At 37.1% G+C, this 144,179-nt stretch overlaps 5 protein-coding genes and 1 long non-coding RNA gene across 26 annotated transcripts; 2 read left to right on the forward strand and 4 right to left on the reverse strand.

The window, feature by feature from the left end:
• The first annotated feature begins 206 nt into the window (after positions 1 to 206).
• On the forward strand, positions 207 to 7,100 carry Tmem126b (transmembrane protein 126B). The gene is made up of 5 exons (XM_026384731.2): positions 207 to 309; positions 3,487 to 3,608; positions 5,246 to 5,439; positions 6,403 to 6,514; positions 6,784 to 7,100. The coding sequence occupies exons 1-5, from the start codon at positions 229 to 231 to the stop codon at positions 6,953 to 6,955; spliced, it is 681 nt and encodes a 226-aa protein (XP_026240516.1). The 5' UTR covers positions 207 to 228; the 3' UTR covers positions 6,956 to 7,100.
• An 8,944-nt stretch (positions 7,101 to 16,044) lies between these two features.
• On the reverse strand, positions 16,045 to 18,889 carry LOC113179967 (uncharacterized). Of its 2 annotated transcripts, none has more exons than XR_003300405.2 (2): positions 18,202 to 18,889; positions 16,045 to 16,200 (listed from the first exon to the last, which is right to left on the reverse strand). It is a non-coding gene; the product is annotated as an uncharacterized LOC113179967 (long non-coding RNA). The 2 variants fall into 2 exon arrangements; XR_013343426.1 differs by having other exon boundaries at positions 16,045 to 16,355.
• Positions 18,890 to 18,968: 79 nt separating this feature from the next.
• Positions 18,969 to 25,675, forward strand: Tmem126a (transmembrane protein 126A). Of its 2 annotated transcripts, none has more exons than XM_026384752.2 (5): positions 18,969 to 19,023; positions 20,755 to 20,853; positions 23,556 to 23,749; positions 24,650 to 24,764; positions 25,418 to 25,675. In XM_026384752.2, the coding sequence occupies exons 2-5, from the start codon at positions 20,762 to 20,764 to the stop codon at positions 25,608 to 25,610; spliced, it is 594 nt and encodes a 197-aa protein (XP_026240537.2). In that variant the 5' UTR covers positions 18,969 to 19,023; positions 20,755 to 20,761; the 3' UTR covers positions 25,611 to 25,675. The 2 variants fall into 2 exon arrangements, with proteins under 2 accessions (XP_026240537.2, XP_026240536.2); XM_026384751.2 differs by having other exon boundaries at positions 18,984 to 19,088; positions 25,418 to 25,673.
• Positions 25,676 to 27,301: 1,626 nt separating this feature from the next.
• Crebzf (CREB/ATF bZIP transcription factor) lies at positions 27,302 to 34,182 on the reverse strand. 8 transcript variants are annotated; one of them, XR_003300401.2, is made up of 3 exons: positions 32,879 to 34,182; positions 32,590 to 32,667; positions 27,302 to 31,536 (listed from the first exon to the last, which is right to left on the reverse strand). XR_003300401.2 is itself a non-coding variant. In XM_077796880.1 (2 exons), exons 1-2 carry the CDS (start codon positions 33,937 to 33,939, stop codon positions 32,652 to 32,654), a joined length of 1,077 nt encoding a protein of 358 aa, XP_077653006.1. In that variant the 5' UTR covers positions 33,940 to 34,182; the 3' UTR covers positions 27,302 to 32,651. The 8 variants fall into 8 exon arrangements, 2 of the variants coding, with proteins under 2 accessions (XP_077653006.1, XP_026240491.2); XR_003300397.2 differs by having other exon boundaries at positions 27,302 to 32,364; XR_003300399.2 differs by having other exon boundaries at positions 32,250 to 32,667.
• Positions 34,183 to 50,002: 15,820 nt separating this feature from the next.
• On the reverse strand, positions 50,003 to 51,118 carry Ccdc89 (coiled-coil domain containing 89). The gene has a single exon (XM_026384650.1). It carries the CDS (start codon positions 51,113 to 51,115, stop codon positions 50,003 to 50,005), a length of 1,113 nt encoding a protein of 370 aa, XP_026240435.1. The 5' UTR covers positions 51,116 to 51,118.
• A 7,230-nt stretch (positions 51,119 to 58,348) lies between these two features.
• On the reverse strand, positions 58,349 to 118,648 carry Sytl2 (synaptotagmin like 2). 12 transcript variants are annotated; one of them, XM_077797659.1, is made up of 20 exons: positions 118,548 to 118,648; positions 109,636 to 109,787; positions 108,373 to 108,508; positions 96,972 to 97,053; positions 95,970 to 96,084; positions 93,236 to 94,039; positions 88,906 to 90,208; positions 86,333 to 88,836; positions 83,196 to 83,297; positions 80,966 to 81,019; positions 79,687 to 79,734; positions 76,463 to 76,557; positions 73,139 to 73,258; positions 71,743 to 71,912; positions 70,206 to 70,308; positions 67,801 to 67,971; positions 64,050 to 64,128; positions 61,911 to 62,010; positions 60,181 to 60,386; positions 58,349 to 59,336 (listed from the first exon to the last, which is right to left on the reverse strand). In XM_077797659.1, the coding sequence occupies exons 1-20, from the start codon at positions 118,646 to 118,648 to the stop codon at positions 59,191 to 59,193; spliced, it is 6,591 nt and encodes a 2,196-aa protein (XP_077653785.1). In that variant the 3' UTR covers positions 58,349 to 59,190. The 12 variants fall into 12 exon arrangements, with proteins under 12 accessions (XP_077653785.1, XP_077653784.1, XP_077653786.1 ...); XM_077797658.1 differs by having other exon boundaries at positions 86,333 to 88,833; positions 88,900 to 90,208; XM_077797660.1 differs by having other exon boundaries at positions 86,333 to 90,208; positions 108,373 to 108,427.
• Positions 118,649 to 144,179: the final 25,531 nt, after the last annotated feature.

Raw genomic sequence — 144,179 nt, forward strand, 5'->3', positions numbered from 1 at the left:
GCGGGCCCACGGGCGCCTGGACTTCCTTGAAGCCAATGAATGCCCGTAATTTCTGGACGCCGAGCCCAATCCCAGGCCGGATGGAGGGCGCGGCTTTTGACTGGGTGGGGGCGGGCCCGAGCTTCAGGCAAGGGGTGAGAGCAGTAAACCACCCCCACTTCCCGCCCCCACTCCCCGCCCCGGGCGTTCTGGGGCCCCGCCCACCCGCGAGTCACGTGGGCCTTCAACATGGCGGCGCACAGGCGACAGGCTGGTGCGGATCTGAAAGGTTCGGGTGCTACGCCGGTGGGAGATGGAGAAGCGCCCGAGGTAGGCAGAAATTCTTAGTGGTAAGGGCAGTGCTTTCCACCGCTTCTAAGTGTTGGCCGACTCTTCTGAGATGATGCACCTACAGGATTTGGACATTTCAAATGAACAGCTCCCAACGAGGCAGGGCATAATCAAGCCGCCAGTCGCTTTAGAAATAAGCGGAAAATAGAAGACCTAAAATTTAATCATGATTATCTGCAGCTTATTTTCTTTTGCTTCCGTACTTTGTATAGGCCCTTGTTTTAATTAGGAATATGTCCTTGGCTTCTGTCCCTCCCCACCCTCGCCAAATTCTCTTTTCAGATTTTCCCTTAAATGTTCCTTCCTCCAGGAAGCCTTCCCACATTTCCCCTATCTCAGTTGTTTGCTTTTTCTTATATTAAATGGTATCCACATTCTCCCTTTAAATTCACTGTTTTTATTCTGGCTTTTCGGTAGGTTTTAAGTTCCCAAGGACATTGACTATCCGAGGGCTCTATGAGTGAATGTTAATAAAATTCTTAAGGTCAAGTGAAATACACATAAGAACACAACAAACTAAAGCGCTTTGCAAACTATAACCCTACATTTACGCACTCTCCCCACCCCCCTTTGTTTTTTACCTAGGATTGAACTCAGGGGCACTCAACCACAGAGGCACACCCTCAGACCTTTTTTGTATTTTATTTAAAGACAGGGTCTGGCAGAGTTTCTTAGAGCCTCCCTAAATTACTGAGGCCGGCTTTGAACTTGCAATCCTCCTGCCTCACCCTACCGAGTTGCTGGGATTACAGGCGTGTGCGTATGCACTCTTACTGGTAAAAGTGTGATGATATGTTGAGTGATCTTTCCCTAGTTAATTTTTAGGTAAAATGTTGGCTGTAGCAAAATCTTTACATTTTAATACTTTTTTAAAAGGCTTTCTGGAGGCTAAGTGTATAGCTTAGTAGTAGAGCGCTGGTCTAGCATCCGACAGGCCCTAGGTTCAATCCCCAGCACCGCAAAAAATAAAGTCTTTCTGAAAGTTACTAGTTTGTTTATCTGCTTTAAGGATGAGAGTGTAATGAAAGTAATCACTTCTTTGACAGTGCCTTGCAAAGATTAAGCATTCAATAAATATTCGCTGTTTTCATTAGTTCAGTATTTATTTTCCAGTAATCATAATACTTAGGAGGGTTCTTCTTGTTGTTGTTATTTTGATTTTGTTTTTTCATGTACAGAGCTGAGAGTATAGACTGGGTAGGTGTTACAAGAAGACATTGCCTGAAAGTTTTCTTTTGGGGTGGAGGATTGGTAAGCTTCAGTGAATTGGATGACTGCAGAACAAAAAATTTATGTAAGGTTTCTGATTAATCATGTTGACAACCACCTTCATAGTACAGTAGATGGGTTAGGTATAGAATCTCCCTCCCATCTTTCTTTTTTCATTAGTGTGTCAGAAAACAAAAGATTAAGTCTATTCCCTGAAAAATTGTAATTTGTTAAATATTTTACCTTTTTGGTTTTTTCCTAAACTCAGAAAATTTGAAGAAAATTTTCTGGCTTGAATGCAGTTCTGCAATGATGCAGGGAAAGAAACTGATCCATTATTACTCATTGTATTATAACACCATAAGAAGGTTCAGAGGAGCCCAGGACTTCTGTGTTTATCCTATGGGGGATATGATCTTTCATTAGTAAGAGTTAGTATGGATACATATCACCCATTCAGCAAATGAGTATTACAGCAATGTTTAAGTCGTGTTCATAGACCACAGCCTTAGAAGTCCTTGTTGCTAATAAAATACAGATTTTAGGCCTCACCCTACTCCTGTTGAATCCAAATATTTAAGAAGAAAGCTCAAGAGAGCTCATTTCAGATAAATGTACTGTGTTATTCTTGTTCATGCTAGAGGCAGAAAACCACTGATTTATCATCTTCTGCATTCATTAATCAATCTATTTTTAATTCTCTTGCCTAGGATTCCTAAAATTTGAGATTAAGTAAATGCCCTTGACTATAAAAGTTTTTTAAAATGGAGATTGGTGTGATTTGTAAAGGGCTTTCTATTTTATCTGTTTATTGGTTAATCTGAAGAAGGTAAAATAAAAAGGTTGAACTTTGCATCAGTAGACCTTCCACTTACATAGTAAAGCCACAAATTTGGATTTGCCAGAAATGTCCCAATTTCCTTGTTTAAATGAAATTAAACAGAACTCTTAAACTCCATGCCAGAGTGGTGCAATATTTAACAAATGTTATTATTAAAACTTTTTACAAAGATACAAATACCCAGAGCAGAACATTCAGAGGATCCTTTCTGAGACTCCAGGGTTTTTTCCTCACTGATTTCTGTTAAGATACTACTAGCCAAACCCTTATGGTTCTTTGATGTTAGCAACTGTCTATTTATTACATTTGGGACATAGGACCCTTGGGATCAACCTCAGAGCCCAGTGCCATAAAGCCAGGCTCTGTGATGTATCATATAGCTACTTCTGACTAAGACCCTTCCTCCACCGCAAGTGCTACTGGAGAACTGAATGTGTAACATAAAAAATAAGGTAGCGGTGATCTTACTTCTGACTAAGACCCTTCCTCCACCCTAAGAGCTACTGAAGAACTGAATGTGTAACAAAAAATAAGGTAGCCATGATCTACTGCCTCTTCCCAGTTTGAAACAGTATCCCCCTCTCTCTGATTTTCTTTCCTTATTCTTGAAAGCAATCTCTGCTCTCTATTACCTCTGTAGGAAATTTAACATAATCTCTAAAATGAGCTCATGACAGACAGAGGAAAGAGACAGTAGTCACCAAACAGGGACTACTTCTGCTTTGCCACCTGAAGAGGTAGATCAGAGAGGGGGCACTGGCTACTTCCTTGGAATGACAGGGGGACATTGTACTGAAGACAAAAACTCAGTATCTCAGTCAATTATCCTATACTAAATCCTAAAGCAAATTAACATTTCTGAACCTCATCTATAAAAGTAGAGGTGATCATAATTCTGCCAGTTTCTTAAAGTATTGTGTGACTTTAAAAAGCCAGTGTCTAACAAATAATAAGAGCTCAATAAATGTTGATTGAATCATTCACTTAATATATGAAAGCAAATGAAAGTACTTTACTGAACTCTAAATGTTTTTTAGTCTGAATCTGTAGAATTTTATAAGGTTTTATCATTAGCTATTATGGTTCTGGAATTTTGTGTCTTCCAGGACATCAAGATGGCAATTTATATGCATGGTCAGCCCAGTCTTTCTCTAGGAGATGCAAAACTCAGAAGACCAATGGTCATCGACATCATAGAAAGAAAATTCGAGTACCTTAGAAAAGAAAAGTAAGAGACAGAACTGTACTGAAAGTTACTAACTTCATTGGCAGATCTTTTGTATTGCTGTTGTTTCTGAGGATTATCTAAGAAACTGTCACCTTTATTGAGTTGGTTATGAATAAAGCTTATTCAAAAATAAAACTAAAGGGAAACAGATAAAAATACTGAATTGTCAGAATATTGAGGTTATGCATAATTTCTTTCACTTCTTTTTTAAAAAATGCCCAGAATTAGGAGCTGGGGTTGTGGCTCAGCAGTAGAGCACTCGCCTAGCATGTGCGAGGCCCTGGGTTCGATCCTCAGCACCACATAAAAATAAAATAAAGGTATTGTATCCAACTACAACTAAAACAAAAAATTTTTTAAATGCCCAGAATTATTGTTAAAAACATTATTTGTATAGTAAATATTTTTTTAATTAAAAGTAATTAGGAGGGGCTGCAGTTGTAGTTCAGTGGCAGATGGCTTGCCTAGCATGTGTGAGGCACTGGGTTTGCTCCTTAGCACCACATAAAAATAAATAAAATAAAGGTATTGTGTTCATCTACAACTAAAAAAAAAATTAAGTAATTAGGAGAAAAATATTTGGCAGGTACTTATATTTCATTGATGAGCAGTTATGATTAAAATCAGTTTAGGATTGGTAATCTCAACCACAGTGCCAAGTACAGCAAAAAGGAATGTAGCTTCCATGATATACACAGTCTTATTTACCATTTGGCTTTTAGATTAATAGAACTCAAGAATAAAGTCACACTAATCAGAACAAATAAAAAAATAAAATTAAAAAAAAAGAATAAAGTCAAAGGACAACTAATACTTAACTTTAGAACTTTTTGGATTTTTTCATGAGTCCAAGTTAGTAAAACTGGATCTATCAGACCACTTTGGAAGAAGTTTTATTTTTTTTCCCACTATTTAGAGAATATTAGTTTCTGTGTGGAAGAAGTTTTATAAATCATAGACAAGTTATTTTGAAAGTATTTGGGCTAATTAAATAATTATTTTCTAGATAGCCTAAGCAATTTTTTTCCTAGATTACCTTAAGCAAATTAATTATTTTAATAGCAGAAAAGGTATTCTTAGAAATAAGTATGTCAGTAGCCATAACATTTAGCCATCTTGGAACATATTTATGTTTATTTGTGTCCAAGTTAATGGCCACAAAAGAGTTACATTTTGGAACCATCCTAAATCCTCTCTTTAGAATGCAAATTCCATGATGAATGGAATTTCTTTTCTTTTTTGGTTTGGTTTTGTTCACTACCCTATCCTTGACACTTCAGAAATACCTTTCACATAGTAAATGCTCAAGAAATATTTAATGCTGGCCAGGCACAGTGGTGCATGCCTATAATCCCAGCAATACCGGAGCTGAGGCAGGAGGATTGAAAGTTTGAGGCCAGCTTCAGCAACATAGTGAGGCTCTATGCAAAAATAAAAAATGAAAAAGGTCTGGGGAATATAGCTCAGAGGTAAAATGCCCTGAGTTCAATCCCTAGTACCAAAAAAGAAAAGAAAAGAAAAAAAAAAGGAAATATTTGATGCTGAATAAATATATAATAACAACTACTGAGCAAAGGATACATCTATTATGAGAATATTATGTTAAACTTAATCATTCCCTTTGTTTTCCCTATTAGGACCTTAAATGTACCTGGAATGGTATTCCTTGGGACAACAGCTAGTATCTTTGGAATATTTGCAAACTTCATTTTCAGATACTGCTTCAAGGTTAAATATGATGCTTTGAAGACATATGCACCATTGACTGCACTTCCATTTTTATCCACTATAGTTACTTATAAGTTCCTTGTAACTGATGCTTTGTATTCAGGTAAATTTAAATTCATGAATATATAATATAGTTATATCTAAATAAAGTTACTCATTAACATATACTAATAGAAATCCCTTACATTTGTATTTTGCTTTACCACTTACAAGGATATTCACATATAATTTCCTATTTGATCCATGCAACAATCCTGATCAGGCAGGTCAAGCATTATTGTTAATAAGTAACCAAAACTGATGCATGTTCAAGTCCTGAGAAACAATATGATATACTGAGAAAAGAGCAGGCATTGGCATACTATGCACATGATTTCAGATCCTAGTTCTCATCATCTCAGTTGTCTTATCCATGGATTAGAACTAATAGTAATTACCTCACAGGATTGTTGTGGGAATTAAAGGATGCTTTTTGTTAAATGCCTAACATAGTATCTGGCATGCTATGGGCTTATAATGTTATTTCCTGCTTCATTTTACCTTAAATTTTCCAGGTAGTAATTGATGGAGCCTCTAGTTGTAATTCATTCATTAGATCTTTGTTTAAAGATCCTTTCCCCAGAGAAACTTCCGATTCCCTCATGATAGGTTAGACTTCTAGATAAATTCTGAATACATTTTACTTCCAAAGCATTGAACACACATAATTTTTTTAATTATTTGTCTTTCTTCCCTGGTAGACTGGTCAGAGTGTCTCTAGCACCTAGCACATACCTGACACAGATAATATGTGTATTAACCTAGAATCCAGGTGTCTGTATGCTAGTTTAGTATTCTTTTATGAAGTTGCCTCTATTCAAAGCACATTCATAAAAGGTTATTCTCCACATAATAAAGTAAAAACCATTTCTAAAATGATATATTAAGTCTGCTATGTCAGCAACTTTCAATTTCTAATATCTTTTCTACTGTTTTGTGGTTGAACACAATACAAATAACTACTTTTTGAGGTAACAGTGCTTAACCTGAATTCTAAAGAGAGACTAAATTTACTTTTGTTCTCTAGGTAATATAAGCAAGGAAAATTGTGTTCTGAGAAGTTCACTGGTTGGCATAACATGTGGTATTTTATATCCCAGTGCATTAGCTTTTTCTAAAAATGGACGTCTGGCAGTCAAGTAAGTTTCTCTGTCCATTCCTTTTCTTCCTTTGTTGTTTTTCTTCCTTCTTTTTTTAGGTTAATAGACTCTTCTTATTCCTTAGATATCAATCATACATTCTAATGGAAACACAATAGTTTGATATTCCAAATAGCTAACATTTAATTTTTTTTACTATCTACATGATTAAACCTATAATGGAAATTATCAGTTTAGGGAAGATTGATGAACTTTTGTATTTTGTTATATTTTCCCAGGAGGTATTATTAACTATTTTTCATTTTTAGGTATCATACTGTTCCAATGCCACCAAAAGGAAGAGTTTTATTACATTGGTTACTACTTTGTCAAACAGAGATGAAAGTAATGGCAATCCCCCTAATCTTTCAGACAGCATTTGGAATACTTATTGGCCTACATCACTATGGAATGTTTGAGAAAACTGTACAAGAAGATTAATGAAAGAATGAGCTAACTCAGCAGAGTGAATTTTTTATGCATTGTTGAAAGAGTGAAAAGTAACTGTTTTTGTCCCATTTGCCTAGTATGTAACTGATACTCAGTAAATATTTAGTAATTCAATAAATGTAAATGTAAAATAAAAGTAAGTTTCATATTTCTTTCCTCATTGTATGTGGAAATGGGTTTGGGCCTCAGATCTATGCAGTTAGATATTCTTCACGAAATATTTATCAAGTCCCTGCTATGTCTCAGGCACTGTGTTACATGGAATAAGAAGTGGTCCTTAGGGCTGGGGTTAGAATGAGAGGGTTTGAGAGATACGTACATAATTTGAGAGCATTCAGGAGTAGGGTTGCTAACTACTTAAGCAGAAAGGGAAGTTATGGGGAAAAGTAATATGAGCAAATTCTAAAGGAGGAATTGGAAGGTTACAAGAAAGCAAGGTATGAAAATAACATCCTGCCCATTTCCTCTACTGTAAACTCTCATTCAGTATACTAACTAGTTTCTTGTTATTATAAAAATTATCTTCATTATGGAGTTTTGTTTTTAATTTTTTTTTTTTTGGTTGTAGATGGACACAATAACTTCACTTATTTATTTCTTTTATGAAGTGCTAAGCATTGAACTCAGTTCCTTACACATTAGGCAAGTGCTCTACCACTGAGCTAAAACCCCAGCCCTACTATGTAGTTTAAAGAACGTTTATTGCACATATATTTGCCATTCATTAAGAACCAAAGATGTAAAAATTCAGTTCTTGCCCTCAAGAAACTAAATGCTTCTTTAGATTTTAAAAACTACACATTTTTTCTTAGTTCACTAAATAAACACTGTTTGATGAGACCTTACAGAATAGAATCCCACAGCTCATTCTCCTTGTCTTAACCATATTCATCTTTATATTAAAGCCTTATAATCTGAAAAATATGACAAGGTTGACCTTTGTTTACCTCCTTTACCACCTGAAGTTGCAAAATACAAAATCAAGATACAAAAATCAGTAGCTTTTATGAACACCAGTAATTAACTTTCTCTAAGAGAAATCAAGATAGCAATCCCATTTAAAATAGCTTCAGAAACAGGCTGGGCTGGGGCTCAGTGGTAGAGTGCTTGTCTAGCATGTGCAAGGCACTGGGTTCAATTCTCAGCACCACATATAAATAAGTAAATAAAATGAAGGTCCATGAACAACTAATAAAAATAGTGTTTAAAAAAATAGCTTCATAAACAATGCCCAGAAATGCATTTAACCAAAGAATTGAAAGATGTTTAAAATGAGATTATAAAATAAAATTTTAAAAACTGAAGATGCCATTTAAAAAATTCATCCATGATTAGAAAAATTAATATTGATACCAATTCAAAGTGGTCTACAAACTCGTGTAATCCCCATCAAAATACTAATGACATTCTTCATAGAAATATTTTTAAAACCCTAAAATCTACATGGAACCACAAAAGACCCCGAATAATCAAAGTAACCTGACTAAAAACAAAGCTGGAGGCATCATACTACCTAACTTATAAACATTACAAAGTAGTGAAAATCAAAACAGCAGGATATTGTCATAAAACAGATGAACAGACCAATGGAACACAAAAGAGATCTCAGAAGTAAAGCTAAAAATCTATTGCCAACTACAGTTTGACAAAAGTAGCAAGAACAGAGAAAGGAGAGAGACTCTTCAATAACTGTTGCTGGGAAAACTAGATATCCACATACAGAAGAATGACACTAGACCTCTATCTCACCATATTCACATATCAACTCAAAATGAATTAAGGAATTTAAACCCTGAAACTATGAATCTAATAGAGGAAAACAAGAGAAACACTTCAGGCCATTGATACGGGCAAAGATCTTTTTTTTAATAAGACCTTAAAAGTATAAGCTACAGAGGCAAAAATTGACAAATGGGGTTATGTCAAACTTTAAAATACTTCTACACAGCAAAGGAAATGATACAGTGAAGAGACAACCTGCAAAATGGGAGAAATTATTACAAGCTATTCATCTGACAAAGGATTAATATCCAGAAGATAAGCAACAGCAAAAAGTGTTTTAATAATCTGTTTTAAAAATGGACATTGCTTAAACGTGGCTGTAAAACCAATGTGATACTGCAATCTGTACACGTGGAAAAAAAAGAATTCAAACCCCACTTGAATCAAATGTATGATATGTCAAGATCATTGTAATGTTTTAAGCAACTAATAAAATAAATAAACCAGAACAGATATGCTAATGAAATTGGCAAATAGCAAGATAGCTGAATATTCTGTCTCAACCCATTACTCCGTATGTCTTAGTATCGATCACTTTGTCTGCTTTGTGCCAGTTGGTCTTATTGATCCATATTGTAAAAAGGAGACTAATTATCTTCAACAGTAAGTTGTTAAAATATATGACTGGAAAGTTTTCAATATCAATTATGATCTTTAGTAATTCTTCTTTTTATATATTCACATTATCCTTCTCTTTAATTTCTGTAATAAATTTTGAGTTCATATTAAAAAAATAGATATTGCTGGTGGGACTACAAATTGGTGCAGCCAATTTGGAAAGCACTATGGAGATTCCTTGGAAAATTAGGAATGGAACCACCATTTGACCCAGCTATCCCACTGCTAGGTCTATACCCAAAGGATTTAAAAACAGCATACTACAGGGCCACATCCACAATAATGTTTATAGCAGCACAATTCACAATAGCTAAACTGTGGAACCAACCTAGATGCCCTTCAGTAGGTGAATGGATAAAGAAAATGTGGTATATATACACAACGAATACTATTTAGTATTGAAAGAGAATAAAATCATGGCATTTACAGGTAAATGGATGGAGTTGGAGAAGATAAAGCTTAGTGAAGTTAGCCAATCCCAGAAAAACAAATGATGAATTTTTTTCTGATATACGGATGCTGATTCATAATGGGGCTGGTTGGGGTTGGGGGCAAGGGATGATTAGACAAACTCTAGATAGACCAAAGGTGAGGGAGGGGAAGGGAGGGGGTATGAGGGTAGGAAGGTCAGTGGAATGAGATGGACATAATTATTCTTAATACATGTATGAAGACACAAATGGTGTAACTCTACTCTGTGTGCAACCATAGATAAGAAAAGTTGTGTTCTATATGTGTACTATGAATTGTAATGCATTCTGCTGTCATAATAACAAATTAGAATTTAAAAAATTTTAAAAATAAAATACTTGACCTTTCAAAAAATTAAAATTGATAAATGATTGGAATAGACATTTCTCAAAAGAAGGCATACAATGACCAGGAAATATATTTTTAAATGTTCAATATCACTAATTATCTGCAAAATATAAATCAAAACCACAATGATGTCATTTCACCCCAGGCAAAAATGGCTATTATCAGAGGCTGGGGTTATGGTTCAGTGGTAGAGTGCTCACCTAGCATGTGTGAGGCACTGGGTTCAATCCTCAGCACCACATGAAAAGTAAAATAAAGGTATTGTGTCCACCTACAACTGAAAAATATTAAAAAATTACTATTATCAAAAAGACAAAAAATAAATACTTGTGAGGATGTAGAGAAAGGAGAACTCTCACACTAATGGTGGGCATATAAATTAGTACAGCCATTATGGAAAAGTTTGGAGATTCCACCCAAGGGGTAGGGGACAGAAATAGAAATATCATAGGATCCAACAATTCTACCATTGTGTTTATATTTAAAGGAAATGAAAGTAGTATGTCTAAATGTTATCTGCACTCCCATTCCTACTATTTATTTTTTTAAAGATATTTTTTAGTCCTCAATGGATCTTTTATTTTATTTATTTATATGGGTGCTGAGGATTGAACCCAGGGCCTCACACATGCCAAGCAAGTGCTCTATCCCTGAGCCACAGCTCCAGCCCCGCATTCCTACTATTTATATCAAAAAGTGGAATTAACCTAAGTACCTATTACAGGATGAATGAATATGTTATTGGATGGTGGTAAAGCACCCCTGGGTTCGGTACCAAAAAAAAAAAGTGACTATTGAAAAATAATAATTATTTATTACCTGGCTTGTAACATTTGTAGAAGTAAATGTATGACAATAACACAGATGAGGAAGGAAGAAATGAAAGTATAAAGTAAGATTCTTACACTATATATAAAGTGGCATAATATTACTTGAAGGTAGGTTATGAGAAGCTAAAGATGTTGTTGTGGGTAGAATTGTGCTTCCTCAAATGTTTAGGTCATAATTCAAATACCTATGAATATGTCCTTATTTGGAAACAGGTCTTTGTAGGTATAATCAAGTTAAGATGAAGTAGATCAGATTACAATGGACCTTCATCTAATAATTGCTGTCCTATAAGAAAAGGGAAGTTTGGGCACACAGACACACACAAAGGGAAGATGGTCACATCAAAGACACAGGGAAATACTGTGAATACAGAAGCTGAGACTGAAATGATGCTTTTAACAAACCAAGAGACACCAGGGATTGCCAGCAATCTCTAGATGCTAGGAGAGAGGCAAAAAACAGATTCTCCTTCAAGGCCTTCCTTAGAAACCAATCTTGCCAATACAGTGATTTCAGACTTCTAGATTCCCAAATAGTGAGAAAAAATATTTGTTGTTTTCATACTTTCTTACAATAGCCTTAGGAAACTAACAGACACATGTTATACATGATAAAACAATCATTATAATTTTTAAAAGAATTACAGCTACTAACAGAGATAAAATGGAATTTAAAATTCAAATCATCAAAACATAAAGGCTGAATAAAGGAAAAAGGGAGCATAAAACAATAAGATGAATAGAAAATAAATACCAAGATGATAAACCTGAACCCTAGAATACAAAAAAAAAATCACATTATACATAAATGGTCTAAATTTTCCCTCATTAAATTCAGAAATTGTCAATTCTGATAAAAGCTAAAATCCAACTATACATTAACTATAAGAACGTGCATTAAATATGAAGATTCACATAGGCTTAAAAATGGAAAAGTTATATTATGCTAATACTAATCAAAAGAAAGTGATTGGAGTGGCTATATTAATATTGAACAAGATAGGTTTCAAAGAAAGAATAATATCAAGAAATAAAAAAGTTATTCAGGATGATACAAGGATCAATTGCCCTAAGTGTAATAATGGATCTTGCAAATGTGAAGCAAGAGCTCATAGAACTGAAAAGAGAAATAAAAAACTCCAGAATAGTTGGAGATTTCAATAACACTCTCTAAATAACTGGCTGAACAGTTGGTAGAAATTTAGAAAGAATAAAGAATGCTTAAACAACACTATCAGCCTGCCACAGTGGATTGTGCCTATAGTTCTAGCTGTGCAGCAGAATCTCTTGAGCCCAGGAGTTCAAGGTCAACACCAGCAACACAGTGAGACTTCATCTCTCTAAAGGAAAAGAAAAGAAAAACCCTAATTTGTGCTCATTGGTATTTTCAGAACTCCTGGGACAACAGCAGAATATACATTCTTTTCAAGCACACATATAACACCAAAATGGACCAGAATCAGCATTACAAATTTCAATAATATTTTGAAAGGATTCAAATCATCCCAAGTACATTCTTTGACCATAATAGAGTTAAATTAAAAATTAAAAAGTACAACAGCATGATGGTGATGCACACCTATAATCCCAGTGACTCAGGAGGCTGAAGCAGGAGGATCTCAAGTACAGAACCAGCCTCAGCAACTTAATGAGTCCCTAAGCAGCTTAGCAAGACCCTGTCTCAAAATAAAAAAAAAAAAAAAAGTATAAGGTAAGATTAGGGCTGGGGATGTGGCTCGGTGGTTAAGCACCCCTAATTTAAAAAAAAAAAAATCAATAGAGGAATAGTATCTAGTAAACTAAAAATATAGGAAACTTACACACTTTTAAATAATCCACATATCAAAGTAGAAACCAAAGAGAAATTAGAAAGTTTTTTTAATTGAATTAAAATAATTTGTGAAAATCTGTGGGATACAGTTAAAATGTACTTAAAGGAAATCTGTAATACTAAATGTTATAGGGAAAAATCAATCTCAAATCAATGACCCCATCTACAGAAACTTGACAAAAAAGTATTTTAATCTCAGGTAAAATTAAGAAAGGAAATAATACAGACTGGAGAACAAATCAAACACAGAAAATCCAACAGAAAACAAAAAAATCAATTAAACCAAGAAGCTGATTATTGAAGATTAAAAAAAAAAGATAAATCAGCCAGAAACATGATGCACACCTGTAAACCCAGCAACTCGGGAGGCTGAGGCAACAGGAAGGCAAGGACTGAGACCTTTTTACTTTATAGTAGTAGAGCACCTCTGGGTTCAATCCCCCTATCAGAGAAAAATAAATAAATAAAAAGATCAGCCATGAGCCAGACAGATCAAACATAAAAAAGAAAATTCAAATGACCAATACCAAAAGAGATGTTCCTTCACTATAGATTCCATAGATATTAAAATGATAATAAGGAAACACTTTTAATAATTTAATCCAATAAATCTGGGAACTTAGATGAAATGGACATTTCATTTTGTCTTGTGAGGGCTTATGAAGTTCACTGAAGATACACATAACCATAATAACCATGTATCTATTATAGTTATTAAATTTATACTTAAAATTCTCTCCACTAGAAAAACTCCAGGTCCAGAAGTCTTCACTGGTAAATTCTACCATCTGAGAAATAATACCAATATAAAACTCTCCAGAATAATTGAAGAGAAATTTGCCAACTCATTTCAAAAGCCCAGCACTACCCTGATATTAAACAGATATTGTAAGGAAAGAAACAACAGTCCCATACTCCCCATGAACATAGATGAAAAAAATTTAAATTTTAGCAAACCAATATATATAAGGTAGTATACCTTATGACAAAGTGAGGCTTATTCCAGAAATACAAAAGTGACTTAACATTGAAAAAATGCATTCATGCTTGCCTAGTAAAAACAAAGGCCCAGGTTTGATCATCAGCACTGCTAAAAAAAAAAAAAAAAAAAAAAAAGAAAAAGAAATTAATACATCCTCTTCTATATGTATGCTTTTGATTGATTTCTAATCTCTTTTAAAATCTTACTGCCCAGTTTTATAATTATTATTAATAAAATTATTTATCCAATATAAGCTACTCGGTCATTTCTAGAATCTGAAAGTCCCTCTTTGGTTTTTTGATTATCATCTTTGGAAAATGTGAAATTGCTCTGGATCAACTACTTTCAGTAGCAATGAAGTCAGAGCCACATTCCTGGAATTTTCTTTGCAACACAGAAAGGTATATATAGTCCAGGTGAAGGATGATAGATTAAGGTAGTAGTAATTAAAATAGTGGTAAGTGGTCAGATTCCATTTTCTTTGATTTGGATTGGCTATTTTAAGTACCAATATTTGTTGTTAGAAAGAGCTCAGACAGGCCATAATAAAATTATCTAGATATTCTTATTCAGAATTTCTCAAAGCTTTTTTGTAAATCAAAACAGCAACATTCATTTTTAGTAACAGAAAAAAAAATATGCTTTGACAAATTGTTCTTCGTTTCCTACTTTGAAAATAAGTACATTGGTCTAGTGCAAGCATCACAGGCATTGCAGATTTATAACTCCATTTCCATTTCCTTTCTTTCTATGTACAGCCCAAGTTCAGCTAAACTGTTGGGAATAAGAAATTTTCATAGATGCCATGCAAAAACTGGCTGCAAGGAGGACAAAAGTAGAATCTGTAAGATAAACAAATCACCTCCAGTGCCTAGGTGGGAGACAGTTATGAAGGATATTTAAGAGAAAAATAGAAGTTCATGATTGATTAGCCTGTAGGGAGTAATGTCATTGTACAGGAACTCAGGTTTCTGGCCTGTCCATCAAGATGGATGTTGTCATCAACCCCTGAGAGAGGAAACAATACAGGTCCAGATATAAGAGTGGGAAACACATTTGATTTTTGACTTTTTGAGTATGTCTTCAAATTTTTAATTTGGAAACACCTAATTAATCTTCATCTCTAGTATCACCGCCATTTTTTTCTGTACATATTAATTGTATCAAAGTGAAATTATGATTATGTCACTCCCATTTTTAACTACTATCTTCCTGTAAATACAGCAAATGAAAGGAAGCAAATTCTTAGACAGACATTTAAGACATTCCATACTCTTTGTTTCTATTTTACCTTCTAAACCTTATCTCCAATTATTCATTACCAGTTGGTAGTTTTACAGTTTCTACATAATGAAGAAACACAGTCTGATATTCAGAATTCCTATTGAATTCCATTCAGGCCAACTCAGTGAGCAAACTACTGTGATTTAGTGTTTGCTTCCAACCTTGAGATGGAAGGCAAGGCATTTGAAAGAAAGACTAGAAAATTTCCTTCTTTTACACTTTCATGAACATAAATCTTTATATCTCTGCAAGTTTAGAAACTACAGTTATACACTTCCTTTGCACCAGGAAATGAGCCTAAAAGTCAAGCAACCCTGATATGGATTGATAGTAAGGATAATGAAACACTTTATCAGTTGCTCAAAAATTTGAAGGATGAAAATTAAAATCTGAGATGTATTATGATCGCGTATTTGCTATATTTAACTGTGTACTTATTACAATAGTTTTTTACCTTCTAATAATTTAGATGTAGCTTCTAAATCAGCACTGTCCAGTAGAAATGTACTACAAACCACATACTATAAATATCACATTTTCCTAGTAGCTGTACCTAAACAATTTTATTTCATCTAATATATTTAAACTATTATCATTTCAATATATAATATAAAAAAATTATACTAAATCTTCAAAATCTTATGTTTTATACTTACAGCAAATCTCAATTTTGAAATTTTGACTAGTATATTTCCTGTGCTTAATACTCATGTGTGATAGCAACTACTGTACTAGAATATACAATTGTGAATCAAACATTGAACAATCAAACAATTCCTAAGCAGCAACATGATGCCAGCTGCTGAGTTGACTTGCCACACTTCCATTGACTTGGCTAGTAATGAGACAGTGAGTCCTACTAGATTAAGTAGACTGTAATGAGACAGTGAGTCCTACTAGATTAAGTAGACTGTAATGAGACAGTGAGTCCTACTAGATTAAGTAGACTTTATTAGTCATGGCACAGCAGGCGGCATGAGCTTTCACATTTTCATTGCTTTATCTGGCCACTTGAGTCCCACAAAAGTTATTTGGAGGTGAACCCAGGTGAATGTTTGTTAGTTAGCTTTCCATCGTTGTAACAAAATATCTGGAAAACAAAATTAAAGGAGGAGAGATTTATTTTGGATCAGTCTCAGAGGTTTCATTCCATTGTCAGCTGGCTCCATTGTTTCTGGGCTTGTGGTGAAGCAGTACAACTTGGTGGAAGGGCATGCAAGGGCAAAGCTGCTCATATCCTGGTAGCTAGAAATCAGAGAAAGAGGGAAGAAGAGAAAAAGAGAGGAGAGACAGGAAAGAGGGAGGAGGGGGCAAGAGGGAGAGAGACAGAAAGAGCAGGTAACAATATGTAGTTCCCAAGGGGACATCCTCAAGGATCCATTCCCTTCAGCTAGGTCCTACTCCTACATTTTCTACACCCTCCCAATAAGTTCATTCAGTAATGACTCCAACAATGGATTAATCCATTGATGAGATCATAGCCCCATGATCCAATCACTTCTACAAAGTCCAATACTGCTGAACATTGCTGCATTAGGAACCAAATCTTAAACATATGAGCCTTTGTGGTACACTACGGATTCAAACCATAACAGTTTTAGACACAAAGTGGATACATGTCATGGCAAAGGAATACCATTATTAGGTAATTCCTAATTTTACAAAGGAGCTACAAGCAAAGCTGTTCAAGCTTTGTTCATAAGGGAGACATATCTTTATATCTGTGTCAGAAAACAAATCTGCACTCTGACCCAGAAGGAAACACACTTTGAAATTTCAAAGTCTGCTATGCAAACATCTAAGTCACAAGATATAGCAGTGCCACTGAGAGAATCAGCTTTTTTTCTTAAAAGCCTTCTTAGATATTTCAGGCAGAGTTAGATGTTCCATAGTATCCTCTATGTATCTCAAAAATAGCACAGAACTCACAAATTGTTTTTGTACTTGTCCGTCTCTCTCACTATTCTATGAGCTCCTGAGAGCCAGTGAAAGAAACATCAGTTCTCAATAAATACTTGATGAAGAAATAAATGCTTTGAAAGAAAGAGGATAATGAGAAACTAATAGGAGGAATTTAGTTTAGACTGGTGGTCAAGAAAAGTCAAGGTTTGATTAATCCAAAGAATAAGAAGTCAGCCATGTAAAATCTAGGGAGGAAGAGTGGTTAAAGAGGAGCAACATGGCTAAAGAATCTACAGCATCAAAAAGCTTGGAGAGTTGAGGAACTGAAAAACCAAAGCATCTAGACAAACACAGCAAGTGAGAATTCAAATATTTTAACTTGGGAGAAGTGAGAATGGAGTCAAATTATGCAGGATTTTAAAGACCATATTAAGGACCTGGAGTTTATTCAAAGTCTATGGAAAACCATTAAATAATTTTTAGAAGGGCATATTATAATCTAATTTTCAAATGTAAATTAATGTAATCTCTAACAGGTGCCTTGTAAAATATGGACAGAAGTCACAAATTCTTTCATAGTAAATGGTAATTAATGATGTCTTGTTTTGCTGCTTCATCTTGAGACTTAAATTCATCTTTCTTCTCAGGAATTTGGTTCTCTGAGACTAAAAACTGAACACTTTCCTTTCTCTGCCTTAATATTAAATACTAACCAAGCTAACCTATTAGCCATTTCCTTAAATACCTTATACTTTCTGACATTCAAACCTCACTTGTAACACCTTCTTCTACTAAAATTTTATCATTCTTTAGTGTCTAGTTTACTGTTTTTATATTTTTAAAATTGTCAATATACTAAATTTCCATTATTAATCCATAATGGCATGCTACCAGTTCTACACAGCATGAACATTTACTAATTTGAAAATTGGTTTCAAACCTTTAAAAATAAGATTAGGTAAAGAGTATAAAATAGAATCAGAAAACAAAAAAGTATTCACATGCCAAAAAAAAAAAAATGTTAGTTTTCCCCAACTCTCTGCATTTATCTCACAAACTTTCCTACTGGGAAACGTTCCACCTAGGAATCTGAGAAATTGTTTTCTTTTCTGGTTCTCTGACTACAGATGATGTGATATTGCTAAATCCCTCTCACACAAGGAGTTTTGGAGCTCTTTATACTACTCACCTTGCCTATAAAGGTTCCCCTTTATCTTGAATACTATGTTCTCCTTACTTTGATAAAATTCAATGATTTTCAAAGCAACCTTGGTACGCATTTTTATTGGACCCTCACAACTTAACAAAATAATGAAGGCATATTTTCCCCTTTTGTTTTAAAGATGAAGAAAGAGGCTGAGGAGATGAGAACTAAGACAAACGTCTTCAGTCTTGGTCCAACACACTGATTTTCAATTTTCTTGATCGACGGAGACCCTAGGATGTTCTGGGAACAGTTTCTCTTTCACCCCATTCGTCCAACTCTGCTTTCAAATAAGCGGTATTTTGCAGGACACCAAAAATCCTCTGAAAACAAGTTCTTGCTCTTGCGTTGCTCAGGTTATGTTGGAATAACCCAACAGATCAAAACATGGAACGAAGCGCTTAAAGTCCAAGGGAGAGTAGAAAGTCGGTGGAGCAAAGAAATCTCAGCTCCTCTTCTCATTTTAACCAGAGTTCCCTTCACTTACTAACAGCTGTGTGGTTTTCATATACCCCATGCAAACTTCAAGAGATGGACTCTACTGATCAGGAAGTTGAGTAACATGCTCAAAGTTGGTTTCTGTAGAAGTCGGTTTAGGTTCACCCAATTTACATACCAGAATTAATTTCTGCAAGGCCTGTCCTGAGACGCCAGGGTGGGTGAAAGGCGCATCCTCGACAAGAGGCAAACCTCATAGCCGACCCGCCCAGCCTCTCCCTCGGCCGGAAGCCACTCAACAGGAAGCGGCTGCTACCTCCGAGTCACGTGTCTGCCGAAGATGGCTGCGCTGGGAGGAACGGAGTAAAGGTTGTATCTTAAGCCCCGGCGTGGTAGAACAGGGGAGGCACCGGCTGTTGGGAGGAGAGCAGCAGGTATTGGCACGCTAGGAAAGGGGTAAAGCAAATATCCTGGTGACCGGATAAGTACGATGTGGTGACATATTATCTATCCACCGGCAGCACCGGAACGAGACAATGGAGGAGGGGCTGCGACCTTACGGAATTGTCATTTCACTTTCCACCCTAGAAGTTGAGACCCTATATTTAAACTAAGTCAATAGGGGGAAGTTTAAAAAAAAAAAAGTTATGACATAATTTAGCCCCGGGATTACTGCCAGTTTACAGGGTGACCGTAGCCAAATCTAATTTTGTCTCTATTTTACCCATTGCCTTTCTATGGAAGCTCTCGAGGGTGATGTGAGATAGTGCAAAAAAAATACCTTTTGGAATGTTTGTCGTATTTAAAGGTGGCAGTGCCTTGAATAGATTTTTTTGTTGTTAATAATGGGGACACAGTGCTCATAGGGGGCTATCCAGTCAGGACTTTTACCCAATTAAGGGTGACTTGTGCTACAAACAACTGTTTCACAGAACTAAGAACCTCACCAATATGCAGAGAACAGAAAAGTAGTGGTAGCATTAGGCTGTAGATCCTAAGAAAATATTTTTTTACATATACATCACACTGAGTTTGATTACATAATTTCTTCCACCCCATAAAAAATCATCCAGTACTCCTGCATGGAAGAGATTTGTCTATCATATTATTGAAGCCAAGGCCCTCAAAAATTTGAGTCCTGGTAACCTAAATGAGTTTTACATTTAAACATATCCAGTAAATATTTGTTAGTGCTATAATCTTAAGTAAATGAATAGTGATAGTGAAACAAGACAATCTGATACATAAAACCATGTTGTCCCTAAATCTTTGCTTTTCTTAACTGTTAACTTGGAATCTGAAGCTTTATGCCAAAATTAATTCACCATTTCCCTACTCTGACATTGACCCTCTCTAGTAGAGATCAACAAACTACTGGAATGTAGGCCACATGCAGTCTAAAACTTGTTTCCATCCAGCCAAGAATGAATTTTTTACATTTTTAAAAATTCAATAAAGACTATAGGTTACCCGCAGTGCTTAAAATCTTTGTTTTTTGGCCCATTCGGGAAAAGTTTGCTGGCCCTTTCTCTAGGGTATACTAAAAAGCAAATTGTGGGGCATCTTCTTCCCAATACCAAATTATTTCCAAAGTGGTGGTACCTACTTTAGGTGTAATTTACACTTCCACCCACAACACACAAGTTTCAGCTCCACTAAATTCTTGCCAGTAATTGAAGTCATCAGATTTTAATTTTAGCTAAGTTATGGGTACCTATTGGTTTCTGTGGTCTTATTTTTCCCTAGTGATACTGAAGTTGTATATTGTTCACATTTATTGACTTTTGTCTTTTTGTGAAGTGCCTGTTCAAATCTTTTCTCAATTTTTCTATTGGGTTATTTGCCTTGTTTTGTAGTTCTGTTTATGCTATAAATACTAACCACTCCTTTAGTTACAAACATGTTCTCCTACACTACCTTATTTTCATGATATCTACTAAAGAAACAAGTTATTAAGTTTAATATTGGCTAGGGTTTTATAAGTCTTCTGTGTTTAGTGCTATTTGTGAATTGTTCAGGAAATATTGTTTAAGATTACAAAGATACACTGTATTTCTTAGAAGCTTTGGGTATTGCTTTTCATTTTCATGTTTTTTTAAGGGTCAAGATGGAAAATCATAAACCACATGATACTATCAAGGAAAAGTCAATTTTTGATATCATAGCCAGAAAAATTGAACTACTACCAGAAGCAGAAAGGTAGGATCCTTTAATTTAAAAATGTTTTTTCCAGGTGTGTTTTCATTGATTTGTTATCTCAAATTTACGTGGATTAAGTATGAACAACATAGACTATCAAAAGGAAAAACTAAACCCTTTTCTTGCTTTGATGAGAAAACTGAGGCCCCAAAGAGCTTAACCATTTTATTCAATATCAAAGCTAAACTGTGGAAGTTGAGGCTGGATTTCATGTCTTCAGACATATCCAGTTGTATCATGATTCATTTTTTAATTTTAGCTTGGAGTACAGCAGTATGTAAACAGTCATGGACTCATTTAAATAACGAAACTCTTTCTCAGTTCATTTCGATCAGTGTACTTACCTGTCTAAAAAATATGGCTGTATATATTTTTATGGGAATGGGATCTTGGCTAAAGGTTTTTAAGATATGATTAAAGAGAAAAATATAGGAAACATATGGTCTTTGAAGACAACGAAGATAACTACAGTACACTTCCAGAAAACACTCTTAGACTTCAACAATTAAAATCTTTCTAATGAAAATATATTTAAAATGAAAAGGAGCTAACCTGATTAAGAGAAACAGAATCTCAGGTAGAGGGAATAGGATATACCAAAGAGTTTGTCATATTTGAGGAACCAATGTTACTGAAATACAAGGGAAGTGGACATTGGAAACAGAACAGTTTTAAGGAGGAAAATGTGATCCAATTAAACTTCCTAATGAACATTTTTTAGAAAACAGATTTAAGGTAGGAAGGAAAAGAAATATTAGAAAAAGTGGCATAGTTATATTGGTGAGTACAGGGTGCAGAGTGGTGGCAGTTGAAATGAAAAAAGGATTTAAAATACATTTTGGAGCTATACTGTCTTCAGGTGTGATAACTACACAAATTCCAGCCTTGCTATTAACTATCTCAACAAGGGAGAACCTAAAGTCAAGAGCAGTAATAAGAACTGGGTGAGATTTTAAAGGTTTTCTGTCCCTCCCCACCACTACATACCACTTTTCTTGAGGTAAAGAGAAAAACTTATAGAGCAAAAAAGGATGTTTCCAAGCCAAGCAAGGTAAGGAAAACCATAGACTGACACAAGGAAATAAAGAGATGGTAGCAACTTTGAAAAAGTAGGCAATCACTGGGTCCTTTACCAAATTATACTGGGAAGTGAACTAAAACTGAAATGTGAAAATTTAGTTCAAAGATACTAAATTGCTTTCAAACAGTGGCATGTAGTAGTGTTCTTTGTTCCTTTTTCTCTATATTTTCGTTTTATCTTTTAATTTTGAATCCTCACCCCTTTGTGCATTGTCAGACCATTAACTATGCTTAAGTTAGTATGTTCTGAACTGTATAAACATTTTATAACATAAAACTTTCCAATCTATACAATAATCACATGTTCCACGTATGTCACTGCCATTTGCTAAATTTGATCTTTTTTATATTTAATGAGCCTGATAGTTAGCTGTGTTTTCTTTTAAAAGAGAGAATTTTTCAATATTTACTTTTTAGTTTTCGGCAGACACAACATCTTTGTGGTGCTGAGGATCGAACCCGGGCCACACGTGTGCCAGGCAAGCATGCTACCGCTTGAGCCACATCCCCAGCCTGTTAGCTGTGTTTTCAGTTGTGCATAACTTGTTTGGAAAACTGGCTGAACCAAAAGAATTGGCCTAAAAACCTTAACTTTGGCCATAGAAAATTAAAATCTGGTTGAGAGAAAACAGTTTGCTTTTCAGATTCCAGTTTTACTACTTGTTTTATTATCTAAGCACTGGTTCCTATGATTAAAACAAGGATAGTACACATATATTTTTATGATGAAATAAATACTTAGATTCTTCAGAGAAGGCTCATATGTCCCATTTCCTCAACCCTCCACAAAAAAAAAAAAAAAAAAACAGGCCTTTCACATTTCCATGTTTTCTGTGGTTGTTTGGTAGGTTCTCTAAACTCTTATCACACTCTTTGATATCTTGTATATCCCAAGTTCCCAAACCATTTTTGTAGGCTTTGTTCTATCAAGTTTATGTCTTTCTTCTTAACAATTAGACAATTAGTCAACTATAAAATCTTTGAAGGCAGAAGAGAATTTTTTGTGCCTTAGCACTAAGTCTGCAATAGGTTCTCAGTGAGTGAAATGATAGACATCATTATAAAGTACCATGTAAGAATAGTAATACCCTATAAAATATAGGAAATTAACTAGGAGTTCCTAGAAAAGTTGTCTTAAGTATAAACTGAAGAGGTTAGAGGGGATATTGTGTGGCTTAGTTTGACTAGTAAGAAATTTAAGAGGGTGAACTGTGTTGAAGATAGCAACTAAGTAGTAAGCTGAAGTGTTTCGGTTGGAGTATTTCCAATATCTAGTGATAATTTTAGGTATTGTTTTTCCCAAAAAAGAATAGAATGGGAGTTGTAAATTCATACACAATCTTGGCTTAAAATCCATTTCTCCCACTTATTGTCTCAAAACATCAATATATCCGTCAATTAAAGTACCCAGTGATATAGAGTATCACTTTATATTACCCTATCCTTAAGTACTGACCAAATTTAAAAGTCTTTTAGTATTAAAGTCTAAAACAGTGATTTAAGGTTTTGGTTTAATGGAGCTGTAAAGGATAGATGTTGTCTAGTTATTCCCAAAGCCCTAGTAATGCCAAAATGGAAGAGTTCACAGTGGAACCAAAAAATTATTTTTTTCTTACCCTCAGGAATCTACTTGAACATGGATCCACATATATTGGACTTAATGCTGCTCTTTGTGGCCTAATAGCAAACAGTCTTTTTCGGCGTGTCTTGCATGTAACACAGGCCAGAATAGCTGCTAGCTTACCAATGGCAGTGCTCCCATTTTTGACAGCAAATGCATCTTTCAAAGGTTTTGTAAGTTTACCTTTGAGTACAGGTAAATTCTATTTTACTATTACCAAAGACTTTGCCTCAAATATTATTTTCAATTTAAATATCAAATAACTATATGCAGTGTTTGGGTGAGACTATCTCGATAATCTGTTATGTGGCAATGAATTCATGTTAGCATGGCCTACCAACAAAGTAAAATGCACATACACAGCAGTTCTGAATACTTTATCTGATTATGGTGTCCCCCCCCCCCCGGCACGTTTGGAAAATGTTTTACAAAAATGCTCACTGCCTTAGATTTCTTTTTAAATTTATATTCTATAGAGAAATTCCTTAGAGAAAAAAATACTTTATGGGAATAAGATTCTTTATGTAGTAAATTTCTTAAAGCATTACATGCATATATAACACAACGAATAACTTTAAGTTTTACCATATGTAAAATTTTGAGTCACAGAATTTTTGATAAATGATTTTAAGTTCTCCAAATTTGATTAAATTGGATGAGTACTTTGAATTCCCATGGCCACTATGGAATTTGTATGAACAAAACAAACCTGTTGCCCACTGAATAGTGAATGAAAATATTAGCCCATGTCTGATACAAAACAAGTGCAGAAATCTAGAAGCAGCCCATATCTTGAGATGATTATATCCAAGACCAGTTCCAATTGAAGAATTTTTTTCCCTAAGATGAGTATCTTTTCCCTACATGTAAATTATACCTTTTTTTCTTGTCTCAGTATTGGGAAATCAAACCCAGGGCCTTACACATATTAAGCAAGCACTCTACCACTAAGTATCCCCAACCTCTAGTTATGTTGCAGAATTGCATTTGTTGTTTTGTTGCCGGAAAATAAATATTAAGTGGACTTTGTATTCTTTAAATCATGCTTTAACTATCATGACCAAAATTTCCAAAACTAATTTATTTATTTTCTAGGTGATTTGAATTGTGAAACCTGTACTGTGACACGGGGTGGACTTGTTGGTTTAGTTTTAGGAGGTCTGTATCCTGTTTTCTTGGCTATACCTATAAATGGTGGCCTAGCAGCCAGGTAGGATTCTGTTTTCTTATATTACTGAAAGCCTTTAATATATACCTAGAAAACTCAGAACTTAAAACAGCAAATATATTTAGATTTAGAAGAAAGGCAATGTTACCTTTTTGCTTAGAAGATTTGCTTTTTCTTTAACCACTTTGGACTTACCAAGAATTTGAAAATACCCCATTTATGTATGATATATTATAATGTATTCTACTGTCATGTATAACTAATTAATAAATTTTTTAAAAGTCACAAAAAGATAGTAGTCCATGCCTCTATAATTATATCAAATTGGATTGTTATCAAGTATAACTAAAAGAACCAATAAATTAATTTGAAAATAGTTCAAGAGTTTGAGCACTTGTACTAAAGGAAAATTCTATCAGGAATGTCTACAGCCATGTTAGTCCCAAATAATTCCCATGTCTCTGTTGAACTCTTGTATCAGCATTCTATATGAGCCTTCAGAGAGTAACCAGGAGAAAGAGGCAAAAAAGAAAACAAAGCAGTTTTTAGTACTAATAGCCACTAACGAGAATAGCATTTCCTAATCTTTTTATCTATTTTATCTTAAGACTTTTAGGATTATTATATATTGTAGATAGGTTTGCCACTTGATACAAAACTCTATTCTATAGTGATTTCTTAATGTTTTCTTACAGGTATCAATCAGCCCTGCTACCAGAGAAAGGAAACACCTTAACTTACTGGATTAAAATTTCTAAGCCTATCTTCAGAAAGATGTTATTTCCCATTTTACTTCAGACTATGTTTGCAGCATACCTTGGGTCTAGACAATATAAAGTACTTATAAAGGCCCTTCAGTTACCTGAACCAGGCCTAGAAATTCACTGATTTAGAGCAAATGTGTATACAAAATAAAATTGTGAAGATAACCTGTCTCTCTTAATGTTAAAAATAAATGTAGACTTGTAATTTATCTTAAGAGGTATAATTCTGGGACCTACAACAAAAGGTTACACAAAGGCAACAAAGGCTGGACTCAAGACACCCACTTAATACATTCAGCACTGAATTTGGACACAAGAAAATATACAGCAATTTTCAACGAAGACTTCACAAAGTCAAACAGGAAAATGAAAACAAAAATCTATATAGCAAATGTTACTTTTACTTTTTTCCTCAGAGTGTTTCCATAGGTATCATTAATTCCTAAAATTTTAGAACTTACAAATTTCCTCACATGACATCAATGCTAATCTATATTCTCAGAAAGCTATATTTTTATAAGATATAGACAAAGTCTATCTTTTAAAGCTTCTATCTAATGTGGGATAGTTCTTTATCATCAGACTTTTTAAACAACTCTTTTTAGTATATATGTACTAATAAGCAAGTTAACTAACTTCTAATCCTTGGTATCCTTATCAGTTACCTCACTGAAGGCTGGTATTACATAAGTAAATTAACTAATAGCACATGACACACCAGGGACTCAAATGGTAACTATATATTCTTCCTATTGCTTTATTTTGCTTTCTGAAATATCTTCATAAATTCATTCATGAAGAAACCGTTTAAAGTATTTAAAGTAATTTACTGTATTCTTCCAAATATTTCTCATCCTAGTTCTTTAAGCCATTTTCTTATGACAGAACCTTGAATCAGTATTGTCCAACCTGATGTTAGATAATACTCATCTTCTGTTAGCCACTGGCATCTGAAGTATGGATCCATGGCTACAGAATTGGACAGTGCACATCTAGACCAGCATTTTCTTATGAAGCAAGTCAGTCACCACAGAAGAGTACCAAGTCAAATCTTACCCATCCAATATCATTCCTGATCCTATCTCAACTACTACTTACTTCCAAATAGTGACTTAAATGTTAAGCACTGTATGCTTAGCCTATTTAAAGAAAACAGCTACCAAAATTTAATTCAAGTGACTTAACAAATACACTTTCAGCTTTTCAAAAAGCAAAGATGATTTGTTCCTCCAATAGGCACATTTTGATGTAAGAAATGATACCAATTGGAGCAAAAAAAACAAAACTTGCACAAGGGAAATGTGGCACAATGTTTGCTGTGGCTATCCTCTGGGTTACAGAGTGATTTTATTTGCTTTCTTTCTCGATTTCTCAAGTTTCCTATTATAAATATGCTTTACTTTTACAACTAAGGAGAAAAGGCAGACACAGTGGCACACATCTGTAATCCCAGCAACTTGGGAGACTGAGGCAGGAAGATTGCATGTTCACTACAAGCTTCAACAACTTAGCAAGGCTGTCTCAAAATTTAAAAACTACAAAAAAGGGGCTGGTGAGGTGGCTCAGTGGTAAAACATCAAAGTTCAATCCCTAGTACTAGTATCAAAAAAAAAAATTGTATGTAAAAATTTAAAAGGCAAAAGAAATTACCTGTTTCTTTCACAAGCTAAAATATCAAAAGGAAAGGTTTGGGGCTGGGGACTGTAGCTTAGTTGGTAAAGTGCTTGCCTAGCATGTGCAAGGCCCTGGGTTCAATCCCAACGTGCGCACACAAAAAAGGACAGGGGGTAAAGGTTCTTTGATCCAAGTTCTCCATTTTATCACTTTTAAAGCATAGTCTATATCGCAGTGAAAATAACTAAAATTCCTTACTTCAAAAATAAGAAATACAAATTAGTCAAGACTCCTTTATCAACTAGATAACCTTACTATTTTTTTTAAACTGTTCCAGAATATTTACTCCCTGATAAACCATCTGTAAATGAGTACAATCTTTAATAATGGTTTCCGTAGTCAAAAAGGATTTCTAACATCTATCCTCTACTACATATTTCTCAAATCATCTTTCCAGTTAGAAGAAATGTGCAACATAGGCAATAAAAGCAATATTTTCTCTGTTGCTATAGATCTGCCAGAATTTTTGTTCAGAAGGCAGATACATGACATGTGAACCTGCTGTGAGCTGCCTGATCTTTAAAGAACTGCTTCCCTTAGGAAAGCAGTTCTTCATATCTCAGTCTAGTCAGGGTAGACAGACTATTTAAAATCTTTTACAATTCACTTTATGTAGTTAAACGGCTTTAAAGGGTCATACTAAACTTTTTGTAAACACTGAAGAGTCAAGAGTGGTTTAAGAAATCGATCTTGTGGGAATACATGAAAGAAAATTTTGAAGCACGTTCTAAGGAAAGCTGGGCTATCAATAAAATTCAAATTGTTATAATAGCAGAATTATACAATGTCCCAAATAATTAGTGACTAGACTTTTAAATGTTGTGAAAATTGAGCAAAATTAATAATTTTAGGTCAACAATAAATTAGTACTTTATAAACAAGAAGAAGTGGCTGAATAGTCAGAGTACACATAAAAGTATTCTGCTTCAAATATGAAAAATACTATGCTGACCAAACAGCATTCTCAAGTTTCTAATGGAAGACCTTCCCCTCTGAACCCCTGGCTTAGAAGGTAACTAAATGAAAAAAAGCTCAGGAAAAAAATATAAACATTTAGAAGGGTCTCAAAACTGTACTGATAGCAAGTGGAGAGGGGGGAATAAATACTTCTAAGTATCTTAATATCTATTAAACTTTGAAGAGTCATCAGATTAATTTGGTGAGATCCTTAATTTATGCCATCAAAATGCTGAACTATATATATTAAAAAGATAATCACTCATTATTGATGAATTATCCAATTTGTATTGTATCAAAGTAATAGGAATCAATGCTCACCAAAAATTACTGGCACCTAAATCTTTACTTGTAGAATCACCTGTCCTTTAGGAGCATTAGCCACTTAAGTATAAGTCAGTGGGAATGATTTTTACTGCATGGCTTTACAGGCAACTAAAACATTTAGATTATAAGAAACTAGGTAGACCGAATACATTTTGAATAATAACACACAAAGGCCAATTTCAAAGCTATTGTGAAAAACAGCCTAACTCCTACCCTTTCCCTCTTCTATCATCTACACAATTCCCAAATGAGTCATTAAAATGACAGTCCAAACCAGGTGAGAAAATGTATTAACCCAACAAAAATGAGATAAAACAATCCAGAGTTTTTGAGTTTTTTTTCATACTTACAACAAACCAGAAAAATATTGTAAAACAACCATATGCCACGAAAAAGCCACTCCCATTATCCAGAATACTAAAGCCCTTATATAACACTACAGATTTTAATATAAAACAGTAGAAACTCATGAGAAACCTCAATATTAAAAAAAAAAAAAAACACAGTATCAAGTACTCAGAAAAAGCTCAAGAATCCATGATCTCAGAATCCACACATCCTAGTGTTACCCTAGATTGCAAATAACTACCCATACATTTTGTCATAATTTTTTCAAAATTTACAGGCAAATCAATGCATCTATTTAAACAAAACTACCCTTTATAGTTAAGAACTTTACATTAACTTTTATATTCTACTCAGCAAGATGTCTATCTGTCCTCCAAATTAGCTCTTATGTTCCAGGAAATAAATACAAACTCTTTATATGCTTTGTAATCACTGATGGCCTGTTTATGTAATTCTAGTCCACTACATGTAATTCCAGTCTACTACAAGTAATTCCATAGAATGTGCTCTTGATTATTAAAGAATCTAATATATCAAATATTTGATCAAATACTATAATTCTCTTCTCCAATGGTTACAATGTTTAAAAAGTATGCAAAGAACTGAGTATCACTCCCATGAAAGAAAAGTATAATTTTGTTCCAAAATTAACTTAGTCTCATGTATTTCTATTAAGTCTTTCAAGCATTCCAGAGAATCTTTTCATATCTCCATTTCTGGAAAGTGAAATCAGTATAGAAGTAATTTGGGAACTTGAAAATGGCATTCATTTTTTTCAGCAGATGCCAAATTTTTGACCGACATGGCTCCCACAATTACTTTGTTACCATCAGTCCAGTCAGTTAACAGGTTGTAGGAAAAGATTCGTTTTTGCAGATACTGCTATGCTGTTTAAAGAGAAGAGAGAGAGATTAATTTAGTGATTATAAAATGCACAAATATTTAAAATATTTTGAATACTTCTTTGGATATATCAGAGGTGTGATTACATTTTAGTTAAGTCTGGTCAAGAAAGTGCAGAAAACAGTAAGTCAATATGATAGAAATAGGTCAATATGATGTGTTAGTTCAATTAATGTATGAATTTCTGCCACCGTATTCAAAAGTTATATCTTTAGTCTGTTATCATTTTACCACAGAGGCACAATAATTAAGGGAAAAAAGGACAAAAGTTCCCCAAATACTAAATTGTTTCTAACCATTAAAGTAAACATAATCAAACCTGAAAATGTCAAACAATCATTTTATATTCCAGAAATCTCCTTTATCCAAATACTAATCATTCAGAACACAATTTTCTAAAAATAGTAAGACAACAGTTTCTTATTAATCATAACTTTTTTAATTAACAAGTAGTGAATAGGACACTTTAAGATACTGTTTACTACATACTGAAATAAACATCTGTTGTAAATTCAGAAACCCAAACATTTACAGTAAAATGTGCTTACACATAAATATGACCAAATTTATTTAAAGCCCTGTTAGGTAGGTCCTAAATACATGCAATTACCATGTAAAAACAAGACCATGAGTTGATGTAAAAAAATGACAAAAATCACTAAGTCACCAAAACTAGAAAAGAAATAATGAAATGGAAACTGAGAAAAGACAGTTAATAAAACACAAGAAACCTAACAAAGCAGCTTTAAAAATAATACTAATCTTTCCATTTTCAAAAGTTCTTAATCAAGTAATTCCCCAAATTGCCATTTATAAAATGACATTCTAAATCTATACTTGGAATTTCAAAACATCCCAATTCAGAAAGCTTTGATTACTGTTTCTCCCCAGCCCCCAACTTCAAATAATGCAGTAAAAGCACGGATGTTAGGAAGAAAATATTCCAAGGGAATGGTATAATTTTTAGAAAAACGAACTTACTGCTTCCAGAACCTTTTGATTAAGACCCAGAGTCGGCATTAACAACAATCATTTTTTTCCTATTTTCATTCATTATTTTCCAAGGTCATGTTAGAGATGAATAAATTCTTTGAGCCCATGACTGAAAGATCAACAAACCTGGTTTTATTATGACACCGTATTTTTGTCATTGGTACTGCACAAAATTATATACAAAGAAATATATACAAAAATGTTCAAGTATTAGTTAAATTTCAATTCAAGGCTTCTCTTTCAAAAAGCTACATTTAACATATTTCATAAAGATAGCACAAATTAGTCATTTCAAATAATCTTTTCCAATTACTTTTGGTTTATGTGTGTGTGTGTATGTGTGTGTACATATATATATATATATGTATATACTTATATATATATATATATAAAAATTCAGTAGGCACTAAAAATCCATGCAGCTGCATTGTGAGGGGCTTGTTCCTGCCCTTATATAAGCAGGTTCATTATTCCAGGTTGTGAGTTTGGCTACTACCCATTCATGCTGAAGTGCAGTAGATGATTTTACAAAATATGCTGTGATGCACTGGAAACCGAGACCGATATAGGTCTCAAACTGTATTATCTAGCAAAAAACATTTACAGTTGTGCAAGAACAAAGAGTCCATTTCCATAACCAAATAACAACAAAATAAAACATGTGTAAGATAACTTACATCTTTGGACTGCTGGAAAATATTTTTTAATTATGAACATTTCAAAAATAAAAGACAGCAGAAGCCCTGATGTTACCTCTTTTTCCTCATTTCTTATACTACCTTTTAAAATAAAGCAGGAAATGTGGCCAGCAGCTGGTCCCGTCTCTTCTGCCCCAACAGCTGTATCCACTTTAGCACAAAGAAAAACAAGGATGCTAAATACGTATATACTTTATCAAACAGTGATGTTTCACAAAGAATTTATTGCCTCTTACACTGAAGGACATCAATAGTTAAGAGTACTTAAAGGGAAGAGTATGTTCCTTCTTTGGAAAAATAGCATCAATCATATCATTAAGTGGCCAGAACCATTCAATTTTAAAAAGTATTTTTAAATACAGTTAATACTTTTCAAATAGAGAGATTCTTTGTGAAGCCTCACTTTACACTTTTTCATTCACATTTCACAATCTTCAATATCTAATCATACATACAAAAATTTAACCTAAAATTTTAATACAACAAAAATAAAGGCGTTCAACAATTTGTTCATACACAGTGATAGGATAATCACTGTGCTGGTCCTCAAAAAAAAACAAAACATTTCATTAACCATTCTTATTCTTCATCCAATTAGTTAAAACACAGAAGTACGTTAATTTCCAACTTCTCTAATGGTGAAAGATTAAAATCTATATCTGAATAGATTGTATTTCTAGATCTTCTAGTGAAAACTAAAAGGCAATCTTGAATATTTAAGAGATTTCTGTCATCTCCAGCAAAAAAAAAGCTATCACATTTGTGCATGCCTCAAATATTTATTGTCAACCTCTGAAAAGTTGCTCTAAATTTGGAATTCCAATTTGCACCTTGTACAACTCGGAACTTCCATTCAACTTCACCTGTTTCACTGTCTCCAAACTGTATCTCTATAAGCAGGTTTCAGTGTACAGTTGGAACCGATGTCATCCAAGGCCATGTCCACACTGGGGACAGAAGAGCTAGGTACACGCAAGTCTGAACAAGGGGACACATTAACAGCTATTTCAACCAGAAGAAGCATCTTAAATACATTGACCAGCACAAGTCTGTTTCCAGGGTGGACAGGGCCCAAATTAGATTCCCCTCCCACCTTCCAAACAAGGAAAAAAAAAACCACACACACACACAAATTGAGATGTTGCCCATTAAAGTAGACTAAGCAGCAGAGCATGAGCGTTACGTGAAGAGATGGATCCTTACCAGGTTGTGAGGCGGGAACGACTGTTCTGTAACCCCTACAACGGAGCCTGGCAGGAAGGAAATCACCTAAAAAAGAAACTGTCAGAGAGATTTAATAGTCACAGGTTATCATTAGGAGTTGGTTACAGTGTCACATTCATGCTTTTAGCTAAACACTTAAAGGATTCATTATTACTTTTTTTCCTCCTCTGTAATGTGTCCAGTGAAGATGTCCCACTAAGGTGTTTTACATGGTGTAAGGGAGTTGAAAGGGGTAAACGCGGATAAAGAGCAGATTACTTGACCCTACATTTTAAGAGAAGACGACGCCTTCCGAGCGCACGCCGAGCAGAACTCCACCGACACCTTATCCTTGTCCACATGAAGACACACTCCTCCCGCGGAGTCGTCCTCTTCCAGCAGGTCTTGCTGCTGCTTTCCCACCGGCAAAGCGTAGTCATGGTCACCGGCGGGCGAGTCTCTGAAGAGCGAGGTGGTCAGCCGCAGTCCCACGCCGCTCAGCCGGCTCAGCAAGCGAGCCAGTCCAGTCTCGTTGGCTAAGACTGCCCGTAGGTAGCGACTCTCCTCTTGCAGTGCTTGGACGCGTTTGCCCAGCTCCCGATTCTCGGCCCGCAGCTCCTGGTTCTCGGCTGCCAGACCCCGGACTCGACTCTCCAGGCCCATCACATATTCTTTCTTCTTCAGCCGATTAAGACGGGCAGCGGCAGCCGCCGCCTTCCGGGGACTCTTGGTCGCCGCCTGGTTGTTGTCGTTGCCGCTGCCGCCACCGCCTCCTCCTCCAGGAGACTTTCTCCGCCTCTTTTCCCCGCTGCCACTGTCACTGCCGCTGCTGCAGCCTCCGATACCGTTTAACAGCCTCTGGAGCAGATCAGAAAAGCGCTGCATCTCAGCGGCCGCAGCCTCGTCGTCATCGTCCCCTCTCCACAGGCCGCCACTATCGGAGCCTCCGCCAGATGAGGAGAGAGGCCCAGGCGAGCTAAGCCCGGGTTCCAGGTGCCAGTCTGGCTGCCTGGGGTCCAGCAGATCCGCCAGTTCCAGCCCAGATAGAAAGTCCATGTCCTCCGTTTCTTCCCCAGGGACGCTGGCAATAGCCTCTTCCTCCATCTCCTCGGGCGAGGGCGCGCGCACGGCCACGCCGTCGCGGCTCCCCCTCCCGGCCTCCAACTCGCCCTCGTCGCGGCGCGGTTGCTTGTGGCCGGGCGATCCGGCCGCCGCCGTCTCCTCCTCGCTTGCTGCCGCCCGGGACAGGTCCGAGGGCAGAGAACAGGTCGCGGCCGGCGCCGGGCTCTCACTGCGGGACGGGGAATCGCTGCCCGAGGCTGCCAACAGCTTCGTCAGGCTATGCCTCATGGGGCCCCCCGGCGGGCCAGCGTAGGCCCAGGCCCCTCAGATCGGGCCTCGCGGGCCCCAAGGACCCCAGGCCCCAGCGCGGGTAGACGGGTCGCTGGCCAAGACAAAACGATAGGAAAGGTCCGCGTCGCCTCCCTTCTCGCTCGGCGGATCGACCCCCCGCACCGGGGCGGGGGGCTGGGATGGAAGAAACAAGCGGTGAGGCCCAGCGATGACTCGACCGCGCCACCCAGACAACGGCCAGGCCGGAAGTTAGTCTTTCTCTCCACCCCTCCTACCGCATTTCGCGCTCCTACAGGCTGTAGTATCGCGAGAGTTTGTGGTGCTTTGGGGTGGCAGTAATTCTAGGTTTCTGATGATGTCATAATAACAGCGGTAAAAGCGATAAACCCCAGATCTGTTCCTCCGAATTAAATAGTACTTCCCAATAGCCAGACTCAACAATTTAACGTTTAACGTATTGTTATATTTGATTTATTTACATATAAATGTTTATAAGCAATAAATGCATACATTTACACACACATATACACACATATACTTTTCCTCTGTATCACCCCTAAATTGCAAAGACACCACACCCCAAAATACGTCAGTATGCGTCTTTAAAAATAAGAACATTCTCCTTCATAAACATAATGTTATTTAATCAAATTCTGAGGAAATTAACAATCATTTACTAATATTATCTCTTCCATGGGCCTTATTCAGATATCCTCATTGGTTCTTAGAATTTCTAATTTTGTATAGTAGATATTTTCTTTTGAGCCAGGATCTAATCAGGAGTCATTTACTGCATTTAGTTAGAGGTTTGTTTTGTTTTGTTTCATTTCTCAAACTTGAACAAGTCTCCCTATTTATTTAGCTTTTCTAAACATTAGTTATTTGAAAAAGACATGTTAGTAGTGTTAGACCAGTAGGCAAGAAAAGACCACTGACTCCAATTAAAATCAAATTAAAGCAAGCTTATTATTTCCACCAGCCTGATGCTTCTTCCAACAAAAACCATGGGAACAAGATAGCAGCCCAACTGTCTTGCAGCCCAGCTTTATAGCCCAGAAAGTTACACAAAATGGGGGTTACAGATAACAAAAATCTGAGGAGCATAACACAAAGGCTAGTTTATATTTTTGCTGGCCTCACCATCAGAATTTATGAAGGTCATTAGCGCCTCAGAGAGGGTCTTATCTGGCCAGGGAAGGCCAAGATTTTCACTAAAGTTTCAGAGAGGGCTGCTATCTGGTCAGAGACAGCCAGGCATGGGTGAGTTCAAGGCAAGAGCAGGCATTCCAAGCAAGTTCAGAATTTGCAGTAATTTATAGTAAAGCTGAAATTAGCTTTTCATGTCTTTGTGGTGAGATGGCTCCCAATTTTAAGAGGAATCAGACTGGGTCTATCAAGTAGTTTTGAATAATACACCATATTCTAGATTATCCCCCATGATGGTGTTTATCTTTTTTCTCAAGCTTCATAAAAGATTTAAGATTCAAAGCAGTTTATAAATGCATTAGAATATAGGTGAAACAAAGCAATTCATGTGTTTTAAAAAGCCAATAAAATATAGATGAAATAGTAAGATAAGGATTTAGAAAAGAAGGAAAAATTAGTATTAGAATAGAATGGACACAGACCTCACATAATTACTCTATTTGGGCTCAAAATAAATTGAGCTTCCTGGCAGTCCAAGTAAAAAAGAGAAAGACACATTCCTTTGTTCACATGTGAAACACACATAAAACTTGTAACCTCTTTTCTAGTTCTTAGGTCTTGAAGGATAAGGTAGCAGCTTTATAAAAGTATCATCTGCTTTATAAAAGCAAGTTTTGGGAAAGCTGTATACTGATAGATTCCAAATATCCAGAAATGTGCCTGGCACAGCATAAACTTCAACAAATATTTGTTGAGTGAATGAAAGAGGAAGGGCTACAGTTTTGGCTGAAGGACTAACACTAAAGCTCTTCTGAATACAAACAATGATGCATGGGCAAAAATAAATACCACCTATGTTATCTGGAAGTATAAATAAAAGACTGCCTTGTCCTTCTTAACCTTCCCATTAGGAAAGGATCTGTTAAAGTAGAATAGCACACAGTTCAAGGTGACATGTACTCTGGCCTGACTTCAATACATGTGATTTGTGTGGCTGATAATTCCATCCAACTGTGTTTCCTCCTAAGGTAAAAACCCAACATAATGGATTATTATGTTTTTCCTATTATAAAATTTGATGTTTGAATAATGACACCTCCAGTTTAATATAAAAGAAGAACATTGAAAAAGAAGGAAGTTTTTTTTTAAATGTAGCTTTAGAAGAGGAAAATGCACCTGAAGCAACAGTAAACCTCCCAGAAAATGGTCCTTTTTTCTTTTTCTCCTACTCACTTTCTCCTTCACAGATGTTTTGTTCATCTTTTTCTGGTTAAAATGACCATGGCAAAAGATTTGGATAATCCAGAAATGAATAAATAATTAGAAATCTGCTACTCACAATCTACCCCAAAATAACCATTCTTAAAATTTTAGTATCCACTCAATTTTTCCATGTACAGATGCACCTTGTTTTATTTCTTTGAACTCTACTATTTTGGTATGAACATATTGTAGACATCTTCCATACAAATAAATATAGATCCAGGTGTGTATTTTAATTGTCTATCTAGAATTCCATTTCATAGAGTTTTCAACTTTCATTCAATTATTCATATCATATAGGCTGTATTAAATTTTTAACCATTATAACCATACTAAAATTTTGTGCAAGCATATTAGTTTACTTTTCCTATAACTCTCCTGGATAAAGTCTTAGAAGCAGAATTTCTGGGCACAATTTTTATACATGGATCCTTATTACCTACCAAAAAGGTATCTTTCACCAATGATGTAGGAAAGTATTTAGTTCCCTATCCACTCAACGACAGTGGATTTATTATTTTTAATGTTTGTCAATTTCCCTAAACATAGAAATGATATAGTTTTGTGTGAATTTGTGTTTCTTTTATTATGGAAAAATTGTATGTTTTTCACATGCTCAGTAGCCTTCTAAAATGCCATTGCATGTCAGCTCTTGCCCACTTTTTCTTTTTTAAGTGAGGAAAATGTTTTTCAAAGAACATATTTTGGCTTTTCCTTTTTGACTTACATGAACTCTTTTTATTAAAAGGAAACCATCCCATTGTCTCTTATATGTTGCAAAATTTTTGCCCAGTTTACTATTGACTGGAGGTGGCATAATAAATTGCTTGCTTTTACAATAGGCTATATTTTTATAAAGATGATTTTTTTAATTTTTGTAGTTGTTGATGAACAGAATGCCTTTATTTTGTTGATTTTTATGTGGTGCTGAAGATCAAACCCGGTGCCTTACACATGCTAGGCAAGCGCTTTGCCACTGAGCTACAGCCCCAGCCCAATAGGCTATATTTTTAAATAGTCACTATCAAAATTTTCTTCATGGCTTCATAAAGGTTTTATTACCCTAAATAATACTAATATTTATCCATATTTTAGCATTTCTTTAATTATTTATATTATATTTTTAGCAGAAGTCTTATCACGGTAGTTATTTTGTTAATATCTAAATGAAATGTATCAGTTATAAAATATGAGATAAAAATATAGCTTTTCAAAAAGTTATCTGCCACAAGAAAATTTATAATTCCTACTTGCTTCATCAATTTCCCAATATACATTTCACATACAGAATTCTTACATATAGTTGGATCTATTTCTGGTCTTTTTAATTTCATTGATCAGTCCAACAATTCTGGAATTAAAATTGTTCCAATAGCTTTATATTTTAATGCTTCCAGCAAGACTCTGTATTACATTTACTTTCTCAGAGTTTTTTTTTTTAACTGTACTTGAATATTTAATCCTCCACATTATTTTGGAAGATGTTTCAAGTTCAGAAAATAAAGCTGGAATTTTCATAGAAATTGCATTACATTTAGTCATTTCTTTTTCCAGTTATGTTATGCAAATTTGGCCACTGGATAGATTATTTTTCTTCCTTGCCATTTTTTAAATTGTTGTTGTTGCTACATAGGAAAGGTATTTATCTTTTTTATCAAATTTTTAACTGACTCCCTCATTAAACTCTCTTAATAGTTTTTACTTTCAACTTATTTATTTGAAAATTTATGGAAGACAATAATATGCCTTATTATATATAATTTATATTTTTAATACTATGGCCTTATTATATATAATTTATATTTTTAATAGTATTTTATTATCTGACCAAAAATAAAATAACACTTCCAGATTGATGTTAAATAATAATGTTGATAACCAATATCCTGTCTTATTCCTGATTTTAGCAGAAATACCTCATGTGACTAACTGTTAATTTGAGATGGGTATTTTTTATCAGGCTAAGAAACAGGCTTCTATTTGTATTTTACATAAAGCCTTAAAAAAAAAAAACTCCTGTGATTGTTTAAAATAGTTATTACAAGATTTCACTGTTTCAGCCCGTATAGACAGTGGTACTGGGGCTGGGGATATGGCTCAAGTAGTAGTATGCTCGCCTGGCCTGCTTGAGGCATAAAAATAAAATAAAAATATTGTATCCACCTAAAGCTAAAAAATAAAAATATTTTTTTAAAAGAGATGCTGGGAATATTAAAAAAACAAAAACAAAAACACAGTGGTACCTTCTGGGCACTTTGGCTTAAATTGGGCTTTTTGTATAACAGGAAATGAGTTTGATGAGTTTTCCTGAAACCACAAACATTTTTCTTTTATCACATTTGAATGTTTCCCTTTCTCTGTTTATGTTTTTACTAGTGTATTATAGTTATTGTTTTTTGTCAGCTTTTTCAGTCCTGTGACCAAAACACCTGACAAGGACAATTTTAGAAAAGGAAAAGTTTACTTGACACTCAGTCTCAGAAGTCTCAGTCCATAGATGACTGACTATTGCTCTGAGTGTGGGGAGAGGCAGGACATCAAGGTGAAAGAGTGTGGTAGAGGAAAGCGGTTCAGGACATGATATCAGGAAGCAGAGAGAATTTTCTCACCAAGGACAAAATTACACCCCAAAGTCAGGCCCCAGTGATTCATCTCCTCAAGCCAAACTTCACCTGCCTATAGTTACCACCCAGTTAATTCCTATCAGAGGAGTAATGCATTGATGAAGTCAAAACTATCATAACCCAATCATTTTACCTCTAAACTTTCTTGCTTGGTAGCAATAACAGCCAAAAGAGGGGGAAAGGTCCTTGCCTCGTTTGCACCTTCCAAATATAGCTGCAGAGGAGGCTGGCAAATATAATTTTTGCAATGGTGGGGATCAAACCCAGGGCCTCTCGCATGCTAGGAAATTGTTCTACCACTGAGCTATACCCCAACACTTGTGTTAGCTTTTAAGTTTATGTTATACAAGAAAATGTACTAAAAGGGGATAAAAAGAGATAAGTACCAAGCAATCACCTCCTCCATGACTTTATGGTAATTTGACACCAATGCATACATTTATTGGATTGTCTGTCATAGAATTGGAGCAGAGACAAAGAATGCAGCTGAATCAGGGGTGGGGTTTTCCCTGAGTGGATACAGCAGAAGTACTGCAGAGGTCAGAATGCTTATTTTAATATTGTTTGCCTGTTTACCCATGAAGTATGACTTCTAAGGGGTGGTAAGACTATAAGGGAATCTTATATCAGACAGAAATCGAAGAATCAGGGGGTTAGCAGTGTCTGGTTAGCAGTGCTGGATAATATTTATAGCAACTATATATTTGCATAGATTATATGCAGTTCCCAATATACTCACTGCATTTTCTTCCTTTATCCCCCTCTCAAAAAAGCATTTTTGAATGCAAGTGAATGAGTTATACTGTTATGTGAACTAATCTGGATTATGTTTAATTTGCTTTTAAAATTACCAGCATTATAACCAAATAAAATAGTGATCGATTATTGGTATACCTCATAACAATCTAAGTCCTACAGTTATTGCCACTGAAGTTAAAAATCACTGCTTTGATGGGATAAGAGAATATAGGTGTAGAGGAAGTTTGAACATGAGATATTTGGATATTGTTTCATCTCTTCCCACAGTGGGCACCTCAGAGCCAGAACTGTACTGTGATGCTCTTACTTTTCATTGCCAATTCCAAATCATTTCTTCTCTCTCCTTCATACACCCCAGTCCTTTCTTAATCTTACTTTTTAAATACTGAAGATTTTCAGTCACACACAAAGGTGAAGAGAATAGCATAACGTCTCCCTGTAAACCCATCAGGTAGATTGATCAATTATCCAGATTTTGCCACTGTTGCACCACCCTGCCTTTTTTTGCAGAAATCCTAGGCCTCATGTCATTCATCCCTACATATCAGTGTATTTCTTTAACTATATATAAAAAAGTCATTTTTATAACCACAGTGCCATGATTATAATTAAGAAACGGTTACGAATTTCTTGATGTTAATTAAATCCAGCCCAGATTCAGTTGTCTCACAGGTGACTAAATTGGGATCCAAACATTTCCATGCATTCCATTTTGTTATGTCTCAAGGGTTTTTTTGTTTTGTTTTGTTTTTTGTTTTGTTTTTTTGCTGCTGTTGTTCTTTCTTCCTTCCTTCCTTCCTTCCTTCCTTCCTTCCTTCCTTCCTTCCTTCCTTCCTTCCTTCCTTCCTTCCTTCCTTCCTTTCTTTCTTTCTTTCTTTCTTTCTTTCTTTCTTTCTTTCCCTAGTACAACATTCTTCCCCTGTTTTTCCACTCTGTCATTTGTTGGAAATCAGGTCAATTGTCCTACTGAATGACCCACATTCTGGATCTGTCTGTTCATTTTTTTGTGCTTTCATTTTGCTTTTTCCATGCCCCTGCATGTGTTTGTAACAGGAAGTTAGCTGCTAGGGTTTAGGTATCTGAAGGGTCAATATTCTTGGAATATTTCCTGGAAAGCACTGCTACATCACATCATAGTACTGTTTTTAGTGATGCTAAGGTTGATCAGTGTTTTCAGAGAGGACATTCTAATACCTCCTTTGCAAAATTCCTCAATTTCTCATTAACCTTTCTTCTAATGATTTCAATTAATGGTAACCATGGCCTAAATAAATTGTTTAACTAGAAGTTACAAAGTAAAGACTTTTTAAAATTTCATATTCTTTTATTTTCAGTATTTGAAATTCTATTAAAGCAACTGTATCTCATCAAATATTAATTACCTTGAATTACAAGAAATAGGAAAAATACTCACTTCCTTTTAATAGCCAATTTTCAGAGTAAAGAGCTCTGTATTTGTTTTATTTTTATTATTGTTTAGTTTTCTTCTGTTTCTTTTTTCTCTTTTTCTTTTTATTTTCTCTTTTCATTTTGGTGTATCATAATAAACTCACTGATTTTATATATATATATATATATATATATATATATATATATATATTTTCAGTATATTTCACTCAATGTAGCTATTGTTTTTAATGCTCAAATTTCTCATCTGTGGCTTTGGAGAGTCATTCTAATTTAGCTCCCATGTGTTTTTGACTTTGATGGTTTATTCAGTCTTTTTTAAAAATTTATATATGACAGCAGAATGTATTACAATTCTTATTACACATATAGAGCACAATTTTTCATATCTCTGGTTGTGTACAAAGTATATTCACACCAATTCGTGTATTCATACCTGTACTTTGGATAATAATGATAATCACATTCCACCATCATTAATAACCCCATGCCCCCTCCCTTTCTCTCCAACCCATCTGCCCTACCTAGAGTTCCTCAATTCTTCCCATGCTCCCCCTCCCTATTCCACTATGAATCTATTCATTTTTTTAGAGAGAGAGAGAGAGAATTTTAATATTTATTTTTTAGTTTTACGGCAGACACAACATCTTTGTTTGTATGTGGTGCTGAGGATCGAACCTGGGCCGCAAGCATGCCAGGTGAGCGCACTACCTCTTGAGCCACATCCCCAGCCCTGAATCTATTCATTTTTTGACACAGTAGATATGTTGAGTTCATCTTGATTTTTTTTCCTACTCCAGACATGGAATCAGTTTCTCCTCCAAGGAGCCCTTCTTCACTTCATTGGAGACCACAAAGAGGGCTCTAGCAATGCTCATAGCATTGGATTGTATTTGGTTTTAGGCCTTTCATTTGACAAAACTAGGAAATAGATGTTTTTTAAAAGAAAGATTGTCATGGGTTACCATTTTGCATTTGACATTAAATTATTTTTATTTAACTTTTTAAATGCCTGCATTTAAACTCTAATATTTTGGCCCTAGCAACATTAGCATAATTATCTTTGCTTTAGCCAAAATATATATTATAGCTTTCATACAATGACAATAGGACAAATAACAGTAAGACCAGTGCATGAAATTTCTAAGATTCTTTAGGTCTGCTTGTCAATGTGATATATTCCATTAAGGATAACATTGGAAAATAACATAGTCTAAAGTCATTCAGATAGTGTTTCCTTTTTATGGTTACACCAACATGAAATCCATGCCTATTCGTTTCTCTAGGTCACTGAAAGTTATTGCTTTCTGGGTTCCTCTCTTCTCAGTTATATCTTACTTAAAGTCACCCTGTAAATGTCAGGATTGAAGCCACACAGTCTGATGACAATGTACCCTTTCACTCACAGGGCTAACACCTCAGTTTGCTGATCATAGATCTGGGTTTCCCAAGAAACCTGTAAAGCGTTTGAGAAAGATGGAGCAAGGAGGATTGAGTCAGATTATGAAGGATCAGACTTCTGACAGGGACTAAGGTAAATATGGATGTGAGTGTAATGGAATTAATGTGACTAGAGAATCTCTTGAGTCTGTTGTGACTGCTCATTCTTGCAGCCTTTGATGGCATGACTGTTAGGCAGTTTTCTTACAGGAGGTGCTGTGAAGGCTTCTGAGCTACTGTACTCTCATGCTTTCTTCTTCCCTTGGACAATTATTACATGTTCCACAGACTTTAGCTTAAATTCACTTCTATGAAAAGCTTTCCCTATCTCTCCTACATTAGGTTTAGGGACTCTGTATTTTCATGTCTTCCTATTCTTGAGCTTCTTACACATGAGGATGCAAATTCAGTGAGGATAGATCTCAACCTTGCATGCATTGTATTCCAGCACTTAGCATAGTGCCTGGCCAATAATAGACTCTCAAAAAATATTTGTTAAATTAATGCAAAATATTAAATGAATGAGTCGAGCTTGGCCTGCTCTACCTCCACCATCTTTTGTTAGTGCCAAACCAATACCCAAAGCCTAACAGCTTTAGTGTATGAGAAAATAGACTCTCTAAAATCTTTAAAATTTTATATAGATATGTGAAAATCCATGAGATAACTAACACGAGTCATGAAATTTAGGAGAGAAATATTAATCATTGAGAGGCAAATTTGGGGATAGAACAATATATCGTCAGTAGCCATATGCTATTGAACATTTGTGAAAGCAGCAGCTTCCAGCTGAATGGCCTGACCCAGATCTGTCAGGCCATATTTGGCTTTATCCGAAATACATCTTGCCTTACCTAGTTCTTGCAGGAAGAAAATCTGCAGGGTTTTAAATCGCCTATGCCAAAATAGAGCTGACTGAGAAGTTAAAGAAACATATGGAAGATTCTTTTTTTGTTGTTTTGAGTTTTACCATCTTTTGGACAGGTAATATATTCACATGGTTCAATAAGTAAATCATATAAAAATGATATATATTGAGAAATTTCCTTTCTGCTCCTATCCCTACCACTTAATTCCCTATATCCCTCAATATCACTAATTGCCACTTTCATTAGTATTTTTTTCAATATTTATTTATGTTATTCATGTGGAAGTAAACATATTTGCATTTTATTTCCTTTTTTCCTCACTACACAAAAGATAGTATATATTATATTGTTCCATTAAAAAAAAACATATATCCTAGAGATAGTTCTATATCAATATACAGGGAGCTTCCTTTTTTTTCACAGTTGCATTGTATTCCAAAAGTGTGAAGAGCCCATAGTTTGGTTAACATATTCCTTTTTAATGGTATGTAAGCTATTTCCAATCTTTTGCTATTACAAACAATAATGTAATGAATAACTTTGTGTCAATCTGCTTTCCATCACTATAACTAATGTCTGAGATAATCAATTTATAAAGAGATAAGTTTTATTTTGGCTCAGTTTTGGACATTTCAGTCCATGATTGATTGGCCTGTTGCTTTTGGGCAAGACAGCACATCATGATGAGAGCATGTGGTAGAACAAAACAGCTCACATTATGGCCCTGGAGCAAAACAGAGAAAGAAGGAAGGATCAGGGTCAAAGCCATATCCCTGGTGACCTAAAGACCTCCTATTGGACCCCATCTCTTAAAGTTTTCACCTTAAAAGCACCACTCTGGAGATCAATTCTTTAACACATGGACCTATGGGAGACATTTAAGATTTCAAACTATAGCAAACCTTAAAGATGAAGGGGGAAATTATTTGATATTTATAAATAAGAGTGGATTTGAGCATTAAATTGATCCCTGTGTGGGCCTGGTGAGGGGATAGTGGGGCACTATAATTAGGTGAATGTGTAACTAATGACTGGGCAGATCTTAGCAAGAGAAAATTTTTCTTGAATTAGTTTTGTCTGTGTGGGATTAACAGGTTTTGGAGAGAATAGCGTCAGGTAGGGAAACTCATCTGTACAGCTCTAGGCCTTTAAGTTTAATATGATGTCTTTCGTGTTTGGAAAATAACCTCCAGTTTGTCCTTGGGAAAATAGACCATGATTAGAAAAGTCTATTATTGGCCTCTCCCTCAAATTCTTACAATTTTTTCAAGACTTGTGATTAAAGATAAAAAAACAGGGCTGGGGTTGTGGCTTAGTGGTAGAGTGTTTGCCTAGCACATGTAAGGCACTGGGTTGGATCCTCAGCACCACATTAAAAAATAAATAAAGTTATTGTTTCCATCTAAAATTAAAAATATTTTTTTAAATAAAAACACACACCATGCTTGATAAGGATCTGACCATCTAAGTGGATGTAGTACAGCAGACATTGTTGGTGGCCTACCAAGCATTCATCCCTATTCATCTCTACTGGAAGTCCCTGCCTTTCTCAGGTATCTCCTTCCATTACATAGCATAGACTGGCCTCATTCCCATCCTTGTTTGGTCTAATTAATCACGGCCACATGCCCTATTAAGATCCTTGGCTGAGGTATTTCCAGATGACCCAAATTCAGCTAATTTATACTGGAAGACAAGCCATCCAGTTGGGCAGGATTAGCTTTGAGGAGAGCAGTTAGAGCTATGGTTCTCTTTTCTTTATTCATGGGCCAAGAGGTGGGATTTCGAATTTCTGCTCATTCTTTTGCAATGGGAGCAGAGAATCATACCTGCACTGACCTAGTCACAGCTAATCCACAGGAATCTGGGTCAAAGAGGGCTGGATAGAACAGCAGGCACCTGTGTTGGTACTTCTTCAGCCCATGCTCTTTAAATAATTGTTGAACTGCAATATGTGAGAAATAGAAAGTCCAGTGGTCCATTTTCAGAATACAGTATTTAGCCTTAAATGCAAAATTGGGATGTAAGAAAGGCAGCTGGAGAGGAAATAGAGCAGAATGGAAAGTTACAAGTAGTTATCTCACACAGTAGCACCATAGCCTATGGATGTGGCAGATCCAAATTCTATGCTCCTGAACAACCCTTTGATAAACAGGATGGGGGGGGGGTGTCTAACCAACAGAGAAAAAAATCTCTGTTAAGAAAGCGTAACTTGGGCTGGGGATGTAGCTTAGTTGATAGGGTGCTTACCTTGTATATACTAAGGCCCTTGGTTCAATCCCCAGCACCACCCCACCCCCAAAATAGTAACTTAAGAATGCATTCACCTCCAAGACAACTTTCCTGCCACAGGAGAACCATGGGAGGTGGAAACAACTAAAATATATTTCTTCAAATAACCCAACAGGAGACAGTAAAATGTAAGCAAACTTCAGGAACATTGTGCATCCCGTGGTACTCAGCCAATGAGGAACTAGGGGACGGATCTTGCACACTAGGGGATAAAATACTGATTTTAACTGCTCTGGGCATGCCTGCTCCTCCAATCTTGCAAGATTGTCATTAAATTAAAGCCTTGCTTTCTCTGTACCTTTGTCTCTCAGTTCATTCTTTGGGTTTGGACAGGTGAGAACGTTTCTCACAAACATCATGGAAGTGGGCAGATAAAGATTTCCTATTAATATTTTACTAGAAACACATTAACTTGAATTCGTTTTCACTAACTGAAGCAAACTCTGAAAACATCAGTTGGTGCACTTTTCCTATAGTTGTTTCAAGCTCTCAATTTTTAGGGAAGCAGACCAGTTTCTCAAGAGGCACACTTAAAATCGTACAATTTAAAGATCTTTCAAGTGATTACATTAGTTACTGAATGCAGTATTTAGTTTTAGAATTTTTATTCTGCTTTCATTTTAGGGATTCTGCTTGTGGGTATTGCAGAATAACTCTCCAGAGATATAGGTCTGCTTTAGAGAGGAGATTTTTCTTCTTTCAGTATTAAGGTTTGAACCCAGAGGTGGTCTACCACTGAGCTACAACCCCAACCCTTTTGATGATTTTATTTTGAGAAAGAGTTTCTGTTGCCCAGTCTGGCTTTGAATTTGCAAGCCTCCTGCTTCAGCTTCTTTAGTTGCTGGGATTATAGGCCTGAGCCACCAAACCACCACACTCAGTCTTTGTTTTTTAAACAAAGAAGGGGACCGATTTACATTTTGTCAGTTTATCCAAGTGATAAGCTTCACTTTATAGAGCAGCATTCCACAGCCCAGCTAAACTGGTTACTTATCCAGTGTGGTTCCGGGTCACAGATTAAATACAAGATGACTGCTAAGAGGGTAGAATGCAAAGCGGAGCACAGAGGAAAAAATGTTTTTGTGGTTATTTAGAAGGGAGTTTGTGTAGTGGGGAAAAGCATGGGTTTTACAGCCAGAAAGCAATCCCAGCTACTTAACTGGCAATGCTGATCACAAAATGAAAACTGTGAGGGTCCCTTGTTAAAAAATTAAGAATTTCATGACAGTGACAGTGTGGAGGCCCCATGGAGGGACACACCCATGAAACCCTGCTGGAAGGTCTTTAGTTCAAATCTCACTCCTGCTTCTCCAAAGCTGCTTGGCCTTGGACAGGTCACCCTCTCTGAGTCTCACTTTTTTCATCTGTAAAATAGTAATAATTGAATCTTTCTTTAGAAGGTGGCATAGGAATAAAATTAAAAGCACTTGACATGTGAAAGTTGTCCATTCCTCTTATGTTCTTAGTCTACGTTGTGAACTCTTCCCTCCTGTTCTCAAGGCACTGGGCTTTGACCTTCTCATTTTCCTTTCAAAAATCTTTCAAAAGTATAGTGAGCCTTAAAAAATGGCCTGTATATGATCATTTAGGATCAATTTTATACAGTTCAACTTATATAAACTCCTTAGCATGACTTTTTAAAATTTTAGTTGTCAATGGACCTTCGTTTTTATTTACTTATATGAGGTTCTGAGAATTGAACCCAGTGCCTCACACATGCTCGGCGAGTGCTCTACCACTAAGTTACAACCCAGCTCCACATAGTGTGGCTTCAAGCAGTATTGTTCTTAGACTTGAGCAACAGGGTCCTTTCCCTTATGCCTACACGTCTTAGGGGACATGCACCTGCCCCTTACCTACCCACCTCTAGGCTTCTTCAGGAACACCTGTCCACCTAAAATGGTAGGGTAGGAGGAGGAGAGAGTGGGAGGGAGGGATGGTAATGGCATACCTACACACAAGGGGGCTTGACCTAGGTGTGAAGAGGGCTAGGTCTGAGGTTTCCATCTGTTGGCTTGCATCTCTCCTCTCTTCCTTGCTCACCTCCACCTGCAAAACTCCCCAGCTATATAAGGGGCCAGCCTGGCTTTCAAAGACCCCTATATTCTGGCCTCAACCTACTTTTCCAGTTGTATCTGTACCTCCTCTGAACTACTTATAATTTCTCCTAGTATTCTTGGCGTTTAAAAAATTTCCATGCCTTCCACATGATGCTGCCTCAAATCCTTGTCCCTTTTCCCTTCCTGATGACATTCTACTAGTTGAAGAACTACCCTTCATGTTAGTCATCTCTGGCAGCCTTCTCTTCTCAATCCTTATCCCCAGGTGGCACTAGATACCCAGTGTGTTTCCGCTGGTGGCCTCATAGCACCACACATAAAGCCACATCACATTGTCTACAATGGTTTGTGGGGTTTTGCCCCTAGACTTAGTCTTGGGGGCTCTTCCAAGGCAAGCAATGCTTCTTTCGGCTTATACTCAGTCCTACTCAGAGTGCCAATAACCAATATCTTTCCATGTGAAAGATAACCTCACACTGAATAATTTCAGTTGGAAATCCCAGATCCTTCAGTGAAAAAGTCATCTTAAGCAAATTACTGAAAGCCAGTTCCTCCTCTTTGAGACAGGAATGAACCTATCTTCTTGAATACCCCTAAAGATTAAACAAAACAATTTATCTGAATTGCTTCAGCAAATGATAGTGTGGGCTCAATAAATGATAAGCACATCTAAATTAGTTTCCACACTGTGATTTGTTGTAAACTATAAGAGGAATGTTCTTTGAAGCAAAAAGGGATTTCTATTTTGATGAGAAAATTTTATATTTAATAGCATAGTCTTAGTATGATACCATAGGTTTAAAAAAATGCATGCACTTTTTTTTTTGTTTAAAAGTCACTGGGTTTGGACAGGTGAGAACGTTTCTCACAAACATAATGGAAGTGGGGAGATAAAGATTTCCCCACTTAATATTTTTTGAGTAAATCTAATTTATTATGCAAGACTGGTATTCTTAGCATCAACTGGGCAAGAAAAATACTATATTATAATCTATTTTGAGAAGTAGTCGTAATAAAGTTTATAGATCAATAACTAAATTTAGGAAAATAAGGAAATAAAAAGTATATTTAAACAATTACCCTTAAGAATTTTCAGAACTTTACATAAATATAAATGATAACTACGGTGTTTTTGTAACACTTCTTACAAAATTGAGGTATTCCTACAAAAATGCCTAAGAATACATGTATGCATTCATCTTAGGTTATTTTTTTTTAATATTTATTTTTTAGTTGTAGATGGGCACAATATCTTTATTTTATTTATTTACTTTTATGTGGTGCTGAGGATCAAACCCAGGGCCTTGCATGTGCTAGGCAAGTGCTCTACCACTGAGCCACAACCCCAGCCCCTTAGGTTATTTTTTAAAAGAGGAAAAAGTTAATTACAGGAAAATATACTAATAGAAACAGAAAGCAATACCTATGAGTTACTATATAAGTCATTAATGGTCTGCTATGACTTGTTACCCCCAATTGAGGCCTTTTATCTATTAACATATTACACAATATTAAATGAAACTATTGATATTTGCATTATTGCACATCCAAATCCTGTTTTTATTCTTTTTATTAAGAAAATGGGATGATATCCAAGCTTTAAGAAAAATAAAATTGATTTAACTCATTTGAATCTTATTGCTCATATAGAATGGCTATAATAAAGGTGGCCTATTTTGGTAAATAAATTACTTTTCTAAATTTTTGTTTGCTGAGCTAATGCAAAATAAATAGCTTTTTTATCTGCAATGTACTCATGCTATTATGCTAATATGTTTGCTTGCAATCTTAACTATGTGAGACAATAAGCCTACCCATCTACAGTTACTAACTATGCACATCTTATTGTACATTTTAGATACACTTGAATCATAGGAGCTGCTAATTTAGAATCTCAGGATATATAAATATATCTGAGATTAAGAATGAATAAGTTATGCAATGGGGGAATTACTGATGGCAAATTTAGGAAGACTTCAAGGGCACAGAAGGAACTCTGTAAGTCTTGTGTATTCTAGATGGTAGAACTGAAAATTAGTGTTAGCTTTACAGTAGTAACAACAGCAATGTTATAGTCAAGAGGGTTTTCTTTAAATTGCCGTTTGTGCTTGAAAGTATAATAAATGGAGTATCATCTTTGCTCTTGCCATAATATTAAGGCACAAATATTTAAATTATTAATAGAAGACAAGAAGCTTCCTTATGGAAAGAGATGGCGGAGTTTGGCATTGAGTTCTCTCTCCTTGCTTAAAAGATCCAGGCTGTGCTTTTTGAAGGCTTCTGACTGCAGCTTGAGTTCATCATAGGCCTTTTGGATCCCATCCATTCTGCGCTGAAGTTCCCGGACTCTCAAGTTGCTGTCTACAGCCACTGCCTCTTGCTCAAAGCGCTCTAGTGCATGCCTCCTAGCCATATCTGCTGCCTCCAACTTCTCCTCAAGCTGCCGGATCTCTGCCTGTTTGTTCTGAAGCACCTTGCCCCTCTCCATGGACAGCTGCAGAAGCTCCTCTTTCTCTTGAGTGATGGTCTGCAGCCTGTCCTGCAGCTCCTGACTCAGGCTGCTGTGTGTCTCCTGGGCCTTTGCCATCTGTTCAATGGCCTGTTGGTACTGCTGCTGGAGGCTCTGCAGCTGGCTGCGCAGCTGCTCTGTCTCCTTGTTGTGGGCGAAGTCCTGCTGGCTCTGTAGCTCCAACAGCTCCTTTTCTCGGGCCTGTGCCTGGCAGGCATCCTGAGCACACCTCTCTTTCAGAGCCTCCAGCTCCTTGGTGAGTGCCTCGCTCTTAGTGGTCAGCTGCAATACTTTGGCCTCCTTGTCCTTCAGAGCCTGGCTGAAGAGATTGCTGTTCTCCAATTTCAGCTTCTCATTGTCTTCCTTCAGCTTGATGTTCTGACTCTTGTATTCATCCTTAAAGCGGATCATCAACTCGTGGTTGGCTGCCAAGGTCCTGAAACGGTCCTCCAGTTTCAGGGCATGCTCACTTTGGGCTTTCAACTTTTGTGCCTCCTGCATCCTCTTCTCCTCCAGCTCTGAATTGAGCAGTTCCAGGATCTGGCAGCGTTCCAGGGCCTCATCGGCCCTCCGCTTCAGAATGCAGATGAGCTGGGACTGCTCTTGGATACGGGAGCAAAGCATTGCCTTCTCACCCTTCTCCTCCTCGGACAGCCCCCTCAGGTTTGCCAAGGCTTCCCTCAGCCCTTCCAGTTCCTTAAACTCCATCCCCTCTTCCTCCTTTTTCTGTTTTTCATTTTGCTTATCTAAGGGTTCTTCACCTGGTCGAGTGTCCATCCCAGGTGACTGCTCTTCCTGAGGCATAGAAGCTTTCCTCCACTAACAGCTGACCACACAGTCTCTCCCACTCTGATTTCAAAAGCCGAAGGGTGTTGCTAGGGACTCTTGGCACTCCAGCTGACTTTTCCAGTAAAGAGTCCTGTAATTGGTGGGCAGGTCTTCAGAATGCTGTGAAGTAACAATAGGAAAAGGGGGGAGGGGATCCTAAGCAAATCTGTCAGGTTACCCTTGCTTTCTAACCAACCAATCCTTCAGTTCACAGTCAGTATCTGGCTTGTACAGCCAGAGAGATGCTAACGTCACTCAATTCCTAGCCCACACCAGGGAAGAAATCTGACTCCCCCTGATTTCCAGTAGGAGTAAACAAATCAAGTTTATACCATCTTATCCCTTCTCATTCTACCCCATTCATTTGTCAGGAGAATAAATTACTTTCTGTAATTTTTGTCTTCTCAAAAACGTACAATTTATGAACATAAAGTAGCAGTAGTACTCCTTGAGAGCCAGGTCCCTAAGTGGCTGGGAGTTTGCTCCCTCATGTTTGGCCCCACTCAGTTTGATATTTAAATATTGAACAAGCAAATCCCAGTGATATTTCCATCATTTCACCTACCTAATATGAAAATAGATTTTTTTATTCACCACTCCCTGAATTAGCAAAGTAAGGTCACAGAAAAGTTTAATGAAAATAGATGTGATACATATTAAAACAGAAAAAAAAGAGATACAAATGAGGCTTACTTTCTTATTCATCATAGTCAGTTTCAGATGGATTAAATAGTCCAACGTAAGGTAAAGTAAAATCAAAGTATTTTCTTCTAGTAAAAGAAAAGGTAAACATCAAATCTTGGGCCAAGAAGCACTTTCTTAGACATTATGTAAGAGAACAGAAGAAAGGAGCTTGATTAGACTTCATTGAAAATCTGTAGTTATTTGTAATTTTTAAAATTATGTGACCTCTGAGGTTTTTCCAGTCCCTTCATCCTCTGAACTTGCCTGACATTTTACTTTCTAGCAAATCCAAATACAGAAGTTTCCCATACCAACTAGGTTTCTGGCCTGGTGGAAAGGTGTTGCTTTGTCTGGAATGCCTTGTCCCACTTTGGAGCTTGTCACTCTGCTAATTTGCTAAGCTTATTATACTTAATTAAGAATCATTTTTCTGGGAAGGGATTTGTGGCCCTTACATGTGGAATTGTCCACATACCTCTTTTAGCATATCCACTATAGCTTTATTTGTACTCTTAGTGCAGCCTGTGAAAGCTTTATTACAATCATTGCTTTACCTGCCTGCCTCCCCCATGAGACTATGAGATGATCTAATTAGACTATGAGATCAAGCATGGCAGGTGTTTCTTCCTTGATGAGAGACTCAGATAAATGTGTGCTGAAGGAATTCCAATGAGAGAGAGAGAAAGAGAGAGAGAGAGAGAGAGAGAGAGAGAGAGAGAGAGAGATATCTCTAATAAATGTAAGACAAAATTAACATTTTTATAAAGGCTTATAAATGCCAATAAAACATCATGTTAAAAAGAGAAATGGACAATTAAATTCACAAAAAGGGAATAAAAATGACCAAGAATTGAGTCTCAACTACGATCCAACAAGTGCAAGTTAAAATTAGATACCATATAATCTATCAAATTAGTCAAAAAAAATTTCCCCTTATGACTACCAAGGACAGGTATATGCTGTTGGTGAAAATCAATTGACTGTATATATTGACTGTATATATTGAGAACTTAAAACATTTTTATGTCTTTTGAATTAAAAATGGCCCTTTAGGTAGGTCTTTGCTAGGAAAATAATCTGAAAGAAAACATTTTGCTCAAAGCTTTTCATTACAATATGGTTTACATTAACTAAAAGCTGGAAACCTAAATGTCCAAAAGAGGGGAATGTTAAGAAAATTATGATATGTTCATACAACAGAATATTGTATAGCCATTAAACATCATTTATAGGTAAATCTTATTGACGCAGCAAATATTTATGTTAGATAACTTTAATAAGAAACAAAACTTATTTAGAATAATCGTAATGCTAAGATAGACAAAGCAGTTGACTATCCCTGTAATCACTATTTCTGGGGGTCCAACTTTATATCTCCTAAGTCATGATGATAAAGAAAAACCTGTGTCATTACAGATGTCAGATGGATTTTTAAAATGCTTCACATCTTACTGGGAGCAAAACAGAAAAAAAAGAAGAGTTCCAGATTTTTCCTTCAGTCTTAAAGTTTAAGTCTCATTTCCCAAATCATGAATTTCTTGTCTGTACAAGGAAGGCAAGGAGATTTTCTAAGCTGAAATTTTAACAAGTATTTAAATTATAGGATATTAAAGTTTTGTGAAAGTAGATTCCAAAGATTTAAAAATGCGAATTATACTTACCAGAATTTTTCATTTTTCCTTAAATGTCAAACATAGGATATTTAAGGAAAAGGAAAGTAACTAGAAAATTACAATGCTCTTCTTCTAATTTTAAATATATTGAAAATTGTATTTGTTGATCACTTTATATATATATAGTTTATATATATAGTTATATATATGTGTGTGTGTGTATATATATATATATATATATATATATATATATATATATATATATATATAGTTGTATGGTGAAATAAAAATAATTATTTCCTATGAAAAGGAAAAGAAGACAGAAAAATACTCAAAATATGAATAGTAGTTGTTTCTTCAGAATGAGATATGGTTGCTTTCCCCCTCCTTTTTAACTTTCTAAGTTCCTTACATACAGTGAACACTCAGCAAATATTTGTCTGTGACATCATTTTTTCACATTTAAAAAATGTTTATATTTCTTTATATAAAAATTAGTTTAAGTAGCATCATATCCATAGATTACTTATCAAGGCTGAGAATATCACAAGATTCATTAATTTAATTCAATAAGTATTTGCAATATAAAGTGCTAGATACTAAGAATACTTAACAAAATAAATACCTTCATTCTCCTTAAAGAAATTTAATGATCACCTTTGGCTCCTCTGTGTCATGGTTATTTTATTTGTTCAATTATTTTTTTTCCAGCTACCTTTAATTCTGAAAGTTTCCAGAATATTCCCTTCTCAAAAGTCCAGCATAAAAGCAGACCAATGCTTTCCCTAATGGAAACTAATGAGTCTCCTCTACCTGCCTTTGTTGAGTATTTCAATGTCTCTTTTTTATTTGAATGTTTTTATTTATTAAAATGTTGATAACTGTCTATCTATGGAGAAAGTTTCTATCTATGTAGAGAGTTTGTCTTTCTTTTTAAAATTAATATGATACTATAAACTTTGTCCCAAAGGAATTTTTTTTTCCTTTTAGAGCTACAAATTAAATAGAATAAATACATGGTATTGGGCATTTGAACATCTTCTTTTAATCCCAACAATATTCTGGACAACCAGGCATTTATGTCTATATTTTATAACTTATAGGGAAAAAAAAACAAGTCTCAGAGAGTTGAAGCAAATTGCCACCAGATCACCCAAAGAATAAATAATAAAGACAGATTCAAATCCAGATCTTTTTATAACAAAGCCCATAATCTTAAGTCACACTTCGTTTGTTCATTTGCTCATTCATTCATCTCACATGTACTGAGAAATGATTATATCTATTATGCAATTCCAGCTCTCAAGATGAGTACAGCTTAGTGTCGGAGACACACAAATACTATCAGCAATTCAGTGTGGTAACTGCTAATGTAATCTTGGAGAAATCAGACATATCACTCCGCTTATGAATACAATGGTAAGAACCAAGTATATTGTAGACAGAAGGAAGGGTGTAAACCAGTCTTTGATGAAGAGGGGAGTATTAGTTAAGACTATTTTGACAGAAACTCAACTCAGTTTGGCCAAGGTAATGGGGACTTATCGCCTCACAGAGCATTGAGGGAACTCAAGGAATCAAAGTAAGAGTGGCAGGAACTAGATAGGATCTCAAAAAACAAACAAAATATTACAGATGTAAAGCTACCAGCACTATCTTCTCTGTCAGTTTCTCATATATATTGCAGGCAGGGTGGATGTATGATTTTTCTCTAACTAAGGGCATAAGAAAAGAGTGTTTCAGTTGAACTTATGTAGGGCTGTAATCTGTGATAGTGCTGGGAGGTAGGTATTCAGTGGAAAGAAATGGGAGTAAGTTAAGGCTATTGGTAAGAAAGTGGCTGACTGGAGAGAGGAATGATAATGGGAAGCAACTGATAGAGATTTTAGGGACTGAAGTCATGGATGCATTTTTTGGGTGGGGAGGGGAGGTACCAGGGATTGAACTCAGGGACACTTGACCACTGAGCCACATCCCCAGCCCTATTTTGTATTTTATTTAGAGACACAGTCTCACTGAGTTGCTTAGCCTCTCACTTTGCTGAGGCTTGTTTTGAACTTGAGATCTCCTCAGTCTCCATCTCCCAAACCATTGGGATTATAGGCATGTGCCACTGTGCCCAGCTTTATGGATGCATTTTAAGAATAGATGTTAAAGAATCATGAACTGAAAGTATAGAAGATTTTAGTCAGAGTGGGATGTTTGGATTTAATGTTTCAGAGGCAGAATAGTTTCCAGGTCATAGGGAACTATACCTATGAAATTCATAGATACATGTGGCTGAAAGGGAATGGAGGCTAAGGACATTTAAATCAAGGTCAAGGTACTAAGAATCCAGCAAATATTTGTCTGTGACATCATTTTTTCACATATTCCCTATACTGTGGAGCCAACTAAATGAGGTTAGTTGGAAGGATGGTAGATGATCATAAGAGGGAGTGAAGGGGATAATGATAATAGCAAGTATTCTTCTGAGAACTATTTGTTGAGCATGAACACTTTGATTCATGTATTTTTTGCCTACAGAATAAATACAAGTTCCTTTTTTATCCCCCCTTCAACAGACAAGATGAAGAAGTTAGGTAATTTGCCCAAGGTCACACTGCCACTAAGTGGTTTAACCGGGAAATTCAAATCCAAATCCTCTCTTCTGGAAGCTACTTAACCATTACTCTCCATTCCCTGATGTAACCGGATGGCATATTTTTAGAAAAAGAGGTAAATAAAGAAGATAAAGAAGCAAAGGTCTGAAATCGGATCCTACATGCTAGCTGAGGTACTGGATATGGGAGAGTCTCCTCTTCATGAAGCTAAAGGAAAACTAGTTTTCTGGAACAAATTAGCCAAAGAATCAGAAGGAATGTTGTATAATTCGATTAAGTGTGTGGGGACACAGTTTGTTTCATGAAATAAAGGAAAGAAATTAGTGCATAAGCCTGGGAGTGAGTGGAGACAGGAGAAGAGATAGGAGAGCAATCCCAAAGCAGAATGGGAATGAGAATGCTAGTGAAAGCAGATGTTCAGGAACTTCTTACTTGATGGTAAGTATGAATGACAGGGATATGTAAAAAGAAGACCAAGCACATTATCTGGGAACCATAGGTTGGGAGAATGGAAGAGTGGTAGGTTAATAGTAATCATGCTTTTGGTGGACTCTTAGGTCATGTGAGCAGGCCATGGGGTCCTCAGGATTACTACTACTTCCTTAGAAGTTGTAGCAGACATGGTGGATGGGGGAATTTAGGCCTCTCTGGAAGGAGTCACCAGAGAAGATTCTTAGATGTACTACTTCTATTAAAATTTTTGAAATATTTTTGAGACAAAAGTGGCATGAATGCCTTACTCTTCATTTCTCTACCATCCATGTTTAAACAACACTCTATTCTTCTGACTAGGGACCATTTCCCCAAGGCCACAGGGTAGGCACATTACTGAAGACGGGTTAATTATGAAACCTTACTGCCTCTACTCCTGACCACAGTGAATGGTTCCATGGTGGGAATGTGATACAAACCTGGCCAGTTTCTCTCAGAGATTTCTCAAATAAAACCTAAGAAGGACAAGTAATCTAACTGGGAGGTTGTGATGCTGGGGCCACCTGAGGTGCTATTTCCCACTCCTTGAGAGAGAAAAGATAGCATCTGAGTTCCTACTTTCAGTCTGTAAGTCCCCAAATTAACCTAGGTTTCTGAAGCAGTTGCTTAATTCTATGAGCTAACCCAGGGTCTGTCCAAGAAATCCCCCTGTTGGGCTTTTTTCCAGTTAGGTTTCCCGGGGCGGGGGTGGGGGGATTTAAAAGGCCCTAAAACATGCAGTTCAGGGAAATGCCTTCAGTTTCAGGAAGCATGCTTTGAAGGATCAGCAAGTCTTTGCCTAAGAGTCACACTGGCTCAAAAGAAACCTTCCACCTGATTTTACAGAAGATTTCAGGCTGCTTACATTTTAAAATACACGAAGCTCACACTTAGCCTTCTTCTGTGGTAAGATAAGATCAAATTTATAATTTGTATTTTCCTTTCCAGAAGAAAATGTGTGAAATCCCCTGTGGATAGATGCAAGACACGTGGGTGGTTCTATTGCCCACCCTGGTGTTTGGGAGGCGAGGGATCTGAGCATGGGAAGATGCAGGCAATCCTGATCCTAGATCAGTGCATACCAGAACCTATCGCATTAGTGCCCCAGAGTTGGCTGGATGCTAGGAGGTAGTTGAACAAGTAACAGAATGAAGAGCTTGTCCACTCTGTGACATGGACAAGCCAGGATGGGATTTACACTGCTGGTTACTGCATTCCAGGCTGAGTTCTACTTAACTCATCTTTCCCTTCTTTAAGGTCAAAGAGAATAGAGTTAAATACTCCCAGAAAAGACCTAGAGAGACAGTGGAAGGGGTGTTGTCCTAGGTAAGTCTCTTACTGACAAGTGAACACAAGGCCATCTAGTATCTATTTGGGCAAGGAGGCGAGCAGTTAGTGGTTTTGATAACATTTACTAGATGCCTGTTGTAAGACCCCATACTCATTTATTACCTAGGCTTCATCAAACCTACATTAAATCGGCACTTGTTTTGAGAAAAGCAAATTAGTTGAGTCCTAAGGAGGAGTAATATTTCATGTACTAAAATCATCCCAAGAGTTCTCTGGAGAAAAAATTTTAAGAATAAATATTAACCTATATTATCTGTCTGCTTGGGAGAAATAATGCCAAAAGTTACAGTGAAGTCTCTGAAATAATATTAGCCCAAGTTCATAAGACTTTTTAGGCAATTTAGATTTTATGATTCCTACTTATAAAGGGTTTCATTTAAAGTACAAAGCCAGGCTAATTTGCCAACACAATTTAAATCATATGATAATTTATTCTAAGGGTTTTTACAAAATATTTTATGAAAATTATACATATATAGGAAATACAATAAAATTTAACAATTTATATTCTAATTAAAATTTTGTTGCAAAGCACATCTGTGGCTACCATTATACTGCTTTAATATAATAAAGTTATGGGAAAAACAATCATATATAGGCAAAGTTTTTAAAAACATATTCTATTAAAAATACAGACTTGAGACCTACTTTCAAATTAAGCCAAAATAAACCAAGAGCTGAATTCCACTTATGGCCAGTGGGTGGCACCAAAGTACACTTGAGACTGGGGGAAAGAAAAAGCAGTTTCTCAAGGTAGAAATGTGCTCAGTCATGTTCCTCTTATTGCCCTAACATGGAATTCCAGATTATTAGAGATTACAGGGTAAATAGTTATCTTATTGTGTAATTCTTTGTCATCACCGATGGTGCTCCTCTCCAAGGCTACCCCAGGAGTATTTTTGTTACTTTTTTCTACAATCTACCTATTTACAAGTACCAGTACTTGCAGGGGTTTGGGATAATCAAGTGGCAGGTTTAACCATAACACAAATGTGGTGTGAAACCAGAACACTCTGTTGGTTAAAAATACTCCTAATGAAATAATTTTTGGCAGAAAAATCTTTGAAGCAGCAGCAACAGTTCAATTTTTCTAATTTGCTCAGGTATCTCCTTTAATGTTGGAGTTACAAGTAAGTCACATATCTTGTCAGTATTTAAGTCCCTTGGGCCCTTGTAATCCAAGAAACACATGCAGATGACTTCAACATGCTGTGTAGTCTTTATTGGTGGCAACAGAAGGAAGCGAGAATCTTTGTCCATGTAGTCAGATTTTCAAGATCCAATTTGACCTCTGTAGTAGTTTTCAGCGGAAGAGGAGTAGGCTCTGGGCTTATTTGGAAATCTTGGCAATCAAAAGCATTCTGAGGGGCAGTGTTGCTTCAATCCAAGTGTTGGGGGAATTCACCATCTTCTCCCAGAGAGCAACCTCCTCTGAAGTAGAATCCATCCAATCCACTTCAGTCCCATAGCTTTTACCTGATTTAACAATTAAAAAAAAAAGAAGGTATGTGTTGGGGAGACTTTGCATTTAGAATGGAATAGCCCATTGGGGAAATGGTATTGGGGGGGAGCGGTGTTGTTATTCCCTAACTATAAGCACCAATAGAAGACATCTATAAAGAGTTTTAATATAACCAGAAAGCAGATCTGGGACATCACATAAAAAAGAACTATTTGACCATCTGAGAAGATCCCATTTTTGAGATCATTCTCAGACCAAGTACTTCTCTTCATATGAATATAAAACAGATAACAATTTTTCAGCAGCATAGAGGGGTTTGGAGTATTCTGCGAGTGTGGTTAGGCTTTGGCACCTAGCAGACTCAATTTTGAATTTTGGCTCTGTCCCTTATTAGCTCTGTTACTTAATTTCTTGGAATATCGGTTCTTTTGAGAAGTATATTATTAATAACCTCATAGAACTATTATGAGGATTAAATGAATTAATAATGCAAATAAAGCATTGAATACAGTGACTAGTGCTCTATAACTGTTAGTTGCTATTATTAAAAACACACCTTTAGTCTCAAAGGACCATAAATTTTTTTTCAAGGTAGAAGAGTGATATAGACATTTCTGTTCCCCATACCCCTCCCACCAACAATAAATTAAGCTCTGTATCAACAGACAGGACACCCTGTTATTTCTCATACTGAAAACCATTGGCATACAGCCTGACATCCCTTCACTCATTCATTTCATTAAATTTTATGGAGACAGGATATTTATTTTCACTAGGAAGAAGCAAAGCAACAAACAACCCTCTAGTGTCTCCAGGGGAATTTGGTTCACGGAGAATTTAAAATGTAAGAAACATTACCTGTTCCAAAGCCAATCCGAAGACCTCCCAAAAACTGGTTGGTTAATTTGTAATGGTCCCAGACAGTGAGCTCTACACAGGCTTCCATCAGATCTTCAGGCCTGAACCCATCGTATACCATGGTATGGTTGAAGATGGGATTGGTGGTTTTCCCTACAGCTCTTGTCTTCTGGCGACTTTTTCTACTTGTGTCTGGAAGGATGGTACTACAAAAAAAGAGGCATTGTTGTGAGAGCATTTTAATAAGAGTGAACACTTATTCTTTCAATATACTTCAGCACAGCTACTAAAGGTCAGCAATGGAGGAAAAGGTATGGAGAGAGTGTTGGTGGTTTGGGGGAGGGTAGGAGAAGACACATTATGCTGCAAAGACCTGAACAAAGTTGCCCAGACCTGGTTTGAATCTTGACTCTGCCACCTATTTGCTGTTCATTCTAGGGGAAGTTGCTTTACCTCTCAGACACTTGTTTCTGGTTTACAAAGTGGGAATGGTGTTGCTGACTTCATAAGGTTGATCTTAGAATTAAATAAAACATGCAAAATGCTTAGTTCAGTGTCTGTGGTAAGTGCTTTATACAGTAGCAAATGCTTGAGGATTTCTTAAATTTTAGAAGCATGGTCTATCTCAATGCTTTATGGTGGCATAAAGACTTACTCTTATACACATTTGAAAAAAAGAAATCAACTTGCTAGGTTGACCTTGGGAATAAAAAAATGTTTTTTTTCAATTACTTATGTCTTACTTATGGTAATAATTGAAGGAATTTAATGCATAATGCTTCTTGTTAAGGCAAGAAGATCTGAGAGTGGTCTCACAATGGGAGATTGACCTGAGTTGAGAACTCTTACCAGTGAATAACTGTGAATAATTATGAAGAGTATACACAGGGAAATGATAAAGTCATAAATACCTAAAACTATGTCACATATATTTAAATAGCTACAATTTGTCTTCTAATAGACTCTATATAGATAAAATTAGAGAGAGTTAGATAATCATTTTTTTTTAAATTTTTAATATTTATTTTTTAGTTCTTGGCGGACACAACATCTTTGTTGGTATGTGGTGCTGAGGATCGAACCCGGGCCGCACGCATGCCAGATGAGCGCGCTACCGCTTGAGCCACATCCCCAGCCCCGTTAGATAATCATAATACCTATTCAGTTATTGCTTGCTAGGTTCCAGTCACTTTTTTACACATAACAGAGAAAAAAGTTTACCCTTTAAAAGCCCAAACAGTTTTAAGCTCTATGAGCTAACTCTTAGTAGGGTGTTGCTTAGCAAATCATTTTCCAAATATCTGCAGTCTGATACAAGAGTCCTTTGCAAATGGATCAAAAACATGTGGGACAAAGGAAAGGAGGAATGCTTCCTGCTTTACAAAGAAGTCAAGGAGAATGACATCCTACCATTAGAAATTTGATAAATTATTTTGTATTTATCATTGCCCTCACCAACAGATGTACCTCTAGAAGATGTTGCTTAGCTGAGCTTGAGGTCTCTAGTTTCATTTGTACATGTGACCTCTTAGTTTTATGATTTTAAAACTAAATGAAGATTTGGAAGTTCATGTTACAGATTCCTCTAGTTTAAATCACCATTATATCAGGTAAATTCATTTAAACTATAATTGATGAATTTCAACATCACAGATACAGAAATCTGAAACCAGCCAGCAAAGGCTAGTCTATAGAAGAACTGAAGAAGACTGAGTCATTAATGCTCTTACCATTTAACAAAAGAATTTAGATGACTTCCCCTTAGTGGTGGCAGATCAAGGCATTCCTTCACCCAGATGTGCACTTCGCCAGTTGTAGGAAGCTTTTTACCTGTAGATAACAAATAGAAAAAAGTTTTACTGCCATTTCTCTTTTGGCAATATTGCATCCAAAGGTATCAGCCCGAAAATGGACTAGCACAGGAATGCTAGCTACTAGCTAGTGCTTGATGGTATCAAATTGACAAAACCTATATACGCCTAACTCTATCTTTCATAGTCCAGCTGCACTAAACTCAGAGAACTCCATAAAAATAATTTATAAGAATAAAAAAAATCATATTTATTCTAAGTACACAGTATTTCATCCTTTTTGGAGAGTTTTGCTTGGTTTGACAAGATCAGATATTAGGAATATGAGTTATCCATTTATAGCTTATTAAAAATATCTCAATGAAATACATAATCCTTTCAAATATTAACACCATTATCAATTAGTGCTGATAGAAGGAATTTATCTGAGTATGAAGTAACCAAACAGGTCCTAGCTAAGTTATAGCCATTTTTCTTGTTGAAAGTGTTTGTTTGTATTTTATAGGGATATTGCACATGCATACATACTAGCTAATATTATGGATAATTGCCAATAAGCTGGTTTAGTCTAAAGTTGCTGTCTAGATGGAGTACACATGGACGGAGGAACAATATCAGGTTTTTCTGGATGGTGTAGCTCAATCAGTAAACCAAACAGTACTTAATGATCATCTATAATATGTTCATCCCTGTGATTGGAATGTCATTAGATATACAAGAAATAATTTATACCCTTGGAGTATAGACTAAATGTTAAGCAGGAGAGACTAGTTCAAATAAAACTATAAAATGCAATGTAAAGTGAAATGCCAAGTTATTACTGCAATATTCTAGAAAATAATGTGGTCAATGAAGGCTAATATCGTCTGCGAAAGCATTATGGAGGAGATGGGACTTCATCTAAGGCTTGGATAGGTTGAGGAGAATAGGAAGTCATCCCAGGGAAGAAAACCTACATAAGGGAGACTCAGACAAAGTAGAGCCCACCACAACATACCATTCTCCTGATCCACACCACAAAGAGACAGAGGGGAAAATGGGCAATGAAGTTAGCATTTCTATGCATGTTGACCATAAATGACAGGATACAAATTATATGCAAAAAAAAAAAATCTGCCTTTTAGGAAGATCCAGAAGTTACAAGATGATGTCTGGCAGGATTCTGGCCTAAAGATGTGTCCTGCTTGCCCCCTGATTTTTTTTTAACTTAATTAGAATACCTTTTCTAGTTCAGCCACTGCCCTCACCTCTATTATTTCTTTCATATCACTAACTTTACTACCTTGTTACTGAAAACATTTGAATCTGTAACCACTAGTTTCAATCATAACATTCCTACAGACTCTTAAGGATAACCCCCTGGGGAACTTTCTTGGGAAACAGGGTGGGGATAGGACCTGGCATTTAGTTCCTTCCAGTTTTTTAGCTCCTAAACTGAACTGAAGACCTGAGGCCCTAATGTCAAGGATGTGATTAGTAATCTTGAGAAAAAAAAGTTAATAAGACTGAAAATGGAAGACCAGTGAGCTCTGATTTCTTAAGGACTTTCTATGAATTCTTCCAATTCCTACCTGTGAAAAAGCATACTCAAGTTCCATTCTTATCACAGCATTATCATGAGGCCCAAATTATGAATAAAGGAATGGTCATTACAAGCTTTTTGAAGAGTGAAGGGAAACTTAAAATAGGAATTGAACAATGGACTGAAAAAATTAGAATTTCTCATAGAAATAGAAAACAGCACTGAAATAGGGGAAAAGGGGGGTTTCAGAGTAGCAAAATGAAAAAGTTCTGGAGATCTGTTTCACAAAGTGGTAAATATACTTAACATCACTGAGTGATGTGCTTAAAAATGGTTAAGATGTTATATGATTTTTTGCCACAACAATAAAAAATGAATTATCTAGTTTACAACAGAGAATTGATTCATTTGGTTTATACATTTATTAACTTAGTAATTTTTTTAGAGCTTCATCTTTGAAAATATAACAGAATAAATCCTTGGAGAGATAAGGGATAAGCAAAGAGCATGGCTCCGAATAGAAAATCAGTACAAACCAGGGGTTGGCTCTGGAACATACTGGAGAGCTAGCTTCATTTCACCTCTGTTTTCTGCTTCAAGGGCAACTGGTGCTGTCTGAAAAATAAAGGAATATCAGTAAGTGTGAGTCACAGATATTTTATCCTGTTTGTGGGTACTTTGTTACAGGGCCATACCTGTTCTATTTCTATGACTATGTATAACTCACGCTACTTTAAAATTTTCCTCTGCATCATAATTAAATTATTATTTTTGTAACTTGGAAAACAAAGTTGTGAATCTTAGAAAACCCTGCAGAGCACCCAGTAAACATTTCATGGCCTTTAGTCTCAAAGATGGTGGAGAAATCAGATTGGTTTGTTTGGAGATGGGAGAGGTGTCCTGAGATGCTTTCAATTTTATCAAAACACATAAATTTTGTTAGTCATTCAGCCAGCACATAAAACAATTTGCATTCTCTTTCTTTAAAGAAATATGGGAGATAGCATGGGAAGGTGGGGTGAACAAGTCAACTCATTTTCAAAGCTGTATTAACCTGATTATTATAGGCCAAATGCATAGGAGTTTAAGAATTACAAAGACTGGACAAAATTTTAATATGCCATATCTGTTATTTTCAAGCATGGAGGGGGGAGTTTTACTCTCAAATATGGTTATTTAGTTCCAAAACATGTATATGCATCAGAAATGCTACTGACACCTTCTGAGGAATTCAGATTCAGCAGACCTTGGGTAGGACTAGAAATAGGTGCCTCAAATGATTTTGATGCAATATTTGGGAACTATATTTTTAGTGGAACTGTTTTATTATGATACTAAATAATGGTTGACATTATATATGTTTATCATTTCTAGCTCTGATGGCCTGGCTTAGACTACACCATCACTCATACTAAGATTTAAAAAATAAAAAATAAATTTGAAGGAGTTAAAAAGAATTATTGAGACAGAAAAGAACTCAAATGAACAAGATCTTAGAGCCCAACACTGTTCTCGACTTTTCACTTTGAAGAATTAGCTGATTTTTACATAGTGCCAAACTAAGAGCATAAAAAATCTGGCAGAAAGACACTGCTGAGCTGAGCAGCGCTTTTGGCAATCTCATGGGGCTGGGGGCACAAAAATTGGGATAGATTATCTCCTAAGAAGGAATGACACTGGAAAATATCCTAGACTAGTGGCTTTCAATTTATAGTCTCTAGGTCAGCAGCAGCAGCATTGCCTGGGAACTTTTGGGAAATACATATCCTTGAATTGTCAGCTCACTCTCAAACTGGATTGAGGTGGTCTGTCTGTATTTTATCCCTCAGGAGTAAAGTATACCCTTTCAAATTATTCTTAAACTTTTTCATGCAATAAAAAGTGAATAGGAACACCAAGACAAAGGCCCAAATGGTCAAATCAGGATTTAAAAAGAAATAGGAGACACTCACAAATGATTAAAATACTGAATATATGCTTGTAATAACTTTACTATAGTTATACTATTTATGAGTGAAAAGAAATCAAAACAATAAAATGAAAATCTAAATCTGAAAAATATAATTTTTCTGTTGTTGATGGGTTTAAATGGTAGAGTAGAAGCAGGAGATAAAATTATTGAACTTAAAGATAGGTTGCCAAAAAATAGCCTGAAGCATAGAGAAACAAGAATATAAAACACAGAAAAGAATATGAGACATGAGATAGAGTAAAAAGTTATGTACACACATGTAATTGGAAGTTCCAGAAGGAGAGAGTGAGAAAAAGTAGGGCAAAATTAGTATTTGAAGAAATAATTGCTGAGAAATATTCAAAATTGATGAAAGACACCAAGACACAGATTTAAGAAACTTGGTGAACCAAAAAAAGGGTAAATACAAAGAAAACTACTCAGTTTATTATAGTAAAATTGCTAAAAATTAAAGAAAAAAGAATTCTAAAATATGACAAGAAACAAATACATAAACTTCAAAGAAACAAAAATAAGACTAATAACTGACTTTGCAATATAAATGAAAGTCAGAATACAATGGAATGACAGCTTCAAAGTGCTGAAAGAAATAACTGACAACCTAGCAGCTGAGCAAAAATATCCTTCAAAGTCTAATGTGAAAAAGATAGTATAATACAAAGAAAACTTGGAAGAATCCATTGCCAGTAAAGAAGCACTTAAAGTAAACTAAAGGGAAATCTTTTTTAAAAATATTTATTTTTTAGTTTTAGGTAAACACAATATCTTTATTTTTATGTGGTGTTGAGGATCAAACCCAATGCCTCGCGCATGCCAGGCAGGCACGCTACCACTTGAGTCACATCTCCAGCCCTAAAGGGAAGTCTTGAACACAAAAAATAACTACACACAGATGCAGAAAAAAGATATAGAGAAGAAAGGAAACATGGTCAAATCTAAATGTACAGATTATATAAAACAAAATGTCTTCTTTTAAAATGTGATAAAAATACTACAAATATGAGAGAATGAATAAATAGAGTTAAAATAGTCTTGGTTTCTTTCATTGTCCTGGAAGTGGTAAAAATCCTTATTTGTATTAGACACTTTGTGTGTGTGTGTGTGTGTGTGTGTGTGTGTGTTTTGTGCTGGAGATCAAACCCAGGATCTTGTGCATATTAGGGAAGTGCTCTACCACTGAAGTATACCCCTAGCCCTTATACTAGACACTTTCAATGCAAGGATGAATAATGTAATCTCTAAAGTAATCAATAAAGAAAAAGAAACTGTAAATGATATATTAATAGAAGGGAAAATGGAATTATATGATAATTGATTACTCCCAAAGAAGGCGATTGTGGAAATAAGAAAAAAAAATTGAAATACTAAGATTTGAATCCAGATATGTCAATAATTTCATTAAATGCAAGTGCACTAAGTAATCTATTTAAAAGACAAATATTTTGACCAAAAAAATTAAAAAGATTGCTTATAAAATCATAAATACAAGAATTTAGAAAGGATGAAAATCAAAGGATAGAAACAAACTTCTAACCAATGGAAGCTGAATGAATGAGATGTACAGACAAAACATATTTTATGACAAGAAGTATTACTAGACGTAAAAAAAAGGATATTTTAAAATGATAGTAGTTAATCCATCAGAAAAATAAAACCATTTTTGCGGGGAGGGGTATTGGGATTGAACTCAGGGCCACTTGACCACTGAGCCACATCCCCAGCTCTATTTTTGCATTTTATTTAGAGACAGGGTCTCACTAAGTTACTAGCACCTGGCTTCTGCTGAGGCTGGCTTTGAACTCACCATTCTCGTGCCTTAGCCAATTCAAAATATTAGAAAGATATACTAAAAATAAACAGCAAATTAAAAGAAGAGACAAATCCATAATCATATCTCTTTTAGTAATTCATAGTATACAGATACAAGATATAAAAGATTTTGGCAGCCATTATTGACTTAATTGATATAAAACATTACATCCAACAACCAAATAACACACTTTCCTTTCAAGTAACTCATGAAACATTCATCAAATCTGAACAAATCCTAGGTTAAAAGTGCGTCTAAATTTTCAAAGAAACAAATTATTTAAATGACCTTCCTAAAGTCTCTGAAATATTTGTTGTTAAAGGATTCAAACATTCTCCCTATAGTTCTTTTTCCTCTTTTTTCACAGAATGTAGAAGCTAAATAAGTTCACACTAATTTAAAGTGACTCTAAACTATAGATCAGCACCATAAATTAAGTCACTAAACTTTTTTCCTACATATCAGGTCACACAACAACCAACCCAACAAGGACTTCCGAGCTTACCTTCCGCTTCAGCGGGTACCACCGCAATTGCTTGTTCTGTTTGTTGTCCCAGTCCCATGCTTCCAAATCAAGTTCCACCTCCCCCAGGAAACTATTGCGCTTAAAGGTATCCCGATGCCAAACGGACAGGTTCAGCTTCTGTGTCTTTAAGATTTGCTTTTCAACTTTATACTGCAGTTCAAAGAAGAAATTTAAACAATGAATAACATTACTTTACTCCAAAGTCATGACACAGAGATAAAGAGAAAGTCATCTGCACAGATCAGATTTTCTCATTTGTTAGGTTTCAAGTCTCAAAAATAGTGCAAAGTCATCTTATTCTAAGTATTTTATTTCAAAGAGCTAAAATTCATCTTTCATTATAGCTGATGTTCTTCCCACCCCGTCCCCCCCACCCAGAAAAAGTAGACTATGGCTCAAATATCATAGCTGATAATAGCTTTCTAAAAACAAAAGTGAAGTATTCAATGTTTGCTGGATGTTTTCAGACTAGATATAATGTAAATCAAATTCAGTCTAAAAATGCAAATCAAATAAAATCTAGTTATCTTTTTCTACCTGAGGACAAGGCACATTTCAAATAGACTTTATTTTTTAGAGCAGTTTTGGGTTCATGGAGAAAATGAGCAGAAAGTGCTGAGTTCTTATATACCATCATGCACCCCTCCCTATCAACATCCCCATAAAACAAGATATTTTTCAAAAAACAATAAAAATTTGTTTTTTCCTAGCTTCACGTGATAAAGCAGAGAATATTTGTCATGCAACAGTTTTTCATGCCAAATCTAAGTCGATCCTTGATTACATATAATCAAGAAAGAATAATAGTACTTCTAATCTAAAAATAATCTCCACTTGGCTTTATGATGTATTACATGACTGTCCATTTTGGTTGTACAAACCTGCCTTTCTCTGCATTTACCATTTAAATTAGCTGGCTTTTCCTGAGTATAGGGTTGAAGCAGCTGATTCAGAAATAGAAAGGTAGTGGGGAACATCAGTTAAACAGTAATTAAAAACTTGCTTTCAGAAAATCCACAGGTGCCTAATTCCACCATGGATGATTAAGAATTTATTTAACTGTTTGTTTTCCCAGAGGATAATCAAATACTTAAAAGAGTTTTCAGCTGGGCGTGGTGATGCCCACCTGTAACCCCAGCAGCTCAGGAGGCTGATGCAGGAGGATCACTATTTCAAAGCCAGCCTCAGCAAAACCGAGTGACACCCTGTCTCTAAATAAAATATGAAATAGGGCTGGGGATGTGGCTCAGTGGTTGAGTGCCCCTGAATTCAATCTTCAGTACCACTCCCCCCCAAATAAGAGTTTTCAAAAAGAGGTAATGAATGACACTTTTTACAGTTTTAAATGATCTGTTAGTCACAACAAAGACAGCATAATAGAGTTTGGGAGAAGAAAATGAATTATGGGTATGTGAGCCAGGTATATTCTCCATTCATCTGTTCATCCATCTATCCTTCTCATAAACATTTTTTGGCACCTATCCTACACAGTGTACTACCTTTGAACATTTGTTAAAAGTTTAATGTGTGCTAATCACTTCACATATATTAACTCTTTTAATATCTATAACCACTGCAGCTGGTGAGTACTACTATTATTCTTTTGCTGATCCCCAAACCATCATTTTCCCCATTTCTCAGATCTGAGATGCAGGTATATAATTTTCCCAAAGGTACACAAACTATAAACACGGCACAGCCCTCATGGAGTATAAAACTTAGTGTCAAACAAACCACTAGAATAAAGTGCTGCGTGTTAACATAAGTTTATCATAAAACAAAGTTTTTGAGGCAGCAGACAGCAAAGGAACTTAGGATTTAACAACATAGGAACATAGGAAGAGGTATTAATAACTGTGTAGGAGGTAGTTAGGGAAAAAATATGGGAATAACTATTCCATCCCAAAAGAACAGAAAATCACAGCAGTCAAGAAAATGTACTTCCTCCAGAGTACAGAAAAGAAATATAAGATGACTAGAACAAAAATTATGAAAAGGTAAAGTTGAGGTCAGAGCTCTGGTTGGGAAGGGACTGATATGCATGTTATTAAGGATGGACTTGCTCCTCAGGGTAGTGGGAATCAAAAAAAAAATAAGCAGAGAAATATCAAAATTGTAACCTTGAGCCAGTTACTCTCTCTCTCTCTCTGAGCTTCATTTGCCTCATCCGGCAGGAGATGCACAGGGAGGGCATGACATAACACATATAATACTCATGGACAGCCTCTCATACAGAGCAGATTCTCAGAAATTTATATTCCTTTCTTTTCTTTTTTCCTTGGTGACTGACTTTATCTGTGTAAATACTACCCAAGAAGACATGGCTATTTAAATTGCACAGGTCAGCATTTAGGATTTTCCTATGTAAGAGAGTTCACAGATACCCGCAGTATCTCGTTGTACACAGGATTCAAGGTTTTCTTCACCACCACTGTTTTCTTCTTGCCCATTTTGCCTTTGTCTGGTAACAAATAAGTCTTTACATATCTAAAAATAAGACAAAATAGACAAGTAGGTCAGAGAAGATAAAAATGTTTCCACGTCTACTCCTAAAAACCACAATGACATTATTACCCTAGGTTCATGTATGACTGCACATATGGTACAACACTACATCATGTACAACCAGAGAAATGAAAAGCTGTTCTACAGTTGTGTATAATGAATCAAAATGCATTCTGCTGTCATATATACCTAATTAAAATTAATTAATTAATTTTAAAAAACACAATGAAAACTGACAGCAGTAATACTTATTTAACCACATGGAGAAAAGTAGTAAGTACTAAATGTTCACAACACCACCTTTATAATTAGATATTGAAAGGGATTTTAATGGAATAGATCACTTAATATTGTTTAAGTTTTTTTAAACATTTAATTTTTGGTTATAAGTGGACACAATACCTTTTTTTAAATTTTTTTTTTTTTATGTGGTGCTGAGGATCGAACCCAGTGCCTCACGCATGCTAGATGAGTGCTCTACCTCTCAGCCACAACCCCAACGCTGTTTTGAAGGATTTTAAGGGAAATTTTCTGAATTCATTTTTGCCCTCTGGCCTCCCATCATGTACGGGGAAGGGGGAGTGCCTCTAAAAATAGTGCTTAATTCTGTTGGTTAGTTTTCTATTGAGAAAAGGCTTTGGTGCTTCCAGTTTTTTGTTTGTTTTGGTTTTTGTTGTTATTGTTTTGTTTGTTTTTAAGTTTTTGTTATTGTTTTTTGGGGAAAATTTAATTTTGACACACATCTAATTGAGCCAATTAAAAAAAAATGAAGAACATTGGGCCCCACTGTTTTTACACTAAAAATGAAAGAAAAAATATTGGGTTTGGCCCAGCACAATAATTAAGAATTAGACTTCTACAAAAGGATGAGTGGAGAATACCATCTGACTTTTGCAAACAAAATGAAATGCAATCAAACTTGTGATTTAAAATATGAATTAATAATTTTCTCTAAAGTTCTTCTGTAGGACTTAGTTTAAGTAATGGAAGCTATGTCATTCTAAAGTCTTAATTATTTTTTTACACCGAAGAACATTAAAAAATTTGAAGGTGTTCTGGAAAGAGTCAGGGATTCAAGTTTTCATTCTTAATTTTGCTGCTATCTGAATTCACATATATGGGTTGTTTTCTCTATCCCTTATTTCCTTATCTATAATATGAATGAACTGGATAAAATGTCTTCAAAGGTTTCTTCCAACTTGAAACTTTTTGTGTTTCTCTGTGATTTTTATAATTTTAATGTTTGACATATAAGTTTATAAAGTAAATAAAACAGCATTTCTCTCCACCTTTTCAAATAGTCCTTTTAACACAGTCACACACAGACTCTTCTTTGATTCTTTTATTTTCTTCTTTATTCCTACAAGATTCAGTTTGAAAACTAAGAGAAAGTAGGTGACTCCACGATGTACTTACGGGTCTGAACGTTGTTTTTTTACGTCTGCTGCTGCTAAGTCCTTACACTGGGCCACAAAAACATGCAGCTCTTTCAGTGAATCCACATAGTCAATTGCAAACTGAATGTTTCCTTTCACTTCCAGATTGCCAAAGTCTCCACTGTAAACACTCATCACACTGCCACTCACCTGAAAGCATCAGAAACATGCAAGGTTTGTCTCAGAGCAAAAACTATGGACATAATCCCTGCTTGGCATTATTTCTCCAGCTTATAGAAAGCAGTTAATTCAGCAGGGCGTAAGGACAAATAAATACAGACAGCATGACATGATATACATGGTTAGGGTTTGTTTGTTTGTTTGTTTAAGTTGTTCCTAAAAGACATAGATGAAAAGTGAAATGCTAAGTTATTTACATGCTGGCTCATTTGAAAGGGGGGTGATTTCATGCTAGGTGGCATTCAGAGTTCCATTTTTAGGCATGCATAGTATTTAAAATGCTAAAGACAGAAAATGGGAGAAACTCTAGGTCCACAAATCACAATGACACATTGCTTAAATTTCCAAGGCACTGAAAAGGAATTTTATCCATCCACTGAATCTAGGAAAATGCTTACTGAGCCATGTACTTTTAGAGGTCAGAAAGGGTAGAAAATGGATGATTGATGAAAGGGGGTTTAAAGCTTTCCCAAGGGTATACATTAGATTATCAGCAGAAAATCAATTTAAATAGATTTCTTTAAAAAGGTTTCAGAAATGCAAGGCTAGTAAAAACTGAAGCAAAGCTTCCTTATTTGTTTAGCATACCTGGTGAGATATATGTATGTGTATGTATATGATAAAAATATTTAGATAAGTATATCTCAATACACTTATATATGTATATTTCTATACCACATGCACATTCTATACTAAATGCACATACAACTACTTAAGTGTATGCAAGAAGTTCTATGTAAAGTCAAATTCTCTCAAATCAAATCTAGGCAACTACACTTAGGGAGTTTTCATTTTATAACCCTTTCTGCATCTTTCTGTAAGACAAAGGACACCTCTCCTTTTCTTTTATGTGAATCAGTATATTTATTAACAGGCTTATTAAAAAGATAGGTACAATTCTATGTCTGTAAACAATATATAGAAGCATATCTGATATAATGTTTTTGTAATAGTTACCCCATTTGTTGCACAGAAAAATTTAGTGACTCATCTTCTTGGTAATTTAGGTTTATTTGTGAAGTACTTAAATCCAAAAACTTTTGTGCATTTATAATGGATATGAAATCCCTGTGGATTAGAGAAAATGCTTGTGTCCTTACAGTCTAAGAACTACAATAGGAGGTCACTTTACAAAGCAGGCAAAGCAATGTTTAGAGCAGCAGAAAGATATTAACATGGAGCCTTTGGTTACATACAGAAGACAAGGACGTCATGCCAGAGGAGCTGCTAAGATTGGTTAAAGAGCTCGGGCTCTTCTTGTGTCTGCTGAGCTGGTAACTGCTTTCTGATGCTGTATCTGTTTCTCTGTCATCACTCTACAAAACATCATATAATATGCACAGTATTTAAATTAGGTATGAGTCAAGGGCAGAAGGATATCTTGATATCCACTGATCTATGACATTTCCCAAGGTTAAAGGATGCTAGCACTAATTGTGGAGGAATGGGATTCAAGAGGGAATGGGTGGTCAATACTAGACCTCATCTAAGGAGGAGGGTAGTATTTAGCTACCATAATAATAAAGTGATATTTCCACCTGCACAGTGCTATAAAAGACAACACTGTTAGGAGCCTTCTTGTCACTTTTTAAATATTATATATTTATGTTTCTCAGGGAACTTTTTTCATAATTACCCAGACAATGAAAGGTCTAAGATATCCTATCAGTACACAATGTTAATTACTCTCATTTTTATTGTAGACTTAGCTTTAAAAATCAAATCTTTTTTTTACTTGAGATAATACTAAACTAGGAAAAAGAGATGCCAGACTGATCTATTTCAACTAAAATTTTAAACCACCCCTTATTATTTCTATAGTTTATTGTGCTTAACATTTTATTGCTATAGGAGAGCATATAAAATTATACATTCCACCTACATTAGAGCTTGACACATTTCTTAGAAAATTTAAAATGAGTAAGATACTTATTTTAATTATGTCCCAAGAAATATGTGCCTGGGACAAGAAAGTAGGAGTGCTAAATTTCATTATATTTATACCTAAAGTTTTTGGGTGGTAGCCTACAAAGTTTGTGATTCAGAATGAGCTCCTTTTGGGGTTAGAGAGCTTAAGGAACAGTCCAAGAATTCCTGGGGTTATGGAGAGTAGTTAATTCATGCCAACATATTCCAGGACCATGCAATTATGTACAAATATAATATGAATGCCAATTCTAATGAAGATTAATAAAATAGTTAGAGAAATAAAATAAATAACTTATATGGATGAGAAAAAAATCCTTTCTAAAGGATTAAAAAAATCATACTTTTTAAATATCTCTGTTGTCACATTCTCTCCCCACATGCTGAATAACCATTTTCCTCTGTTATATCATATACTATGTTCTACCTAGATAATCAGATCATTAGTCAATTATTGGAAGGGTGGGACCTTGTTGTGTTGAACTGGGTTGGTGATTTTCACACAAGTATTACTGATGCTAAGTCTCAAAGGGACAGTGGATAAATAAGCAAAACCTGATTTCATCTCCACTTTTTTCTTTCTTTTTTAAAAATATTCAGTTCAACTCCATGTCGTTGGGAAGGTAAAATAATACAGTTCATCTAAAGCCCTAGAATATACAGAAGGGTGCCCAGGATGCATACAATGGAACATGATTTATATGTTACCCAGAATTTTCCTTATATTCCATCTACTAATAGAATGCTTGACAATAAAGTCTTTTATTTCTGGCATGTTCAATACACAAACCCAAATCATTTGAACTTCTTTCTGTGTGGGGTTTGGGGACAGGTTAAAACTGAAGAGAAAAGAAAAGTATAAAAAACAGAAATTGATATAATTTATCTTTCAAATTGTTATAGGATTCATTCCTATGACAAACTAAGACGAAAGCAGATTACAAAGGTATAAAACCACAGAACCTCCATTGGGTATTTACCATTAGCTTCCAGCTTATAAGTTAGTTCCAAAAAATTAATAGATTCTTCCCAAAGGAAACTGTAATGTGGGCTCTTAAGCATATGCAAGGGCTGAACATTTGCAGAAACAGTTCATCGAAAGCCCCAGAATGGACAGAAGGGTGCACAGGATGCATGCGATGGAACATGATTTATATGTTACCCAGAATTTTCCTTATATTCCATCTACTAAGAGAATGCTTGATAATAAAGTCTTTTATTTCACCATCAGAAATCAGATCAAAGGCAAAAACAGCACACACCTTTAGCAGGTACTCACTATGTATCAGTCACTGTACTATATATTTTACTGCATTTAGGCCACTGATTCCCCACAATCTCACGTGATAGGTACTGGGAAACCAGACTCAGAAAAACTAAAGAATTTGTCTTCTGATCACACAATATCAGAGGCAGGAATGGAAACATCTGACTCTGGACCTAAGACTCCCAACTACCTTACTACAAGAATGAGATCTTGGGGCTGGGTTTGTGGCTCAGTGGTAGAACACTCACCTAGCATATGTGAGGCACTGGGTCCAATCCTCAGCACCTCATAAAAAAAATAACTAAAATAAAAATATTGTGTCCATCTAAAACTGAAAAAAAAAAAATTAAAAAAGAAAGAATGTGGGATCTTCATTAAGTCAAAGCACCTGAGTTAAACTGGATTTTTTTTTGTTGTTATATTCTGGCTTTGTTGTTGTTGTTTTGTTTTAACTTTTTGTGGTGTTGGGGATTGAACCCAGGGCCTTGCACATGCTAGACAATTACCCTACAATTGAGTTACCTAGGTCTACTTTTTAATAGCTATGGAATGTTGGGAAGGTGGCTTCACCTCTCTGAGGCTCTTTCCTCTTTTTTAAAAGAGAGAAAATAGTACCTACCATGTACAGTTAGTGAGAACTGAATATCAGAATGCATATTACGTGCCTGATACATACAATTGCTCAATGAATAGTGGATGATAATAGTCATGTTCTTACCAGAGATGGTAGTATACAGTTGTTATCAGCATGGGAATCAGATCTGGGCTCCAGAGTTGGGCAACCCCTTTCTGGCTGAGTAAGTTTACTTCATTTCTCTTGGTCTCAGTTTGCTCACCTATAAATTCTGGGGATACTGATGATGCCTACTTTTCAGGCTTGTTGGATGATTAAATGAAAAAATTAAGGTGAAGTCCCTGGCACCCTGTAGATGTTCCTGAAAGTTTGCTGCATCATTGTTACATCATTATTTTAACAAATGCTTTCGAGGTAGTCTTACTATCTAGACTAAGCTTGCACAAACCAGCTTTAAGCTACAGAGGGGTAATTAATTCATGCCAACATATTTCTGTCTGGATATCGTATTTTGTACCTACTTTGAAACAAAAGTCACATTCCCAAATCTATGCAATCTGACTCCACTGACCAAAAAGAGTTACTGTTTGAGTCAACTGAGACACAGCTTGCCTTGTTCCAGGATCAACAACACTGCCTCCATTGACTTGGAAAACAAGGTCAGACCTGCTGACCTCTTAGGACTCTGCCACAGTACAATATAAACACAGTAACCTGGCTTTATTTTTCTGAAGGTGAAAAAGACAAACTTGCCTCATCTTGGAGAAATGCTGGAACAGACTTGCTCATCCTTTTGAATTTGTCAGGGTGGGAAAACAGATTATCTGGTTGTGAAGGCACTGTGGAAACTAAACAGCAGCATTTCAATTTCAAAATTATTCTTTCAATTATAAGATATTAGGTATAAGTTGAAAACACTTTTCTTTCATCTATGAATGGACACGTTTTGTAAAGGTTAAAAGCACAATAGTTCACATGCACAGGTTTATGAGGTAAGCAACATGCAATTTTTACAAATTATATATAGAGAGAGAACTAGCAAGGAGTTGAACCAAATACTAAATAAAAATTAATTAAAAAACATTACTTCTTATTGAATTGGAGCTGGACTTGAATTAAAGTATTATGTAGATATGAATTGGTTTTACTTATTTTCTCATATCAGAGCTTTGAAAACCAAGGGCTATAATTTATTGGTTCATCTCCTCAGATCTACTATATTAATAACATGCTTAGGCTGAAAAACTATTTCATCTGGATAGTAAGGATCTTTGTACATACTCAATAATAAGAGTGTTCTTTTCTATTGAATGATTAAGAAGAGGTCTGTTTATTTAGTGATCATAAGGATTCCTTTAATAATAGTGTTTCTTACTCAATTATAAAAAAGTATAATTTTAAAATAATTGTTGCTTTAAATACAAATTATTTAGCCACTTTTGACTCAGAGAAGTCTCAATATTCAAGGCCAAGTGTAAATGGCTCAAGTTAGTATACTTTTAAGAATTTAATATGAAAATATAGCATATGTCTTCTTTCTAGGTTTGGAACACACAATAAAAGGATCAATTCTAACCTGAATTTGCATATCTTTAGAAAACCATTTTCTTCTTTAAGAATCACAAGGTCTAAACTTTTCTATTGTTATACTGTATATTGTGTGCACGTATATGCAACAAATCCCATCATGCACCAATAAAAAAAAATGTGGGGGAGGCTGAGGGATATAGCTCAGTTGGTAGAGTGCTTACCTCACATGCACAAGGCCGTGGGTTCAAGCCCCAGCACCACAAAAAAAAAAAAAGTGGGGAGAAAAACCTTTCTTACAGTGAATCATAATTCTTATAATAAAAAAATTACAAGGCACTTGGTATAGCCTAACACATAGTAGGTTCTGTAAAAATATTCTAAGCAAATTAACATTATATGATAGGGAATCTGTCATACTGTAAACCCCATACAAATGTATTAACTTGTATCATTAAGAGATATAAAAATAGAACTATATTTCTGTGTATAACTCAAAAGACATTTCTAAACATTCATCTCTAAACATTGTATAAACTCATCTTTAACTGAAAGAAATCCAATGGAAAAAACTGAAAAAAAAAACTTATTCACATATCAGTTCTCAATTAACCTTAGACTTGCAAAGGACAATGTAAAACAAAATCCATTCACAATGTCTTATAAAATATCTACTTTAATCACTTCCCATTAAACAATGTGTGTGTGTGTGTTCTAGGGTGAATTATAATGATAGTAGTATAAGATGAGGTCACACAGTATGGTTCAATGAGAATATAAAAACTTTTTCATTATAACAACACTGCTTCTGATGTTTTCAAGGTATATTGTGGCATGATGCTCTGCGGGTCAAACTCAATTATACTCACTAATCAAATGTAGTCAATTTTACATTTATGGTCTCTTTAATTATTTAGGTTTTGATCATATGTCTGATCTTGTCTTATGGCAAATATATATATATTACTAGTGAAAAGATACTAAAAGTAATTTTGGAGAATATTACCAAAAATAGAAATTAATTGACCCAGAGTCCAGCATGCAATTTGTCTATTTGCCTTGACTAATAACTAAGCCAATTAGGTGGTCATGTACGAACATACATCATGTGTCTACATATGTCTTGCTTTCATTCCTCAGACTAAATATTGAACAAAACAAAGAAAGATAAAGTCAGATGCCCAAACTTATGCAAGTTCCAGATCAAGAGCAACTAGAAAAACCTCTTCATCCAACACCTCTTAAAGGGCATAAGTTTTGTTTTGTCTGCAATAGCTAGACAGAGAGCAGATACTCACAAGGGCCAGGCCTGGATTGTCTTCTTTCCTAGGCAGTGCTTAAGAATTTGTCAAGTCATGTGCCAAAGCTCAGCGCCTTCACTGCTGGCAGGAAGACCTCATGAGCAAAGTTTCAGATTTCATGCTAGATGTCACTGACTTCTTGCATCAGCACATCATTTCTCTACCAAATGGCTCCTTCATTTAGCTGCTTTCCTTTTAAGGCCTATTAGTACACCCAACGGATGTTGGGAAATTATAATTATTAAAAATGCTGTGGACCCAAGGGCAGGCATGTGTCATTATCTTCATAATTCCATAGCCTAGGTTTATAAAACCAATTGAAACTAGGGAGCTAAGGAATCACACATGCATAGCTGCATGCTTTGCGAGGCCCCAAAAACATCTTTTAATGCAACATCTGTTCTTAAGCCAGTAATCATAGCTAAGTAGTGTAACCTTAAAATTGAACAGAAAAGAGGGAACAAACATTACTTTTGCTTAGTAGTGGACACTGATTAGTGGATGGACATTAGTTGCCACAAGAATACATTTATTTCTTAAGCTCAGATATTCACTTGACCTTTAACATTGAATATTTATTGTTCAAATCCAGTTTTGAGCCTGAGTTTAAACCCTGGATGTAATAAAATTTGCTTTTATAGATATGTAAAAAGGCATATACAACCATACTACATACATATGAACTGTATAGTTTTTTGGGGGGTCCAAATAAGTAATAAAACACTTCATTACTACAGTCTTATATAGAGAATGCAAGAAATGAATACTCAAGACCTCACTGTAACATAAAAGTCAACTGAAATCAAAAGTGCCAATCTGACTTTAAGCAAAGACTCAAGGATCAGATAGACTGACAAAAGTCAATAATACTCAGTAATAGCAATAGCTATACATACACACACACACACACACACACACACACACATATTTTAACACTTAAATCTCCCTCAATATAACCACAGATTATTCTTTCAACATAGACAGTAGTAAAATGTTTTTAACAAACCCTTATTGAAATGAAATAGTTTTACAAGCTGTGGGAGTTTAGCAATAATAAATGCTTTGTTATTAATGGGTTAGTTCTTTCAGTATATTTAACACTATGTGGAATGCAATATTTAGTAATTTGAGAAAGATCCCGCTACTCACTTCCTGGAATGCATTCATTTGTATCTTGTTCCTGATCTGCTTTTTGATCTACTCAGAAGAGTAACATTGAGAATAAATACCATTTTAACAGAAGAATTAAACAGACATGAAAGTAAAGCTGAAATATCATTTTCACAACTGAAATTGGAGAATACACGGCAGGTTCTCAGCTTGCTTTCCATCTGTATCCCAGTGTGATGCTTCATTAGTCTCTTTAAGGCTTCATTTTCAACTAAAAATCTAACATCCAGCATAGGTGATATGTAGCCTTTTCTGCTGATTTGCTAAGCCACAGCACAGAAATGGGAAGGAGCACTGAACTAGGAGCAATGAAGCTGAGATTCTATTCCCTGCCCTTCCCCTTTCTGACTAGCTACAGGAGCTTAGAAAAGTCACCTAGTTTTTCTGAGCTTTTCTTATCTGCAAAATGAAGATTAAAATCCTTATCCCACCTGCTTCAAAGAGATTGTTAAAAATAAGAAAAACAAATCTATTACGTAAGAGTAAGGAATGACTTTGAGGAGCTCTATTGCTACATTTTTATAGGAAAACTCACTGTATGCATTTTTATGATTACAGTAAGAACAATTTACAAAAATAAAAAAGCATAAAATAAAAATTGTACAAATGCATAAATTCTGAACTATAAAAATCAGACTCATTTCTATCTCCCCCCTGACCCAGGCACTATTACCTTATTTATTTTATAACTGAACTAAGTAATACATAACCCATTGATAAGCTTCAAGATCTTCTAGCTCCTTAATATTCAGAATCAATTCTAAACCCTCAGTCTGTACTATTTACATAAGCTGAGACAGGCTTCCCCACCCTTGTTCTGGGGCCCTTTCCTCTGAACTTAAAGTCTTAACCATTTGTACACAAAGAGAGCTAAATACTGAGCCTTGAGCATTAAATATAGGAATAACCTAACCCAGGAACCCACCCCCTCTTCTTGCCTTCAAAAGAAGTTCTGCAAATCAGAGTCACAAAAATCAGCTCATATGCATAGAAATACAATTTCATATTTACAGAAACCCTTGCTCCCCAAGGGTCTCTGACGAAATCCTTAAAATAGTTTCACCAGCAGAAGCCATAAAAATACAAATAGTGTTAAATGCACCAAGTCAGAACCATTTTTATAATAACTTAGGCACTATTCGCCACATAGTGGTAAATGACGTTCTTCTATTTATCCAACAGCTGCGTCCGAGTAACTGCACAAATCACCCCAGAACTTAATACACAAACAGACATGCAAATACATAAAGATATTTACCATCTTCAGCACTACGTACTAGTTCTTCTGGCAGATTATCTACTTTTGCTTGATCAGTTCAGGAGAAATTAATAAATGGTTAACGAGACCGCCCCTTAGAAAAAGAACAATGAGATTGTCCCTGGAAGCTCCCGGAGTTGGAAGCAATTAGTCAAGATGCGGTGAGGGGTGCAACCAAGATGTCTTCCCAAAATACTTTCTCGTTAGATTAGCTACTTGAGCCAGTGCCATAGCAGGAGCTCCCATTTCAGCCCGGATGCAGCACACATCAGCACACTGCTGCACACCGACTCCCAAGGGTTAGAGGGTTAGCTCAGAGCAAGCAATTGGCTGACAGCAGGAGAAAGCACGGGGCTGCAACAGCCTCTCTATTCTTCTGGAAAGGGTAAGATGCTGGCCATGACTAACACCTCCCCAAATCTATGGTCATTAACAAATATTTGTGTGTATGTATCATCGTTTGCATATGCCTCTGGGAGGCTTGCTTGGGAAGTCAACTGAAGAGATGTAACTGGGGACCAGCTGCTAAGTGGAATTTTGGCAGGCTAGTGTGAGAGTGGGTATCGGTATTTGGAAGGGAGCCTGCAGGAATACCCGTCAGCTGATGGTGATTTTTTTTTAACCCTACACATTCCTGAATACTTTAAAGCTGCACCATGGAAATAGCTCCATGCTTCAGAGACAAAGAGGTTTGCTAAACTGAACGATTGTCACTGAGGTTTTTTTCTTCAAGGCCTATCACTGACATAAGGAAGAACAATTAAGGCTGTCCAACAAAGGATGGGACTGCCTTCTCTGGAAGCATCCAGGCGGATATGGGGGTTGACCACCTGTTGAGGAGGCATTAGAGGGAATTCCTGCATGGGGGGGAGGTGGGGGGGGACTTTGAAATGGGTGACCTTTAGGGTCCCTCCCAAACCTAAGATTCTAAAATCCTTGGGAGGGTTAGCTCTACCTTCCAAATTGGGGACATTTTCTAGATCCCTGGAAATCTCTGAATTTTAGAAATTTAGTGAAGTGTCTTTTTCAGTTTTCTTTTAAAACTCTGACTACTTAGTCTCAACTGAAGGTGTTAAAATATATAATAAACCCAATGGTCAATTATCAATCAATCAATTTGGCAGTGGTTAGCTTTTAATCAGTTTTTCCTTATAGCCTTGTGAAATCCCACAGGTATATCTTTAGCTTTAAAAGGGTAAGAACCAAACCCATAGAAGTCATAGTTCCACTTGTCTGCTCATGGGTCCCTATGGATGTTATGTTTTCTGTTAGTACAGAAGAAATCCTTCACCAATTAAAGCAGAAGTCAGTGGGGAATAGTGTCCCTAACATATTGTATGTTAGGTAGTCTTTTGGTTTATAGACCCAATATCCAAGAGAAATGTGGGAATAGAAAAGAAGGAATGAGCTGGGTATGGTGGTACATGCTGAGACAGGAGGATCATGTGATCAAGTTCAAAGATAGCCTCAGCAATGTAGCAAGGGTCTGAACGACAGCAAGATGCCGTCTCAAATTTAAAAAATAAAATAAAGGGCTGGGGGCTGGGGATGTAGCTCAGGGGTTAAACACCCCTCGGTTCAACCCCTAGTACCAGAGAAAGAGAGAGAGAAATCCTTGAAGTCAGGGACTAATTCAGACCCATATCATGCAAAATTCATTAGACACCTAACACTGTCACATATAATATTATCACTTCACAAATGTTAGTGACAGTTATCTTTTGAGTCCCAGGTCTGCTGTGTGATACTAAGCAAGCAATTTCACCTCTCTGAGCTTCATATTCTTTATCTATAAAGTGGGGATAACAATTATTCATCTCTCATAGAGCGCTTATATTGGTTAAATGAATTAATACATGTGGAATTCTTAGAAAATTTTTGGCACATAATATTCAATAGATGTTAGCTATTCCTATTATTCCATTATTGCTACTAGCTGCCACGATCCTTTAAAACACTGTACTTGAGTAAACACTCAAAATGGGATGCTTTGATTCAAGGAAACGTAGTAGTGTAGGAACCAAACCTCATGCATTATTTTTGAAAGCAGTGTTCTGGACACTTAAGAGTGAGTCTCTGATTCAGTACACTTGGGGAAGGTTATTCCCATCTGTCAACCCCTGTATTAGGAGTTTCAGTGCACGTCAACATGCAGTCAGACCACAGAACAGCACATAAGCACTTTTAAGCTTAGATGGAGCATGAACAGTGGGGCAAACTTTATTCTCACTTGATAAATCTGATGAAATGTCTTCTAGACTTTTGGAAGGCATTTTCCTAGCAGCACTCCTTTCCAAAGCTTTCAAAACAGGACTGGGTTCTTCTTCTGAACCTGTTATAAGACAAAACCGATGAACACTGCACAATACAAAAGAAAAAACAAACTTTAAATAACGAATGGACATTGAAATGGTGGGTTCAAAAGAGAAAGTATGGCATAAGCCTCCCTACTTTTATTTGTTCTACCAAGAAACTATTTAATAGAAGAAAATTAAATTTTTCTACTACTAATATTCCTTTAAATTTTTTTCTTCATTGAGAAATATTTGCAAACATAAATCATATAGAAACAAGATCAGCACATTGATCTCCTAATTGTTTACACTTTTATTTTAGGCACACGATTTATTTTGTCCAGACTTTGAATCTTCCAGCCACAAAATGATTTTAAAAGCATTTTAAAAATTAGCCTGGCGCTGTGATGCACACCTACAATCCCAGCGACTCAGGAGGCTGAGGCAGGAGAATTGCAAGTTTAAAGCCAGCCTCAGCAGTTTAGCGAGGCACTTAGTAATACAGTGAGACCCTGTCTCTAAATAAAATATAAAAAAGGTCTGGGGATGAGCCTCAGTGGTTAAGCACCTCTGGGTTCAATCCCTGCTACCAAAAAAAAAAAAAAAAAAAAAAAAAAAAGGGCTGAAAACCATGAAACCATGGAGGGCAGGATTTAGAGATTTAACTCTGTATGCAAATGGGTACACAAATGAGGGACTTATCCAGTTCAACAACTCAACAACTATAGGTTTTCTGGATTTTATAATTTAATAAAATTTCAAACAAAATGTTGGTAAATAAGTGGGGAAGTCAACTTTTTATTTAACTAAGGAATTTTAAAAGGGAAGATGAAATTCTATCCTTTACTAATGGCTACATTTTGTAAAAAAGAAAGACATTTTAGGACAGAGAGGGGGGAAAAAGGGCATATTTTTAGACTAAGAATAGTCCTGAAATTAAATACATATCACTTTATCAGAAAAAGTCTCAATAATATCATTTCTTTTTTTTCTTTCCATTATAACAGTGAAAAACCCCCATCCTTGATAGTCCTGGTCTTATTACTGACATTTATCACTGTCTATACTCAGTGCCTAAAACTGTGGCTGAAAAAAGGCACTTCAAAAATATTTGCTGAATCAATGAATGAATGATTCAATTAATGAATCAATGAGTTTAAGAATCACTTCTCTAAAAAAATAATTTCCTGAAATGCATTCCAGCTCTGCCTAACATTGATACGCATTCCACAGCAAATAGATTCTAAAATGAACAAGATTTGAGATGTTCTTTGTTCAAATTTAAGAGGTTTCTTATTGCAAAGCTTCTCGGAGATTTTGACAAGCTAATAAAATACATAATTTCCCAGCATTTCCAAAAGTATTTGACCATGGAAAATTTCTTTTCCCTAAAGGAACATATTGAGGTATTGGTTGGTTAAGAGCTTGGCCACAAGTCAAACATGTTAGTTTGTTCAGCAAAATTAGGGTGGTTTTGTAGTAAGGTTCCTACCCAAATCTTACCTACACACTTTCCAGTTTGTTATAAAACAATAATTTAGGTCAAAGGATATAAAGCCATGACTATACCATCATATACCTCTTACTTGGCATTTAATTTTAAAATATCTTCTCTGGGCTCTGTCAGGGTAATAATTTAATATCACCTATTTTTTTCTTAGGCTTTTTGATATTCACTTAATGACATTGGTGCTCTATAAATCTGGCTAGAAATATTAGGTGATAGTGTTTTAAGTGCAGATTTGCAAGTCTCCTATGGGTCAGTTTACCCTAGAAACTCAAAGGGCAGTTTATTAAGAGAATACCCAACAAGGTTAACATGCTGAATTTATTACATGTTTGTTTTTAGAGACTAGCATTTCATTTTTAAAAAAAAACAGTAATATTTGTTAAATGGGCTTCAATTTAACTAATTAGGATTAAAAGTAGATCTTTAGTCAGTGTTCAAGGAGTGATGCTACATCTGCTTACAAAGGAACTCAAATCTCAAAAGTCAGCCACTCAGTAAAGCTTATCTAGTTTCTATTAAACCACAAGGGGGGCTGGGGTTGTGGCTCAGAGGTAGAGCGCTCGCCTACCATGCGTGAGGCACCGGGGTTCGATCCTCAGCACCACATAAAAATAAAATAAAGATATTGTGTCCACCTATAACTAAAAAAATAAATATTAAAAAAAGCACAAGGAAGGTGATGAATACCAGCTGTGCATTTGGTTGAAATGTCCCAGCCAGAGAGCATTCTCTATCATTTCATCACTTGAATCAGTTTAACTACTTATTCCAATGTGCTCTGGGGTTTCCCTACTAAAATATTTAGCCCAAGAGTTGGTGAGAATAGAAAACTGAGACAAGTCTTCTTTATAGCCTGGATGAAACCAGCACCCTCAGATCCACTTAGATGAATTTTGTGATCCAGTAAGACTTTAGCAATTCAGTCAAGGCTAAAGTCAAATAAATGCAGCTGCCAAGCCATGACTTTAGGTGGAATCAGGTGAAGTCATCTGACCAAAGTCATATTTTAGAAGGTGAAGTTTTTGCAGATAATTGAAAAAGACAGGGAGAGGACAGCGACCAAAATACTGCAGCACAAAGTATCTGAGGGAAGGAAAGACCCAGCCTTGCACTTCATCCCTGATATTTAGCCATACCTACAGGAAAATGTTACTCTTAAATGGGAAATTTGTGCCCAGTTCATTATTTTTTGTGGTTTGTTTTTTTTTTTACAACTCTTACTAGAAACTTCTATTAGGATTGTCAATTAAGAAATTATTTCCAGGAGGAAGACTAATTTAAATATTTTAAAGATGATTTCTAAACCCCAAATATTATTTTAAAAATTTTGGAGACCTAAGAATTCTATAGGTAGATTAATGAGAACCAAGGATAGGCTCTGGAACACAAGCTTATAAGAAAGCTGTTTCTATGTAATCCATTTGAATAAAGAACCAAAGTGACAAAAATAATTTAGTGCCATTTAGAAGTGTCAAGCTAATAAAAAAATGTTTTAAAGTCATCCTTTACAACAGTATTCCATAAAGCAGATTTATCATGGGTTAAAAATTCAAAAATGCTTACTAGAAGTATTTCTCCAGCTTTCGGCATTAGAACCCGTGTTTCCATCTGAAAAATCAGAGTCAGAGAAACCTTCTTTTTCTTGCTTCTTGACTTGTCTCTTATATGGTGATGTTAGCTTCAATTCAACTTTACTTATTTTTGTAGGGTTTTCTTTCTTTGTCAAGAGAGAAACAGGTTGCTCACTTTTAGATACACTTTCTTTAGGAGCCTCCTCAAAGCCAGGTTCCTGAAAAGTCCCTAGTTCCCCTGCAACATCACTTTTGTTGTCCCTGTCCTCTGGGGAGCTTATTGTTCTAATGGTCTCTATTTCATGGTCCACATAAAGTGGTGGGGTTCCAGGGATCTCAACCCCACTTGCAGAACCACAAAGAACTGATGAATCACTCACAACTTCATCTCCTCCCAATACTTTAACAATTTGTTTGACTTGAGATTCCAAACCATTGCTTCTACCCTTCATTTCAGAGGCTCTTGGTTCTGCCCAGAACCCAGACTTCTCTGACTGTGAGGGCTCCTCCTCAGGAATTTCTTCCTTTACTGATACCTGGAGCCAATGAGGTGGAGCTTCAGATATTTCTTTAAGAAGTTTCTCAAACCCAATATCAAAAGCACTCTCAGTTATTGATGGAACCTCAGCCTTTACAACAATTTCTTCTATTTCCTTGGGATGGAATTTGGAAGCAGCTTGCCTGGGTGCCTCAGTACTACCTAGTAAGTCTGCTGGAGAGTGTGTCCCTGTATCCTTTTCATATCTTGAAGGGGAGGTTTCTAGTGTTTCCTTGTGGAGCTTTTCTAAGCCAGCAGTGAATTCAAGGAACTCTGATTTGGGTTTAATAATTGTTTCTCTCACAATTTCTGCCACTTCCTGAGGTAAGTCTTTGTCATATTGTGCCAGAGTGGAAACAGATGAGCTACGGAGCTGTTCCGACTCAGATAGCTGTTCAGATATCTGAGTGGTCAAATGAGATCCAACTTCATGAGTTTTATCAGGAACTACAGTGAAGGAATAAAAATCTTTCGTTTCTGGAATGATGGTGTCCATGGTAGCCCACAGTGGGATTGCACCCAGGGAATTTGGGGGGCTGCCCGCTGCCTGTACTCCTTCAGGAAATTCTGCTTTCACTTCTTCAGAACCTACTTCCCTTGCAGAATTACTCAGCCAAGCTTCTCTAAGTAGCTTCTTTAATACAGCATTTACATCATTCAATGCAGGTTTAGATGGAAGAATGACTCTCTCTACAGTCTCTGAAATTTCCCTTTGAGAAGGCAATGCTCTATCCTGAGGAGCAAAATGAGCATCCCAGGAAAAAGGCATGTCTTGTGGAGAGTTGGCCACATCCTCAAAAGAACCCTTTCTGTGAAGATGGGAAGGCTGATGCAACGGAGGAGAACTTTCTGCACCCATCTGAAGCAAGTTATCTGTGTTGAACTGAAATTCGCCACTTTCAGCTTTCTGGATGAGAGCTGTATTTGCCAAAGTTTCAAAGCCCTCTGATGAAGGAGCTATTATCTCTCTCTGACAGCCTTTCAGTTTTATCCCCTTTTCAAAAGATCTATCCTCTTCAAGCTGAAGGTCAGTTCCAGTGGTAAGGGGTTCTAACTTGGTTTGCAAGGGTGAGTGTGATATTCCAGTTGCTTCCTTCAGGAGTTTGTCTAGACTAGCAGCCAAAGTGTTTTGTTTGACCTTTGGAGGCATCACTGTTTTATCTACATGCTCATCAATGATCTCTTTAGGTCCTTTGGCTTCTTTCTCATCATCAGCAAAATCTGTATTTTGAAGCCAGTTCCCATCTTCAGAAATACCTGGTTCGAGTATTTGTTTTCCATGAGCTTCTCTACCAGAAGGTTGAATTGCTGGTGATGAACCTTCTGAAACCAACTTCTGTACACTGTCACTAAAAGTGTCTCTGCAGTCTTTAGATAAAACATGTTCTTTCACTGTGGATTCCTGAATCTCTTGATCTAAGTAATCCTTTGCTTCCTTAAATACTGGAGTACCAAAGCATTTCATATTATTTTCCTTTGATGACTCATTTTCTGCTGAATGATGAATGGACTTTCCAGGTGGCCTCGATGGAAATGTGGCTTCATTTGGTAGCACCTGGATTATGCATTTTGAATTTAATTTCTCCATTTCCCCTCTTGGCATAACAAAGAGCACCTCTATTTGATGGGTATTTCTTCCTGATGATTTAATGTCACTGAATTCCTTGCATTTCTGGCTAGTTAAAGACACAGAATTTTTTTGGCTTATTATAGAACTCTTCTCAGAATTATTCTTATTGTTTGGATTAGCTCCTAAGTCCCAAAACTTTCTCAAATTCTCAAACTGAGAATGATTATAAACCTGTTCTGTATTGGGTTCATCCATTCGTTCTTTAAGGGACATAATTTTAAAGTTGGCATTTGATTCACCAATTGGAAATCTGTCTTTCTCCAAAGAAGTGTGTATTTCATTCCCAATATTTGAGGGATGTTGCAATGCTGGTAAAGTAATGTCTCTTCTAGAATGCAAACCGTCTTCCTCTAGCAGACTTTTTATATGCTTGTTTGTCTTATTCTGAAACAGTGACATTTTATTTGATTGGTCAGCTGAAGGATGGTGTTTCAACAGACCTGATATTTGGGGACTGGTCTCTTTAGGCTTATTTGAGGAATGAAAACTGGAGAGATGGGATGCTTGATCATCCTCATCAAAGACTACTCGTTTTGCAGTGAACTGACCATATTCACTCTGGTCTGTAGATAAACTGTCTATGAATATATCCTGTGGTCTCACAGGCTGGTTTGCTTTAGCAGTGGATTGTTCCTGGCTACATGAAGATGTGGGTTCTTCATAAGTTAACTCAGCAGCAGCTTTCTCTCCTTCCCAAAAGGATATTCTGTCACTCACTCTTTTGTATTTCTCTCTTAGCACTTGGTTCTTGGGAACCTCATCAGCTTCTTGCTGTAAGTGAACCTCAGGCTTTTTGGAAGGAGCTCTACTGTTGGCAATCCCAGGTAGCAACTCCCTATTCTCTGTCTCTAAGGAAGCTTTCAGGATAGAAGTATTTCCTTCTTTGCTCCTTCTCTCTGCTTTCACATCATCTTTCAAATTTGGTTCCTGGACAATTGCTGAAGAGTCAAAATCTACTTTGGAGTTTCCTGTATATTTTTCATGAACATGAAGCTTCAGTTCTTCTTTACCTAAACTGCGAATATTCTTAGTGTTACATGAAACTTGGACTTCTGCATTGGAGTCTTTCAGAACACTGTAGGGGCAGTTATTGGTTGGGAGAGGTACCCCATTTCCTTCTTCTGTGCTTTTTGATCTTTGGCTATTGTCCATATTTTTACTCCCTTGACTTGAGGTACCATAACTTGCAAATGGCTGTGGTATAACTGGACCTTCCTTCGGGGTATCTTGTTGGGACAAATTCATAGATTTGGGTCTGATATTTATAGCATTATCTTGGAAATGTTCAGAAACCAACATATCTCCGTCTTCCTGGAATGTTGAATCAAATTTCACAGGCTTCAATTTAACTTTAGTGAATGATAGTGCCTTTAAATCATTTTCTTTTAGACTGGTGTCATCTGTCACCATGGCAATAGCAACCTGCGACTTTGAGTCTGTTTTACCCTTGGGTTCTATTCCTCTGGGATGTTGGAAGGATGACTTACTGTCGTCTGAATTAGAACTTCGGTTAAACCAGTCTAGGACTTTAGTTATGGAATCGTCAGTTGTCTTCTTGATCTCAGTGGCATATGGACCAGAGCGTGAGGATGTCTTAGCTTTCAGAGTCGCAAGAAGAGGGAGCTTACCTTGCTGATGGTCTCTAGAACTGCAATCTGGCACCTGAGATGGTTCAGGTTCAACACAATGAGACAGTTCATCTGCAACATAGAAATGCTTTTCTAAATAAGAAAAAACATGCCAAAGAATGATTGTCAATCACTTATCTTTTTAAAAATGCACTTTTTATTTGCATTTTCTACACTGATAGCAGCTGTCAGAGGCTATAAGTCATCCTAATTAAAGTATTCTACCAAAGGTGCCCACTGACAGTAAAGAAAGGCAAAGATAGACCCCTGGAAGTATGTGTGTGGACCTAATTGGGAAATTTCTTTGAAGTCATTGGCTTATTTTAAAAATTCATGTGAATTTTACATTCTGATCCATGTTATACTTTAAATATTAATTTTCTCCTACTCTCAAATCTTTGTATAGAACTGGCAGTCCAGGAAGATACACCATGCTGATTTCATGACTTTACTTATTTCCTGGCACACTGTCATAAGCCCCAGAGGGCTCTTAAATCCAAGTTTAAGGACCTCAGACTTACATAATTTCAGAAGCTAGAAAAACAGCTTTCAAGTAAGTCTAAACAAGAAATTCCCTCCAGAATTTCTGAATAATAAAGTGAGAATATTTCCATTCCTGAGCCTTACTCCTAATACACCAAACAAGAAACTCTGAAAATAGGGCCTGCTGTGTTAATGATTATTTTGCACAGTAGAGTTTAAGAATCCTGATCTCAACAGGCCTCTCCATTCTGCCCCATATTCTAGCATTTGTAAGTCAAAAGTTATTCCTGAGTCAAATAATTCAAAGTAAGGATTGACAGAGAATATGATCTCTACCTGCTTCCTGGTTATCAGCTAACCAATTGCTAGAAGGCTAGAGAAGGATATTTATGTTCTTTCTAAGCTATCAGGAAAGCAGAGTCCTTTCCGAGCCTTAATCAAAAGGCACATAGTACATTTGGATGAGGGAACTCAGGCATTTCATTAAGACTCATTAGGCAATTTGTCAAGACTGTAGTCAAGGCTCAGATATTTAAGCACTTCTCCTCTTCCTTAAAACACTAAGCTATGCAATATGTGTGAATATTCCTAAAAATTATGTAAGCTGAAATTTTATGAAGTCAGCTACATTTCAAATGCATTAAAAGACATGTCAGATAATAGAATTCTGTCTTTAATTTTAATCATCAGCCCCTAGCTATATGTAAAAAGGACAGAGAGTTTGTACAATAGTTGGCATATAGTAGATATTGATTTCCTTTCTACGTACCCATTGTATTATTATTTGTCATTATGAAGTCCCTTTGGGAAAATCTTTAAGAATTCTATTTGTTTACAGACTATTTAAGGATGATGAAAAATATTTGTGATATTAGTGAAAAAAGAATTCTCAGTCATACAAACCCAAATTACACCTAAACATTTTTGGGAGGCTCCAATACTAGATGTTGGCAATAGTTAATGCTGGATGATGACATCACAGGTCAGGTGCTTTTTATAATTCTGTGTGCATTTCTTCTGAAATATTTTACAATGAAAGTTATTACTTTAAAAATAAGAAAAGTTCATTTAAAAATCCAGTGCCAGGTAATGTTTTGCTTCCTTTAGGAATTCTTTCGTTTTTTTTCCAGAATGAAAATGAGTATGATATTGACAGTTTGAACTTCAGAACTAATTTCAAATCTTTATTATTCACACACTTACATTTTTTCTTTTTTCTTGGTCCTAATTTTCTTTTTATATTCCAGTATTCACTAGTATACATCTTTGTAGAAAGCCAAAAGGGAAAAAGGAGGATATTAATGAGTAGCATAACTGTTTATAAGCACTCTTTGAGACCAGAAGGGCTGTCAATCTACCTGGGTTTAGCTGATGACATTCTCCTCCCAAATTTAATGGTCAGTGGGATTTAAAAATCAAAGCATAAATAAGTAAATACAAAAATTTATGATAGTTTATGAGAAAGAAAATGCAATTTCAAAAACATAAAAGGTTTATCAATTTTTTCTATCAGTTATAATAAAGGGAAATATTGCCAAAGGAAATGTTTTCACCCTTTGAACGATTTGTGTAAATATACAATTATTTCATAATGTTTGGTCAAATGTTAGTAATTTTCTTCAATATGAGTTGTCTTATTTCTTGAAGAAGGTCTTGCTACCAAAAAAAAAAATTGTGTGTGTAGATGATTTTAAATGTCCATGAAGGAATGAAACCTGAATGTGTATGAAAATTGCTGGGCTCAGCAAAAGTGAGCCAGGGCTAACCTGATACTAATAAGAAAGAAGCACAGCAACTGAGTTAGAAACTTGAATGTTGGATTATAACTATGCCTGACTACAAAAAAAAAAAAAAATTACCACAGAGTTGGGTGCATACTTATTGGATATGAGAGAGATAATACAGCATTATTTTTCCCACTGTTTTCTGTTTTTTAAAAAGTAACAATTATGAAGTAATCATGTAGTTATAAGAAAGTACTTTGGGGTACCCCCTGAGAGGAGTCAGGTCTTCAAGAGAGGGCTGGTTAGCAGGAAAGCCGAGTTGCACCTTCCTTGTCTCTAATTTACACTGCCTAAGGAGAAAGGTCCTTCAGAGCTTTTAAAGTCAAAGAGCAAATGGCTGGAGATCACGGCCGGGTTTTTCACAGTTGGTATTCCCGACAAATTTCCCATCCTTTGAGGTTAAGAAAGTGAAGGTTCTCTTGTGATTATAGGAGAAACCAAACTTCAGTAAAATGATAATAAATTTACATTAGATAATGATATATTTACTCTGTGTAAAAATATTAGCAATTTCTTTAGTTCTCACTCTATATATACATCTAGATTTAACTCAAAACATTGTCATTTGTTTAAATAATTAACGTGGCTAGGCTTTTTTTTTAGGGTTGAATATAATGGACTAGAAACTATGTTGTCCTGGTTCTTTTAGTAATACTGGTGATTGAGGAAAGCCTCCAAATCCATTTAGACTTATATGTATTCCCCAGGGGCCTCTGTCTGAATCCGAGCTGAAATGCGTAGGAGGCAAATTGATCTTTTACAGGGTTAGCTAACTGACCATTCCAACCCTACTGGATCAATTTTTATAAACTGGTTGTGACAACTCTCTTACCAGCAGGATTTGGGGACAATTCTGATTCAAGCCTTGTTAATTCTGACGCTTTAGCTTGGTGTTTATTGGTGGTGGGCAAGTTCTCAATGGTCTGTGGTCTTGCAGTTAGAACTTCCAAGGGTGAATGGGGCCCATTATTTGGAACAGAACCAGAAATCGTTGGCTGATATGCTTCATTTTTTGATCCACTTGGGCTTGAGGCGGACTGATGAGGAAGAAAAGGCTTTCTGTACTGGGAGGGCTTTGGGTCATCCTGAAATTCTGAGTCTCCTGCATCTTCTGTTCCATTCTTTGACCTGTCAGATTCTAAAACACTAAATTCTCCCACTTCCCGGCCATGAATTAGCCCAGGACTCTGAGGAAGTTCATCTTTCACTGCAGAGAATCTCACATGCTTTAATGGCTCCAATGAGTTTGAGAAAGAGTCATCTTCTAAAGAATGCTCCTTCTCAGAAATTCTCTCATGGATGGTTAGGCCAGATGACACGATTTTGCTTTTGGGTTCAAAGTTGTAACTTAAACGAAGAGTTTCCGAGTCTGTACTACTGGAACTGGAGTTACGCTTGAGGATCCCTCTTGGAGCCCCTCTTGCACTCATAGAGTCTGACCTTTGTCTAGGAAAAGACTGTTTATCATCTTGTTTTAAACCATCTGATTTGTAGATAAATTTTCTGGCTTTGGGGACTGGAGCCTTGATTTGGGACCCATTCACAGGCCCAGCTAGCACCGTCTGCTTTGATTTATCTAATTTTTGGCTTGAAATATCAGAGATAGATGACTTTTCTTTTGACTCTGGCAATTCACCTGAAAATAAAAATATATTAGGTAATGTATTAAATGGAGAGCAGCTCTACAATTTAAAATACTCATAAACTTAGTCTATATTTAGCAAAGAATATTAAAATAGTAAAGACAGTAGATAGCCTAAGTGAAGACCTAATATGAAAAGCTTTTAAAAATTCATGCAGCAGAACACAGAGGATTCTTAGGGCAATTAAAGTACTCTGTGATCTGATGGTGGATACATATCATTATACATTTGTCCAAGCCCATAGAGTATACTACACAAACAGTGATCCTCAATGTGTAAACTATCAACTTTGGGTGAAAATAATGCCTCAAAATAGTTTATCAGTTACAAAAAACTACCATTGTGATGGGGAATGTTAATAACAGGAGAGATAGAGTATACATGGGTAATATGTGTACCTTCAGCTCAATACTGTTTTAAAACAACTCCTCTAAAAAGCAAAGTCTATTTAAGAACTGATAAAGTTGGGCTGGGGATGTGGCTCAAGCGGTAGCACACTCGCCTGGCATGTGTGCAGCCTGGGTTCGATCCTCAGCACCACATACAAACAAAGATGTTGTGTCCGCCGAGAACTGAAAAATAAATATTAAAAAATTCTCTCTCTTTAAAAAAAAACCAAACTGATGAAGTTCATTGCATTGTAGATAGACCGCATATTTAAATTGCTGTGCTTTACATACTTTGTGGTATTTTATATTTAATATAAAGTTTTTAAAAAAGACTTACAAAGATGTTGTGTCTGCCGAGAACTGAAAAATATTAAAAAATTCTCTCTCTCTCTCTTTAAAAAAAAACAAACTGATGAAGTTCATTGCATTGTAGATAGACTGCATATTTAAATTGCTGTGCTTTAATACTTTGTGGTATTTTATATTTAATATAAAGTTAAAAAAAACTGAAAATTTCTCAAAGGAGCCTTACAGAAAAACATAGAAATCACTTTAAAAATTCTTGTTTTAAAATCAGAAAATGTAACTTGTATTTAAAAATAAAGAAAATCCTGGGGCTGGGGCTCTGTGGTAGAATGCCTGCCTAGCATGTGTGAGGTACTGGGTTTCATCTGAGCACCACATAAAAAAATAAACAAACAAACATATTATGTTCATATACAACTAAAAAAAATCTTTTATTAAAAAAAATCCTGACACCTAAAACAAAAATATTTTGTCCAAAAGTTAAAAAACAAACAAGTAACAAGTTCAAGTGATTTTTTTTCTACAAAATAGTTTATATACTATAAAGTATACCTCATGGAAAAATATACTAATATTAAAACAGGATAATTGACACCCCTAGTTCCACTGTTCATTTGTTAATTTTCTACCCCGACTAATCTTTAATTCCTATATCTGGTTTTGAAGAGATTGAATTATCTGGTATTTCCTTTTAATGGTATATAAGAACAGCAAAATTCTGTAAGAGACAAGCTTCAATCAATTAACTCGAAAACTTGATCAAATGTTCCTGGGCACCTGGGCTAATAATTGCAGATTAAAAGATCTTAACATTGCCAAGTGGCCTTTTATTATTATTATTCTAATTTGTTATATATGACACTGAAAAGCATTTCAATAAGGTAACCTCTTTAAACAGACAACTGTCAGCACATGGTAGGCATCAACAAATACTTTTAGGTTAAAGACTAAATGCTCTTTGTCAAATTTCCCGGTTTACTGATGTGGGAACCCAAGGCTTGGAGGTCACATAAGCAGCAGCAGCTCCACCACCGGAATGCAGAGACTTCCAGTTTCTAAAACTGCTTCCTCTCCCCCAGAGAAGAAACCAATAGGCATAGTGGAATAAGAAAACCATCAGTTCTTTTTACTTTCTCTGGGAAGTTATTTTAGTGAAAGGAACTCTGAGAATTTCCCTTAATTCAGATAGTAAAGATAAAAATATCTTGTCCTTAAAAATAATATTTACCCTCTTTTGAAATCTGAAATAAACCAGCTCTTCCATTTTTTGACTGCTCATTTTGGGTTTGTGGTGATAAGTGATCTTCTGGCAACTTAGGGCTATTAAATGGATTCTTCCTTTGCTGGAAAAAAAATGTTGTTTATTAAACTTAGTTTAAATACCATAGCAGCAACTCAGTGTTAGCAAATGCTTATCATCTCTAATATTTGATAGTTTTATTCAGACAATTTTATTATCTGGCATTTTTTGGGGGGGTGGGGGGAAGCTGATTATCTGGTTAGTGCAGAACTATCATATACAAGACCAAAAATAAAGGATCAGAAATGGGCATTCAAATCAAAATACCACATTTTATAGGTGAGAAAACATGGCCCTGGATATATCAAAGATTAGTCAAGGTTAAAGCAAACCTGGATCTGTAAACAGCTCAGATTCCCACCAGTGCTCTTTCTACCAAAAGGTAGGAAAAACAATGGCGATTAATCTTTCCTAAAGATTTAGAAGATGCTTTAGTTACCTTGAAGTGTTTCACTCATAGTTATGTTCAGTTCTAATGACAGAAAAGGTATTAGTAAATTGATATTTTCATAATTAATATAAAACTGAATAAATATCAGTGTTTACTATCTACAGTTTCACTAATTGGCAATTTCCTCCCAGGATTAAAACTCTAACAGATTCAGGAAGCTATCATTAAAAATAAGGACTGAAGTAGAACTAATAAGTCACATTCCATATGCCTAAAACAAACAGCATCAAATAGCTTCAGACTTTTTATTTGCTGGGACAAAAAATCTGGGTCTTCTGCAAAAAAAAAAAAAACATAGTATTCATCAATTTATCCACTGCAAGTAATTTCTTACAGTAAACAGTAAAAATTACATATATCTTGTACAAAAAGAAAAGTACTACAAAGTTGTCTTTATTTCATGGTGCTTTGATAGAATTAAAAAAAAAAAAAGGCATTCCCACCAAAATTGAGGTTTTTGGAGACTGGGCTGAATCTACCTTAGCTGGAGATCCAGTTGATTTCTTTGTGTTCTCCTGGGTCATATCAATTACAGTAGAAGCTGGATTCACCACACTGGGACTGCAAAAAAATTAGTAATTCAGACAACAAATCCTCACCCTTTCAGGAAGCATACATCTTGCCTCTTGAGTCAAAAGCTATTAAGGTAGGATAGGAGAGGAAGTTTGTAAAACCAAACCACCAGGCAGGGAAAGGGACTTGGAACTTAGGCAAAGGTAATGGTGGCACATAAATGAAAGGAAAGTATAAGACAAAAATATCCAGGAAACATGAAACTTTTATCACAGTGTGCAAAAGTTTCACAAGTTAAATCTGTAGAAATGAACTCACTTATCTCAAAATTAGAAGCTAAGAGTTAGTCACAGGCTAGAAAATGAGCAATTGATTTCATTGCTAAAATAAAGCCCCAATATTTGTGGCTCAATTCCATAAGGCAAGGCCAGAATAGCAATGCACCAAAGAAAAGGATCCGATGAGACAAGCCACTCAGAAAAGGGACAGAAAAGAGTAGGTCAGAGAAGCTGTGCAGAAAAGCTGGTGGGTTTGGGCAACTTACTGGGCCCTTTCCACTCACTTATCCAAGCTGGCCAGGTGAGTGCTTATTCAAATACAAAGAAATAGAGAGAAATAGAGCATGGAGAAGATGGTGGGAGAGTTGATGCCTGGAGCTAGTGTGGAGAAATGAGGAGGATTCTCTAGACTAATTCCCATCCCAGAAATAGGGCAGCCCTGAGTGAGAGTAAGGCCAGAGAGAAGGAGGAAGGTGAGTTGAACAGGCTCCTTCCAGAGCACCACTCCCTCCACTCTGAGTAAGAAGGGAAAAAGAGGGTCAAAGAGACCCCTGAGGGGAAGAAAAACAACCTGTTCAGACTGTCTGCTCCAGTGGCTTTGCCTTGGGCATAAGAGATGAAGTCATTATTGGCTGAAATCACTGTTAAACACCACCTGTTCTCTCAGTGACATCAATAGTAAAGAGCTTGGAAAATACCTAAGGAGTTGGCTTTCCCCAGAATTGAAGGCCCAGGAGAGGAGCAATTTGTTGCAAGGCAATGGAAATGTACCCAAGATTACTGTCACTAAATATGTGGGCTATATATGCCTGCAGCCTCACTTCCTTTCCTTACCTCTAAATCAAGCACAATTTTTATACAGTTAGTTCCAGGAAAGGAAAAGACTGAATTTGTTTGTGCACGTGCACGTGTGTGCATGTATGTGTGTATGTGTTTATGTATGTATGTGTGTTCGTGTGTATACACGACGTTACTGGGAACAGAATCCATAACCTCCCACATGCTAGGCAAGCACTGTATCACTGAATTACATGTCCCCCACTCCGCTCCATCCTTTTTATTTTTTACTTTGAAACAGGTCTTGCTACATTGTTGAATCTGGTCTTAAATTTAGAATTCTCCTGCCTCAGTCTTCAGAGTAAATGGGATTACAGAGTAAATGGGATTACTGGTCTTAAATTTAGAACCCTCCTGCCTTAGCCTTCAGAGTAAATGGGATTACAGTACCACTATCTCTGGGACTAGCTAAGGCTGAACTCTTAAGGAAGACATTCTTCCTTTCATCACCTTTCTAATTGTTTCAGAAAGGAATTATAACAGATGAAATAGACAAATATCAAATACAGCCTGATTGCATGGAGGAAAGTGGGGGAAAGAGATAAGAGGGGAATGGCAGGGAACAGAGGAGGAACTTAACAAAAGAACCAGAATTTGGACAAAAAGACACATTATAGGAGTCCTCTGTTGCTGTAATAGGAAGACACAAACTTGAGCTAAGTTATCTAGCAGGAAATGTGGGAAAAAAAACTGGTCATGGATAGAATTAGTGTTCATACAGTTAAAATAGCCATAACTAAGAACTGAAAAGCAATATCTCTTAAATATCATTTTAAGAAGCGAGTGAGTAATAAAAGGAACAACATCCTTATGGCAAATACTATACTCAGTTTCTCAGTGTTCTGTATGATTTACCTTGGTAAATAGTGATGTAATGAGAGGACCTGAGCCAAGCGCTAGTAGTTAGGGTTTTCATGGAACACACATTGTCCTCCTTTCCCCTTCTTGCTCCCCAAGCCCAGAAGATAAGTAGAACCTCTACATTCTTTTTCCTCTGCTCATTGGAATCTGGTTCCTACACTTTCAGGTCCTAGCCTCAACTGCTCAGACTGTACATCATATTGATCCTCCTTCCTGGAAGTGAATCCAGTCTCTTTCCTACTGAATTCTATCCACCTCTGCATTTCATGTCTACTATGCCTCCTCATTCTGTATGTACATATCTTATCATTTATAGTAAACCGGGAAATCACTCAAGAGAAACTTGACCATCTTTATGTTTTGCACAGTCCCTAGGACATGACTGGTGAAGGCGGCATCAGACATATGGCCAGGGTTTTTTGTTTGTTTGTTTTTAATCTGTGTTTTGTTTTTGTTTTTGCCAACAATGAAGCAGATTATTTAGGTGCTAAACAAAATGTCTTTGTTCATGCTATTTGGTGGGGTAGGGGGAAAGGAAGAAACAAAGCAGTCAGAACACATGGACAGACACCACAATGCCAGAAACACACAGTATTCATGGGGTTACCTTGTGGTTAGGATGGGGGGGGGAATGGGATGGGGGTAGGAAACTTGGTTAGTTACAGGTCACAGTCAGTTTAAATGAAAAAATTAAACCTAGAGTCTTTTGCCTCAGACTCTATCCAAAAACACAGCTACTTCCTAGTAGCTTTGCTTCCCTCAAGGAATACTACAATGTTTTGTTTGCCTGTCCTTTATTAAGCAATGATCATTGCAGTAACCATCTTATTCTCAATTGATTCTTGCAACATTATGTGGCATGTGTCATTCTCCCCACTTGTTAGAAAACTCTGGCTTGAAGAGGTTATATGACCTACTGAAAGTCACAAAATTAGTTTGTGCAAGAGCTGGGGATTTGAGTCCAGGTGTCTGATTCCAGAGGCAAAAATAGCAGTGGTAGGCTTTTCTGTCTCTGATTTCCTGCATTATTAAAGCAGTGGTTTATGGCAAAAAAGACTGAAGTCAAGTGCCAGGGGTGCTTTATTTCAGTGATTCTCACATCTGTTCTTCTTTGTCACCTGTACTGGCAACTCCCTTATTTTTGTCAACTGTATGCACTTCATATGTGGTCTCTGAAAGCTCCACTCCCCTAATCCATTCAGTATACCACCACTACGCTGGAACGGTCCAAAACACAACCCAGGGTCCTGGCTTCTGCTCACTACCTTACCCTGGATCCCCAAAGCCTGTGAAATTCAGTTGGAACTACTCAGCAAGGCACTAGAGAAAAACCATCATCTACCCCCAATATACATTCCCACTCCTCCTCCTCTGTTGACCATTCATATTAAAAAAAAAAGTCCAGTTACATCTTATCCTAGAACCTCACCTGACTGCTATTTCCACTCAATCAGCCCCCCAGCCCCTCCCTCTGCCAAAAACAATCCCTGTCATCTTCAAATCCAGTCTCAGTCTCACTGCCTGGATCATCCCAGCTGATTATGAATCTCCCTTATCCCAGTTATTACAGCATATTTTATTGGTATTTCATATTAGAAATATGTTCCATGCCTGACACTATTTGTTTTATTGTGGTCAGATCTTTATATATGAATGCATCATTTTTCCTAAGAGAATGCAGTTTCTTTATAGATAAATACTATGTCTTTCTTAGAATTCCTCCCAGAGGGTGGTAGACTGTGTCTAGAATATAAAAGTCACCCAATACACTCCATATGATAAGATTTTTAAACTGTGAACAAACTTAATTCTATACCCCATGCTCTGTAACTTTCTCCTTTCAGGCATTATTCAAAAAGGGCTTGCAATAAGTAGTACTTAGACAAAATTAGTTTTACTTTGTTAAGAAGATTATTAAAATATTAGATGATGATAATATTTATAGAACCAGAAATCAATTCTGCAAGTTTTTTTTTCTTCTTCCACATGTTTTTGTCTTGATCTTTCCCTTTGGATGGTAAGTTCCCTGGGAGCTCATGCTGTGTCTCATCCCCAGCACCCAGCACTGTGTTCACACTCAATGAAGCTTGAACGAATAAACAAATCAAGAAATGATGAGTAAGGCTCAGGGATGAGTGAGGGAAGCAAATTAAAAAATATGTTATGATATGCCCTTTCGGTCAGTATTATTTTTTGGTAAAATATTATTTGTGGACACACATAGTCTTCTAGTGCTACCACAGTTCATGCTAAAGAATTATTGAGCACAATTATTCCCATCAGTGTATAAGGCATTTAAAACATTTTTAATTGATGCATTATCATCATACCTAGTAATAGGAATCCTTATGCCATATTTGTACATGTACATAATATAATTTGATCAATCTTTTTTTTCCAGTATCTTTCTTTCAAAACTTCTCCCTCTCCCTGATCCATTTATATATGAGGCATTTTGATTTCTCAGTGAAATTATTTCTACCACAATTTGAGTAAATACAAGATCCGTTAGGATTAAATATTCTCTAAAGAGCTTGATATATGTGACTCTATAGGCCTTACCTCCTAGAAATGCAATCTTCATATTATTATATTTGCTATCAGTACTAAAGAAAACTATCAGATGCATTGTCCTGTAGATTGGCTCAATTTCTACCCTACCACTGAGAGTAGGCTAGGTACCTTATACTGATATTATCACTGAGGGTAAGGCAAGGAGCTTCTCCTGCTGGATGGGAGAAATGGACATATACAAACAAAAACCTTCCAGGAAGACGCATTAGTGGGGACAACGACATCATTTCAGAGCTAAAGATGTGATTTTAATTGGTTGGTTCCCATTCAACAAAGCTTAAGAGAGAGATTGGGCAGAAGCATCACACAAGCACAGACAGTGAAGCTCAGACCAGCATTCTGGTTAAATACACTGACTTACAAAATTTTGTTTTAATTTGACAAAAACAGTGTTAGATGCAGATGCGTAGTTTTGCTTATAAGAAAACTCCTCATTTTATCACTATTTCATAGATAAGGGCTCAGAAGTAAACCTATCAACTCCATGGAATGAAAATAATGAAGTATTTATACTGAACTCACTTTGGAAACATTGTCTGGAGCTGCTTTTGACTAACATATATTCTGAACCTCTGTAGCAGCCAAGCCCCCGCCCCCCAACCTCTATGCCTTCTAGTTCTCCATCTTGAATGCTTTTCTTTCAGAGTCCTACAAATTTGAGAAGACTTTCAAATCCTCCATCTTCTTATAATCATCAGTGCTCATGGTGATACTTCTGAAGTGAGAGATTCTTAGTAAAGCAAAGCCATGCAATCCAGATGCTTTAATTCTGTTCTTACTTCCTAATTTTGTTTCCTTTCTCTTCTCTTTTCTCTACTTCCTCTATGGGATCCAAACCACTTCATTTGGTCATTCCTTTATTCACTCATTTGTTTCCTCATGACTCCTCACTCACCATTTAATCATTATCTCATCAAATATTCATTAATTTATTCACTCACCCAAGTCTCTCCCTATTCTTCATTCAACTCATTTTACAAAATACGTATTGGGCACTATTCAAAGTGCTAGGATTAGGGTGGTGAACAAAACAAGAAAAATACACAGGGAATGAAAAGTCCTTTTCCTAATGGACCTGCGAGAGGGAACAACACCCACACATGAAAATCAACATGATTTCATGCAGTGCTAAGTACAATGAAGTCCAATAAGAGAGAGTAAGGGCATTCTTTTGTTTTTACTGGGAACCTACCATGTGCCAGACGCACACGAAGTTAGATGATTAGGACACAGTAGTGAGAAGAATTCAGGCCTTCAACTCTGAGAGAGCAAAGCAGTGATACTCAGTCCTGGGAATTTGGAGTTTTAAAAATTCCCTGGATAATTCTGGCATACAGACCACAGTTCAGAACCTCTTCACCTAATAACCCAAATATCCTATAGCAATTCTTATATATTTCTGTGTGCCTATAAATTCTTCAAATTCCTTCTAATCTCACCTCTACAACTCTGTCATGTCTCCTTCTTTCTCCATTTCCTTATAATGTCCTATTTTAACTGTAAGACACCAACCTACACAGTTGCCAAAAGGATGGCGATAAAAAGTAAACTTGATTTAAAAAAAAAAAAAAAAGTCACTTGGTGATTCCTGTGACTTAAAGGATAAGCCCAGCCTTTTGGCCTCTGTACAAGACTCTTTGCCATCTGATACCAGTTTCTTTCTACACATGTGTCCAACACATACACACTTACACACACACACACACACAGAGAGAGAGAGAGAGAGAGAGAGAGAGAGAGAGAGAGAGAGAGAGAGAGAGAGAGAATGCCATGCCAGAACGCTTCCAGGTCTCCAGCATGCCAGTCCTTACTGGACCCCCATGCCGGTACCATCCTCTCCCTGTGTCTACCATAGCCTTTTTCATCATTCAAGAATCACCTCAAATACAACCACCTCCAGAAGTTCCCAGACAATCCCTCCCCTACACTGGACACAGCACTGCTATTTGTTCTTTTATGGCCTTTATTTTTGGTACCAGGGATTGAACTCAAGGCACTTGACCACTGAGCCACATCCCCAGCCCTGTTTTATATTTTATTTAGAGACAGGTTCTCACTGCATTGCTTAGCACCTCGCTGTTGCTGAGGTTGGTTGTAACTCGAAATCCTCCTGTCTCAGCCTCTGGAGCTGCTGGGATTACAGGTGTATGCCACCGCACCCAGCTCTTTCATGGCTTTTTAAATACTGTTGTCACACCAATCACAATTTATAATTATATGTGTCAGCCTCTCCTCCAAACAATGGACTCCTCAAAGACAGGGACCAGACCTTAGTCACCTTTGAACTCTTCATTACCATGATGTATACAATTAAATACTCAATAATGTTGACTAACCAAATAAATGACTGTATTAAAAATGAACTAGTAACCCAAAGAATGAATGCAAGCAAGGTACAAATCAGTGCTTTCAATCAGTTGCCCATAAGAGTATTTAAATACTTTATTTCCAATAAATATCCTAAAAGCAAAATTAAGCAACATATGGATTAACGCTTCTATTTTCACCATTCATACATATTATCTTTCTTTTTCCTACTTTTCTCCACATCTCTCATACTTTTTCTGGCCTCTTTTTTCAGTGGCTCAGGTTGGCCAACTGTATATCCCTGGCTAATATATATATATCAGGAAGTGAAATTAGGAATGTTTAACCACTAAGCTGCATCCTCAGCCACCACTCCACCTTTTAAATTTTACTTAGAGACAGCATTTTATAAGTTCCTTAGGGCCTCACTAAGTTGCTGAGGCTGACTTGAACTTGCAATCCTCCAGCCTCAGCCTCCAAGCCACTGGGATTACAGGTATGTGCCACCGCACCCAGCTCTCTAGATACTTTTGCTACCACAAAAAACAGTCACTAATCTCTGACTGATGATATCTGTTACTAGGGCTGCTTTCTTAGTGCACTGTCAGGGCACTGAGATGCCCAATACTCTTAATATAACTCTTTTTCCACCTATGAACTTGCCTCTTTTGGTTGAAGATTCTGTTCTTTATCAGGATGCTTAAGATAATTCTTAAATTTTTTGGAAACCATTAGAACCAAGAATTTTTCTAATAGAAAAGTCTGCATAATATGGGAGCCAAGCACCTGGCAGATATCCAATCTCCGCCTTGCTGTAATGTCCTCATCTATGCTAAATGCCAGATGATAGGACTTGAGCTGCATGTTAGGACAGTATAAACAAGTCTATACTCATGTTTCAGTAAGGTGACCACTAAAAAAAGGAAAGAAGTTTAAAATTTCCAGCTATACAGGCTCAAGTTATTTTTAAAAGGCAAATATTGTTTAGGGTAGAATTCATGTTAGATCCCTTCAAGGAGAAAGGAAACCACCATCAAGCAACTAAGGGGTGTGGGATAGAGAAGGGTAGAAGAGGAGAAGCCAGAAGGAGGAAAGAACTGGAAAGCTTGGAGCATACTTGGGTAACTATCATTTTTTCAGAGGTCTGAGCTGGCCTGTTTGTAGCTGCAGAGCCAAGACAATATAAACTAGCCAAGGGGCCAGTCCTTAAAGAGATAGTCTTAAAGGGAGGTGAGGTGAGGAGAGAGGAGGAGAGGGGAAGGGAGGTGAGGAGAGGGAAGGAGAGGGGAGGTGGTCAGTATATCTCCAGGGTCATCAGTCTAAGGAAGTACCAGTTATAGAGATCTAAGGCCCTGGTCAGTAGAGGCTACTAGACTCTCTATACCCAGAGCACCCAAACTTGTTTCACAGAACTTGTAACCTCAAGTGACAAAGAAGGGGCTTCTTGTCCCAGAACAGACCTGCCTCTAGAGTCAGGACACATTATATAAGCAGGATCCTGACTCATGTGGGAAGAGCTGCTTAAATCTTTATTCTGTACTCCCCACCTTGACTCAGCCAAGTCCTGTGGCTTATTGTGCACATGTTCAACAATTATTTGGGAAGGGTGACACAAGGTACTATAAATATGTGGTTCATGGACCAGTGTCAATCCATGAACTTATCACTGATTCGCAATGAAAAAGTACAGAAATGGAGAGTGTATGTTGGGAATCATTTATAGCTATTTTCTGAGATATTCCACCACATGATCAGTGGTTCATTGCTTTCTGCATTTCAGTTTTATAATTTATGAAAGGTGACAATCTATAATGATTAGAAATAAAAATTTTTAAACAGGTCCTTCACTAGTTTATGAAGTGCTGATCCAACTGATACTGCCTTGCTGAAAGTCAATAATCAGGATTTGAACTGTGAGTGTTTGCTGCTCTAAAGGGAACCTTATCCTCTGCTCATAAACCTCTGCTTCCTAGTGCTACAGGTGCAAACAAAAGGGAGTTCAGAAAGAATGTGGTAGCTGCTAAAGCTTGACTACATGCTGGGTACCCATAATGTTATAACTCTTCATGGAGAGGGCCCCACAGAATTGTTTCCACGAAAGAAAGAAGGACCATGGCACCAAGCCTATTGGAAAAACTCCTTCAGAGCTGGCAATATTCAGCCACTGTGGCCTCACACTTCCTAACTCCTGGCTAAGAAAATATTAACAGGTATTGAGTCATTCCATTGAAACTCACTTAGTCTGAAAGTACAAATACACTTACCACACCCAATTCACAAAGGTTAAAGTATAAGAAACACCGCAGGAATTTAATACCAAGTAAAGCAGTCATTTCTGACTTGGAAAGGAGGAAGTAAAAAGTAGCTCCTCCTACAATTCTAAGTGATTAGCACCATGCCACATCTTATAGGGTTGCTCTTTAATGAGCAAAACATGCTGGATACATCTAACACTTTTATACTTGCCTTCTTGACCATGCTTATCCGTGTAATAACATCATTATAATGCCACCTGGAAATTGTCAACCTTCCTTCTTCCTGGGAAATCCTAAGTGATTCCCACACTTTATTTCATTGAATCTCACAATATCCTAGTCAGGCAGGTAACTCTGTTCTGATTTACAAATAAAACCCCAAAGATTTGTAAGCAGTCACACAAGGAATGCAGAAAATAATGCAGATGCAAATCATGGAAGTTATTATCCTCAAAGCAAGAAAGACTGAGGGAATGCCCACCAGTCCCATGGAGTCAAGAGAAAAATGAGGTGGGCTCCGCTGTCCCTCAAGCCCTTTGATATGGAAGAGTTCTTGTAAGGAGAATTGGAAGACTGACAAAATAAAACTGTGCAATGAGTTAAGTGAATCCCTGATGTCCCCAAATCTTCTTTCCTCTTCAGTGGTACTTGATCCTTCTTCCCTCAGCTAGTCGATGCTGAGGTGCTCCTCTGCCCCTGTTATACCTGGCTCTTAAGAGTCACACTCAGCTCCTTGGTGGGGAATCTAAATGACTGTGTTCTTTCTCCCCAGGTTTCTAATACTTCAGGTCTCATCTTTCTTTATGAAAGTAAGGCCTTCATCCATTAGAGGGATTGCAAGCACTTGGTAGATGGTGAGACACGAAGGGGGCAAGAATAGAATGCTCCTCACACCCTTTCTTGTGTTTCCTGAAATATCTGTTTATATTTGATAGCCCATGCTTCCATTTATTGAGTATTCACTATGTGCTATAGACTGCATTAAGATTCTATATTCACTAGCTAATTAACTTGCCAATAATCATATTAGCATGCTATTATTATTCCATTTTACAGCTGTAGAAATAAAAGTCCAGGAATTTGAATCAGTACTACTGCAAGGTCATAGTATCAATTAGTAATTACTACTGAGATGTTTTACCTTCTAGCCAAACTCACATAAAAGAGAACATTACAAATCATCCTGGGGAGATACAGGGGAGCCCACCATTCATGGGAAACCATTGGAAAATGGGTTAATAATAGGTACTTTAATAGAGTCAGTGTCCATTATCCAACTTTCCTCATCTTTGACTCTGAAATGCGTAGAGATACCTATACTGCACACCCTTCCCCTCACCTATTATCTATTTGGGAATATCTCTGACCCCAGGCCCTTTAGTCTTGCACTCTAGCTCAGAGACTGTCCCACCAGCAAATTAATCAACTCCATCCCAACTGTAGGCTCTGAATTGAATCGTCTTGACTGAAGATCTAAAGATGATATGCAACTGCCCCTTCCACCAAAGGGTATCCACTGTACTCTAAAGGGACAGACATTAATGGGAAAATTCTGAAACACCTAAAAGCAAATCACCATGGCTCAAAAGTCTGTGGCAACTTAGTCTCACAAATGGCTACCTCTTAGGAAGGATGTCAGATGAACATTTTAATTGACCAGATGAAAACATGTATGGAAAACAAAACAAAAAAAATCACAACTGAAAAATTGAGGTATTCTACACACTAGTTTTCACCATTGCCTTTTGGGTATATATTATTCCTATTTATATTCCTATTTATATACCCAAAAGGCAGCGGACTCAGAGGTTATTGACCATGACATCCCATTGTCACATCATTTATAAATGGTAGGCTTAAGTTCTGAATTCATGTCCGTCTGGTTCTTGTGCTTGAGCTTGTTCCATTCTACCATAGGTTAGACTCTCGTTATTTCTTGCTCTCTGAGGGAAATGACTTATTCCCCTGTATTCATTTTGGAACATTTTGTCCTATTCTGAAGAGAAATTTTAGTATAAATGAAAAACAGCTATTGCTGGTGCTGAAAGAAATCACCATTTAGCATTTTAATTTTAAGATTCAGCAATTTAGGCTTTGTTTCCAAGAGGATCCAGAATTCTCTCAACACTACCCACTTCCACATGTCCATGACACCAGCCCAGCATTTATATTCATAGCCCACATTTTGCCCATACAACATACCAAGCCATGAAACCCCCTTCAAGCAGCAGCTCTCCTAATAAGCTCTGCCTCACCTTGGGCTTGGTGGTGCTCCATCTTCTTTTGGCTCTTCTACAGCACCAGCTAGCTCTGGGGGAGGGAAAGCATCTTTGTTGACATTATTCACCCAGCTTTCCTTTGCCTCAGTTGCTCTGTCCTTACTCTGCTCCGCTGAAATAGGAAACAATGAAGGCAGGAAGGTTTATCTCTCACCTCTACAATCTACAATTCTCTTATAGGCTCCTATCATTAAGGACTTAAATCTGAATCTCAGGCCTTCTGAGTGCCAAGCCAATCACTGAGTCTTAGGATCAGAAATACATCTTTGAAAGAAGTCAGTAGGTTCCCTTAACATCAGCTCCTCTGCCCAAGCACAGTCTCCTAAGAACATGGGAGTACATTTAAATGTGCAGGTAACTCCAGGAGCTGTTAGAGCAAAATTCTAACTGCCTCTAGGTTAATCTGATCTTAATCAGTCAGGATTGAATGTACATAGCCAGGCATGAGGTACTTATTGGATTGAAGTACCATCCTTACTGTAAATTTACTGAACATCTACAATATATCCAACATGATGTTTAGCTGTGGGATCTGAAATCCCAGCTCTGCCATTTGGCAACAACATGATCTTGGGTAAAGGGATTTAACTTCTCTGAGCCCCATCCACAGTATTGGGGAAATAATGCCTAAGAAGACTGCTGCTATGTTAGAAATAATATTAGACACTCAGAGGTAATAGCTATTTTCCTTCTTGCATACAGGCGAGTCTTGGACAGGGGTTTATGCTGACTAACCCAGAGTTAGAGAGAAAGTACACAGTAATTATTTAACGAACTCAAAATAATTCTAAATAAGCTCTCAAAATATTACATTTATAGATCCTTAAATAAATAATGTACTTTGGTGAGCAAAGGAATGCTCAATATCAAGATCATTGAATAAGGAGGCTGATTTCTTCCTGTCTAAACCTTTTTACCTTACTCAGAAGGCTCTGAATTTTCAGAAGTATAAGTCAATGAAGAGGTGGTAGATCTCTTATATACCCCGAGTATCTACGCTACTACAATTCAACATGGTGCCTAAAGGGCTTCCTGTGTTCCTCTACACAACACTGAGTTACTTGGCTCTACCCTAGTCCATCTGAATCCAGGGAAGAGGATGTTGAGGGCCACACACTATGGGAAGCATAATTCCAAATGTTTTCCCAAGGCAGATTTCAGCAATGATTCCGCCACCATCCCCCTCTCCCTTCCCGAAAAAAAATGCTAGCTATAAGCACATCAGCCAATTCAACTCACTTGCCACTTGGAGCCTCTTCTTTCTCATGGATGCTCTGATAATATCGGCACCATGGATTTTATCTCTGTGCCTTTTTGCCTTGGCTTCATAAAACCATTGGCCACTCATATTCTTCAGCTGCTGGTCATCCTTAATTTTTTCAGGCAAATGCCTACAAAAGGAAAAGAGATTTACTTCACTAAGAACCCACAGTAAATAAATGAGTTCACTGTGACACTGCATAAAGAAATTTGTAAACATACAGGAAAAATGAAGCTCGCAACATTTTATGCCATAAATCTCCCAGATTACTAGCAAATATTCCCTTTAACTGGAAAGTCAGAAATTTCAAGGCCAACATTTTTTAAACCTAAAGGCTTCACCATGATCCTCAGATGATGTATGATATTTCTCAAGAGTAGATTCATGTCTTGGTTGCAGTCCTTTGTGTCCACTCTTCAAACGCAAATAACCCAGGGAGGGATGATATAAGCTTCCTTTATGTATTGATTTCCTTATCTGTAAAAGGGGTTACTCTGAGAATTAAGCTAATACATGTAAATAGCCCTCTGTACATGACTGGCACGTAAGAAACTCTCAAGAAAACTGGTAGTGACGCCAGGAGTGGTGGCACATGCCTGTAATCCTAGCAACTTGGGAGTCTGAGGCAAGAGGATCTCAAGTTTGAGGCTAGCCTCCATAACTTAGCAAGACACTGTCTCAAAATAAAAAATAAAAAGGGCTGGGGATATAGACCAGTGGTTGAAGGCCCCTGGGTCTAATTTCTAGTACTGAAAAGAAAAAAAAAAAAAAACTAGTGGGATAGTTTCCAGCCCATCAGTCCTGTCATTTTGATGAAGTGAGTTTATCAGACTTTCCTAGAAGTCTGTGAAGAATATGGTATGTCATCCCTGTGCTTAATATTAGGGAAACAAGCAAAACTAGTGGGCTAGAATCAGGTAGACCAAATATGGTAACAGGAATGGGCAAGCAAATACCATTTGTGCAGATACTCCTTTTAAGGATTCCCCAATCATTCATGTTCACTGAAAAGCTAAAGCCTAAAACAAACAAAAACAAATGCTACCATCCTAAAACTTCTCTAAATCATGCTGACTAGAAAAACATTGTTCTAGTTAAACAGTCTTTTAACCTCTGCTTCTATTTCAATAAATTAATCATTGTAAATCTGAGTCTATCTCAATAAAAAAAAAGGATCCAAAATCTCTTTTCTTACCCCAGAGATATACTTAGAATAAAGTATCCAAAAAGCCTTAAGGAAACTGAACTCCTGGAAAATGACATGCTACACAAGTCTCAGAGGGTTTTATGATTGTCGTTCAAGCTCATATGTACCCTTCCTAAAGCAGCAAATCTGTTTTAGCCAGAGAATGCAATGGAGCAAGGTAGCATCAAGGCTTGGTGTAATTTGTGTATACACAGGCATAGCTGGAAGTAGGGAAAACAGGGGTGGGGAGACAATCACCCCAGATCTAGCAATGAGTCTTCTCTCTAAAGGGCTTCCTGTGTTATTTAACTAACTCAAAAAAATTCTAAATAAGCTCTCAAAATATTACCTGTATAGACCCTTAAATAAATAATGTCCTTTGGTGAGCAAAGGAGTACTAGATATCAAGATGTATAATGGAAAATGAATGCCTGGAGATATCTATTTACCCACTCTCTGCTGGCATTTCCACTCGTCTCCCAATCACCTAGGAAGAAGTGACCCTACTCCAAACATGTTCAATCACAATTCTTGGCCACACATTGTCATGACAGTGTATCTCTAAGTCAAAATGGTGACAACACACCATCACTTGAGAGACATTATCCTTCTAATTACGGTTTCTGATAGTTTCTCCTTGCCTCAGGTTTTGAGCAGAGCAGATGACCCCTGTCAGGCTGCTTGTGAGGCTTTTTCTTTCTCCTCTCAACAGGACCAAGCCCAAGTTCAACTCCAGAGGAGAAAAGTCCTCCCGCCTCTCCTTGGCCAGAGTGAGCTCCTGAATTGAATCCAGGGCGTGTATTCAATCAATACATTTTTGCTAAGTGTCTAGAAAAGAGTGGGTATTTATTCTGTGCTTGCACACTGAAGGAATGTCCTGTGAGGCCCCAGACCACCTGGCTTCAGTTACCTTTTTGGATTCATTTTCCAGCACTTACTCCCATACAACATTTGCCAACACACTCAACTGCTTTTGTCCTCCAAACAGTTCTTTTGAGACCTCTGTAGATGCTAGAGGAATGGAGGATGATATGGCAGAAAGATATGGGCTTTGAAGGTTATCAAAACTAGGTCCAAATTCTAGTTCTGATTCTTCCTAGATGGGACATGGGAAGGCTATGGAGCCTTTATCAACTTTCAGTCTTCTTACTTGTGAAGAAGGGACCATAGGATCTACCAGGCAGGAATTCTGAGATAACTCATCACACTGTTTGCCTGAAAAGTGCTTTAGAGTGGAAAGAGGCCAAGAACTCTGAAAGCTCCCAGGACATCCCCACCCCCTGCTTCTCTGTTCAGAATGTTGCTCCTCATCCTTAGACCCAGCTCCAGCACTGGGGCACCCTTTGCCTTGTCCCATGCTCCCATGGCCCCACCCCTACAGCACCCACCACACTGTGTCCCAGTAATCTATTTGCACATCTGTTTCACCCACTCATCTGTGGACATAGCAAACTCCTTAAGGACAAGGATCACATCTTAATCACCTTTGTAACCCAGCATAGTACAGAGCCTGGCACAGAACTGATACCCAATAATAGCTGTTTGTTGAGTGAAAAAAAACAGTGAGCAAATAAGTACCTAGCAGCCACCCTGCCTGAGTCAGGCTAGAGATAATGAAGAGCCTATCACCGCCAAGGTTCCGTGAGCCATGCCCCATTGCAATGTAGGGTCTTCTGGTAAGACAGGACATCCTCAGAACAGAAAAAAAAAAAACCACCACAAAATATGGTACCCATCATCATTCTTGCTAAAGGAGACCACAAAACCTTGTAGCATAACAACCCTCAGTTCTCTTCATTTATTTGTGTTTGACTGAAAGGTACTTTGTAGGAATCTTTGTGCAACTCTTGATCTGCTCTCACCTAAATGACTGCCAGTAAACCCCAGCCTGTGCACAACAAGCACAGGCTGTAAGAACCAGACCACTAGAAACAATGGCCCCTAAAAAGACTGGTACCATTTTGGTAATAAAGGGTTTCTGACCCCTTTGTTATAAAGTGGCAAAAGAATTCTTTAAAATTTAATAAGTGCCACTTGCATATTTCCTAACACTATCATGGCCACTATGTTTAATAATCCCTTTTTTTCTTTTTCTTAGTCATTTGTCATATTTATAGATGACCCCATGTGTGTGATACCAAAGACCAAGTTTTATAAAGATATGAACACGGAAAAATTCCACTGTGATCCTATTAAATTTTTTTCTTCTAACCCACATTGATTGCCTAATTTTCCTGAACTGTAACTGCCCCAAGCAAATTAGCATTGAATTTTCTAATTGTTGTACCATCTAGTTGAAATGAGCAAAGGGTATGTTTCTTGGGACTGACACTTTTTGTCCTTTACCATCCTCTACACAAACAGTGTTTAGTAGAGAGCTGAGCACAGCGAAGATCTCAGCAATTACCTGTGGGCTGGTGGCAAGAATGAAAACCCAAGAGCCTTTGGCCCAGAGAGGACACTGCCCTGATGAATGTCCCCATTGTTCTCTACCCATCCCCCTATTCCTTTTGCTAACACGAAGTATCTGCTTTGTACTGAACCACATGATTGGCAGTTAACATGCATCATAGCACTTAGTCCTTATAATTTCAACAAGATATATAAAGAATTTAGTCAATTACATAAGCTGGTCAATTTGCCTCCTAAAGGCCAGATCTAAACCCTGTCTGGTTATTTGTTCACTCATTTATCCATTCATTAATTCCCTTTCAGATGCCAGGCACATTCTTGGAATTGTGCATAAAAATTAAATCTACAACCCTAACTGCCAAGGTTGACCCTTTTGGGTGCACAGAGTGTGAGGACTTACAGAGGAAAGCCAGAAGAGCAGTAATGCTTCCTCTCTACCTTCAGCATCTTCCCCACCACGCCCCCCTTTCTCCTTGTGATCATAGGCACACACCCAGCTTCCAGCTCTTCAACATGACTAGGCAAAGGCCTAACATTATGTGTGGGACCTGGTTGATGTTATCTAGTCTACTGTTGCCCGTGAGAATCAGTAGGCTGACCAGAAAGATGACTGGTCCATTCACCAGTCTTTTGTTGTTGTTTAATCCCCCAATATATTCTGGGCAAGCTGGTAAGAGTATAATTTGAAAGTACTCTTAGATGTTTATTTAGACTGTGAAATCTGAAAGAAACCTTATATAGTCACAGGTAGTCTCACTTTCTAAATGAAATGATTCAAGCCCAGAGAAGTTAGGAGACTGGCTGAAGGTCACACAGAGCTGGGACCAGAAGCCCAACCTAACTCTCGGCTAGCACTCTTTCCACTACCCTGTCCTGCCTCAGAGAAGCAAACATGATTTTGGTTTCTAAGACAGCTGTCACACTTGACTTTTTCTTGGTAGAAAGAGTGGTAGAAACCTTTGATGGAGAATCTAGAAACCAACATAACTGAAAGCAAACTGCAAATGTTTCTAACAGTGAAAAATGACATGAAATGCATCTCTTAGAGTGGACACAGCATCAATCCCCACAATCAGCTGAGGCGCAGCTCAGTGCACAGGCTTTGGAATTGGATCAGTGCTAATCCTGCAGGGCACTTATCCTCTTCACCCTATTTCCTCATCTGTTGAACAGATTCAGCTACACTGTTCTGAGGATGAAAGGAGAAAGTGTATGGGAAGCTCTGTGTGCAATGCAGTCCCTGGATAAATGATGGTTTCTTTCCTCTTTGCTTTCACAGAAAACATTGCCAGAGGTCCTGGAAGTCAGTTCTTCAATGACAACTGGCTTCATTTAAAAGGAACTTAAGGTCTGAAGGAGGCAGCTGAGAATCATAAGATGTGGTGGTGGTTGAGATGGTATCTACTGCAGAAACGCCCCTCACTGTAGATGTGGTTTGCCTATATGGGGGTTGGGGACGTGGTGCTGCTGTGGTGTTCAGACAGGCATGTGCAGCAATTTCCTGCTGGCAGTGTGACGCAAAGCACAGGAAACACCACCTCTACAGTGTGTCATTTTCAAACCATAAAAGACTAAAATTACATATGTGTGTATGGTAGTGTTCCCTTAGAAGGCGGGGACAAGGTAGACAGAGACAGAGGGCAGGGGTGGAGGAGAGAAAAACATCCATCCTGATGGCTGCTTCCTTGCAGGCAGGCTTGTGAAATGTCTCTGCCCAAGAATTAGAAATGACGATAGCTTGGGCCCAGCACTTATGGCTAAAGGGAGAGAGCACAAAAGACAGTTGCAGTGGCAACAGTGGCCTAGAACTGTTGTCCTGTCAACTGTACTCCCAGAGGCGTCACAGAGGACATTCCCCTGGGTCCAAGTCCATATTCTACCACTAGCAAGTTGAGGAGTTTAGGAAATAGGCATTTCCCCTGCATGACACTCAGTTTTCTCATCCATGAAATCAGGGTGGGAGTTAACTCACAAATCATCTCCAAAGTGTCCTGAGTGAGCTTGGATGTGAACAATTCAAAGCACTGAATGTATTGGGAGTGGCAAATGCTAAACACCACATACAGCCCTACTGAAAAGGGTTGTGCAGTGTCTGAGATTGTGGGCAATAGTGCTGTGATCCATCAGTGAAGGCCTCATGGTTAAGGCCCCAAAAGAGTTAGCATTTGAAAGACCAGTCGAATTTTAGTGGCAGGTTTGCCTTTTTAATGATGGTTTGCTTAGGCTAATACTGTAATTATGTAATTGGTGTTTCTAAGACACAAACTGACTAGGAGAACTGGGGCATTACAAAATCATGTTAGGAAAAAATTAGATTTTTAAATTTGCAAGTGATAATCCATTAAATGAAAAAAGGCCACTAGATGGTAAATTCCTTGAGGCTGAGATCATGTTTTCAATCATCCTGGAATTCCCTTCACATCACTCACTGTTCAGGGTTGTTTCTTGCACTTAAAAGGTACTCAATTAAATCTTACTGCAATAAATAATAGCATTTTAGGAATCATTTCTCGTTAAGAAATCAGACTATTAACCAGAATCTTCTGTCCTTTTGTAGAGGCACAGGAGGAGTGGCAAATAAGAGAACTGAAATGTATCCATAACCTATCACATGTCAAAAAAATTAAGAATTATTTTACTTAGTCCTGACTTTATCATTTAAATTTGACATTATGGTCATTCTCAGTCTCTGAGTTGAGCTCAGAGAGGTTAAATAACTTGCCTAATGGAGTTGATTAGTGGTGGAGAGGGGATTTGACTCCAAGGTTCATGAAAGGGAGTTCTTGCCCTGTATTATGATTTAATTTTTAATGTTTCTTCCTGGAAGAAAAATAGCATAAGGCAGAGGGAAAAGCAATGGACCAGGAATTTTTTATTATCATAGGTTTAGCACTGACTAGTGTGATCCCAGGCAAATCATTTCCCCTCTCTGGGCTTACCCCCTTGTCTATAAAATTATTGATATGAATCAAAAAATCTTCTTTCCAGAGCTGTCAAACTGTAACTCTAATGGAAGAGGCAAAGGCAAACAGCTTAGGGGTGGTGAAGGAGCCCATAGTGTATCATTTTCAGAGACCCAGTTCTGGTCTAGAAACAGAACAGCTTCAAAACCATTCCCACAAGACCCTTACATTCTAAACCAAAAAGGGACATAGTAAGATTCTTCTTGTATGGAACAGGTCATGATCTGGGTTCTTGCAGTGTCCCCAGGCTGTGACTTTGTACCCATCTGATCTCCGTTAGTGCATACTGTCATTCCTTCACAGCCCTAGAATCTTGGACCTGCCCATGGTCAAGTCCGCAGAGGTGCTTGGTGCCTGCCTAGGAAGAAAGTCCTCCACAAAAGTGGTAGATGGACATTACCCTAAGTACATGTACGAAGACACGAATGGTGTGACTCTACTGTACAACCAGAGACATGAAAAATTGTGCTCTATATGTGTACTATGAATTAAAATGCATTCTGCTGTCATATATTATATATTAGAATAAAAAAAAGTGATAGATGGAGCTTGACTCACACTAGATTTTGTCAGCCAACCCTTTTACCTATCATTTATTTACAAAAACAAAACATAAGGGCTCCACCCTCAGCAGCTGCTAGGACACCCTCAGAAATAGAAGACCAAAGGACAGTCTGCAAAATCAACACTGCCAAGAGATTTGCAACATTTTTGTGATGGCTAAAGACTGGCTGGTACTTTATTCCTAAATGGGTGTAAAAGTCCCTGACATGGAAATCTCGGGGTTTCTATGAGCAACTTAAGAGAACCATGTTCCTGAAAAGGCTTTATAAATTGTGAATGAATAAAGCAATAATGCTATCAAGAGGCTGTGGTGAAGGATTAGCATTAATTCTGTGACCCAGGGAGACATTGCTCAATACCTGCTGGGAACAGGAGTAGTGCAAGTGGCTTGAGGGAAAGCGCATGATCACAGTTTCTTGATTACCATTCAGTGTCTTGCCTCACACCACAACACCACCTTCTGGATTCCAGGTGCCAGGATGACCTGTCTGACGAGGAGGCATTAATGGATGAAGACTTCCCTCTCACTCTGACACTTACTGTTCATGTGAGCTTGAGCAAGTCATCTGACCGATCTCAATGTCAACTTCCTCATACATCAGATGGGATAATTATATCCCACACAACAATGTGTGCATAAGCCCTTTGTAACTCATTAAACAATGTCTATGCACGAATTATCGCTACCATCATACAGTCTGCAGTGCTTGAAGGAAATTTCAGCATGTTCTTTTATAATATATCCATGTTCAATTAATATCAAAATATGGAAAACAGTGCAAATAAATCCATTGTTCATGGTCCTTTTATTCCAGGAAGTAAGAACATGGCTTATGCCCCTTTTGGTTAACTCCTGTGACAGGGACCATAAAATTAGTACAATTAACATTCAAGAGGCCTTTCACTGCCTTCAAAGCCTAAGATTACACAAATAATAAATGGGGGTCTGGACTATGCCCAGTTATTCAACAGGCTGATGTAGTGCTCTTTGTATCACAAAGGTGAGAGAAAGTGGTAGGAATGTTGACATGGAACATTCGGGTTCCACCCAACAAGGGTAGTGTGTCAGAGTTGCCACTCCTCTTTATGGGACTCAAGCCTAAGGAAAATTTGACTTGCTCAGAGAGAGTATTTTTAATTTTGCTATTAAAATTGATACCAACATTTCTGAAAGTATGCTGACATTTGAGCTACTTCTCAAATGTTTTTTATTTTAAAAATTTTATAAAGTTTAAAAAATTCTAAATTAGTTCATGATTCAGTTAGAAAAACATGGTTTCAGTTTTCAAAATTAGATATAAAAACACACACATATGGATGTAGTTATATATGTTTGTACCTATTTCATTTTTAACTCGGTGCTTAAGAAGTTAAAGGAGTGCAGGTTTTTGTTTATTTTCATTTTTTTCTGTTGAGACGGGGGTGGTGGATCTTGGCCTGTGTTGCCCAGGTTGGTCTCAAACTCATGGGCTTAATTGATCCCCCAAACCAGCATCCCAAGTAATTGGGACTTCAGGCATGTGCCACTGCGCCTGGCTTAAGTGTTTAATCAAGACCTTATTTCTGGCAGACATCCAATGGAGTAATTTAAGAGACATGAGGAGGAAAGAGTTCTGTCCAGGAAGTAAACCTAAAATTGGAACCCATAAGTTTAGGATCCAAGTCAGAACTACCACTTATGGTTGAAAACAAAACCAAAAAATGCCCTATGTTCTTATGTACTGCCTCTTCCTTCCTCATGCCTGAGGAGTCCTTGCCCTCTTACCTGACTCTCTCCTCTTCAGTCCTCTTCAGGGCAGCATCCCGCTGCAGAACCTTCATAATGGCCTCTTGTTCCTCCTCTGTCAGGAAGCTTAAATCAATCATTTTGAGAAGTGAGCATAAAAATAGTAGCAATAAATGTATCTTAAAATTCTCAAGGCTCAACAGTCAAGATTCTAATCAGAAAGATCAAAAGGTTCAAAAATTAAATGAAATAATATCTTCCTTAGTCCTGTGGCAAAAGTCTTGTTCTCACTCAGCAAAAGTTTTTGAGGGGTTGACAGCAGAATCCTAAATGCCCCTTTCCATGAGGCAACAGTGGTCCGTAGGATGACCTCACGAAGAGGCTTTCAGGAGGATGTGGTGTTTCTTGCTAGGGCCTTCAGAGCATTCCTAGCATGTGTCCTCTCTGGACCAGTCTGACTCAGATGCAGTCTATTCTCTCTCCACCTGGTTGTCAATTTGGTGAGTGGCAGCAACATTGGAGTCTCCAACCTGGCAAATCATGAGACAACAACCGGAGAGAAAGTGAGAAGCAATTCTTATAAGCACTGCTCAGAATTACAAGATTTTCAAACTACTATATGAGATGGTCTCTGAGATGAGAGAAACCAGTTCTGCCAGCTTCCTGAGCATGTGGTAAATGGGTCACAAAATAAGCTTCAACCCAACTCCAGACTGCCAAGATGCAGAGCACACAAAAATGCCTGTCAATGTTTAACAATCACCTGAGTAAGGTATGGTTACAGAAAAGGAACTAGTTCTCCACTAACTCCCAGCTAAAACGTCAAGCTAAAGGTAAGAACAGGGAGATGTGATTCCAATTGTCACGTAATTATGGATAAGAAGCTAGAAATAAAAATCATAAACGCTCACCTCTTCACAAGTAGGAACGTTCTAATGGAGTACATATGAGTTCTGTACTGACAGGAGAACTAGTATTAGGTAGAGGTAGTTTGCAGAATAGTGGAATTGTTATTATTCACCAAGTTGTACCTCTAACCTTTGCTGGGTCTGAAGGAAACTACCAACCTTGCCTCCCTTCATTTCTGAATACTTGCTGGTATGTATATACAAACTGGGAAAAAGGAGGAAAGAGACAGAATTTCAAAACATGCCACCATCTACAGCAAGCAATTTTTTTAAAGTTGTTGATGGACCTTTATTTTATTTAATTATATGCAGTGCTGAGAATCAAACCCAGTGCCTCAGATGTTAGGCAAGAGTTGTACCACTGAGCTATAACCCCAACCTTACTGCAAGCATTTTTAAGTAGCAACATAGGTAGGAATCCTACTTTATTGAGGCATCTTAAATGCATGTGAAATGATAAAGGTAAGACAAAGAATGCCAAGGCCAGACAGGACCTGAAAATTATCTGCTCCAGGATCTAGGTTCTTTTAACAAGCGAAGTGCTGCACATACAGGAGACACTCAAAACCATGTGTACGACAAGTTTGAAAGCAACCTCACTGAAGAACAAAACAGAGTATCTACACTACTGAGTGAAGTTTATGAATAAATTCCTTGCAAACCATAACGACTGAGAAGTATTTCCTCTACTACTTGCTAGCTATAAGCCATTAAGCAAATTACCTACCACTCTGAGGCCTTGTTGCTCATTTTACCTAACATTGGGCAATCCTTACAAGTTATATAGTTAATCCTTAAAAGGATTAAATAAAATAATGAATTAAAACATCCCATAGCTTGCATCCTATACCAAAACTAGCTACTAAAAATACATTCTAGCTTCCTCTCTGAGCTCACACTTTTGTTCCATCCTGCTAAATAAGATTACACTTTATTATAAATTTTTCTTTCCTCATTTGTGTTATAGCTTTTTCTAACCTACCCCATGAAGTTTGGACTTAATGGACAGAGCAGTACTCTGATGATCTTTGTTTTCTTTTCCTACATCTTTTGCATATTACAGTGACTACTTAATTCAATATTAAAACATTAATTCAATCTTTTAAAAATTTAATACACTTCTGTATGTTATTGCTTCCTTGTCTTGAAAATTACCTATGCTTCAGGAAAGATCAAAGTTACCAACTCCAGGGAGCCTTCCCTAACTTCCATAGTCAGAGTTAAATGCTGTGATAGATTAAGTTACTGTTCCTAACTCCTCATTCCCTCCCTGTAAGAGACCTGAGCCTGAACCACGTATAGCAGGGCCATTCCAGCTGACCTACAGATTTGAAAGCAAGAAATATATGTTGTTGGAAGCCATTGGAGTTGGGGGTTGTTATACAACACATTTGTACAGAAACTTGATTGATAAAGAAAGCTTTCTCTTCTGTGTATTTCCACAACCCTAATGCTTTACCTTCAATCTCTCTAATTAACTCTAAATATGAATAAATAATTAAGTAAATAAATGAATGAAACTAATCCAAATATTCAAATCACCCAGACATGGCCACCTCAATTCCTCCTTTCATTTCATGTGCAGTAACTTCCTCAGAACTCAAAGAGGGGCAAGCATACAGATTTACGCTACATTCTGGGAACTGTGTGCCCAGTGTGGCCTTACCCTGCCATCTGCTTCAATAAGAGATTATTTTTAAGTTCAAGGAGTGGGGACAGGAAGAGAGTAAAGGAGAAAAACAACTTAGGCAGCCCAGCAGTGGTGACTGAAAGAGCTGCTGGAGGGGGAAATGTTGGTTTCCACACCTTCAAGGGCAACTGCAAGCTGAAGTGAAGAAGCCTCTAAGAGTTAAAAGTTCTCCCTTAAAGTAAGCTGTTCACAAGGCAAAGGACAATGTTCTCATTTTCCTAAGGAATGAAGGGCTAGAACCCTTCTCTTCCTAATCAGGGGTCACTATCCAGCCAGATTTCAGGAGAGTGCTCAGGGGGCAGCGAAGACTCTTCCGTACCAGTGTTCACCCAACTCCTGCTATTCTGGATGACAGCTGAGGGCTCAGTGAACATTTCATTCCTTCCTACAACCAGTTGAGAGCCCAGCATTATTGTACACACCAGAGATGCAGCCATGAATAATGCTGAAGGAACTTTCTGCCTTTGTGGAACTCACATGTTACTGGGAAGAGTACATGATCAAACTAAATATTAAAAAAATGAAAAATTTAATTGAAAACCTAAATAATTAAATTATGTAACATGTTGGAAGGTTATAAGAACTATGGAGGAAATCAAGGCTGGTAGGGAGGAGAATCATTATGTGGGAGAGTGGGAAGACTTGGAGTTTTAAAGATTGGCTAGGGTAGGTCTCATTGGGGAAGTGACATTTGAACAAAAATCTGAGAGAGATGAGGAAACAAGCCTTGCAGATGTGAGGGTCCTGAGGTTGTCTGTCTATTCAACAAAGCTCAAGGAGGCCAGCACTGGTATAGCAGAGTGTGCCAGGAGAACAGGAAGAGAGGTCAGAGAGGAAGTGGGTCAGACAGCATGTAAGATTTCTAGCTTTTACTTTGAATGCCTCAGTGTTAAGGAAGGACAGAAAAAAATAAGGGAATAAACACATGCCTGGTACTTTTTACCCATCACCTCATAGAATCCTCACAATGAGGGAGGTTTTATTTCTATTTTTTTCTGCAAAGAGAATGAAGCCAAATGAGGTTTTGCACCAAGCGAGACTGACATTTGCCAATGAATTTGTCAGAGTAAACCACCCCAATGCTGACATCTAATTTAAGGCTCCTTTCCACCTGGATTCCTCAAATTAAAGAGGCAGAACAAAACTCTTCTGTCTGTGGATCCTCATTCTCTTCTTAAGCATTAAAGAATCACTAGCCCACAGCTGGCATTCAGCAACGGGCAATCTTGATGCAAAATAATGAGAATGAATTTCGTCTTCTATAGTGTTTGTTATTCTCACCAGATCTTCACAATAATCTCCATAAGGGAATGAATATATAACCAAGTCTACAGGGATTACTGATGTGTTTGCTGAAGGAGTAGTTCCTGGGCTGAGCAAAAAGTTCTCCTTGCATTCAGCCCTCCCACCCATCATCTTCTGCATGCTCTTGAGTGACTGTCTAAAACCCAGATCCAACCAAGCAACATTTCTAGTCTTTAAACCCTTTACCAACCTCCCATTGCCCATGAGCTAAAGCTAAAAATACCTAATGTGACCTGTTAAGCTAGGACTTTTTTCCTCTCCAAGCTCTTTTCCTTACACTCCAGGCATTCTGTACTTCAATTCCTTTTGCCTTCAGGCTTTGCATATGCTGTTCTTTCTTCTTAGAATACCTTCCCTCTTGGGTCTTAACCCCTGTGTCATTTACTGGTGTTCCCTAACCTCTCAAAGCCAGGTAGGTGCCCTCCTGTGTGCTACATTAGCACTTGATTTCTTCTGTCACAGTACTCATCACACAGTCTCAAATTTCTATCTATTCATGTTTGTCCTCCACAGTTTATGGGCATGGTTTGGGTCCGTGAGTGCTTACTATATCCAGGATCTGCCTGCCACTCAAATAGGCACAAAAGTATTTATGCACATTAAATAAACAAACAGGTGGAAGGGGATTAAATTTCTACTTCCCTTAACAAGAACCTGACTCAGGGCCTATAAGTGAAAAAATCAAATCCATATTCATGGGAGTTCTAGCTCCAGGTCTTGCATGTGACACTGTGATTTAAGTCACATGACTAAGTCTTAATTATCTTCTGTGTATGATGAGTACATTCCCTTCCTTAGGGAGATTATTGTGAGACTCTGGGGAGAATGCAGGACACCATAAAAGACAAATATGAAACAACAAGCAGCTCTAGGGACAGCAGCATAGAAGAGAAATTTGGGGGTTTCGAATATAGTATGTGCTCAATTCCTATTTTCCATGTGTCATCCCTGCCATATCATATCTATAAAAGCCAATGCCCCTCTTCTTGTCAACTCTCTAAAATTTAAACAGTTAGCACTCACCTTTGATGGGAAGTAAGAAGAAGAGCTGGGTTTAAAGCCCTTATCTCAATCAACTCATCTGACCAAACCCAGGTTCCATCCCTGTTAACAAAAGATTTTCCTTCCCAACCAACGTGTTGTGCTGCAAGGAGGGGCCCAGAAAGCATCTTCTCCTGTCCCAGACAGCTGTTGGTCTATCAAAGCCTCCAGATTCCAAGGAAGGAAAGGGAAAACTTGTGTAAGCAGTGACTCTCACATGATGAGTTTTGAGAAGAGAAGCAAACTGTTCTGAAAGTCCCATGACACGGAGAATGAAAACTTGAAAAGAAAAAAAAAATCTAGACAGTAAGAAAGCAGGAACAGACATGCTTTGAGTTGGAAACAATGGTGCTTGGCAAAAAAAGAAAACCCCTGATCAATGTATTCATCCCTCGTGGTAACACTTACAAAACCAATCATTTCTAAAATTAAATGCTTTGTAAACTTCTTAGATCATGATAGCATCAAAGGATGATGGAACAGTCCACAGGCATTTCAGGAAAAGGTGAGAATGGAGTAAGCTGAGTGTGACAACCAGAATCTTTGCTTGTCTCCCTCCCAGCAGAAAGGTCTGCTCCCAGTATTCAAGACAAGGTGGTCAGTAGGCCACCAGGTCCGTGTGCCAGGCCAAGTGCTAAGGTGGTAACTGCCTTGCTGGGCTGCTCCATTCCTCAGGCTCACTTCCTACCATGATTGACCTGCCTCAAAGTTCCACCTGTTGATTCTGTTTCATCCTGTTCTCCGGGACGGCATTCAGTTAACTCTCCCTTTCACATAATAACCGAAAAGAAAGAAATATTTCATGCTCTCCCTGAGTCATCTTTGTTGAGAGGAAGGTAAACTTCCTCTTTCCTTAACTATTTTTCACATGATGTTTTCTAAACCTCTCATGATCTTGGTCATTTTTCTCTGGACTAAAAAATGAGGAGGTAGTGCTAAGTGCTTCACATTAAGCATGATCCCAAGTAATCAGTTTGACCACCCAGAAAAGAAGGTATTCTCCACATCATGTACATGAGAACACCAGGGCTCAGGAAATTAAATAATGTGTCTACAGTTGCCCAACCAAATTGTAATCTGAACCCAACTCTTATGGTTCTGAAGCCATTGTTCTTGATCTTTCACTGAGTCACCACCCTCAAAGACTATGCAGCCAGATAGAGGCAAAGAGAAGACCAAAATTCAGGTTTCCTAATTCATAATCCATTTCTCTTTTCACTACTTTCCCCCCTCTGTACCTTCTACTTCCTGCTTGGTCAGTTCCCATGGGTAATCTGAATTGTCTCTCACACATGGCATGCTCTTCTGTGCACTACTTTTTAGGAATAGAAAAATGATTGGGTCTATTGGGTTTGCTTTATGGATAGATATGGAAACACCAGACAGAGAGAAAAAAAAGACACCTGTGTCAACATGCAGGTATTATATTTGTTCATTGGCTTCTTGGAATAGCATAGATTCCTGTAACCATAACCTTTACTAAAAGAACAGACTTTATATATTTAAACTCAATCAGAATGGTTTGCTATATGATTATAGAGAAATATATTTAAGAAAAGCAAATTTTGCCCACGCAAAATTGTTAGGAAACAAAGCTTCATGAATATTTTCTTATTTCTTCATGGTCAGGGCTCTTAGCACTCTATTAAAAAAAAAAGCACACAAATCACTCATCCTAATGTGTTGCCCCTAAATTGGACTTCTTGAAAAGAAAGAATAAATTGTTTTGTAACTGGTTCGATGTTGCCTCTCAAAAAAATATGAGTTTAATTAATCAATAAAATGAATAAGTGAAATGAACCTATGAAGAATTGAAAAATAAAAAGATACAGAAGGAATATAAGCTAATCATCTAATAATATGTTTATGTTTTACCAAGGAGGGAAAACTAAACATTCAAAGCCGACAGTTACCCTCAAGATCAAGGGCCTTTACTTTTGCAAAGATTATTCCAAAGGTAGAAGAATTTTTCTATTTTTTTCATTTTCTCCAACTCTGAGCTTTTGTAACTAAGAGCCAGCATTTCCTAGAAATTGGCTTGGTAATCTTAAATTAAAAATAAAAAGGAAATAGGGGAAAAAGGTAATTTTATTTTTTAATTTTTAGTGTACATGACAGTAGAATGTATTTTGATATATTATATATACATGGAGTATAACTTCCTATTCTTGTGGTTGTACATGATGTGAAGTTAAACTGGTCATGAATTCATATATGAACATAGGAAAGTTATGTCTGATTCATTCTACTATCTTTCCTATTCCCATCCCTTCTCCCTTACATTCATTCCTCTTTGTCTAATCCAATGAACTTCTATTCTTCCCTCCCTGCCCCCTTATTGTGTGTTAGCATCCACATATTGGAGAGGAAAAAGGACTTTATGCTTGTAATAGTTACCTCTACTCTTTAATTTCATATTCAAAACTAAGGATAATATTCCTGGGCTTCTGAAAAGCTTAGCTCAGTCATTTCTTGGCCTCAAGTTTAAACTTAGGGTACCCACAGGAATCAGAATTTCATCCAAGCCCCAACCAAGAGCAAGGTAATGGGTCACATGAGAAACACAGCATCACACACAACTAACCCTCATTAGTTTAGTACTAACAAAAGAAGCACAAACCAAGTGTGTGAGGGTGGTGGGGAGACATAAGGATTTAGGAAGGATTTAGGAATTAGGTACATCTTGAAGGCTAAATTAGAAAAGGAGGCGAGTATTCTGGGCAAGAGCACTGGGCTGTGAAAGCAGAAAGGTATTCAAACAGAAGGCTAGTATCTTGAGTATTTGGTATTAAAGGGTTAACAGTGACAGAGGTCAGACCCCAATGGCTTAAATGTCAAAGGAGGGATTTTGAGGTTGCTTTACCTTTTCTTTTTTTTTTTTTTTTTCAGTGCTAGGGTTTGAACTTGGGGCCTCATGCATATCAGACAAATGCTCTGCCTCTGACTGCCTCCCTAGTCTGAACCCAAATTTTTCACTCTTGAAAAATATTCTAGAATCATCCTTTTAATCTATTTCTTCTTGATGTGTCAGGATTAAAAGAAAGAAAAACAGTGAAGAAAGAAAAGAACTGGGAAATGGACAGTGAATGGTTCATTTTTAAACCTCACACCAGGGCTGAAAATTCAAATCAATTCTAGAAAAGGGATGACTTGCCTGTGACAGCATATCAAGAAGCTGCTTTGCAACACAGTAGAACAAGGTTCACCTGGTACTGCAAGAAATGCCAAGCCAAAGCCTCCATGAACACCTATGGACTACAGAGCTTGGGAAGCACCACAAGTCCTACCTAAATTCAAAATACCAGCACCTATCAAAGACCCAGATCCCAATTCTGGAAGAGGGCAAATTCTTATCCTGAAGGTTCTGATAGGCTACACAGTTCCTGCCCTCAGAGAGTTTACATCTGGAAAGGATGATAGGTACTAAACAAGCCCAAAGAAGCCCTACAAATCAGAAAAGCAAGGGGCTACCAAACTTTTAACTTGGGGCAGGGGAGATTAATATGGTCTTTGGGGGCACTTGGGAAGGCTTCCTTGAAGACATGATCTCTGTTAACTGCAAACTCCACAGTGACATCTAAATTGAGAATGTTATAGCTTTAATTATATTTGTGATTGCTTCAATAAAACTGTTGGTATCCAAATCTAGCTGTTGAGTGGCAGATTCCCAGACTTCACTCAAAACCTACTGAACCAAAATCTTCAGGATTAATGTCTAGAAATCTGCATTTTCTAAAATGTTCCCACATGATGTAGATGTTTGGCCAGAACTGGGAATCAGTTATAAAGGATCCCTAGTAGTTCTGGCTATAAATTCTTTTAACTTTGTTTATCATGAAAGGTTTTATATGTTTTCTCTGATAAGTGGAAGCTGATCCATAATGGAAGGGGGCATGGGAAAAATGGAGGAACTTTGATGGGGTAAAGGTGGGGGAGATGGGGGCAGAAAAGATGGTGGAATGAGATGGAGATCATTCCTCTAGGAACATGTATGATTGCACATATGGTGCAATCCTACATCATGTATAACCAGAGAAATGAAAAGTTGTGCTGCAATTGTGTACAATCAATCAAAATGCATTCTGATGTCATATATACCTAATTAAAATTAATTAATTAATAAAAAGGATCCCTAGTAGGCCAGAAATATCTGATATCTGGCTAAGAAGCATAGCAATTAGCCAAAGTTGAACACATTCATTTATATGTGTATTGTTTTTCAACTGGGACAAGAGCAAACACAAAAATACAAGCAGCTGAATCATAGTCATAACTAGTTCTTTGTGCAGATAAACTGAGACTAATTGCTTAAGGTCACACAGCTGCCTGACGTAGAGCCAGGACACCCAGGGAGACCTCTTATCTTCCAGGACATATACAAGGTCAACATAAATAAGGATTTGTAAGTGGACTAATAAATGAGTCGGGCTGCATTTCACAGCATTCCTGAACCAGCACACTGATAAAAAGCAGAAATTACAGATGAATTCTAGATTTAATTATTTTCTAGGTTTCAAATTCAGAAGAAGGGAGTGGAGGAACCAGCTGATTTATTAACTAGACTGGAATTAAACTCAGAATCATAAAGTTAACTGAACTGTAGCTATTACCCCCTCAGAATTTAAAATGTCTAAAGAAAACCTCTCTCTGGGTATATTATGTACACATTCCTATTCAGCCTGGGATAGAGTCTCTCTAAATGCACTAATGCAGGAATTCCCAAAACTATCTGTGCAATAGTATCACCTGAAAAATGTTTTTTTAAAATACCAATGCCCAGGGCTTTTCACCCTCCCTTTCTGCCTAGTTGTTCTCAGATACCTGGTCTGAGATAAGACCCCCACCTGGGATATTTTTTGTCAAAGGTGCCCACATGATTGTAATGTACAGAGTTGAGACCACTGAACTAAATTTTGGATACTGCTCAAATATAGCACTAAGGGATGAAGCAAGCAAGGAATCCAGGGCACAAAACATAAGGAGGCAAGGTCACTAAGCTCGTCACCCTGCTTCTGCAAGCATTCTGAGAATGAGTGCATTCTTAAGAGGGGGATCACTGAGGACATAATATTTAAGGAGACACTCTAAAGGCACTACAAGAATAGTGTCAACACTTATATGACCTTGTCTCCAAAGATTTTGTACCCTTGGCCCTCACCTGGTCCACCCTAGTCTCAGACCTGCTCAAATCTCTCTGGTCAGGCCATTAATTATCCCATCAAAGACACCAGGTTCCTAGAATGTGCAAGGTCTTCCTAGATCCTCTCCATTCTTTAAAGAGACACTTATTTTGAAACTAATACAGGTGGAAAATATGTGCCACATTCATTTCCGATGTCCCTGACATAATAGGCTGCTGTGAGATGGTGGAACACACTGGCTTTCAAGTCAAGAAGCAATTGGATGAGTTTGGATCTTTTACTAGTTCTTTAACAGTTCCCCTAAAAACTCTGGCTTCGTTTCCATACCACACAGGCAGCAAAACCTACCTTGCAAGGTTACTGTGAGGATGATGTTTGGCTGTAAGTAATACAGTCTCGGACATAGTGGATGCTCCCTCAACTTCTATTGACAAGAAATCTCCAGCGTTGCACTACCCAGTACCCTTTCCAGCCTTTCTGCTGCTGCCTTTCCTGTTTGCCTCCCTAGATTCCCCCCTTCCTTATCTCTCACCTCATTTTAAGAAGGAGTTGAATTTTTTGGTTTCTACAAGCCCACACATAGCCACTCCTGCCAGGGAGGACTTTAAGATAAAAGATAATCTGGAGGGGGGGGATTGATAGTAGAAAGATTGGGTGAAAGGACTTTATTCCTAAATCACCAAGAATATTTATTCTAAATGTTCTTATTTTAGGTTTTGAGCCCCATTTTAGAAAAACCCAAAGCCAAGAATTTGATGTTTTTGGCATCTGGTTCTACACTCATTGCAGAGAAGATTTGGTATTTCTGTGTCCCCAGAATGTAGCCTGGTGTCTGGTACACAGCAGGTACCTCATTTACTGAATAAATGAAGAACAGAAAAAAAAGATAGTAGAGGAAAAAAGCAGGACAATTCAATGGAGTAGAGAAAAAATAAGAAATATTTCAAGGGAGACACAAAAGAACACTTAACAAATTATATTCTAGGCTGGGGATATAACTCAGTTGATAGAGTGCTTGCCTTGCATGCACAAGGCCCTGGGTTCAATCCCCAGCACAAAAAAACAAATAAACAAACAAAACAAACAAACAAAAAACTTATCTTTCATAAATGCATAACTCATAATCTTCCAAAGATCCAAATCCTAACCCTGAAACCTATGAATATGTAGCCTTACACAGTAGAAGGAATTTTGTGATTAAATTAAGGATCTTGAGTAGGGAGATTATTTATCTTACATTATCTAGTTAGACCCACTATAAGGGTGAAGACAGGTTGGAATGATGTGTTTTGAAGATGGAGAAAAGGGTCACCAACTAGGGTACACAGACAGCCTCTAGAATCTAGAAAAGGCAAGGAAACAAATTCTCCCTCAAGCCTCTAAGAAGGAACTCAGAAGACAACATTGCTTATTGGTTTTTGAATCTCCAGTTTGCTGCTTGGGCCCTCAGTGACTAAATACATCCTTAAAAGCTACCCAAGGTCACAATTTGGAAATTTCCCTCTCTCTGTCCTGTGGCTAATCATTGCCAGGTTCAATGGGCTGATCCTCTGCAATCTCCCTCCAGTTCAATCCTTCCTCTCCCTTTTTACACTCAGGTAGAGGGTTGAAATTGTCTCTGAACATTTCTGGTTCTCCCTTCCTTCCACTATCCTTCCTACACTATCCAGCTAGATTTGTGTTCAAAAGCTTCATTTTGATCATGTCATACTTCCACTTAAAAGCCTTCCCCAGCTCCTCCTTGGTGGCAGAGGAAGTCCAAGCTCCTTATCCTAGTGTTGGCATCCTTCTCATCAAACTCCCTATTCTTTTTCATAGGCCTCTTCCTACCCTTTGAACTCCAGTCAAACCACTCCTGAATACATCTTCTCTGCACCATCATTGCCAGACCTTTGTTCATGCTGTTCTCTCCATTTAGAATTGTCTTCCCCTTACATCTTCACACATTCAAAACTTACCTGTCTTTCAAGTCCCAGCTTAAATACTTCCTCCACTGCTCCTGCAACTGATTTCCCCTTACAAATACCCCTATCTCAAGCTGCCAATATTGTCTTGTTCACTGGGCCGTCATGACACTTATCAGTGTTATCTTTCATCTGAAGTGGAAAGGAACACAGGCTTGAGTCAAGTAGACTAGATATCCTGTAGTATACGTTAATTAGTTTCTCTGAGCTTCAGGCTTCTCTTTTGTAAAACGGGCATCATAACTATCTTATTGGGTTGTTGAGAAGATAAAGTATATATATGTTCCCAATATAGTAAAAATTTGATATTGAATACAGTAGCATTGTTATAACTTGTAAATACATCAAATTCCCACGTACTCTTTAAAGGAAAGATTTATGCCCACTTTATTTTTTAGACACATAGTACCTTGCACATAGTAATGGAAAAATCTTCTAAATACTAAATAAGTTACTGAAATGTTGAGAATATCTCTCCATGTTTCCAATCTTACATAGATTAAGAATGGCCTCATCTTTAGACATTTCAGAGAGCAAGGGAGAAGCACACAGCATGTTTAAAAATCCCATACTGTGGATTCTCCTTCATTCCTTAGTTGTACATACAAGAGAATTACCTTCTTTAAAGGCATACCTTAAACCTCTTTTATGCTTTAAAAAAAAAAAAACCAGGTCTTTTTCCCTCTGTCTAGTTGGCAATTTCTTAAAAAGAAGAAAAAAAACTATAAAATTTAAAGCTACAGCATCTGGTTTGAAATATGGCCACCCACTTACTAACTTGGTGACCAGGAATGTAGCACTTACCTGAGCCTAAATTTGCTCATCTCTAAAATTAGGATGAACCAGTGTGTACCTCCCTTGCTGAGTCACCACAGAGAACAAATGAGACAATGAATAGAAAGACATTTTGTAAACTGAATACTACACGATCATATTTATCCATTCACCTTCTAAAACAGCACGACCTCCAAACAAACCCCCGTAAGTTTGGAAAACAGAACAGGTTCATAGTACACTCTAGAAGATACAAAGGATGCTCTCACTTTACCTGCCTTCATAAAGTCCCTGAAACCCAACAGACCTTGTGTTCTACTTGTAAATGCCAAGTAACCACTCGCATGTCCCCCAGAAGGAGTCTTAAAGAATATCCAGCTTGATATCTGTGAGGCACTAACATGAAGATAGGTGACACTCTCCAGTAAAAGGTGCTATTATATGTAAGTAATTAGAACCATCTCTGCCCAGATATCATGCTAGACTCTTCACACATATGGAATACCTAAATCTCCCAATCATCCTTTAAGGTAGTTACATCCCAGAAGGACGTTCACCACATGTGAGAGGTAGTAGAAAAGACCAACAGCATCTAAATCTGCATTTAACGTTAATATTACATGTCAACATGGGAAGCAGCAACTATCTTAGCCCCAGTTTAGTTTTCCCCAAACTCCAATCCCTTACTTATTTCCCAGGCTAGCCTGACTAGGACTCACTCAGCACAATGCCTCACAGAAGGACAAAAGCCCTAATGAGCAAATCTCATGAAGTATTCAGCTGGTCTTCTGGAGAAAAACAGCTGGAGCTGACCTTAGGAATTCCACTAATTCCCCCTACCACACATCCTAAAAATAGCCAAAGAGCATTTTCAGCTAGTGATGGCCTTTCCTTTAAAGGAAATAATATGCAAAAAGTCATGCTGGGGTCATTAGCCCAAACCATGAAGTCCCCATGATAAATCCCTGACCAAATGTTCCTATGAGAATCTGTCTTCACAAGGTCAACAATGGAATTTCATTGTGAAGGTCCCCCTCCACTCCTGCCCCACCCTACTCTCCATGAGATAAAGATACGCATTATCAACCACTGATTACCTACATGCATGAGAAACTCATCTCCTTTTCCTTGGTCTCAGTTTCCACATCTATAAAATAAAGTGCTAGGCTCTGACCTCTCAGTTCTCCCAGTTTAAAACTCCCTGGAAAGTACTTTTATTCAATGTCTTCTCACTACCTTCAGGATCACATTCAACCCACTAAGTGTTATAATGGCCCCTCTAGATCTAACCCCTGAGCCTTCCTCTTCATTGCCCCCTCCACAGTACTCTGAAGTTCCTGCACGCCTTTGGAACATGCAACACCTCTGCCTGCAAGTCCTTTCCCCAGCTGCTTCAGCCTCTAGTCATCTTTCAAGACATAGTCCAGTCCACCTTCTTTGGAAAGCTAAGGCTAGCCCCTTCCTCACAAGTTGGGTTAGAGTCTCCTCTGCAATCGTACAGGACTTTGCATTAGAGGGAACTATCTTTTTTACATCATCCTGACTAGCCTGAGCTCTCCCCAAAGAGATACCATGTACATCTGTGTATTCACAGTATCCAACCTGAGCTTGCCACTCAATGTTTGGTTTCACCAAACTACCACTTCCATTTTACAATGTTATTACAAAATACCAGAAATTTATTTACCTATTTAAAAAATGCTTTCTCTGTTCAAAAAATAAGAAAGACTTTGCCTTATTAGGAAAATGTATATATAACTGCTCAGAATTGTGACATAATCATTGCCAAGTTAAAATATGTATATTATATTGTCCCTGAGAAAACTCTCTTTAAACTAACTGAACCACAGATCTTAAAAAGGCAATTCAAAGTTAGAAATGATGTCCAACTTGGTGTTTTCTTTTACCAAAGAAAGGAAAATCTCCAAAAGGAATAAATTAAAACACTAAGCTTTCTGAATTCCCAACCAAACCCTGGAAAATTAAATAAAAAGCAGCAATAAAAAAAGTGTGACTGTGCATAGAAAATTAAAATACCTTATTAGCTGCTAACAATGTTAAAAAGTATGTGCATGAGCTGGGGATGTAGCTCAGTGAACAGCACTTGCCTAGCATATACAAGGCCCGGGGTTCAATCTTTAGTACCACATACAAAAAATATGTGCATGTACAATAGAAGATAAACTAATTAATGCAATTAATTGGTAGGACTTGAACTTGATGAAAGAGTAGGAGAAGAGAGAGATATTATATCTTCCTCTGATACCATTCTCCAACTTTGCACACATTGTCTCTACCATCATAAGCAATGAAGTCTGCATTTTACAGATAAAGAAACTGAAGTTCATGGAGGTTAAGAGGCTTACCTAAATCCATATTGCTTCTAAGCAAGAGTCAGAATTTGAACCCAGGTCTACCAAGCTCCAAAGTTCTTCCTGACACACCAGGAAAAGCCGTGGTAAAGGTGGAAGAAAGAGAGGCACACAGTGCCCTGCAAAGGAACCCAAAGATGCAAGGAGGCCTGGGGTTTCTCTCAAATCTCCACACTCCCAAAACACTAAGCTTTGCAATACAGATCACTCTTAAACTTGATGTATAATGCAACCAGTTTCAAAGAGATTTTTATTCTTTATATGATCTCAGTTTAGCATATAAAAATAAACTAAAAGTGTGGGGAGTAGGTAGGAGGTATGATGTTGCAGCATCAGGGAATCTATTTTCTTAAATCTTCATGAACAGCAAAAACCTTTGCTCTGATCTAGGAAAGAGGTTTATTGAATTAGTCAAGCCTCAAACACCTCTGAAGGCAGGCACAAACGATCACTGACACCTCATTAGTCAGGGTCAGTCCATGTTCAGCTTAGAGAAACAAAAATCTGCATTAGGATCCTTACTCTGCCATGATGACTGAAATCCTCAGCTTCATTTATGTTTCTGGATGGCCTCTCCTTTAAAATGGGGAGTTAGAACTCTGATCACTCAGGTACCCTCCAATCATTTTTCCCTTTCCTGGGCATAAAAGCAAATGATAAAATGACTGCCAATAGCACCACCAAGCTAGCTGAGGGAGAAAGAAATATAGGGATAGACTTTTGGAGAAAATAAGTCATTCTGCTGTTCAGTTCAAAAAGTCTTTTTAGAAACTAAATACTTTTCATAAGATGTAGATATAGTGAAGAAAGGGGTGATAATTAGAAAAATAGGATATAAAAATGGGTGAAAAATCCTCCTTCCTTTTTTAGTCTCTCTCCTCCTCCAGTCTCCCTTTCTCACTCAGAGTGTCCTGTTTGGGATAGAGGAGGCACAACTACAACTCTTACTACAGCTCTTAAGTAGTAAGACCTGGTTTCTGTTGTCAGGAACATTTTGTCTCCAAGCCATAGTATGTGTCCCCATTTGCAGGACATTGAAAGTTTACAGTGTATTTCAGCACCATATTCTCTTCACAACAGCCTTAGGAGGGAGAGAGAACAGATAAGAATCAGATCACTGTAATTCCCTTCTATAGATGTGGAAACTGAGGCTCTGCAAGGTCAAGGCTTATCTAAGGTCACTCAGATGTTAAGTGACAGAGCTGGGAAGAAAACACATTTGCAAAGAAAGAACTGAAGACATCAAGGTATATTTAAGGTCAGTTGGGTGATTAGAGGGAAGTGAATCAATAAGGATTAAGAATCAATAAGAATTAAGAAGAGCTGGGCCTGGTAGAACATGCCTATAATCCCAGCAGCTTGGGAGGCTGAAGCAGGAGGACTGTGAGTCCAAAGCAAGCCTCAGCAACTTAGCAAGTCCCTAAGTAACTCAGGAAACACTGTCTCTAAATAAAATATAAAAGGGGACTGGGGATGTGGCTCAGTGGTAAAGCACCCCTGGGTTCAATCCCTGGTATCAAAAATAAATAAATAAATAAATAAATAAATAAAGACTAGGAAGAAGTGAGAACTGAATTGAGCTTTGGATAGGAGCTAAGCTTTAGACAAATCACACACCAACTCACTGAATTCAATGCAGAAGACACGAAAGTACTACTTTGGAGAAGGTAGGATACAGAAAGACAAAAGGATGTCTGTATTTATCCATATACAAAATACACTATCTTTCATTTCAGAAGTGGACGTTCTTTAGCCACCATCATTAATATGCATGTGTATTTTTCCTAGGATTAGAAGTGGGTGGCATTATTTTCCCCTTTTTACTCATGGTGGGTATCAGGGAGAGGGCTCACATGGGACTAAGATGAAAATACCTGACACCTTGGCTTTCTTTTTTTTTTTTTTTTATACAAGGGATTAAACAGGGGCACTTACCACTGAGCCACATCCTCAGCCCTTTTTAATTTTTTACTTTAAGACAGGGACTTGCTAAATTGCTGAGGCTGGCTTTGAACTTGTGATCCTCCTGTCTCAGTCTCACAGCCACTGGCATTACAGGTGTGCCCACCACTCCCAGCCTGGGCATTCTTGACTATTACTCCAACTATCTGGCCTAACTGGCATTCTCAGTCAAAGTATTCCTCTCTGTGGGTGTGACTAATCACATGCTTGTACAGCAAGCCTCCCTTCCCAGACTACATTCATTGCTACCAATGTTCAAAAACGTAATTAACGAGTGACCTGGACCTTCTCCCGAGGGAAGAAGAGGGAGGAGAAGAGCACTGGAAAAGATTTTGAGGTGATGACAGAGCCTCGAAGTTATAGAAGAGCTTAATGAAAGAGGCCCCAGCTCTATATACTAGATAAAATGGGTTTTAGCCAAAAAAATGCATCAGGAGACTTTAGAGGAGATCCTTAAGAGGAAAGACCTCAGACACAAATAAAGAATAAGAATTAAGTTAAACTATAGGCCTGTTTTTGATAGGGAACCTAGGTGATAGAAATCCTAAGGCTTAACTCTAAGCAGAATCAAAGGTCTTACTTCTTGCTAGTGAGATTTTATAGTCAATGCTCCAGAATTCTGATTCAAATTTTACTCCATCAGGAAACACTTTAAACAATATGTGCTTCGTCAAGGTTTCTGAGATGAAATTCTCAGATGTAATTCGTAGAGACTATGATAAGATTAAATAACCCTCCCTAAACCCCACCCCCAACAAGCAACTAGCAAGTAATAGAGCTAGTGTGGAGACAGGGACTCTCTGATGGTGTTACCCAGGAAGTGGTTTTGGAGTTCCAGTTTGAAGCTTAAAGTGACTTTCTACCAAAAGGAATTTAAACGTCTCTTCCACCGCATCAGTATCCAGCACTAATTGTGGAGCGAATGAAATGACTGAAGAGAATCAGAGATCCCACGCTACAAAGCCAAATTCCTTCCTGTATCTTTTTCAGTCTTTCTGGCATCTTGAGAAACTCATCCAAAGCCTTCTGCAGACACCCACCAGTGGAGACTTGAAGACTTGCATTTGAGCAAGAACAAGAGCCTAATAAGGTCAGCTTACTGAGAAAGAAGGAAGAGGACAGGCACATGCAGGCTATCCATACACACTTTATCTCCCTCTCCCTCCCCACCCCCACATGTTTAGTTCTCAGTCATTTACAAACAATTTATTAATTCCTGAAACTGCCTCATCCTACTCTTATATAGGCAAAGCTGGGCTGGATGATCACTAAATGACTTATAAAATCAGTAGTCTGATGTCCAGGAGGTGAGTAAAATCAGCTACTCCCCTTCCCCTACAGAAGAATGTTCTAACAAAACTTATTTTGGTTCAGACATAGCTGTTTATTGGGAAAAATGCAGCAAGACTAGAATTGAAGTTATTGGCATTTCTATGAAGACCCACTGTACCAGAATACTTACACAGATTCTCATGAATCCTCAGTCCAACACTGTAAGGAAAATGAGATTATCGTTCCCATTTACAGAAGATGAACTGAACTCAGAGAAGTGGGATAACTTCATCTCTGTAAGTCCTTTTAAACACTGTCATTCATATATATACACACACACACACACATACACATACATATATATACATATATATATATATATATATATATATGCACGTTTATGTAAAATAGATGAAATACTATCTACAGACTGACATAATGGAATTTCAATTTTAATTTCAAAAATTACAAACATATGGGCCAGGCAATACTCACAAAAACTCCCCCCCCCCAATGAGGGTAGATCTTTAGTAAAAGGTCAATCAACAATAAGAAACTAAAAATATTTAGATGAAAATCTTATTCATAACTTTGATTTCAGAAGATGATGATAATTACTCATAAGTTTAGTTTTTGTTTGTTTTTACCATTTTGGGTAAAAACAGGTTTGTTTTAGGTTTGAATTGAACCCTGAACTTTGCTCATGCCATGCAACCCCTGTACCACTGAGCTACACCCCCAGCCGTCATTTTATAAGCTTTTAATCAACAAAGGTCAATTGATAAATACAACCTGAGGCATAATATGTGAGATAGATTCATTAAGTACAGCTCACTGCAGAGAGGAACCATGATTGCAGAAAACTGGTTCATACTGGAGAAAGAGCACTGGGGATTTGGCAAGGTCAATTTTGTTGCAGCTCAGTCACTCCCTGTAATGCTAGGCATTTCACTCTATAACCTTCTGAAGCTTCTATGTCCTCTTTTGCAAAATGAGGGCACTAAAAAAGATGATCTCTCTCACAGACCCCTTTCAGCAATAAAATGTTCTGACTGAGATTGGTGAAAAAGCACAAGTCAGGCCACAGCAGAATCTGGCTATGATAAATCATTGCCCAATAACTTATGAGCATGTCACTTTCATTTCAAAGCCCAAGGGAACATCATTCCAACATTTGCAGGGACTTAACAGTTATTTTTTTCAGTAGTATTTAGGCTCCTGTAAAGAGTAGGATAATTCTCAACCAATTTAAATGTCCCCATGTGATAACTGGGAAATACATATTTCATGTTTATCCTAGTTTCCTAATTTCCTTGGAATCACTAGAGTGATGAGTGTCTTTTGTATACTAATGAGATTATTGGTAGCTGGCTGCCCCTGGGTAGCCTCAAGACAGGGGTTGTTCCCAGGAAAAATCAAGTCACCATTAATAGTTTGGGCTTCTCAGCCCTACTCCTCAACCTCTAAAAAGGAGAGGGACTAAAGGTTAAGTTGACCACCAACGGTGAATGATTCCATCAATTGTGCCTACATCATGAAGCCTCCATAAAAACCCTACTGGATTTTTCTGGGTTGCTGAATATGTGGAGTTTCCTGGAGTATGATGTATCCAGAGAAGGCATAGAAGCTGTAATCCCATGTTCCATATTTTGTCTTATGCATATCTTCCGTCTGGCTATTCATCCGTATCCTTTGTAATATCCTTTATAACAAACTGGTAAATTTAAGTGAAGTGCTCCCCTGACTTCTTTGAGTCACTCTAGTGAATTAGTTGAAACCAGGGAGTGAGTGGTATGAACACCAATTTATATCCTATATATCAGAAGTATAGTTGACAACTTATTACTTGGAATTTTCAGGTGAGGTGAAGGCAGTCTTGTGGGACTGAGCCCTCAATTGGTGGAATATAATGCTATCTCTAGGTAGTCAGTGACACCATCAAATCAGAGGACACTCAACCGAACTGCTTATTTTGCTTGGAAAACCAGCACACATCTGGTGTCACAAAATGTTTTGTGTTGCAGTGAAAAAAGAAAGGGAAAAACACATTTTAAGTTTTTGCATGTGTCTATACCCTTGTTTTGATAGTAAACTAGTCAAAATTAGTTAATTCATTAATAATAAAAATTATCAAAGGCTTAGATGGCATTTAGCATATGCCAGGCACTATTCCACTTTAAGTACATAAACTCATTAATTTCCCACAACAACATAATGAGGTAAGCATTTTACAAATAACGAAACAGGCTAAGAGAGAAGCTAGCAACTTGGTCAGGCAGTGTGGCTCCAGCATCCACACTACTGACATGCACACCACGCTGCCTTCTTGGACCAAGACTTTGTAAGTCTTTGACCCTTCTTTTTCCTTTCTCTAGAACCCTCAATTCTCTCTGGCTTTGCTCATATTCTAATCTCCAGCTCAGATTCCACCCATTTATTTGCTCAGACTAGACTTCTCTAGGCAGCCCAAGGAGCAAAGGCCCCAGGAGACCTCCAGCCACCTGATGGACAGTCACAGGAGCCAGGTGCCATGTGCCCCAGGGCAGACTTACAACCCTCACAAGGTACCTGGAAATTCCTCTTTCTTAAACCTAAGGAGAACTGTCACCTTTGCCAAAATACCCACAGTCAGAGGGAGAAAGAAAACATTTCCTCAGGAAAGGCATTTGATGAACTCACATAAATTGAGACTGTGCTTTACAGAAGTTTAATGGTAGAGAGGGTGCAATGCAATAGTCTGAAAAAACAGCTGGAGCTTTTAGGGCTTCTGAACAACTAAATGCCTCAAATTCCTTCTGCCTTATTCTCCCATTAGGAAGTCAAAGCCAGCAAGAGGGAAAGAGTGTGGTGACTCTCATGAATGTCTTGCAAAAAGGGAATAAGTAAATAACAAAAATGGGGGATCTCATCTAAAGATATTATGTTTCCTGCCTCATTGATTTTTTTTTTTTGGTCTTAGATATGAGAAAAGGTAGAAGAGGGTATGAAAGGAAAGCAAAGAGAAATAGGCTGCAATGCTTTTTCACTTCAAACTCAGGGTCCACAAGTAAATCATTCTCTAGAACAATAGTTTTAAGTGCCACTACTGTTTAGGCTGAGATGCAATGGATAACGGATGTCCTTGTAAGGTTTAACTTTATTATATGTTTCCCTTATTAAATTTATGTACAACAGAAGCATAGAAAATCACCCGCCTTTAACATCCACAGGTACTCAAAAAGAATAATGCAGAAAGTATATAACCTTGAATCTTAATTGTTAATTTCTTTCCACAATTCCATTGATCCACTGAGCTGGTAAAGAAAACATTCTTCTATCATACAGCTGTTTAAACTAGTTTCAGTCAGTCCAGGGACTTACTAGTTATTCACACATGCCTGTGGACGCCTGCAGCAACACATCAGCATTTGCATAAAACTGATGTAGTATCTTCTTATTTGGATATTCCTTATTGTTTGAACCAACCAGAAGAGGTGTTAAGGTAGGGAGGGAAGAAGTGGGAGGTGAAAACAGAAATTTAACCCACACTCCTCCCATGTTGAAATCACAACCATATATGGTTGCTGAAGGGAAAAGACTTGAATGCCCCCTAAAAGCCAGGTGGCAAAACACCAGTGAGGTCTACTCTGTGGAATTCAGTCTCACCTGAGGTTAGAGGCTCTTGTAATTCTAAATTAAACCAGAATGAAATAACATTAAATAAATACCAGAGTGGACAAGACATAGTTTCAGGATGGGCTCAAGCAAACAACACAGCTTGTACAAGAGCACTTGGAAATTAACCCCCTTAAGGGACAGAAGACAGAAAAGTGGGGTTCTACTTTTCCCTTTAACCATTACCTGCAAATGCCTGACATTTTCCTAGACGTAAAATCCCTTGTGTAATCGTTTTATAAAAAGAAAAGCAAATCAAAATTTCTGTAGAAACTTCTTCCATTTCTGTCTTGAAAATGATTCAAAAGATTAATTTTAAAAATTTTCAATGAGAGTTTTAATCATCATGAAAACTTACAGAAAGTCTGAATTGGTCTGGTGTAATTACTCAAGGTCACACCCAAGTATTAATTCTTGAGGTCAGAATCCACAGGGGCTTAAATGAAGCCCACAGCCTAGGTTGCTATTTTTGTTTTTTCCAAAGTTGATTTTCACTCACTTATTGCTTAAAATATAAGTAACACAATGCCTCACCCAAAACTATTTGTTGAGTGAGTCTAAATAAAAGAATGAAATATCTCCAAGGAAGGAGTAAAAGTGAGTTCACACTTCACACTCTGCTTAACGTGAGACACAAAAACTATTTAAAAAATAAAATGCTATTTTAATAATCCTGTTCATACTAGCTTTGCTTATAATAGCAAAAAGTTAGAAATTATTCCAATGTGCTTCATCAAACAAATGGTTAAACTCTGGTACATCTATACCACGGATAATACTAAGCAATTAAAAAAGAAAGAACTATTACACACACAACAACCTGGATGAACACAAGGGAATTACACTGAATATAAAAAGCCAATTCCAAAAGGTTGCATGTTGTATGGTTCTACTTATATGACATTTTTGAAAAAGCAAAATTATAAAAATGGGTAATAGATTGGCAGTTGCCAAGGATTAAGGTTGAGGTTAGGGAAGTGGGAGGGAAGTAGGTATAGTTATAAAAGAATAACAGAAAGGAATCTTGTGATAATGGGCAGCCGCTATCTTGCCAGCAATGGTAGATACATGAGCTGAAATTGAATAGAACTTAATGCACACAGGTGCATGCTCTCTCCTGGCCCCAACGTAAGTATCTATAAAATTGGAGAAATCTGGATTGTATCTATGTCAATATCTCAGTTATATTATACTAGAGTTGTGCAACATGTTATCATTGGGGGAAAGGGTAGAAAGTACATGGATATGCATTATTTCTTATAACTTTATAAGAATTTGTAATTAACTCAAAATAAAAGATTAACTTTTAAAAAATCCTAAAGCAATCTCTCCTTTTTCACCACCAGCTCCACTAATTTGAGAGAGCTTAGGGAGGGAGAGCAGTGGTTAACACTCAGAACCTTTCCTAACCATCGCCATCTCTCCCACCTCTAAACTCCCAGTGCACCCATGTTTTTATCACACAGTCTAACTCCTGTTCTAAAGAACAAATATTTCTCTTATCTCCTTATGTAAAATAAAGCTCCTAAGACCAGGCCCATATTTGCATGATACCCTCTCTGTGCCAAACACAGTACTGAAACTAGAGTCTGAATAAAATATTTTAACCAATAAATGAATAAGTGAAGGAATGAATGATTACAGTACTACTCATAAAACTGGGTAAATCAGAAACTGGTAATACTTTTCCCCCCATCTTCTCAACTTCAAAAGATCAGTAATAGCTGTACTCATCTGCCTCACAGGCCTGTACAGAAGTTAAAGGCTATCTTCACCTGAGCCTCCCACTGTAGCTACTACACATTGTTTTGTGATCACAATGCTGCACTAATTATTTGTTGTGTGATCTCATGTAGTTAATTTCTCTGAACCTCAGATTTCCCATCTGTAAAATGGAGGACAATGCTTACTTTTGCAAGGAAGCTACAAGGAAGAGACATGGTATTCCCAAAAGGCTAGGCTCTATGCCAGCCTCATCAGATGCTCAATAAATGTCTTCACCCTTCCATAGACACTTCCAGGCACTAATACTCACATCATAGTTCAGAAGAGTGTGGCCAATTCTTAATAGGTTTATGTCTTTTCAATAAATAACCAGTGTTTTACTCATGTATTAACCCTCCCCTAAAGGTAAAACTTTGCTTACATTTACAATGGCAAAAGTCACAGGGATAAAGTAAACGTAGATAGAGGATGGAATAGATGGGAAAGACACATTCAAGTGGAAGACACTAAGACATTTATGGGTAGCTCTAATTAGGACAAGCTACACTACAAGCCCCTCTCCCTCCACATCACTGCATGAGAAGGCTTGTTTTGAGCTTGCTCTCCCTCTCTATGGTTTCATGCAGTAGTTCTGTCCACAGGCAGAATAGACTCTAGAGGAAGAAGAAAATCTGCTGAGCTCTAAGAATGGCAGGCCAGAGGCACAGAAAGGAAGGAGTGAGAACTTCTGTTTATTTTCCCTGCTAGGGAAGCTATTTGTTTTCAGGATAGGTCTATTGCTTCCTTCTCAGGACTGGGAGTGCCTTAGTCCATTCTTGCCCAAGGGTGGTAACTCTTCCCCCAAGTGTACAGCTGTCTGAAGATATATTTGCTGTCGATGTGTCACTGGATCATGAGGTGCTCTCTGACAAATACTTTACATTTGGATATCTCTGAGCCCAGGCAGTGGAGATATTTGCTGACTCATGAGGTAGAGATGGACAAACAGAATATGGTCTCAGGGTCCAGTTTCTAAAAAATATATTAACTCAGTCAGCCTATCAGACAACAACATTTTGAGTCATAAGTATACACCTGGCCTCTGCTTGAAACTGAGGAGGGATCATCCATAACAACGACGTGGACATAAACGTCCCCTCCCTTTATGGAGCTTGTGGGCCAATTCTGCATGCTCTCATTTGTTTGCTGTACTTCTAATTAATAATCTTGCATGGCACACAAACATCATCAAAGCAAAGGTCTCAAAAATAGAATTCCAAGTGTAGTCACTGTAACTAGCAGAAGCATAAGAAATGGAATGTAAAGATATGCTCATGTTACACAATGAAGGTGTGGCAAACCCTACTAATCTCAGAAAAGAGGAATGTGCTTTCCAAAAGTATTATAAAATTTTAAAGCTTGATGAGATTTATTTCCTTCCTTATTAATACAATTAACAATAGAATATATTTATTAAGTGCTTACTATGTGCCAGGAGCCATACTAAGCTCTTCAAAGAATCATCTCAATCTTTAAAATCATCTTTTAAGAGTGATGCACATCATATTATCCTTATTTTATAGATTGAAGAAATTTCCTTAGAAAAAAATGTAAATCCAGGATCACTGATTCAGAATCAGTTTTCTCAATCTTAACACTAAGCTACACTACTATTTGCTTATATGAGAGAGAAGACCAAAGTTATCCATGCTGTTGTTGAAACAGGAATGTATATAGTACAGATCCTTCAAAATATATTAGATGGGGCTATTATAAAAATTGTCAATATACAACTAATTTGACCCACATAAGTAGCAATTTCACTTGTTTAATCCAATGTAATATCAAGAGACAAAATAGCATCATCCTAACCCCAAGGACAGC

The sequence above is a fragment of the Urocitellus parryii genome, chromosome 4, assembly GCF_045843805.1.
Source record: "Urocitellus parryii isolate mUroPar1 chromosome 4, mUroPar1.hap1, whole genome shotgun sequence".
NCBI lineage: Eukaryota > Metazoa > Chordata > Mammalia > Rodentia > Sciuridae > Urocitellus > Urocitellus parryii.

What these genes read in the sequence shown, in the direction of transcription:
- Tmem126b (XM_026384731.2), top strand. Translation starts at nt 229, where the DNA reads ATGGCGGCGCACAGGCGACAGGCTGGTGCGGATCTGAAAGGTTCGGGT. An exon ending in GAGATGGAGAAGCGCCCGAG is followed by an intron (nt 310 to 3,486) that starts GTAGGCAGAAAT and finishes TGTGTCTTCCAG; the next exon opens with GACATCAAGATGGCAATTTA. An exon ending in AATGGACGTCTGGCAGTCAA is followed by an intron (nt 6,515 to 6,783) that starts GTAAGTTTCTCT and finishes TTTCATTTTTAG; the next exon opens with GTATCATACTGTTCCAATGC.
- Tmem126a (XM_026384752.2), top strand. Translation starts at nt 20,762, where the DNA reads ATGGAAAATCATAAACCACATGATACTATCAAGGAAAAGTCAATTTTT. An exon ending in CTACTACCAGAAGCAGAAAG is followed by an intron (nt 20,854 to 23,555) that starts GTAGGATCCTTT and finishes TCTTACCCTCAG; the next exon opens with GAATCTACTTGAACATGGAT. An exon ending in AATGGTGGCCTAGCAGCCAG is followed by an intron (nt 24,765 to 25,417) that starts GTAGGATTCTGT and finishes GTTTTCTTACAG; the next exon opens with GTATCAATCAGCCCTGCTAC.
- Crebzf (XM_077796880.1), bottom strand. Translation starts at nt 33,939, where the DNA reads ATGAGGCATAGCCTGACGAAGCTGTTGGCAGCCTCGGGCAGCGATTCC.
- Ccdc89 (XM_026384650.1), bottom strand. Translation starts at nt 51,115, where the DNA reads ATGCCTCAGGAAGAGCAGTCACCTGGGATGGACACTCGACCAGGTGAA.
- Sytl2 (XM_077797657.1), bottom strand. Translation starts at nt 118,648, where the DNA reads ATGATTGATTTAAGCTTCCTGACAGAGGAGGAACAAGAGGCCATTATG. An exon ending in AAGCTGGAGAAATACTTCTA is followed by an intron (nt 83,298 to 86,332) that starts GTAAGCATTTTT and finishes GTCTTATAACAG; the next exon opens with GTTCAGAAGAAGAACCCAGT. An exon ending in AGTACGTAGTGCTGAAGATG is followed by an intron (nt 79,735 to 80,965) that starts GTAAATATCTTT and finishes TCTTCTGAGTAG; the next exon opens with ATCAAAAAGCAGATCAGGAA.